The 144,179-nt window shown below is 35.7% G+C and overlaps 1 long non-coding RNA gene across 1 annotated transcript; it reads left to right on the top strand.

Moving 5' to 3' along the window:
* The first annotated feature begins 38,917 nt into the window (after positions 1-38,917).
* On the top strand, positions 38,918-97,711 carry LOC111176468 (uncharacterized). Its single transcript, XR_002645052.2, has 4 exons — positions 38,918-39,506; positions 70,080-70,159; positions 92,391-92,428; positions 93,877-97,711. It is a non-coding gene; the product is annotated as an uncharacterized LOC111176468 (long non-coding RNA).
* Positions 97,712-144,179: the final 46,468 nt, after the last annotated feature.

The raw sequence follows: 144,179 nt of genomic DNA, 5'->3' as shown, positions 1-144,179 counted from the left end.
ATGTGAGTCATCATTTTTTAAGGTCTTCAGTAGAAGTACAAAGATAGAGTGGGGTAGTTCCCTGAATGTTTATAATAGACAATGGACTTGAGGTCACGGGGAGGGGGAAGGGTAAGCTGGGACGAAGTGAGAGTGGCATGGACATATATATACTACCAAACGTAAAATAGATAGCTAGTGGGAAGCAGCCGCGTAGCACAGGGAGATCAGCTCGGTGCTTTGTGACCACCTAGAGAGGTGGGATAGGGAGGGTGGGAGGGAGACGCAAGAGGGATGGGATATGGGGATATATGTATACGTATAGCTGATTCACTTTGTTATAAAGCAGAAACTAACACACCACTCTAAAGGAATTATACTTCAATAAAGATGTTAAAAAAAAGGGGAACTGGTGCATGTAGGTAAAAGTAGAATGTACAACACAAGTTTTCATGAATCCTCTGTATACTGAATGAAAACCAGATCAATACTATCCAAATTGTAGCAGTGGTAGAAAGAGACAAGTGATTACATAAACTGCTAGAAATAAGAAGAAATATATATGTTGGTTCCAGACACTCTAATTGTCTTCAAAAATTGATTTAAGTGTTGGAGGAACTAGAGGTAATTGGAAAGTCAAGTTGTAACATTTTGAGCTTTAGGCTATTATGGGGTTTGTGTTTTAAAGTGTCTCCTGTAATGAGTAGCTAGTTTTTTGGAAACATTAGGTTACCTAGTTTTAGTGTCATTTGATACAGGACTGATTGCAAAACAGCAAATGTAATTTAGAGAGGCTAATGTGCTCCATTCCATTTATTTACCAAAATGAATTTCATTAGATTTGTATTTGTAACCTTCAGTTTTATATTTTTTATTCTGTGAACCCTTCCTATGATTGGGGTCTTCCAAGAAGAAGAGACTTGTACATTTGAAAGCTTTGTTTTTCAAGACCTTATTTTGAAGTGATAATCCCCCCACTTGGCAGTTGTTCTACTTTATCTGTCAAATAGCCCCTAGGGTGTTATGCCATTTCAGCGTTTGAAGGTTTATCTTGAAGATAGGTACAGAAAGACAGTCTTTCTTAGTAGATTTTTAAGGTTTCTTTTTAAGATTCTTAGCAGTTCATTCTTAACTTATGTAACCTTGAACCACAAAGAGAATTATAGAAACCCCATGTACTGACAATGAGTATTTATGTAAAACTTTCTATAGAATAATTAGTTTAACACCATTGTAAAAACATGATAAACTGCAGTGTCTTCGGCAAAATTTCTGAAAATGCTTACTACTCCAGATATTAAAAAGCTCTTTAGTAATTTCAAATGTGTTTTACACAGGATTATCCTTCAGAAGCAAATATTAGGTTGGTCAAAAAGTTCGTTTGGGTTTTTGTAGGCTGTGGGAACACCGAACGAACTTTTTGGCCAACCCACTATCACATCTCAGCACAGTTTTTATGACCAATAAGTATATATTCTGTTTATTTTCAGAAATAAATCTCTCTTTGCTATTTATAATACATTTAAAGTTTGATTTATAAGTTGATATTAACCCTCCTAAATCTATGGAACATCAGTTTTTACATAATGCTTGACTTTTATGTTGTAAAATTAGTAATGAAATTCATAATTTTTAAAAATGAAAGCAATATCAGCTTGAAAAAACAGTGTATTCTCTAATAATACGAACTTAATAACATAATCACACTATGGAGAGCCTTAATATACCTTGGAGTTTTTTTAAAAGACACTATGTTTTAATCTCAGTGTACTGAATTTAATTCCCAGAGCTTTTCAATGAATTTAAGAGCTAAATTGATACCTCTATAGTAAGAAAAAGTGAAGAAAGTGTGAGAACTTTCTCTCACAAGAATGCAAATTCTTTGGGGCCTGTTACAGACTATTAGATCGAAAACTCAGGTTTGGGGCTCAGAAATCTGTCCTTTAAAAAGCCCTCCAGATGATCCTGTTTCATGCTACAGTTTGAGAACCACTGTTCTTAAGGAAAAAATTGTACAACTCTTGCATGATTTACCCAATCTGCCCTGAAGAGAACTGTGCCCATTTACGGAGGTGACGGTGTACCAGAAAACGAATATACTCACATATTTTAGAGATTTTTAGATATTCTTTTTAAACGCTCCCCACTACTTGGGCAGCCAAAATATCAAGTTTGGGCCCAAGTTTATCTCATAGAAGCCCCAGTAAGTCTGCAGACCTTTCCTGAAGTTACCTCTTGGGTCATTAAAGGAAAAGTTAAATTAGACACGCTCATCAAATGGCATAATCTATACTTGGCTCTCTGATCCATGAAGTGAGGCCTGTTATTGCAGAAAAAAAGTAGAAACCCCTGGGACTGTCATTTGCAATAGCCTCAAAGACTTGAGAGATAAAGAGATAAAGAGCTGATATTCTTATTACACAGCCTTTTATATCTGATATCTGATGATCTGAGACCAAAGAGATTGCAGTCAGGTAGTGACTGTAAATAACAGTTGAGGCCAGTGTTATGGCACTTTTGCTGAAGTAAAATCAACAGTGTCTGGCACCTGGTAGCTACTGGATCTGGCAAAGTCATTCTTTTCATGACGGTCAAAAAAAAAAAAAAAAAAGATATCACAAGCAGTAACAGGGGACAGAACTCCAATTTAATTCTCACTCCCCAGTACTAGCTCGACTTTGCTGCTGTGTGTCTTACATAGCCTTCAAGGACCTTGGTTATTTAGACATCCCATATTAAATCACATTAGCCTACTATATTAATGACGTCATGACATTCACATAGTGGGATCTGGTAAGCAGGAGGTATCAGGTACCTTAGAAGCCTAAGAAAAGTGCATGTGCTAGAGCTGAAGTGCAGAGAAAAATCATGACAAATACCCAGCAATGTGTTCACTGCAGTGAATTTTTTAGGATTTTAATGTGGAGGCTGTTGAACTAGGAAAGAGGTGCTTTTTTAGATTTTGGAGGCAACATATTTAGGTATGCTGTTCTAACCCATTTACTATGTGACCTATATTAGGAATCTTAGTAAATTGTAAGGCAAACCAAGTTTTCCTTGTATAAGCGAATGTTCTACAGCAGTTACATTACAAGAAAATGTGCCATTTTTGTCTTAATGACATTGCAGATATAGCACTGCTCGAAGTATCACTGATAAGAATCCTGTATGGGGTCTTTGGACAGCCCCAAAGGAGATTCACACACCAGATGCCTGCGAAAAGCCAGGCCTTTTCCTGCTGATAGCCATTCTTCTTTTGAGAAAGAAATGGCCTGAAAGAATGGTGGAATGGCCAACAAAATCCTCAGTTATGGTGCTGTTAGGGAGAAAACACACCATGACTGAGTTGTTCACTGGTTCATTCATATATTATAATATAAGATGCTGTTATTAGAAGAGCAGAATATGTAAGTCAAGGGACCAAGGGGTAGAAATGTTAGTGGCCCCCCTTTCTACCTCAGTGTTGTATCTAGTAACACATTCAACTTTGGACTATACTGTACAAGATTTATTTGTTCCCGAGGAAGAAATCTTTCTTACATTGGTCCTATTAAACTTGAAGTTGAAGTCTTTCTATCTATTTGGGGCACCTCTGTGTCACTCAAAAAATACAGAGAAGGGGTTTCTTTGCTGGCTAGGGTGATTGGTCTCTATTACAAGCATAACTAGTATTTAAGATAGCTTCGTGACCCGTTAGAAAAATAAGACTGTGGCTTCTATGCATAACTTTGTAGTGTAGCTATACATACATACATATATTAATCAATTTTGATTATGACTTTTCCTCCTTTTACTTTCTCCTATTACTTTGGATGAGGTGTGTTGGGAGTGATTAACTTACAAGTGGTGAATTTATAAATTCAGAGATTATGAAAATAAATGGAGCCACATCTGGACTTCATGGGGAAGATTGCCTGTTACATGAGATCTTGAAGTTGAGTTTGTTGTAAGGACTAGTGGAGTTTTGTGGCTCTCACTGAAAGAGAGAAAAAGGGAAGGGAAAAGGAGTGAGAGAAGGACATCTTTTATGTGATAGAGAGTTGGCTCATGTCAGGTGAAAGCATGTTGTTAAGTATGGGTAAAACGTGAAAATGGATGCCAACGAGTGAAAGAGGAGTATTCTATTGTTAGATTTTCCCTCCCCCTCCCCTGATCTGCTTTGTATCTTGGCAGGAACTTGGAAGAATAGGGGGAGTAACTATTGCTTTATTTTATTTTCCAGGCTCCAGTATCAACCAGATTCTTATTGGGAAGTACCAGCAAGATATTGGAAGCCAAGGTATCTCCATGCTTCTTCTCTACATCAGGTAACTTCCCTGGGCAACAGTTTTCATTTATGTTCCCACTCCCACCAAGCAGACAAACGTACGGGGGTTTTGCTGTTTTCTATTGACCAAGACTCATGAATATAGGAAAACCATTACCTCTGTTTACCTTTCGTGAAGGGACAAAGGTAGTAGCCTCTTGCTGTTTTTTAGTTCTGGATGATGTCATAAGCCTTCTGTAGCTTTCAGATTTTCCACTATTTAAAGCAATAATTCCTTCCCTCTATTCAAAGTTTTTAGAGGCTTCTCTTTTCCTCGCTAAATCATGACTGGTAGAGATCTTGAAAATTGCCATCCTTTTGCAAAGCAACAGCTTCAGGTGGGGTCAGTACAGGATTTTCAGACCAGCAGAGGCTACCTTATGCAGAAGGAGACAAACAGTAAGAGGGACTTGGGGATCATTAAGTCTTCACGGCATAGGCTTCTTTGAGCTACTACATATGATTACTGCTTTCATTCTGGTGATGGTTATTTGAGGAGTTCATGTAACCTTTCTGGCCAGGATATGATTTTAGCGTATCATGCTTTGCCATTCAAAATTGAATTTTTATAAACTTGGAATGTCTGAACAATATATATGTGTGTGCATATTTTGAACTCTGTATATTTGATGTATTTGGAAACCTTCCTTCTTTAGAATAGGGATGTAGCTGTTTTCATTGTAATCAATACGTACACTTATTCTGATTATGGTCATGCCTCCTGTACGCAGTGGTGCACTAGCTTGCCAGAGCTGCCATAGCAAAGTACTACAGACTGGGTGGCGAACAACAAATTTATTTTCTCACAGTTCTGCTGGCTAGAAGTCTGAGATCAAGGTGTCAGCAGGGTTGGTTCCTTCTCTCCTTGGCTTGAGGTAGATGGCTGTCTTCACATCATCTTCCATGTGTGTCTATGTCTGTATCCAAATTTCCTCCTCTTATAAGGACACCAGTCATACTGGATTAAGGATTGCCCTAATGACCTCATTTTACCTCAACTCTCTCTTTAAAGATCCTGTCTCCAAATATGGTCACATTATGAGGTACTGGGAATTAAGAGTCAATATATGAATTCTGGGGGGACAAAATTCAGTTCATAACAAATGGAGACAGTATTTGTTCCCCAGAATCATATCCTTTTCTATAGCAAAGACCCAGTCAGGGACTTTGTTATCTCACCCAACACCTCCTTACCCCATGTATGGCGTTATTACTAGTTTCTGGCAAAGGAATACAACTCGAAGTGATGAGTTACTCATTGCATTAAGAAAAATTAGTGGATCTATAACCAGTTACACAGGCATTGAAATTTTCTGTATCTATGAGATAGTTTTGTAGGCTGTTATGCTTCTATACTGTTGGTATTTAATTTCAGGTAACTTTAACCTAGTTAATTCATAAGTAGGTAGCAGAAGTTGAGTGCTGCCGTTGGCATAGCAGTCACGATGCAGATAATTAGATATAGTAACCACTGGTGAAAAAATGGAAGCTCTCTATTGTGCAGTGGCCAAATATTTGAGAAAATGGTTACTATCTGCAGTAATTCAGAAGGCAAACCATACCTTGAGGAAGTGGTTGGAAAAGGTGAGAAGGTTCATGTTTGTTAGCTTTTATTTGATGTTTCCAGAAGGGGTTAAAGAAGAGGAAAAGGCAGAAATTGACTAACTTCCGAGTAGAGGTGGGAAGAAATAATGGTGAGAAATATGGCGCCACACCTATTTGAAAAGCGCAAACGCTTCTGTATCTTAAATAGTAAGAGATGACACTCTAAAAAGGATTTGCATGACAAGGAGTCACTCAGATTTCTTAGTTAAAGAGAGAGTTTCAATCTTCCTACCAAAATTATAGTAGGGGAGTTTTCTTACCATCTAAGCTAATTATTTCAGAGGTATGATGAAAGGAAAAAAAAAATCCAGGCTTAAAATTTATGACTAGGAAAGAGCTTTGGTGTGTTTAGTGACTAGTAGCAAATAAATTAGAAGACTACTAAGCTTTTTGAGAATAATATTACCAAGGTTAAAAAGAAAGCCTCATTTAATTATCTTGCAGTTCTAAAACAACCCTTCGGCTTTATAACTTTGCAACAGAAGGAATCGCCCATCTCCCAAGGAGGACATACTCTTCCTAGACCTGAATAATGTGTTCCAAGAGAGCTGGTGAACTGTGAGATACAAACAGTACCTTATATGGACATTGGGTTTTCTCCTTTGAGTTAGGGGGAGAATATAGTACGTTGAGTTGGAATAAGGCTGCAGATGAATTCTTATTGACCAGGAGGACAGACTGTGGAAGATGTGACTAACTGTTCCTCCTAGAACCCATCTCCTCTCTCTTGAGTGCATAGCGAGATTACATCTCCCAGAATCCCTTGCAGTTAGGGAGTTCATATCATGGGTTTCCAGCCAATGAAATTTTGGTAGAAGTGTTGTGTAACTTCCAGGTTTTGATCAAAAAACTGCTCACACAAGTTGATCCAATATCTCTCTCATTCTATAACTTGGATGTTGATTCCTAATGCTTCTTTCAGCTGGGTCCCTGAATTTTTTGTAGCAGTGTCTCCCTTCCCAACTTCCCGCTGACTGGAAATAGCCACATTGGACTTTGATATGAGTGAGAATAACTTCTGTTTTGTTAAGACATTAAAATGCAGAGATTCACTAGAATGGCTAGCGTATTGTCCTCATTATCTTCCGTTCATTTTGTGCAACACCCTGTATTAACAGTAGAAAAGTAGGGTTCCAGGAGCAAATTTGTTGATTTCTTCAATATTTGTTATTTTTATAATTTTTATTTTAAAAATCTTTCATTGATAAAAATCCAGTCTTTAATGTGAATTTGATGATTAACAATGGCTTTTGGTGATGAAAATATAAAGAGGGCAGAAAACTTGGGAAAAAATAGGATTAGTAGTCTAGAAAATAATGAATTCTGTGTTCTTAAGGTTTGTCTGATCACTAGCTACACACCTGCACACCAACAGAGAATTCACTCTAGTTACCTCGTTTCAATTTTATGTTTACCGTAGTGTGTCTGACTGATAACATGACTAGATTGGAAGCAGCAGCCATCTACACTTTTCTTGTGTGGCCACCATAAAAGGCTATGTGGGATATGTGTGGTTCTCTGTGTAAATAGAGAAACAGATTCCAGTTGGGAATAGGACTGTTTTTCTTTTGTGTCTCTGGCTTTGCACACTTCTGGAAGGTAAATTGTCACAGTTATACTAAAAGAAAAGAGTTCAGTGGTTACGATGTATAAGAAACGCAGTCTCCCTCTTTTTTTCAGTTAGTTTTATTCTTCAATTAATCATGATGTTAGATTATCTTTAATATTCCCTTTCCCAATATTTTCTTATATTGCTTTTGCACCTGAAGTCTCCACTGTTGGGGAATAATTTAAGTCATAGGTCTAAGAAATAGTAATAACAACAACTGCATGAGTTTTAAATGTGAAATTTTTGCTTCTACCTGTAATGCAGGAATCTAGCCTTGTTTAATTCCCTTTGGGTATGTATGGGATGCCTCATTGTGCGTCTGACCTGTTATCGTGAAAAAGTGAGCTCTTCTTACATTTCTTTCTTCTATCACTACCTGAGCAATATCCAAGTTTTCCTGGGTGCTCTTGCTCTGTAAGGCATCGGCAATTACGCTACAGCTGATCAATTGTAATCTTTGCAGTAACACAGTAGTGCTGTGTGGTCTGGACAGAGTCTGTATACAGACACATGTTGGGGTCCACAGAGAATTAGGGGAATATCACAATAATCAAGTTAAGTGTTACATTTTCCAAAGGAGAACACAGTATATATGCATGTGTTCCTAACACAGAGACTTTAAAGGAACATTTCTGTAAATGTTTATTTATTTTCATCTTTGTTTTTCCAATCAGCTGACTCCTAGCTAAAGGAAAAAGAATACCTTTACTTTCTTTACCTTGGTAATATTGCAAAATATTGATCCACTCATGTGTTAAAGTGTTTATGAAGTATTGCTGTTTTGTCGTAGATCCATGTGTAGTAAACTATACTTTGTATTTCAAAGATTAAAACATTAAGGCCAGAGAATTTGTATGACTTACCTACAACAACTGTATGAGTTAGTGGCAGAAAGAAAATTAGAACCCAAGGCATCTGCATCCATGCTTACAGGCCTGCAGACAGAAAGCTTATAAAGTGAGCTAGTTAGGCAATGGCTATAAAAAGCAAATTTCAAATGTGACTTCTTTCAGTGATCTTTTCTCTTCTCAGTGTTAATGCAATTAAATGTAGTTTAATAATGGTTGCCTTTTCTCTGTAAGTAGCAGAATGCTGTTAGAATGAGTCTAGCATAAATCTCTATTCAAGAGCATGTGCCAACACAAAGCCTTTCACACAAGGGAAAAACTCTCCGGAGCTTAGGCTGACACATCAAAGAATAGATCGAAACAGAAATTGCTTAAATGAAAGAGCTTTAGGCTTTTATAAGATTAAATGTTTTTGACTATCTTTATATTGTATATGGATGTAAATGTTTATTTTAATGTAATATTTTAGGTATTTTTATTCACTACTAGTAAATGGGGCCAAATTATAATCAGAATGTTGAAATTCATTCTTTATCTATACTTCATTTGAGGGTTTGAATTTATACTCTTGTTTATGCTGTGGAAATTTGGCTATCCAATGTTTTATTTTGAACAAACTAAATTTAAGCAATATACTTCTGAGTAGAAAGAACTAAGACCCTGTAGCATTCTGCTTTTCCACATATAAACTTATCACCAATGATAAACTCATTTAAATTTAGAGAATCTTATAATAACACCAATAAATTCTTAGCTTCTCATAGGCACAATCAATTCACCTTGTTAACTTTTCCTAATGCCAACAGTAAAATTCAATAAAGTTCTATTTTCTTTCCTGTAAACTAAAGGTAGATAGGTCTTCAAATTTTATTTATAGATATTGAGAGAACAATAATAAAATTGTAGATTAGGTATAGAAAATACAAAGCAGTTAATGAAATTTAAAAATAAGACTAAGCCACAGCTCTTGGGGTATTTAGACTTCATGTATTCAGAGTTTCAGAGAGTAAAATAGTGAAAAACATAAATGTTACCATGGAGATAAGATACTTACATAGTACGTGTATGAGGTGAGTGTGTGTGTGTGCATGTACGTGCACATAGGTAGATGTGCAGTATGGGTAAGCATTCTGCTCAGAAGTTATTTAGGTTATATTTAAAAAACAACTTCCACTTTCAATGAGGGGCCCACAAAAATTACTGTGAAATATGGTATTTTAATTTTCAGTGAAAAAATATTGTAAAGGACATCTTATGTTTACAATAATGTTAAGCTTTATTTGGTATAGTGTACATAATGCAAAGGGAATTACAATGCAAAGTTCATTTCTAACCTCTCATAGTACTTTGTATAGCTTTTCAACAGTCATCTAAGCTTTTTAATGCAGTCTCCATCTCAACGCCTTCCGTCAAGTCTCACTCAGTATAAAAGTTTAGTAAGTACCTGAGGAATTCATAAAGTTGCTATCCCTAAATAAGTCTCTTTTGTATGTAATTAATGGCATAAGGAAAGGATTATGGAGTGCATATAGGAGTTTTGGCTTGGAAGGTGTATCAGATATTATGATGTGTAATACAGGGAAGTGAAATGAATGATGAAAACATACCTAGATAATGCTGCCATTTTCCTCATCTCTAGCTGTGTCTAATAAAAGCCCCTTTCTAAACCTTACATTGCTTGCTTAAAATGGTTTGCTTTCAATGTTTTCTTCAAGGGATCATAAGCCAATTCATGTCTTCTTTGCATATAAAATGTATTTACAATCTATTTGTCTGGCAAGACCTGCCACCATTTAAACTTGTGCACTATAAGAATTATTACATTTGGATGGGGAGATGGGAACATGAACTAGCTGAAAAAGAGACGACTGTTCACATTTTAATCTTTGTTCTTGTTAATGAGAAATATTCTTAAAAAATAACATGGTACGTAAGGCAAATCTTCTTAATGAACTTCTATGTAATTGGTTAAGTATGAAATAAAGTAAACAACAAGTTCAGGCACTGGAGCAGAGAGGAGTATTAAGTACATGGACGCTGAAGCCAGAACTCCTGGGTTTAAATCTTGCATTTGCCACTTACCAGCTCTATGCCCTTGGATAAATTGTATAACCCCCTTCTGTCTCATTTTCCTCCTATGCAGAATAGAAATAATATATCTGAAGTGCAAATAGTGTATGGTAAATCATAAGCACAGTTTAGTTGTAAGCTATAAATCTGGAAAGAATGACCTGTATAATATTTAAAGGTACATTATATAAGCCTTATTAAGTTGTATTTATTAAACCCAAGGCATATTTTAATCATAATTAAGACCTGCATCTATGTAGATCTGTGTGGTATAGAATGTACCAGGTGTTCTAGGACAAAGAGGAAAGGTAACTAAATGTGTATTGTCTGCTGTCCAACATTTAAAAATTATATTTTTATATTATATAAGAATATTATATTCTTTAAAGTTGGGTAAATATCCTCTTAATTCAGGAAAAAAAGTTCATATTTCTATATGGTATTCACAGGAAGTACAGACTTCTCTTGTATAGCACAATGTTTTGCTACTGTTGTTCTTTCTTTTCTTAGTCAGGGGTGCTTCTCCCCTGTCTTTGCATCACTCCCTACCTTCCTTTACACCTCAGTTTAAAAATCTCTTCAAAAGGATCTTCCTTATGACCTCATCTAAAACAGCCACAACCCCTCGATTTTCTTTAAAGTGCGTGTAAATACATGAAGTCATCATATGCGTTTGACTGCTAACTTGTTTTCTGCCTTTTCCACTAAGAAGATAATAATTTCTGTTTTGTATCTTTATATTCCCTAGTGCCAAGTTTAATGCCAGGCACATAGTAAGTACTCAACACATATTTATTAAATGAATGAGTGAATGATGTCAGCTAGTCATGCTTGTTCTTCTTATATTGCCGTGTTTGGTTTTGGCTGTTTGCTTCTCTTAGGAAAACCTTCACCTATATTCAGCATTTTCATATATGCCTGAACGATTTCTCTCTCCCCTCTTTTTTTTTTCCCCCAGCACTGTTTCAATGCTGCTGACCTAAGTTAATTGACTTCCCAACTTCCAAGTGACCTAGAACTCAAAATGCTTTGTATGTAGTAGAGAAGAGGGTCAGGTATTTTTATCTGGAAGAATGAAAGTTATATACAAAAACAACATGCTTATTTGATGGAGAATGTAGATAATAGACTTATTATAACCCTATCTGAATTCTTTTGACAGCTTTCATTACTTTCACAAAAACTCGGCCGATGGCTGCCACTTTCCATTGAACTGTTGACTATCATAACTCAGTGTTTATTAATTATATACATTTTGCCAAATGATGGTTAAATAATGAATATATAATTGAACATGAGTTCTGTGCCCCCCCCCCAAAGTAACATGCTCTATTTGTTGTCGTGGTGTTCTCTAAGTCTTTCCCTAGGGAGGAATATTGTCTTTCATTGTGCTTCTGTGGCTTTCTTTCTCTTACCTATTTCTGCTCAACAAGATGAAATGTGCACATCTAATTATCACCAAATGCATGGTCGTCCCAAGGTTGCCTCAATTATCTTCATATATATTTGTAAATATGCCACCTTTTCAGACATCCGTGCTAATGTAAGTGAGCATTGATGTAGATATACCATATTTGTTTGCTAGGGCTGCTGTAAAAAGGTATCAAAAACTCAGCAGTCTAAAAAGCACACATTTATTGTTTCACAGTTCCAGAGGCTATGAGTCCAAGATCAAGGTGTTGTCACAGTTGATTCCTTCTGAGGGAAGTAAAGGAAAATCTGTTCCACGTCTCTCTCTTAGCTTCTGGTAGTTTGCTGGATATATTTGACATTACTTGGCTTATGGATGCATCAGCCCCATCCCTGCCTTAATGTTCATGTGGCATTCTCCTTCTGTACATGTCTATCTCTTCACATTTCCTATTTTTGTAAGGATACCAGTCATCTTGGATTAAGGCCCCACCCTGCTCTAGTATGACCTCAACTTACATCTGCAACAACCCTGTTTTCAGGTAAGTTCCCATTGTGAGGTACTGAGGAATAGAACTGTATCATAAGAATTTTTAGGGGACAGAATTTAACCCATAATAGCTATATGACTCCTTCATGATATTTAAACATAAGACACCCAGATTTTCTTTATCTGACAACTGGATGTTCACTGAAGAGGGAAAGAATGTTAATCATTCATTTTAGGATTTGGCTTACTTGTTGCAAATAAATAAAAACCTGAAACTATTCAACATTATTTACTTACTTTGTGGACACAGTTTCTCTAATTTGTAATTTGTTTATGTGCTTGCATATATCTGCGTCATATATACTTCTATTTCCCACCTACTTTTCTTACTCCATAGATGTGAAGAAGGGAAGTGTCAGAAGTTTTATTACAGTGTTGGTATATTTTTATTATAAGAGTATCCTTTAAGTTTCCGTAATTAATATTTCTTCTACACTCCTTTAACACTACCAATTTTGCTTTAGGTTTTAACTTCTACTTCTCCAGTTTTTAACTTTGTTCTCATTTACTCTCTCCAGAGGTATGTATTGATAAGTAAACACAATTAGCAAATATACTATGAAGCTACATAATTCAAGAGGTGAGGAACTCTCAAAACCCAACCACTAGAGATTACCCTTAGGTAAATGTAGGCGGTAGGCTACTTTTTCAGAAAATAAACTCATAAACAGTACCTTGACATACTTTACCTTAAGTGTACTCAGAACAACCAAGAGTAGGTTGGCCTTGATATGTGAAAGTCATTGATTTGGTTATGTCAGAGAAATTCTCTTTAAAATTATAGATTCCTTTTCCAAAGAAAGAACTCCAGTTATCTGATTTTAATACCAAAGAAAATATATGCCTACATTGTTAAAAATGAAAGAAAAAAAAAAGCACTTGAGTGCACTTAGAAACCAGCTAGTGAATAAAATTTTGAGATGTACAATATACTGTCCTTTAATAGAAATAGGCTTTCATCCCTCACATATATTTTGAACACCATATAATATGCAACTATGGTATTTTTTTCTATCTGTACTGCATGTGATCTGTTTAAAGTTAATACACTGACAGTGCTTTGGTGAGGCTAATTCAAATTAGAGTCTGTGCTTGTATCAACATTTCACCAATTCATTTTTTTTTTTTCCTTTCTGAATATCTTCAGGAAAGTTACTGCATCAAAATCAACTTTCTTAAGGCTGGAATAATGGCAGGTTATACAGTAGTTTACTTTCAAGTCTCCAACCCTTCTTAGATTTTAAGCCTTGTTTTTATAAGTGCACCTAATGAGATCAACAATCATCAAATAGAGAACAGAAATGTCAGCATGGGCTAAATCTGACAATTTGCTCATTACTTACTGTCAAGAATAGCTTATGAACTTTTAATGGTAATTCCTAGTGAGAAAACCCCCCAAACTGAGAACAAAATAATTAGAATAAATGAGACTGGTCTATGTGACAGACTCATATATTACACCCCTATGACTTTACCATTTTATGAAATAACATATATAAATTTTTTAATAGCTCATTTATAATAATATCTATGGCCTTTGGAATTACTATCTCTCATAATCTATGCTTGTTTATGTTGCTAACTTCTAGGTCAAGATTAGTCATTTTTTTCCTTTCAGAACTAAAGACAGAAAGTTGTTTAAATAGTAGAAACCCATATTGAAAACAGCTGCTATTTATTAAATTTGCTTATTTTTCAAAATTTCTGCTGCTTTTCAACTCTGTATAACCTTTCACTTACCCCTGCTGATTCTGTGTTCCAGGGGTCACACCTGTTCTTAAGGAGATGGGTGGAGGGGATTGGAATTTGAGAGAAACACCTGGGTGACCTTTGCTATAAAGGATTTTGGTATATTGCTGAGTCTTTTCACTTGCTGCCCCAATGCCCTTTCCGTGGACCGCAGCAACATGCCTCCTGCTGCCCCGTGGGTCAGGATTCTTCCTTACAGGCAAAATAACAGTGAACGGCTCTACTCTAAAGAGAATATTGAGCGCTTTTTGCTTTCAGTGGAAAACTCAACAGTGGGAGGACAAACATAAGGAAGGGGTTTTGTTATAAAATGACAAATAAACAGTGAAACATAAAGTATGTGTGTTACTAGTGTTTGAAGCATTGTAACCTTCAGCTAGTTATTTATACTATGCGGACTTATCTTTATACATAAAATAATAAGACAGACTAGGTGATGTATAATGTTCTATCCAATTCCATTCGTCTGTGTTTTTGAATGTATGACATTGCAATATGTATGGGCAGTTATTAGCTTGCAGGTGATTCTTCTGGGCTGCTTTATCCTCACTTACCCAAAACACAGCTCTATTGCTTTTTCTTTAAAAATTTTTTCTTTGCTATTAAAGGCATTGGAAGAAGCATGGAATGATATGGTTACAGAATCAGGGGGTAGAGGTTGACAAAGTTAAGAAGTAGTGATAAATTGATTAAACTTAAGTAAATGGATCCTAAGAAGCCAGAACACTGTATCACCTGCATGATGGTGATATTTACGTAATACCTACTTTACTCTGTCTGAGATTTTTAATTCTTCTCTGGTCATCTGTCTAATTGGCATTCTATCAATTAGACATGCATTTGAGTCACCAAAACTTCACTTAAAATCCCGAAAATTAGTATAACACTAAAGTGGGGAGAATGTTTGATATAATGGTTTGCTTGACCTTAGGAATGGGTGATATAATGGGTAAGAATCGTGTTTTCACCACTAGCTAACATTTGCCAAGGGTGTATAACATGCCATGCACTGGACTATCTTACTGAAAACCCACAAAAATCATATGGGGTAGAAATAATGGTCTCCATTTCACAGATGGTTAAGCCAAGGATCAGCATGTTTATAGTTTGCAATGGTCACATGGTGCTATTAAGTAATAGAGAGAGGATTCAAATAAAAGTCTAATGTAAATACCATGCTCTTAACTGCTATGAAATCGTAGTATTTTTAGATAGCGAGAGTTTACTATACTGAAGTCAATTAAAACAGTATCATTTTTTCCTTAAGCTGTGAATAATTTTATGCAATTTTAGCTTAATATAAAACAAATATTTTCCACATCATTAAAAATCTTAAGTACACTTTAATTGATGCCTATTTTAGGTTTATATTGCTGTTGTAACAAATTGCCATGTTTTGTGGCTTAAAACAATACAGCTTTATTATCTTCTAGTTCTGAGTCAGAAGTTCAACACTGGTGTTATGGGGATAAAATGAAAGTGTTGACAGGGCTACACTTTTTTTTCTGAGGCTCCAGGAGATATTTTTTCTCTTGTCTTTTCCATCTTGCAGGGGCTGCCTGTGGTCCTTGCCTCATGGCTATACTTCATTTTCAAATCCAACAGCAGGGGGTTAAGTCCTTCTCACATTGCATCACCCTGATCTACATTTCTGCTAACCTCTTTTACTTTTCAGGACATTTGTTAATACAATGATAATTCAGAATAGCGTTGCTGTTTCAGGGTCAGCTGATTAGCACCCTTATTTCCATCTGCAAACTTAATTCTCTTGCCATATCACCTAACATAATTACAGGTTCTAGGTACTGGGATATAGTCATCTTGGCGGTGGGGGGAAACTAATGCTGCCTACCACAGTGTCTAATATTATATTTTAGAACAATATCCTAATGCTTTATGCTGCCAGGATCCTATCTCTCAATATGTTATCAACACTGCTATTATTAACACTGATATTGAGGAAATAGCACACTTATGAATGCTGAGATTACATGTATCTAACTAGTAGGAAATCACACGTGTTATATATTACCTATTACAGATTTCCCAATTCTTGAGTTCATAATTTTGTCTCATGGGTTAATCATTGGAATATGTTTTGTTAGTTTTATTTTTAAGATATTTTTTCAGGATGTGTGCACATCTGTGAATATATTTATGTTGATTTTACACATAAAAGATTAATTCTTGATGTGTAATTCATGGTTATAATTATTTCCCATTGAAGATCTAGAAGAATACCATTTTTTCTGTCATGCCTTTTCATAGGAGAAATATGAGGCTAGAACAATAGAAATCTTGTGGGATTGAGTCCTTAATCTGTGGGATCTGATGCTATCTTCAGGTAGATGGTGTCAGAATTGAGTTGAATTGTGGGGCACCCAGCTGGTACTGAAGTATTGTTAGGTGGTGTGTGGAACCCCTCTCCCCGACCTGCACACACACATTGGAATGGGGTGCAGAATGCTTTACCATGAAACAGTCTCCAGGGTGCATTTTTGAGTAAATGCATCAAGGTGCTAAAGAGTGCTATGTTATGGTCACATTTGTATAAGGGCATGTATAATATACTGTAGTGCATAGAATTTTTTCTAAATGTGTAAAAACTGGTCATGTTGAATATTTCTGAGAAAGGTGTCATGGTAGTGGGAAGTCTAGGCTGAGAAGGAGACTGACTTTTTACTGTAATTATTTTTTATTATTTGAGTTTTAACATGTACCTATATCCCTTTTCAAAGTAGTTCTTTCCAAAGGTTTTTTTCCCCTTGCTTATAATCAAACTCTCCTCCAGAAATTTTGCAACAATTTACATTCCCATGAGAAGTTTAATTTTTCTTTTCCTGGAATAATCTTCTAGAATGTGGATATCAGATCCCACTCACCTCTGTCCCCTACACCATGTGTACAAACGTACCCAAGTACTTATAATACATCTGAATACATACGTGGACATTTATGTACTCCAAACTTATATTTCTACAAAAATTCAAAGAGTGTCTAGTATCTGGGCAATAAAGACCTAAGATGTGGGAGGGACACAAATAGTACCTTTCGTATTGTACTTACAATTTGAATGTGTAAAGCACTAGGATGGGGGCATTAACCGAATGTATTGAAAAATAAAGTGGTGATGGGAGGTTTTCATGATAGGACATTACATTTTTTTCTAATATGATTTTAACTACAGTGGAATTAAATCAAATTCAATTGAAATGATGCTATGAAATATTAGACCAAGTGGGCTGCGTTATGGTTCCTGGTGGTAGAATATGGGGAAAATTTAGTTTCCTTATTGATGTTTATCTCTATTTTCTATAATCAACATGAAATTCATTGTCATCAGAGAAAAATATTTTAAACAACATATACATAATCAGGGAATGGCAGTCCCATACTCTGTATTCACCATTGTTAACCTGAGTAGAGATAATAGGTGTGAGCAAGGGCTTTGCATCTTTTAGAGATGACCATTGATGGTGTTTTCCATTCTGGTTTCATAGTCCTACTTTTCTGGCGTTGCATTCATTTTTCATGTGTTTTTATAGCATGCTAGTTGGAAGTTGCTGGATACTCATGAGTTTTTGCTAACCACCCCCTTCTCTGAGTCCTTCTAATTCAGAACAGGAATATTGATTTGTGTTTTTGGATTATGTGCAACATGCAGCCTATTCAAAGTAGGGTGTGTTCTGTTATAAAGAATAATCATGCCATAATGCTCACCTTACCTGAACTGCCCACTTTTGGCTCCAGAATCAAGACAGCTGTAGTAGTCAGGTGGAGTCCATCCAGCTTATTATACTTCTCTCCTGTAATAATAACTCAAATTTATTTAACTCCATATTTTGTGATGTAAAAATATTAGTTTTAAGTGCATAGACCCTAATCAGGGAACAAGAACTAAACATGTATTTATGTAAGATTTGATGGAGTTTGCCATGAACACTCAATTATACTTTACCAACACTTATGGAAAGCATTTTAGCTAAGGGATGCCTTTTACATTTCCTTTTTCTCTTGTTTTGGTCAAGTTTCTTTTCTTGCTTTGTTTCAGTTTTGTTGATCTTGTATACTTGTAGAATGATAATGATACCTGAGATGTCCCTTCCCTGTATGAGTATTCTTATTATTCTTTTATTACAATTCTAGATATGTATATCTATGATTAATTAAAGTTCACTTTGAGTTTTGTATCTTCAGGAAGTATTCTGTTAGAAGGATAAGCTTCCCTCCAATGTGTGCTGTAAAATCCCTGCCTCTAGTTATGCATTAGTGAAACAAGACTCCTTCTTTACATAGTCCTGAAGCTTCCTGAGTATCTCTTAATTTTCTCTGCTGCTAGCTCCATGTCCTACATGTATTTTGGTGCTAAGGATGGCCTTAAACTCTTCTCCTTTTATAAGGAATAGCAACTGTGTTGAAAATAAATCCCACCCTTTTGCTGAAACGTGTTCACCGTGACCCTTTGGGAAACTATCAAACTTACTGACTGTTTGCTGCAGCTTAAAATTAAAAGCCTGTGTGCAATATCGGGGCTGCTATGTACAGTTGGGCCAGTTGTGCCCTATGTGATGACAGAGGAAACTATTCATAACATAGACTTCATTGATTTGGATATTTTGGGGGACAGTTTTTGAGAGATGACGGGAAAGTGTTTTAATGCAACAAAATTAATACATTCTGACAATATTCTGATATATGAAATTGTCTTAAGGAAGAGACACCTTTTTAAAATGTGAACAAAGGATCATATGACTGGGCATTGAACCTAACCGTTGTCACAAGGAATCTGGAGATTCCATTCACTCAAGTACCTTTAGATAGACCATACAGCAAAGTGGTTACGAGAATGTTTTTTAGAGTCAGAAAGACCTGACTCAAATCCTGATTTCTTCACCTCCTAGCTGTGTGACCTTGGGGGAAATATTTAACATCTCAGAAATTTGGTTTCCTCATCTGGAAGAATGAGCATGGATAATAAAACTTGCATGAGTTAAAACATTAAATTGCTCTTGAAAAATTAGCATACATCAATAAAAATGGACAATAAGTAGACAGATGCTGGGCCAGCCAACTGGGGGACTGAGGGACAGTTTTCACATAATGAATACAAATTCATAGAAATTCAAAACATTGGCCCAAATGGCCAGAACTGCTGGAAGATCAGAGGGATAGGAGTCAATAATGGCAAAGCTGTGGGTGGGAGTCTTAGTACCAGAGGCTTTGGGTGCATCATATAGAGTAAGCTGTTATAAATACGGGCAGAGTCCTCTGCTTCCTTTAGGCAGAAAATGCAGATGCTCAGGTTTTGCCCAGAGGAGTTCCTAGCAAATGATAAACTCTATGAAATCCAGGAGAAGATGCAGACTTAAGAAAAATCTAAGAAACTGCCGTATGAGAAGAAAGTTTGCTAAAATAAGAAGCCCTTTGGGCTTTGTTCTCCTCTCAACCCAAGGCAGAAAATGAGTTATAAAATTCACCTCTAGTGAATTTCCCTGAAGTGAATTTTATGTCTTCTTGTGTGTGAAATAAAAGGGCATTGAAAAGATATGAGCAAGGAGTGATAGAAAGGTACAGGGATTTACCTCAGGTGGAATCATTTAAGTGGTGATGTTACATGAGGAACTGGGATCTTTTGGTGCCCAGGAGAAAATTTAGAAATATATCTAGCAAACAACATTTTAATCCCAAAATACCCACAGAAGTTCTTGAGGCAGAATAGCTGATTGAGAGCAGATGTGGAAATTTGGAAAGAGAAACTGGATGAGGCATAACTTGAATGTGACTATTGTATATAAAACCGCATTTTTCAAGAAGCTTGTTTTAACTTTTTAGTGTTTGTAATACTGTGTACTTTTCTATCCCAACTTCTCAAAACCATTTCTTTTTGTGGACCATCAGAGAAGGGATGGAAGCCAGAGAGAAATATTCAGTCACAGCCCAATGTGATTCTAGGGAAACCTTTAGAATTAGACATGTGGGAATATTTGTGTTATGGCTTGGATTTCTAGAAGCAGATACTCAGATGGATTTGGGTATAAAATCTTTATTAAGGAACAGCACCTGTGAAGGAAAGGAGGCGGGAGAAGGATTGCGCAGAGGGAGAAATTGAATAGTGATGGAGCTCTGACCGAGCCTTAACCGGTCCGATAGGGAGCCCTGCAGTGAAACCTGCCCAACGGAGTTGTGTCAAGTTGGCCTGAAGTGTCGGGGCCTTTTATAGCCCACTTTGTTCAGTCACTGGGTGGAATCTGCCTTTCTCTGCCTTGCCTTGCACTCGAGGGCAAGGCCTCAGGCAAAGCAGCTTTCCGCAGCTGAGCTAGACCAGAAGCAACTGAAAACAGGAGGCTGTTTATTGACTGCACTTCTCCAGCTGGGTATCGTCTTCCCTTGATGGGCAATCTGAGTGGCACAGGTCCAGGTTCATCCCTCTTAGGGATGCATTCTAAAATGCATTCTAAAATGGCGTTGATAGACAAAAACTCAGCCGACTTCTATAAATCTTGACTCTATTAATTCTCCATTCCCACGGAAACCTTGTTTATTTTCTTCCGTGAGATCAACAAAGATCCTATAGTATCTATCTGAATTATGCAGGCTTCTAAATGTCCACCAGGTATATATGATCCATGTTTCCCACCCAATGCTTAGACAGACATGGCAGCATGTTTATTTATTTCTCTAATATCACCCTATTCATTATCTTTACAGTTTCTCTTTTATTTCCTTTTATTATGTAGAGATATACATCTTGGACTCATACTTTTTCATGTGCAACTAGGAAAGGTAATGCTCTCTGTGGCATTCTTTTTTTCAAATATTTTTGAAAGATTAACAGAATTTACTATATAGAATTATGATAGATAATACTGGTCCAGAAAATTCTAAGAAGTGTTACAGACTTGAAATCTAAACCTAAAGTAAACTTCAAACAATTCTATGTGTTATGCTTCACATTTTAATAAATTATTTCTCTAAATAATATCTAAAGGGCTAATTGCCCAAAATGAAGGCCTATTTCCCTGGGAAAAATAAAAGTTCTTTTTTTAAAAAAATCTCTTAATAAACCAAAGTTCACACCTAATGTCCCTAATTTAATATCTCTAATTTAGCATAGTTTATTTTTTAGAAATAAAGAGATCGCTGACTGCCATGATGTTGACAGCTTTTTTCTTGCCTTCAATCACAGTTCTGTTACTCCTTGACCATTCTAAACCTCGAGGAGACCCTTCAGGCAGGAGTTTTACAGGAGTAGGCAAGCATGAAATTAATTTTCTAAAGTGAGGTAGCTTACAGACGCCAGAAGCTCATAACTCAGTAATACTGGTAAATCCCTAAATTAGTTCTTTAGCTTCTAGGTTGTTTTTGTTGTTGCCGTTATTGCTCTTATGATTTAACTGGGTGAATTCCTTCAGGTTTTGTTTTCTTGTGTAGAAAGGGCGGATTACACGTTTTCAGGCAAGGAAGTTATTTTCCATTATTGTGTGTGTGTGTGTGTGTGAGTGAATATTCTGGCTATATTCTTTTGCTGTAAGGCCTAGTTATCCAGGCGTGCACCATTTTTTTTTAATGTTAATAGGAGACGTTTCCTTTCACGTTGCATTTTTCCTCTTATTCTGATTCTGTAAGAGAGAGTACTATGTACAGTTGGTAGCTCCATAGCTGTACTCTCTAAGGAATATAAATTCTGATCTCTGTGTAAAATCATGGAGGACTTCAACTTGAGGGATTGTAATAATTTTATATACATTGCTTATTTACAGATAAACATATTTAGATGACTATATTAAAATGTGTAATTTTTAGTAATGTAACCATTCAGAATATAACTTCTACTTCGTGTGCATTGACCTGAATATACTATTACTTATACTACTAGTAAATATGCTACTATGTCAACTCATACAATGTAATTGTTATTGATTATTATAAATGAGTCCCAGCCAATCATCTGGAATAGTGGTTGTAGTTTGTGTGTGTGTGTGTGTGTGTGTGTGTGTGTGTGTGTGTGTATGTGTATGTATACATACAGAAAATTCCCCAGTGATCTTTGGCTATAATAGCTAATTTAGAGGTTATTAGTCAAGTGTCTTGCTGTGAATTCCATCTCCTATCTTGACTTACATACAATCAGCTGTGAAGCACTGATAGATGTTTTATATAATGTACTATATTTTCATGGCCACAAATCAGACACAAACCAAGTTGGGAGTATGAATCTCTGCACTAATAATTTTCAGTGAATCCCCTTCCACTCTGTTTAAAGCACTATCATCTCCTTTTGTACTGTAGAAGTATATGGAGCCTAGGAGATAAATGGCTATCTGGTCCAAGTCCACCTCTCAAAGAGACCAGTGGGCCATGAATGCTATGTTCATTTCTGTGGTACCTTAGTATGTAATTGGGACGGATAGACTTAGAGTTGTAAGAATATTCACATTCATCCCAAGACATGTTAAATAAGAACAAAACAGAAGATCCAAGTGGAAACCCTAATACTATATTCTTCCACCTAGGTCAAGGTAAAAAACCAGAAGCAATATTATGTCTAGGCAGATGGCAGAGATTAGCGCCATCTTTGTAGATTTACAGGATTCAGTGTTAATGGTCTCCATCATATCTCAGTTTCCAAAATAAAAACCAAGTCATTGCACCTTGCATCTGCTACAGAGAGGTACAGCACTTGTAGACTTCTTTGGGTTCTGGGGACTGCACATACCACATTTTGGAAAATGGCTTTAAACTATATATCAGTGCTTTGAAAAGTTGTGTGTTTTGAATGGGTACAGGGGGATAAAGGGTTCTGCGACACATCTAATCTATGATATTTGTAGCCCTATCGATTAGACCATATTACAAAGGAGATCTCAAGTTGCTAGAGGTGATTATGGTAGATAGGAATGCTTTGTTGTGTGTCTTGAAACGTAGATTCCTCAAAAGAACTGGACCATAGTTAATATAAATTTGCCCATGTTCCTGAAGGAAGTCCATGCCAACAGCAGCAGAAACTATTGCTCATGTAAAAAGTAGATCCTGGCATGTTACTGGACTCTAGTAGAGACTGAATGCCTAAGTAAGGGGCAAAAATTAACTCTGCAGTTGCAGCCTCCCATCATGAGCTGGGCAGGGCAGACCTGTCAAGTCATAAGGCTTGATTGACAGAGCATCAACTCATTACACAAGTGAAACAGTGCATACATATTTGGTCCTGAGAAGGTCCAGTGGACACAGATTAGTTTAAAAAAAATGTGGCTTTATACCCATGTCACTAGCCTCTGTCACATATACTTTTTAGATCATGCTATGGCCCAGTAGTGTTTTATGTATGATCAGATGATTGAAAAAAGTAGGGGAAAAATGTCCTGGTTCATGGATGGCATTGTTCTGTCCTATAGTACAAGAAGAAAATGGTGCATGGCTGCTCAGAGTATCACTTAGAGGGGACCCTGCAAATCTGTGTTGGGGAGAAAACTTCCCAGTAGAGAGAGCTATGAGCCATACACCCAGACATCAACTTAGTCTGGAGGGAGAGTAGCCTGAGAGAGCTCCTAAGGGGTTCTGATCATCTTGGCTTACTATTCAGGGGCCAGGAAGACTACTGTAAATTAGAGACTGCATAACCTGGCTGGGAAGCATGTGGATGATCCTGTGGGATTGAGCACAGAGATGTGTCATCTCACATCATGGAGGATCTCTCACTGAGGAGACTCTAAAAGCTATCCATTAGAGCTCATGCAGCCAGTGTGTTCAGCTACCCAGGTACCTTAAAATGGATCAATAATGTTACAGCCATTGTGATCAGGAATGGAGATTTTGGACACCTCAGTGGAAGGGGCTTTCTCAGCAAAGCTCGTCTAGCTTTTACTTCTGTTTGCTCTTTCATGTACTTGGTGACAAGTTAATTGTGTTAAACCCATTCCTTACTGGAATTGGGAATTCATTTTGACTTATATTAATACGTTTTCTGGGTTTGGTTTTGCCTTTTATGACTACAGTCCTTAAGTATAGCACCAATACCCAAGGGTTCATAGAGTGCCTAATTTATCATCATACGATCCCATATACCACTGCCTTTCCTCCACACACACCCCCACACACACACAGAAAAAGAAAAAAAGAACCTTCACTGACAAGGAGGCACAACCACTGGCAAGTTAGCATGGTCGTCAGCATCATAGAATGTACCAGTTTGGGGAAGACACCCTGCAGTTTGGGCTGATGTATTTCAAGTTCATCATTTTATGGTGCTGTGTCCCATATAAGTATAACAAATGTCCAGGACCCAAAGCATGGATGTATGGCCCCCTACCACCCTAACACCTAGTGACCCAACTGGTCACTTTGTAGTTCTCACCTGCAACATTTGCTGGGCTACAATCCTTATTCCCAAGGTGGAGACTTCCACCAGGAGATACAAGAAGATTTCAACTAGGCATAATATTATGTTTGCTGCCTGAATCAATCTTCCCCTCCCTTCCCTTCCCCTCTTTTTCCTTTTCATTCCTTCCTTTTTAAATGGGAGAATTGTGAGTAGTTACCACTTTGGAAGAATCAATGCCAGGATGGACTGAATTTAACATGAGGCACTTGTGGATCTGTGCAGTGTAACAGGTGAAATCAATGCCCTTTTCTTATCCTCTCACCCTTGCCTCGTCAGTATATGCAGGTCTAACTTCCAACTCCCATCACGTGGATTTTATTGCTGAGGGTTTTTTCATGTCACCAGAGATTGCTTTGACACTCTGAGTCCACTTTGCCACCATTATGGCACACTGGGAATGCTGAGAACTTGAAGACACCTAGGAACAGCTCTGAATCAATGACTTTCCAATGACAACGAAAGTTGGTGGAAGTAGAATGCCCCACTTCTTTGCCATTCAGGAGGGATAATTTGGAATCAGGTATCATAGACCCGGCTCCTAGTTTCACCAGTTAAATTAAGCTCAAATGGCTGATTGACAATGCTCACTTTGCAGGATCCTTTTCTGGTTTCACTTCCTCGCTCCTGTACTGGTATTCCCTTTACCTTCAGAGTAAACTGCTAAGATCCAGGTGTTTGTCTCTAGTTGTTATTCTTAAAGAATTCCACTTAGATATTGCCCTCTCTGGCATCCAGCTTGGATGAAGCTTTCTATTTCTCCCAGGTTTTGTCATTGTTTATGGTAGGCTCTGCTGACGTCTGCATTTGTTTCTAGCTGCTGTTGCACAATCCAACATATCCCCCAAAGGCTCTTCCTTTCCCAGCCAGAAGGCCCGCCCAGTTATACTGACTCTCGTGCCCATCCACATCACTCTCAACTATATGGGAAAACATTTTAACAAGCTGGGGCTCACAGGGTGACTGTGGGGTGACGCCGTTCTTTTTATTTATGCATCATTCTCTGTCTCTATTATCTGTGGAACTAGCTGCTTATCAAAAAATTTGTGGCCTGAAAATATGCACAGCTTGCCCCCTAATTCCATATCCTCAGACTGAATCTCTATCCTCATCCTCCTTTTCACACAGAACTTGACTCTAAATGTTTCCAATAATTTTCCTTTTACTCTGGTCTAGAGAGGGTGTTTATTTTCTAACCTCTGTAGTAGAAATAATAGTTTGGCAAGTATATTATCAAACTTAAGACTTTTTAGCTTTAATCATTCAAAGAGACTAATACAGTCATCTCTGGGTATCTGCGGGGGTTTGGTTTCAGGACGTCCCCCTCGAATATCAAAATCTGCAGATGCTCGTCTGTTATATAAAATGGCATAGCATTTACATTAAACCTACACACCCTCTTGTATACCTTAAATCATCTCTAGATTACTTATAATACCTAATGCAATGTAAATGCTATGTAAATAGTTGCTAGTGCACAGAAAATTTGTTTTGCTTTTGGAACTTTCTGGAATTTTTTTCTAATATTTTTAATGTGTGGTTGAATTCATGGATGCGGAACCTGTGAATACAGAGGGCCTGCTGTAATTCAGTTCTTTAATTTCTTGTTGTAATTATGCTGTGGCTTCTTTAACAAGGATATCACGGTCCAGCCTCAGAAGAGTGAAGTAAATAGAGTGAAGCACACCCATGCATGCACACACACGCAGTAGTTTACACTTCTGTTACCTACCGTCACCGCATGTGCAACTAAAGTAGTCTTAACAAGACAGTGGTCACAATGATGTGGTGCTGTGGGTAGGAAATCATGAGAGAGCAAATGTTTACTTTCAGGTTAGCAAGGGTACAGTATTTTTTAAAACTATAGAGCAAATAAAATATCCGATAAATCATTGTCATATGACATGAAAGGGACATGTATCTGTATGTATGTGGTGGGAGAAGTGTCACTGAGCTGTGGAGTGATGCATAAAAAAACTTCCATATGGTTACAGAAGTTTAATCGGATGTTAATGGTTAACTGTGTTTCCAAATGACTTTATGCTAAGATTTCTTTAAAATATACTTTTTATATGATGACCCTTGAGAAATAGATCCCTAATAATTTATATCCATTGCCTCTTCACATGTTAGTTTCGTCATCTTCTTCAGGATATTTACCCTCCAGTATTTCTGTATATGAATATGGTGTTATATCATTATTATATATTATTATATGCGATAATATGCTTATAGGATATACAATAATGGATAATTATTACATGTATAAACTATAAATAGGTATGTAACATAAGTAATTATATACACAGGTATTTATCATTATGCCTAATATATAATGTTTAATCAATTGTATCTAATATCTGACTCTATATATTATGGATTCCTAATTTATTAAGGGAGAACAAATTATATATATGTTGCTAATTTAATTATTTTGAATATTTTTATATGTCCTTAATTTTTTGAGAACTGAAGAATTCTTCAGATTTCTTAAGAATGTCTTTTAATATATTCCTAAGTATGTAAAACCCCTATTCCTATGATGTATTTCCCCAATATCATTATTTAATAAGGAAGAACAAGAATTTTTTTGTTGTCTGTAGTTTTCTGAACAACATCCCAACTGGTTTACTGCACATAACAGTTAATAAACCTTAGTTAACTAACTGAAGTCTAATCTTCAAATGTGCTAGTGTCTTCATCTCTGTCAGTCTCCTGAATTTATTGCAGCAGGTGTCCAAACAGACAGGTTAATCACTGTTGCTAAAATAAACCAGATTCTGTCACAACTGAATGCTTCAGCTAGTTTAGGTGAAGAGGAATATAGGATGTCAGATTATGATACAGGCAAAGGAGTTAAAAGCCTATTGTATTGCATAAACCTTGCTTTCCAACATTTATGTGCCTTTGCCTTCTTCTCATATAAGATAGACCTGAAATATCAAATGTGATTTCTCTAGAAATAGGTTTCCTAGTGTTGCAGGTGGAAAGTGTGTGTCAATGCCTTTTTAAATTTTAGACAGTGACTTAATTTAGTGCTATTCAGTAATTTAAGCATAAAATGATTTTCAACTGATGCTTTTCTTCCATAATTCTTGATTTGAAAATTAATTTACCAATTTTCTTGTTAAAGTAAAACATTAAAAAAAAGAATAGCTGCCTCTCTTTTTTAAAGAAAGGGAATTGCTGTTAAAAAAAAATGAAAAAGGCAATAGGAAAAAGAGCTCTATGTAAAGTTACATAGACTAGTAAAAGTCATGAATGCAAATGGTCTAGACTCTTCCAAAGAATATGTAAGTGCATATAGGGAGACATTACTAGCTAACAACTATTGAGAGGTTTTCACATGTCAGGTCTGTTGTGGAGCACAACGATTAGGTAATTTTTGGTTTCCTTAAAAATGAACAAAACAACAGCAACAACAAAACAAAGGAGTTACATACTGCTCCCATTTTACGGACTGGATCATGCAAGATCACATAGAAAGGGAGTGGGACCATTGTTATTTAAACCCAGGTATTTCTAATGCAGAATATGGACTCTAAATCACCAATCACCGTGTTTATTATGTCACTGTGAAGAGATACATGAAAATACAGATCTTCTGATGTGTTGTACTCCTTTATGCAAAGTGCAGTAGAATCTACCTGTCTGTGATAGAAGAAAATATACATTCAGTAGCCTTGTAGACTTGGGTACTACCAAAATTAGGCTATAGATCCTGCCTAAAGCCAGCCATAATGCATTCACAGAGCTTGTCTGCCAGACTCTGCTTCCTGATACATTTGCAGATGTGTCTGAGCTCCAGAAAGCTCTGTTTCCCCTGGATGCAATGTTAAGTGGAAGACAGGGTGTTTGTACCATAGAGAGTATGTAAAACTCTGTAATGGCTCCTTGTACCCCCTCTGGTGAATGCATCTCTCTTTGAAGTCCACTGCTATTAAATTCAATGTGCATAGTGTTCCTGAAACTATGAAGCTAATTAATGTCAACCAATGCCACGTATGTAGGCTGCCCTGAGGAATCTCCTTCACTTACAAAAAAGAACTAAAATAGGGTTTTTTGATCATCATCCATTCATTATTTAACAAATACAAATTAACAACTTCTACATACATTCTGCCAGGCATTGTTTTGGGAACTGGGGATGAAGCAACAAAATAATGTCCTTTCCCTGATGGAGTTTATATTTGAGTGGAAAAAGAGAAGACTGGTAGGGAATGAGACTGAAGAAATAGCAAAGAGCCATGGTACAAATTTGGATTTTACCGAAACTGTGATGGAAAGCCATTGGAAGTTTTTGAGCAGGGATGTGGTCAAATGTGGCATGTACTTTAAAGGGATCCTTCTGGCTGTAATGTGGTAATTAGATACCTACCCCTCCATGTTCCTGTGGCTGAGTTGACTCTGTTGGCCCTAAATAAACAGCCCCTTAATTGCTCTCAAGAACCCTGTGTACTGCCATTCTATTGCTGCGTGCTATGTGAACAGGGCGTCAACATTATTACCCTTATACTGCAGTCCCTAAGAACCCTGGCATATACCAGCATCAAACAGGCACTGATATTTGGGGACTCTATTCTCAAGAAAGATAGGTGTAATTTAGTCCAGAGCCTATCTGCCATTCTAATGAGATAGGTTATCTATTTTGTGATATTGCAGAAGATTTCAAGCAGTAATTTTGCAGGGATGTGTCATTGAAGCATGCATGATAAATCTGAATTGAAAGATAAGGAATTTTTGGTTTTAAATTTTTACATAACTTACAGGGCTTCTTCACTTCCTGTATTATATGCCACTGTATTTCCTGTTCTTAGAATAATGACTGGTACAATATAGATGTTCAATAAATATTTTTAAAACATCTTTATTGGAGTATAATTGCTTTACCATGGTGTGTTAGTTTCTGCTATATAACAAAGTGAATCAGCTATACGTATACATATATCCCCATATCTCTTCCCTCTTGCATCTCCCTCCCTCCTTCCGTATCCCACCCCTCTAGGTGGTCACAAAGCACTGAGCTGATCTCCCTGTGCTATGTGGCTGCTTCCTACTAGCTATTCTACATTTGGTAGTGTATATATGTCCATGCCACTCTCTCACTTCGTCCCAGCTTACCCTTCCCCCTCCCCATGTCCTCACGTCCATTCTCTACATCTGCGTCTTTATTCCTGTCCTGCCCCTAGGTTCTTCAGAACCATTTTTTAAAATTTTTTAGATTCCATATATATGTGTTAGCATACGGTATTTGTTTTTCTCTGACTTACTTCACTCTGTATGACAGACTCTAGGTCCATCCACCTCACTACAAACAACTCAATTTCATTTCTTTTTATGACTGAGTAATATTGCATTGTATATATGTGCCACATCTTTATCCATTCAACTGTCAATGGACACTTAGGTTGCTTCCATGTCCTGGCTATTGTAAATAGAGCTCAGTGAACACTGTGGTACATGACTCTTTGAATTATGGTTATCTCAGGGTACATGCCCAGTAGTGGGATTTCTGGGTCGTATGGTAGTTCTATGTGTTGTTTTTTAAGGAACCTCCATACTGTTCTCCCCAGTGGCTGTATCAATTTCCACTCCCACCAACAGTGCAAGAGGGTTCCCTTTTGTCCACACCCTCTCCAGCATATTTTTAAAAAAAATAATGCTGACCATGTATGATTCTACAATTATATACTGAATGCTGTCTATATGTTAGACAGTATACTAAGTCTTAAAGGTGATATATATTGAGAGAAGACATACTCCTGTCTTCAAGGAGTTTGTGGTCTAATTTAGTTTAAGAGATTAAGCACATGCCTATTAACATAACTTAAATAAAAATTGGCATTTACTACATGTTGCTCTGTACCAGGCACTGTGCTGTATATTGTTCATGTAGTTTTCTCTTTTAATTCTTGCTATAGACATAAGAAGATTGTAATGTTATCTCCGTGGTGCAAAAAAAAAAAAAAAGAAAAGAAACTGAATCTTAGAGTTTATATAATTTGACTAAGATCCCCAGACTGAGAAATAAACCCAGTCTGACTTATCTTCTTCTTTTTTTTTTTTTTTTTTGACTTGTCTTCTTAACCATTAGGTGCTAATTGTCTCTGAGGAGTCAGTGGTGTCAGGCCCTAACTGTGATTAGCCTTTAGAAAAGGGAAAGACATCTTATTGCTGGGTCCTAAGGAGAAAGTTCATGGAGGAGATGGACCGATGAAGCAATATATAAAAGAGAGAGAAAGCCATCCCAGAGCCACAGTAGCAGTGCCAAACTCAAAACGGTCAAATAATGCAGAGCATGTGGAAAAGAATATAAAAAGGCAATTACAGCTTGAAAATTTCTGTTAAGTTTTTGTTATATGTGGTGCATGTCCTTTCATGTATATAATTAGCCTTTTATTCTTTAATTTTAATTAATTCTTTAATTTTGACTTTCAGAAGCAGAGAAGTGGTTTATCTGACTTTAAAAATTTACCTATGTAAGTTTTTTAAGCTGATAAAATTTTATGGATTCATTTCTTTTCAAGATGTCAATTTTTGTAAAGGGACATTGAATGCCAGGAAACTTTTCAAAATTATGCTAACCCACCAGGAGGCGTGGGGAGGGATAGCGGGGAAGGGAGGAAGGGGAGAAGAAGAACGGAGAAAGGAGAGGGAAGAGGGAGAAGGAGATGAAGCAGCAGGAGATGGAGAGTGGAGAGGGGAGAACTAGTTCTCCCATTTCAACGTCAGAAAATAGTTCTCAAAGGAAAGGCTTCACATTATCTGCTTAACGGAAAGTGGGTTCTGTCTCAATTTGAGTTCTACAGCATAGTGTATTGACATACAGATATATCTACCCCTTTTAAAAAATGTGTACACCTGTGCCCCGTGACTCTTCCTGTTGTACGCCACCAGAGAGGGCTTGTCTCCCTGCTGCCTCTCTCTCTTTTTCCTCCTCTCTCTCTAGGCCTTTCACCATCTTCCAATCTCCTATAGAGCAAGAAGAATAAACCCAATATATTGCATGCTGTAAAGATTTTAAATGACAAGATAAATGCCAAGGAAGTTTACCAGTACTGGCAGGGTATTTCCAGATCTTAGGGTTTAAATGCTTTAACCTTTAGATGCAAGTAGCTCTTTATCTCTTGATTGACGTGTGTTCTTTAGTCTTGTTGGCTTCTAACAGTATTTTAGTAAGCATTTTATATTTGTCCCTAAAAGTGTATATGATATTATCTTACTGCATGTCCCCTTTTTAATGCAAATTCCTTTTTCAAGTTGGAGCTAGACTTACATAGAGGAAAACACTGAGGAGAGAAGGCATACCAATAGCTATTCGTAACTGAAATTGGTCCTTATTCCTTTCTGATTTTTGACATCTTTATTTATACTAACCTTAATTTGTTATTTCCTAAAAATTACTTTGTCAGTTATAAATTACATTTTGCTGCTATAATAGACACCACGCTACAAAGATTAGACACAACATAGTTTCTTCTTTCACATAAAAGTACCCCAAAGGTAAGCAGCTGATCGTTGGCTTGGTAGCTCTGAGCAATCAACTAAGTCCAAGGCTCCTTCTGTCTTTCTGCACTGTCATCCATAATGAGTCATTTCCACCTGCAGGTTTATAAGATAGCTGCTGCAGCTTCATCTGTAGTTTAGAATTTCCAAAAAGGAGAGGAGAGGAAGGGGAGAAAAGCTAAAGAAGGTGCATTACAGAATTCCTGTCCCACATTTTATTGAGGGATATTCTCAATGGAACCACTCAACACTTTTACATAGATTTCTTTGGCCAGAATTAGATATATGGCCATACCAACCTGCCAGGGGAACTTGAAAAGTGTAATCGTTTTCATGGGCATATTGCCACCCTGAATAAAACTAGGAATCTTTGATTAAGAAGGAAAAGGAGAATGAAAATAGTGTTGGCAGCGCCGAGTCCCTGACATAATCATGTAACCTTTTATCCTTAACTTAGAGCCATGATTGTCCTAGCTGAAAATGACTTTAGAGCTAACTTCAACTAATTCCCTGATATTAGAAATGAGGTCATTTACTTGTTAACATTTAATAAGTACTAACTTATGTGACAGGCAATGTGCTAAGGGCTTTATATGCAGTATCTTACTTTGTGTCCTTACTATGTCTATGAAGATAGCATAACTACTTAATAGCTGTGATTTTGGTTAAGGCACTTAACACCATCTTAGTCTCCACGTAAGATTCTGGGGATAGTAAATACGAAATATTCATCAGCCTTTAAGCTCCATGTGAGTAAGGATCATGTACCCTTAATACATACCATGTCAAGGATGGTGTTTGATGCATGGGAGGTAGGTACCCAGTTAAATGTTTAGATTAATGAATGAAAGGTCACACTGCTGTTAGGGTTTGAAGCAGTCATATCTCACTTCAGAGGCTGGGCTTTGAATTGTACTGCATTGCCTCATTTGTTTTTCTTCTTTTGGTCAAAATGTTTTGCTTTGCTTTTAATTTATTCATTACATAGCAGTTTTCCATGGTACCTTTTTTCTCCCAAATAAAAGTTTGTTCTAAAACCTCATGAAATTAGAATATATTTTTTATTGCAAGTGACAGAAACCCAATGCAAGTGAGCTTAAACAAAAGAGAAATGTATCGCAGGGATAGTGGAAGTTGTCAAGGAATCCAAGGATATGAATGTGCTTGGTCCTCGGGACCAACCAGAAACTGCTCCAGCAGAGTCAGCGCTTTCTGCTTATCTATACATCTGTTCCTCTCTTTGCATCTTTATTTTCCTCTCTCACTCTCAATGATTCTTTTGTCACTCTATGCTTTGCTGTTCCCGAAGCAGGGACTATCACATTTGCAGCACGCAGACTGCATGTTGTATCTTCAGTGATGAGAAAGAAACAGAGTCTCACAGTTACGTTTACAGAGTTCTCACGGGGGAGCATTCTGAGTGGCTGAGATTGGGTGAGGTGCCTACCTCTGGTTAATACACAGAGAGGAAGGGAATGGCGATGACCAGGTTTATGCGTGTCAACTTGGCGAGACTATAATTCCCAGTTACCCACTCAAACACTGATTTAGGTCTGCTATGAAGCGATTTTGTAGATATGATTAAAGTTTGTAATCAATTGACTTTAAGTGAGGGAGATTATGCTAGTGAGGCTGAGTGGTCCTGAGCTAGCTGACTTGCAAACCACTGACGAGTCGCCTTGAGACCAACGCCCACAACCCGTCTTTGCTTCCAGACCTACAACTAGACTCAAGTCTTAGGGGGCCCTGAAGGGTGAGGTACAGACTATAATCCATAAGGCTGTGCGCTACACGCCAAAAGGATTGTATAATTTTTCCAATGTATACTGACAGAAATCTGGAATATTTGTGTGGGAATGGATCATAAGAATTTGAGATCATGGTGGGAGGAACATACGTTGGATCAGGTTAAATTTTTTGATATGGGCTCACAATGCAGGCATTCTGGACTCAGTGCTTTAGCTTGAGGGATTAGAAATAGCTCTAACAGTTGGCTAGTTTTAGCACTGGAATTCTACGGTATTCTACACCAGAATGGCCTTGTCATACTATAAAGGGAGGTGTCTGCAGGCTTAGGGAGCTTGAAATGTTAGAGTGAATTTATCATGTGAGATCTGCTCATGCACCCTGGATGGTCCAGAGGAGACACATTTCACCAAAACTGAGAAAAAAAGATTGTAAGGAAAGCCTCAAAATCGTTGAAAAGCTTGAGGCTGCTGTTCTCTGTAGATCATAACTTACGGTGAGAGCTGCTACCATCTAACCGGGTTTCCTGCATGCAGTGGGGATAATGTGATCCTAGAATAGCACAGGCCATATGGTGGCATTTAAGTGGCAATGACAAGGTAGATATGCTTAACTTAACAGACAGTGGAGTCAAAGCAGATAGAATAATCTGACTCACAGAGAGGTATGGTGATGTTTCGTTGAATATGGTGACCTTAAACAAGAAATAAAAGGGAAGGCTACTGAATTCTTATTCAATCTGTATGAGGAGAAGAGCTCTAGTTCAACTGCGTAGAAGTCTAACTTAAACACTGAAACCCTGAGCCATGGCCCCTCAATCAACTCCCAGACTTGAGCCAGTTTAGACATAGAACTCCTCTTGAGGAAGGACCCTGCTGTACTGCCCAAAGTAGGTACTGTTCACCTTTCTCCCAGCTGTCCGCAAAGGACTTATGGCCACTTTTTTGGGAAGAGAGAAATATTACTTTTGGGGGATTACTGGACACTGTTTTTGATCTGAAATTAATTCCTGGAGACGAAAAGCATCACTGTGTCCACCATTCAGAGCAGGAGGCCGTGGAGGTCAGATGATCAATGGAGTCCTGGCTCAGACAGATCTTACAGCGAGTCCAGTTTTGAATAAACATGCTCGGTGGTGATTTCCCCAGTTCCAGAGGCATAACTGCAATAGACCTACTCAGCAACTGACATGATCTCCACATTGATTCCCCACATTATAGAGTGAGGTCTATTAGGGTGGGAAAGACCACGTGGAAGCCACTAGAACTGTCTTTACCTAGGAAAAAAGTAAACCAGAAGCAATATGCATCCCTGGAGGGACTGCAGGGATGGCCGTCATCAAGGACTTGGATGCCCTGCGGTGATTCCCACCATACCCTTTCAACTTACCTATTTGGTCTGTGCAGAAAGCAGATCTTGGAGAATGATAGTAGATCATCATAAGCTTACCCAGGTGGTAGATTCCAGCTGTAGCTGTTCTTCTACATGCGGTTCCATTGCTTGAACAAATCAGCATATCCCCTAAAAGTGGTACGCAGCTATCGATGTGGCAAATGTTCTTTTCTGAATACTATTAGTAAATACCGCTTCCAGCTGGCAAGACCGGCAATACTAATACCTTTACTGGTCTATCTGAGAGGTATGGCAACTCTCCAGCCCTGAATCATAATTTCCTCCACGAGTACCTTGATTGCCTTTTCCTTCCACGAGATATCAAACTGGTTTCTTATATTGATATTATGCTGATTGGAACCTGGTGAGCAGGAAGTAGCAATTATACTTGATTTATTAGTGAGACGTCTGTGTGTCAGACAGTGGGAAATATATACAAAAAACTCAGGAGCCTGTTATCTTAGTTATATTTCTAGGGGTCCATTGGTGTGGGGCGTATTAATATATCCCTCCCAAGGTGAACTTGCAAGTAGCTGCATCTGGCCTCTCCTACAACAAAAGAAGGACAATACATAATGGGCCTCCATAAAATATGGAGACAATATAATTCTAATTTTTTTTATGCTACTGTGACTCATTTACCAAGTGACCAAAAAAGCTGTTTTGAATGGGACACAAGAATAAGAGAAGACTCTGTTACAGGTCTGGCCTGCCATGCAAGCTGCTCTAACTCTTGGACCATATGATCCAGTAAATCCAGTAATGCTGAAAGTTTGATGCCTTTGGCAGGCTTCTTTAAGTTAATCACAGCATGATATTAGGTGTTTGGAACAAAGCCTGATACCCTGTACACATGACTACTCTCAGTTTGAGAACAGCTTTTGGTTTACTAATGGACTTTTTTAGACACACTGGATGCTTACCCATGGCTCACCAAGTTACCAGGCAATCTGAGGTACCCACTGTGAATGCTCACAACATGGTGACTTCAGCAGAAGATTTTACTAATCAAATATCTCAGATTACTCATTCTGTGGCTACCAGTCAGCCTTTTTCTACTCTTCCCCATGCCCCATGGGCTCATGAACAGAGTGATCAAGGTGGCAGGTATGGAGATTTTGCATGGATGTAGCATTCATGAATCGAGTGTTGTCCGACCCTTCAAGCCATATGTTTGGGCATGCCAAGTAGTAGTCTGTCATCCAGTGGAAGTAGAAGTCCATCATCCAATGGAAGTAGTATATACGAGATTAGGCTTGAGCAGGGCCTGGAGGCGCAAGTTAGTCGCACGAAGAAGTAGCCCAAATGCCCTTGGCCCCCACTCCTGCTACATTACCTTTACTTTTGAAGCCCACACCAGTGATCTTATAGAGACGTTTCTATGAACAGTTGACTGAAGAAGAGAAATGTTTCTCTTTTGGATGGTTCTGTAAGATATCCAGGCACCACCTGAAAGTGGACTGTTGTAGTACTGCAGCCCCTTTCTGGGACATCCCAAAGGACAATAGTGAAGGGAAATCCTGCCTGATGGCAGAACTTTGGGGGGTACATCTGGTTGTTCATTTTGCCTGAAGGAGTAATGATCAGAGGCGCAAGTCTATAGCAACTCATTGGCTGTGGTTAATAATTTGGCTGGATGGTCAGGGTTTGGAGGGAACATGACTGATAAAACTGGTGACAAGAAGGTCTGAGGAAGAGGCATGTGGATATACCACTATTCATGGGCAAAGAATGTGAAGACTTTTGTGTCCTACATGACTGCCATGAAATGGTGACCTCAATAGAGGAAGAATTTAAAAATCAAGTGGATAAGAGTACCCATCCTTTGAATACAAGTCAGTCTCTTCCCCTAGCCACTCCTGTCATTGTCCGGTGGGCTCATGACCAGACTGACCATGGTGGCAAGGAATGGAGATTATACATAAGCTTAGCGATATAGACATTTACTCATCAAGGACAACCTGACTACAGCCTCTGGTGATTCTCTGCCAGATGCAGAGAATGAAACTAAGTCCCCTAGAATAAAACTGGATCCCCAAGTTGATCAGCTACATTAGATAGCTTCCATTGTAGAAAAAGCAGAGCTTTACTCCTGCTTGAATGGACACTTACTCTGGATAGTGAGTGCAGGAAACGTAAATCCATATCTCTGCCAAAGCTACCACCCGTGGACCTACAGAGCGCCTTGTTCTCTGTCAAGGTGTTCCACATTGCACTGCTTCTGATCAAGGAATTTACCTGACAGCAAATGAAGTATGACAGTGGACGCGTGCTCATTAAATTCACCCATCTTACCAGGTTTGCATCATCCTGAAATGAACGGTAAAAGAGCCTTCTTAAGACAGAGTTATAGTGCCAGATAGATGGCAGTACCTTATAGGACTTAGGCAGTATCCTCCAGGAGGCTGTATAAGATCTAAATTAGCATTTATTCTATGAGGCAGTTTCTTCCACAGCTAGCATTCATTGATCCAGGAATCAAGGATTGTAAATGGGAGTAGTCTTATTCACTGTTACACCAACTAATCTACTAGCAAAATTTTTATGTCCCATCCCCATGACCTTAGGCTTCGTTGGCTTTAGAAGCCTTAGTTCCAAAGGGAAGAATGTGTCCACAAGGAGATGTAACAATAATTCCACTGCAGAGGAAGCTGAGAGTGCCGCTTGGCCACATTAGGCTCTACATGCCTCTGAATTACCAGGCAAAGAAGAGAGTTACTATGCTGTCTGGGTTGCTGATCGTGATTACCAAGGGGGAATTGTGTCATTACTACACAGCGGGAGTGAGGAAGAGTATGCCTGGAATACAGAATATTCCCTAGGGCGCCTCTTAATATAATCATGCCCTAGACTAAAGTCAATGGAAAATTATAATCACTCAATTCAGACAGGACTGACATTGGCCCAGACCCTTGAGGAATGAAATTTTGGGTAATTCCAATAGGGAAATAACCACGACCTGCTGAAGTGTCTCTTGAAGGTAAAGGGCATTTGGAATTGGTAGGAAAGAAAGTAGTTTTGAATACATCTGTAACCATGAGACCAGTTGTAGAAATGAGGATTATAATAGTTATGTGTATTACTTATTTTATTATTTTTTTTAAATGTGGGTTTATTGCATGGAAATAGACAAAGCTTCATGCCACCAAATGCTGTTTTCAGAGCGAATTTTTTTTTTAAAGCTGAGATTTTTTTTCTTTAATTATTTTTTAAAATTTATTTATTTTTGTCTACACTGGGTCTTCGTTCCTGCGCATGGGCCCTCTCTAGTTGCGGCAAGCGGGGGCTACTCTTCACTGCAGTGCACGGGCCTCTCACTGCGGTGGCTTCTCTTGCTGCAGAGCACGGGCTCTAGACACACGGGCTCAGCAGTTGTGGCCTGTGAGCTCTAGAGTGCAGGCTCAGTAGTTGTGGCACACAGGCTTAGTTGCTCCTTGGCATGTGGGATCTTCCCTGACCAGGGCTCAAACCCGTGTCCCCTGCACTGGCAGGCGGATTCCTAACCAGTGCGCCACCAGGGAAGCCCTACTTATTTTATTATAAATGTATATATATGTGTGTATATATAAACACACATATATATATTATACACGCACACTAGATATTTGTTTTCTTCCATATTTTATCCGCTTGTTATCTAAGGTAAGAGTTACTAATAATAGTTAAGTATCACAGTATTTAATTTAATATTTAATTTAAAAGCATATTAAAGGAGAAGTGTGAGAATCACCTCAAGGCTTTGCATCCTCCTCTCGGGAAAGGATTAGTCTATTTTTGGACTAATGCAGGATAGTTTTATCGTGTTTTGTGGAAGTATGACTTTGTCATTGTCTTTTATTTAAGAAAGAAAGTTGGTTTAAAGAGATGTGTATGCGTGCCCAAGCTGACAAGGGGTAGACTGTGACTGTTTTATGTTTTAACTTGTTAGGCTGTTGCCCTCAGTTAATCAATCAAACATTAATCTAAGTGTTGCAGTGAAGGCATTTGATAGGTGTGATTAAATTCCACAGTCAGTTGACTTTAAGTAAGTGAGATTATCCGAATTAATCTGGGTGAGCCTGGTTGGAAGGCCGTAAGAGCAGAACCGAGGTTTTCTTGAAGAAGAAGAAACTGGCTATAGACAACAGCTTTGGTTATGCCTGAGAGGGCCATCCTCCGTTTCCTGTTTCCTGTTGCCTGTGTATTTGGGGACTTTCCTTGCCGGTCGCCACAAGCATATAAGAAAATTTCTTGCAATAAATCTCTTAAGATATATTTCCTATTGCTCTGTTTCATTGGTTGTACTTTGAACAGAGTTACATTTCACATAATAGACACTGCAATGTGAACAAGGGATAGAAAGGAGCAGGGAGCAATTTAAGGTGAGTGAGTCCAGGTGGAGGGGGGTGGGGGTGGGGTTAGCATGGAGGGAGGTTGGAAAGATAAACCAGTGAATGGTCTATAGGTTTTATTATGACCTCTGTGCTAAGCCTGGGATCAATATTTTTGCTGCTTTATGCTGTGTAGAAAATTCTGCATAGATCTGATCATTTCACTATATTTGCATGTATGTATCCATGTTTTTCTACAAGATTTCCAAATTGTCCACATAGCTGTTTAATTTAACAGAGTGGGAATAATGCTCAAATTTGAAAATTAGTTTTTGGTTTACCCTTTCACTGATGTTCATAAACTGTGAATTTTTAGTTTTCCAACTGATCATTGAAAATGTAACTGTAGTTTCTATAGACATCTAGGGACATATCTAGAGAATTATGTTATTTAACATATAAACATTTAAATTGGGACTATATGTTCTTTAAATCTTTACCATCTATGTTTTTGAGTCAGGGCATTCCAATACATATTATAACCATTCACCCTTTATTTCCTAAGCTTTTTACTCTTCATGTATTCCTTTTTTCTTTACTTTTGCTATAGCAAAATTGCTGCTGAATTATCCATTAACTTTTTTCAGCAATTGCACTTCCTTAAAAAAAATCCCATGCTAGCTCAAGGCGAAATGAGCAGAGATTGCCAGTGTTTTCAGAAGCTCCATTACAAAATGAACAGAGAAACAAAATTAGGCTTAAAGAAAATTAAAGCACTAGCAAAACAAGGTCTTTGGCAGGAATATTTCTGCTGAAAGCTAATGTGTTCTGAAATGCAAAGTGAGTTTGCTATACTGATGAGGCTCTTCCTTATAATTAAACAACAACCAAACAATTAGAATATATTATTTTTGTTTTAAGTACATATTTTTAGGAAGGTGGCTGAGGAAAAAAGAGAATGAGGTAAGAGAAGAAAGAAAACTGGTAGGAAGGGAGGGGTGAAATAAGAAAGAGGAAACCTTAAATTCTTTCTGTATATCAGCGCCTATTTTCAAAAGTACTGGAGGAAAAAAAAACGTTCTTGAAATAGTTTTATTTAATCCTTGGCAACTCAATGCATAATTCAGTCTGTCTCACAGTAGACTATCTGATTCACAGAAATCATTTTGGATGTTATCTTCTCAAACAGCAATTTTGCCTTTTGGAAAGCTAATTTCAAATAGATTAGGATGCCTTTGCAGTCTGTCAACAACAATAGCAGATAACAAAAGAAAGAAAGAGGGAGTGAGAAATGGGGGTAGGTAGGAGGGAAGATGAAGGAAGGAATTTACAGAGCCTAGGTATTTAGGCCAAATACTCAATTCTACTTGAATTATTTTCTCTCCTTGTATATGTGTCATCAAGTTTGACACACTTTTGTGCCATCTATCTTCTATGTTTATTCCTAATTTAAACAACGGCTTTTGAAAGATTCATATAAAGCATTTTGAAGTTTAGGTTTAGATTCATGATAATGTTCATACCTTCAGATTCCTTAATGTCTCTCTTGGAAGATGAACTTAAAGGAATATTAAAGACTTTGAAAACTATATACCCATTAAACCAGCTATTACTGTAGAATTATTTTTAATAGGGAAAACTTGGAAGAAAAATGGCTAGGAATCAGGGAACAGTAAACTGTACAGCATTGATTCAAGGGGATAGTATGCCCTTACTAAAATGGTTATTATAATCACAAGGTAGGAAAACATTTGTGCTAATTTGAGTGAAAAAGTCAGAAGACAAATAAACCTCTACCTCAGTTATAATTATTTAAAAAGCCATATACATTTAGGAATGAACATAGGGGCAATGAAGACTTTAAAGCAACTGTTGTGTTTGAGTAGTGGAATAGTGAGTAATATTTCAAACTGTATCTTTTAGGCAATATCGACTGAAAAAAAAAAAAAAGGACAACATGAGAGTTGTGAGTTAAGTTTTATTTGGGGCCAAATAAGGACTGTAGCCCAGGAGACAGCGTCTCAGATAGCTCTGAGGAGCTACTCCAAAGAGGTAGGGGGTAGGTCGGTATATATGTGATTTTGATGAGGGGGGATACATGCAATCCAGTGTACACTTTGGTAGAAGGTTGCTGCAAGTCCCTAGCAGCAGATGTCTCTGTTAATGATTTTTAGTACTTTTCTAGATATGAGAAGATGCAAGAAATTGGGCTCATAAAATCTTCTCCTGAAACTATCTAACTATCTGAAGGCCTGTTCTGCCAGTTCTTCCCAGAGCGCAGAGCGCCTCATTCCTGGTCTCCACCCTGCACTCCTTTCAGGGTGTTCGGAAGGTCAGCAGTTGCAGCAGCTTGTGGCTTCATCCTTGTAGAGGCAGATGGCGATTTTTACTTGGCAACAATAAATGAAAATGAAAAGAAAGTTTTAACCCATGTGGATTTTTCAAAATTTTAATTTCTGAAAAGATTATTGATACTTTTTTTGATAGTTTACCAGATCTCTCTCTCCTCTGCTTCCACTTCTCTTACAATTTAGTCACGTATTTTCATCTTTTGGCTCACTTGTCAGTTGTTACCCTTTTGACTTTTGATGATATTTATTCTCAAACTTTGATTCCTTATGTTCCTCAACTGTCGTTTTATAACATGTATTTCTTTAGGTCCAAATAATATATTAAGGAGGAAAGAAAAATGGCTGGAAGAAAGGAAAGAAAAAGAGAAAAGACTGCTATGATGCAGGCTCTTGATGGCACAAAATTAAATTAAGATGGACACAGTCCCTTTCCAAAATAAAATTTTGATCAAGCAGTATAAGATAGACAAAAAATAATTACACACATACTTACTTATAGTAGATAAGCACCATGAAAAATTAGGATACAGGGAGTACACAAACACACCCACATACACACACATACACACACACACAGACACTAGGGAAACATAATTTGAGTTTGGGTTCAGAGAAGGCACCCACAAATATCTGATATTTAAGGTCATTTTTAAAAGATATATAGAAATGATCCAAGGTGAAAGAAAGGAAGTGATTGTTAAAGGCTAAAAGAAACTTCTTGTGTGGCAGAGGTATAAAAAAAAAATGTGATGAAATGATTCCCTAGTAACTTAGGAAGTATGAGAAACTCAAAAACTGAGACTGATTAAGGCAAAGGAGTAAGGGAGAGAGTAATGTTCTTAGATGATCGTATATGCCATAGTAGGAATTTAAGATATGTAACAAGGAAAAGCACTGGAATATTTTATGCAAGAAAACAAGAAGAAAGAAAACTGATGTATTCAAAGGCTGTCTGGAAGGTTTGTGGAGAACCACCTGGAAGGAGGCAAGAGTAAGTGGACAGATCCACTAGAAAGATATTGCATGACACCAAGGAATCATAGCGGGTTAGACCAGGTGCTGGCACTGAGGTAGAGAAATTTTGTACTGAAGAAATATATATATATATATATATATATATTTTTTTTTTTTTTTTTTTTTTTTTGCTGTACGCGGGCGTCTCACTGTTGTGGCCTCTCCCATTGCGGAGCACAGGCTCCAGACGTGCAGGCTCAGCAGCCATGGCTCACGGGCCCAGCCGCTCCGCGGCATGTGGGATCTTCCTGGACCGGGGCACGAACCTGTGTCCACTGCATCGGCAGGCGGACTCCCAACCACTGTGCCACCAGGGAAGTCCTGAAGAAATATTTCTGAGACATAATTCATCAGACTCGTTGATTGACTAATGTGAACGCAAAGGAATTTGAACCTAAACTGAGAAACTTTAACATTTAAAAGTTTTGGCTAATAAATACAAATCAAGGGAGAATGGGGAGAAGTGGCTGAGGTGTAGAAATCATTCTTTAAAGGCATCCATGAAGAAGGAAGTTATCAGTTAGGTGTAACCCAGGAACTTCTGTCTACTTTCTTCTGAGAGGATATCCCTGACTAACTTAGAGTGCTATCAAATTTGGTTTTACTTTCTGTCCTGTGATTATAGAGACCAATTTTTCCAGAACAGCAGGTGTCTTTGCTGCCTCCTCCTGCCTCAGGGACTCCTCATGAAAGTCCCCTCAGGAGGATCTATGGTCCTTACTTCTGTGGAGGCAGAAAGAGAGGGGGATGCATCAGACTTCCATTTCCTTTGTCATTCTGTCCCAGTTAGCCTTCATGAGAAGAGCTCCCCAGAATGCAAAGTTCTGCCTGGAAGGCCCGGGGAAATCTCTAAGTGGAATTAAAACAAAAAAGTATTAAGATTAAAGTTCTACGTAACTTGACTCTGACTGCACAGCACTGTAGAAAACCCCTTAGACTTCAGCTTTAGGATGGTGTGTGACGATGGGGGTGCTTCTCCACAGCAAAACCGACTCTCCTGGCTGCATGTCAGTCCTCACTTAGCCCTCCTCCCCCTCTTTCAATTCTGTGGCCTCCCTCCCTTCCTGAAAGCCCAAGATCTCTTTTGTACATTAATCTCCCCTTTCCTTCAGGCTTCAAACAGGGGACAGGCTCCAATCCATAAGCGAAATCAAGCAAAACTCCCTTTCTAGCTTGTTCTCCTTACTGTCAAGAAGTCTTGGCCTGTCATTTCTCTTACTACCACTCCTACTCAGAAGCAGGACCCTAACAATCAGGAATTCCCCCTTAGAGGAAATGTATGCTGTATCCATTCTAAAGAAAGAATGGTTTCCTAATCAACACTCCCTGGCCTCTCCCCTTTTAAATTCATTTGCTCTTGTTTAGAGCTGAAGAGAATTTTTATCTCCACAAACAAATAATTGAAAACATGTAATGACTGCTTTTTGCTGCATTGGTATCCCATTACTTTCTGTAGAACTATTTTGTTTAATGTAAAGACGTCCTTTATCAGAAATAGAGAAGACTAACAAATATTTACTCAGCTAAGTTCTTGACAGTCTTGGATAGTTTATCCAATACTGTGAAGAATAAAGTGTTTTCACTGGATGGAAATTCCTGCTAAACCGACCAGGAGTTCTCTGGCTGTGTGGTGGGGTAGATGGTAGATGGGAGTGAATTGGGAGTTAAGGAGAGACGGGAAGGTGGAAATAGAGATTGTAGTCAGCACAGATCACATATGGCCATGACAAGGAGGAAAGCGAACTGTTGTCAGATGGTGAAATCTCAATTCTGGGAGGATTTTAAAATGTTAATAGAAGTCACTAGATTAAATATAAATGAATAGAAGAATAAAATTCATAGGGACAGATAGATGATGACATACAAAGAGGGCATAATAAGTAGACCAGAGAAACTGGAAATCAAGAGGGTAAGGAAAGAGACTAGGATTCAGGGCAAAAGTGAAAGATTTCCTGGATAGGAAGAGGGACACAATCTTGATGAAAGTGTGTGTAAGATTAAAGGTGGCAGGTGCTGCAGAGGTAGGTTTGAATGATGTGTGCCAGGAGTTGGAAGGTTTTTTTGTTTTATGTATTTTATTTACTTTAGTGAAATATGATGAAATGGCAAGCGCTCAGAATGGATAAAATTAGAAAATGTTGTTGTAGATGTTATTAGAGAAAGCCAATTAGAAAACTGATAAAATACTATAATGGACTGAGCGTTTATGCCTTGCACACCTCACCCCCCCCCCCCGCCCCATTCATGTGTTGAAACCTAATGCCCAGTGTGATGGTGTTAGGAGGTGACTAGGTCATGAAGGCAGAGATCTCATGAATGGAATTAGTGTTCTTATAAAAGAGACCCCAGAGAGAAACCTTGTCCCTTCTGACATGTGAGGTTTGAGTGAAACGGTAGCCATCAACGTGCAAACGGGCCCTTGCTGGACTCTGAACCTGCTGGTGCCATGATCTTGAACTTCAAATCCAGCTTCTGGAACTTTGAGAAATAAATGTTTATAGTTTATAAGCCATTCAGTTTATGGTAATTTTGGTATAGCATCCCGAACAGACTAAAATAGATACTAAATGGTTACTAAAGGCCAAATTGAGATTGGTAACCATGAAGTTTCAGATTTTAACAGAATATCTGTCCGTGTGAGATTCTACAGCAGCTACCCTATGCAGTGCAGAGAGGAGAAAAATGTATTAACGGTTAATGCTAGTGCAGGAGTGAATTTGCCTTGTGCCAACGACTAAATATACTCCCTACCATAACACATTTTTCTGTAATCTAACATATTTATATTATACAATGTAATACATGACCTTTTTAAAAATTTTTTTGTTATTTTAACATCTTTATTGGAGTATAATTGCTTTACATTGTTGTGTTAGTTTCTGCTGTATAACAAAGTGAATCACCTGTATGTATACATATATCCCCATATCTCCTCCCTCTTGCGTCTCCATCCCACCCTCCCTATCCCACTCCACTAGGTGGTCACAAAGCACCGAGCTGATCTCCCTGCGCTCTGTGGCTGCTTCCCACTAGCTATCTATTTTATATTTGGTAGTGTATATATGTCCATGCCACTCTCTCACTTCATCCCAGCTTACCCTTCCCTGTCCCCGTGTCCTCAAGTCCATTCTTTACGTCTGTGTCTTTATTCCTGTCCTGCCCCTAGGTTCTTCAGAACCATTTTTTTTTTTTTTTTTTAGATTCCGTATATATGTGTTAGCATACGGTATTTGTTTTTCTCTTTCTGACTTACTTCACTCTGTATGACAGTCTCTAGGTCCATCTACCCACTACAAATAACTCAATTTCGTTTCTCTTTATGGCTGAGTGATATTCCATTGTATATATGTGCCACATCTTCTTTATCCATTCATCTGTCGATGGACACTTAGGTTGCTTCCAAGTCCTTGCTATTGTAAATAGTGTTGCAATGAACATTGTGGTACATGACTCTTTTTGAATTATGGTTTTCTCAGGGTATATGCCCAGTAATGGGATTGCTGGGTCGTATGGTAGTTCTATTTGTAGTTTTTTAAGGAACGTCCATACTGTTCTCCATAGTGGCTGTATCAATTTCCATTCCCACCAACAGTGCAAGAGGGTTCCCTTTTCTCCACACCCTCTCCAGTATTTATTGTTTGTAGATTTTTTGATGATGGCCATTCTGACTGGTGTGAGGTGATACCTCACTGTAGTTTTGATTTGCATTTCTCTAATGATTACTGATGTTGAGCATCCTTTTATGTGTTTGTTGGCAGTCTGTGTATCTTCTTTGGAGAAATGTCTGTTTAGGTCTTCTGCCCATTTTTGGATTGGGTTGTTTGTGTTTTTGATATTGAGCTGCATGTATATTTTGAAGATTAATCTTTTGTCAGCTGCTTAGTTTACAAATATTTTCTCCCATTCTGAGGGTTGTCTTGACCTTTTAAAAAATGGTAAAATATGTCTGCTTCATCACACATCTCTGAGACTTAACACTGACAGCATTCTCTTTGCCACCTCTTTATGACTAAGTGCCTACCTTTGTGGTTTCTGAGCATATACTTTGCATACTTTTATTATAGGACTTATCATTACACATTAAAATTATCTCTTTTATTTGCTTCACTTTCTATTAGATAGTTCATTTCTTAAAGTCAGGAACCTCTTCTTCCAATTTTGTATTCTTAGTACAGAGCACTGGGCCTAAGCTTTTAAGAAATGCTTGTTCAACAGAAGTGAATGAGTCTGTGCTCTATAATTGAAATACCTAAATCAGAAACTCTTAAAAGATTTTATCCAAGCTTCTATATTTAAAACTTACTTATTGCCAATTATTTGACTAAAAATAATTTTAAGTAGTGTTTTTATTGTGATATTGCAATGCATATGGGCATATATTCTGGCAAATAAAACATTTATTCTCTGCTATCATAATTTTTATTTCTGAACATAAGTATAAACTATTATAAATAATGTAGCAATTGCTACCATAATATCAGCCCCATTGACAATGTAAAACTATTGTAAGTCTGAAGTAGTGTTTGCAGATATATATGAATTTATTTTAACCTAGTTGTGAAAATGCAAACTATCTTGTCCTAATTCTGACAAGAAGTCTATGTTTCTATTTAGGGTGGAAATTGTATATATTCCCAGCAAAGCAAGTAAGATACTGTCTGCTGAATGCAGCTACATGCAAATAATACTGATTGACTCACATTCGCTAAAGTTAGTACAGAAACTCTCTGTATTTTTTTCATAATATTTTACTGTTCTTTTTTTAAAAATATATATGCATGGCAGCAATGACTGGGGGATACTGATAAACAGATTCATTTGTTGAAAGGCAGAGGAAATAATGAAGTGAAACAGTTCTTATATTCAGGTGAATTTTCATAAAAGTTATATATACCTCTGGCACTGAGCCCCAATGTGGTTTTTTCTCTTCCTGCTTCTGTTTTTCATAGGTTCCTATCTAAAAATATTGCTTTAAAGGCAGCATATTTATTTTATATTTTGAGGAGAATAATTCTTTTTATATATTCCACCTCCTGTGGGATCTTCTTAAACAGAGAAATTTAGACTGTGGATGACCTATTAGGATCATTTCTCAGGAAAAGGATAATTTTAGGTAGTCAGAAAATGGAAGTTATGCATCCCTTCCCTGGAGCAGACTTCATAGCTTCTACATTAACAGGAGGAAGGAAACTGCAGCTGCACCCTCAGGCTAACTGTCACTGTTTTTTAATGTCATGATCTGGAAGTTCAGAAGGGTCATCTGAGAATGGTTCTTGGGCTAATCCTAAGAAATGGCTAGACGATGTATAAAAATTGATGCTGTGGCTGATATGTTATAGCCTCTCTGTCGCAGGAGTTTGGAGCTGCTTGGAGAAGTTAGAAGAGAATGTTTCTGAATGTTCACTACAAGCAATTTCAGTATTTAAGAATGGAAAGGTGTTTGTGTTAGGCCCTTTCATTATCTGCTCTGGGTGTAAACACATATGGTAATCCAAAGAGGAGTAGGATTATACATTTAGATGTTTTAAAAAATATATTATGGTCTGAATATTTTTATTTCTTTGTACATTTTCCTAATGAGATTGATTTGTACTGTTATATCTTGTGGCTTCTTATTTTTTCCTTAATTCATACGACTTTACTATTACCTATAATATTACAGGATAAACTATTTGAGGGAAAACTCATTTCAATTTATTTTCAGGTAAGGCAAGTTTTTAAAATTAAAAAAAATTTTTCAGAATATTTGAGAGTACCCCAAACTCTTGAGTATATTAAAAACTCAATTGTCAGAAAGCTTGATAAATTCAATTTTTTACACTTGAAACTACAAGATGTCATCGTTGATTTGTTATAAAATGGTAGAGTAAGAACAGTGACACTTAGTAAAATTTTAAATATAATGTGTACATGATTTTTCAAAATGCTCACTATTACTTAATTGACAATAGGATAGGAGATTAGGGGGGAAAGTATGATTTGTGCTTGTTGTTACTGTTTTCTTTGGTGATTTTGCTCAGAGATTTTAACCTGGTTTGGAAATAAAAGTTCTTAAAGAAAAAAGAAGTTCTATAATTATTTTCTAAAAGATTTCTTCTCAAGGAGTTAGATCCTAAAACATTCACTGTGAAACATATTTTAACAAACCAGAAGACTTCTTATAAAAGAATGGAAGAATGTTTTTCCAATATCTTTGTTTAAAGTTGGGTATTTGTAGGAAAAAATAGTTGCTTGTATTGAGAAGTTTATTAAGAGACAAAAGCATAATTTAAAATAAATGTCAAGTGTAACTCTTATAAAAGAATAAGAGTAAGGAAATGAGTTATTTGAAGCACGTAAGTATTAGAATTTTACATAAGTTATTTGTAATTCTCATTAGAATGCTTTAAGTATAATTTATTGTTTTCCAAAAGAATAAGCAAAGAAATATTGTTCAATTATTTGCCCATTTTCACATGGGTGAAGGATGTATGAGAGCTGAGATTTCAACCCCCAAATGTTGAGCTTCCAGGTCAATTCCACTGCACATATATTTTTTCTTGACCCCAAATGGAAACTTTTCTGACTGAGTCATTTATAAACAGCAGATTCCAAACAAATAATTTGTTATATAATTTTTGTAGAAAACCTAAAAATATAGTAAGATAATTATGTCACCTGTAATCATAAAATCCCTGTTTTAGTGTCTTACCTGCATTCTATGCAGCATGGTTTATTTATGTTGCATGTGTGAGTGTGTTTCTGGGCATATGTGACGGGGTAACATCATCTTTGTATATAGTTGAAATGTGTTATCTGTTCCTTCCCTTGTGATACCATTGAATTGTGTTCAATTGTAATAGAAGAAATTTTCATTTGTAGAAGTTCATTCTTAATTCTTACATAAAGAAAGCAATTATTCTTCAGTTTGGATTTTTATCAGTTGAGTTTTGTGAGAATGAAGGACAAGAGCACATCCATTATCAAAACTAGGAAATCAATTCTCGCAATTATTTTTTCTTCTTGTTCTTTAGTAGACTGGTTATTTTTTAATGATTCTATTTTACTCATTTCACCTGTTATATAATAAATCATTTATCAGGTTTTCATAAAAAGAATGTTTCTCAAACTTTACTAATCCTTTTTTTTTTTTTTAAATAACAACGTGGACTCCTCTTCTGGGCAAAGTTGGTCATTGCCTTAATCAGGATTCTACCTTATATAATAGCTGCTCAATTGGTCAAAAAATAAGTTAATATTTATCTCGTTTTCCTTCACATGCCAAAACTGTGTATAGAAATATTGCAAGAAAAAAGTATCATTGCTTAGAAAGAACAGTAATATGAAAGAAAAATATTCTATATTAAGTACTTATGCTTTAAAGTAAAATTTAAACATTGTGAATAAATGTGAATTTATAAATAAATTGTGAATTTATTCTGTGTGCTCTGTGCCTTTAAAAATTATTTTGTATATACATATCAAGATCATGTAAATTATACCTTACAACCAAACTCTGTAATCTCCGTACAGTAAAACTAGAAAGGTCAGAATATTATTTAATGTTTTACAGTTTATGTAAAAATAAACTGAATTTTCCCATTTGGCCTTGACAGGTAATATGGTGATGACAAAAGCTTCTACACTCTTCCTTAACTCACACTGTAACCTGACATTACCTTCAGTTCCTAATTTGCCTTTTAGTTTGCTAACACTTTCAGAACTACTGGTACATAAAGTTCTTATTCACACCGGGCTTCTATCATTACAAAAACCGTTCTGCCTCTCTACTCACTTACCAAAGAAAATCTGTCCTACATATAATAGCAATGCAGTTAATGAAATAATTGGTTTAAAATGTTGTACTCTGATGGTGTACATTATAAAGACTTTTGCAGGCACTATAGCTTTTAGGAATATCATTTTGGATGTGATTTGTGAAGTGCACTGTTATTTAGAATGAATTGCATGACAAATTTAATGCATTTGGTATTTCTCCTTGACACTAGCACTATATATACCTTTTCCCTCATAATTTTTAGTATTGAAAAATCTTCCTTTCTTCTTTTTTTTAACCTGTAGAACCTAAATTATTATTTTTTTCACACACACACACACACTGTATTTTATTTTTACAAGAGATAAACTGACACCAAGCATTGTAAATGGATGACCACAGCAAAAGCAACAATGATTGCAATTAGCAAACACGAAACACACTCATACTATGTCATAATATTGACATTCAGTCCAGGAATCCTCCACTGTAACAGCTCCTTTACTTTGCAGTGAAAAATGATTTGTATATTTTTTACCTCTGAGTCCTTGTGGGATTTTTTTTTATTCAAACAGAAAGTCACAAAAATTATAATCATCCTCATCAGTTCACTCAGTCCCATGTAATTATTTTTTTTATCTTGATCTTTTGTTAGCACTTTTATGAATTCATCAGTTTTCCATTAGAGTTCTGAAAATGCTTATTCACTCAGTTCAGCAGTATAGTCAGTTACCAGAAACCTGTACTTGTCAGAGTCTTTTCCATGAATCCCTTGAAGATGAAACCCTTTTATAGGAACATTTTGCAACAGTATCAGAGTACACCCAGAACTGTCTGTAAAAGACAAAAGACTTAAAAATGACTGCGGTTAAAGATTTGGTGAAAGTTCATAATAATGCAATTGAGAAGGAAATTTAGTTATTTCTGAGATATACATCTTAAAGTAATAACTAGAATTATGACATAACATTATACCAGAACTTATAAGATTTTTAGAAATTTCATGTAATGTCTGAAACATTTATATAAACATATTTCCATACAAATAACCCAAAGAAAGTTTAGTACTGGTTTTTGTTTGTTTTTTTATACTGCAGATTCTTATTCATCATCAATTTTATACACATCAGTGTATATGTGTCAATCCCAATTGCCCAATTCAGCACACCACCATCCCCACCCCACCGCAGTTTTCCCCCCTTGGTGTCCGTATGTTTGGTCTCTACATATGTGTCTCAACTTCTGCCCTGCAAACCGGTTCATCTGTACCATTTTTCTAGGTTACACGTACATGAGTTAATATACGATATTTATTTTTCTCTTTCTGACTTACTTCACTCTGTATGACAGTCTCTAGATCCATCCACGTCTCAACAAATGACTCAATTTCGTTCCTTTCTGTGACTGAGTAATATTCCATTGTATATATGTACCACAACTTCTTTATCCATTCATCTGTCGATGGGCATTTAGGTTGCTTCCATGACCTGGCTATTGTAAATAGTGCTGCAATGAACATTGGGGTGCATGTGTCTTTTTGAATTATGGTTTTCTCTGGGTATATGCCCAGTAGTGGGATTGCTGGATCATATGGTAACTCTATTTTTAGTTTTTTAAGGAACCTTCATACTGTTGTCCATAGTGGCTGTATCAATTTACATTCCTACCAACAGTGTAAGAGGGTTCCCTTTTCTCCACACCCTCTCCAGCATTTGTTGTTTGTAGATTGTCTGATGATGCCCATTCTAACTGGTGTGAGGTGATACCTCATTGTAGTTTTGATTTGCATTTCTCTAATAATTAGGGATGTTGAGCAGCTTTTCATGTGCTTCTTGGCCATCTGTATGTCTTCTGTGGAGAAATGTCTATTTAGGTCTTCTGCCCATTTTTGGATTAGGTTGTTTCTTTAATATTGAGCTGAAGGAGCTGTTTATATATTTTGGAGATTAATCCTTTGTCCGTTGATTCATTTGCAAATATTTTCTCCCATTCTGAGGGTTGTCTTTTGGTCTTGTTTATGGTTTCCTTTGCTGTGCAAAAGCTTTGAAATTTCATTAGGTCCCATTTGTTTATTTTTGTTTTTATTTCCATTACTCTAGGAGGTGGATCAAAAAAGATATTGCTGTGATTTATGTCAAAGAGTGTTCTTCCTATGTTTTCCTCTAAGAGTTTTATAGTGTCCGGTCTTACATTTAGGTCTCAAATCCATTTTGAGTTTATTTTTGTGTATGGTGTTAGGGAGTGTTCTAATTTCATTCTTTTACATGTAGCTGTCCAGTTTTCCCAGCACCACTTATTGAAGAGACTGCCTTTTCTCCATTGTATATTCTTGCCTCCTTTGTCATAGATTAGTTGACTATGTGTGCATGGGTCTATCTCTGGGCTTTCTATCTTGTTCCATTCTTCTTCCTTTCTTCTTATGTAGAACAGCCATGACACTGTGAAAAGAGCCTAAGCATTGGATGGAGAGCAAGTGACCTGGTAAGAGGAAGCCCTTTTTTTACAGCCTCAGTTCTTTCACTTCCGGGCAGAGTTTGTAACACCAGCTACCAGCAGTGCTCACTGGAGCATCAGATGCATTCATGGAAATTTGTTCCATGCAGCATGATTTGTTTAATTTGATCTTGCTCTATGTAATATTTTGTTTCTTTTCATATTTGTTCTATAAGGGGGAAAAAGGCAATTTACGTTATGCTTATGCATCGAGTTGGCAGCTTGAACATTTTTGCAATTAGGAAATCTTTGGTATAAAACTTTAAGAATTACTACAGGAGAAATAAAACAGACTTTGGAGTCCAGTCTTAATTCTACCAGTTAGTGGTTGTTTGTCCTCTGACAGGTCACTTAATCTTCTGAATTTCAGTTTAATCCATGCATAAAATAGGCATTATTATAATACTTAATTCATTTAGGTGGAGTAAAGTTTGTATAGTTGAAATACGTAAAGTTTCCAGGGCGTTAACCAGGCACAGGGTACAATAAAAGAATTACTATGTCCCCTTCCTCTTAATTATCAGGACACCTGAAGTGGGTCAATGTCATAATTAATGTCGTCTTAGTATACATGTGTATGACTGCATGCAGCTAGAGCAATGCCAGAAACATAGTGGATGCTTAAAAATGTCTTTCATTTATTGGTTAGCAGCTGATAATTAGTTGATACATAGCTGGACAGTGGCTAAATGTGGGATCTGAACCAGTCCATTAAGGAAGGAAAGAGTATTTAATCATAGATATTATTTAGAATTGTTGGCACATGGTATACCCACTTTTATTCTATTTCATCATGGTTTATAAATTCTGTACAGAGGATATAATCACCACCACCCCCTTATTGAATTCCCTTCTTGATACATTGTGGGGTTTTTGTTTGTTTTTTTTTTGTGTGTGGTATGCCGGCCTCTCAGTGTTGTGGCCTCTCCCATTGAGGAGCGCAGGCTCCGGACGTGCAGGCTCAGCAGCCATGGCTCACGGGCCCAGCCGCTCCGCAGCATGTGGGATCTTCGCGGACCGGGGCACGAACCCAAGTCCCCTGCATCGGCAGGCGGACTCTCAACCACTGCACCACCAGGGAAGCCCCTTGATACACTGTTGACTGAACTGGTTGGTTGTTTTTTGCTGTTGTCCAGTCAGACTTGGTTACTTCCCATGTCTTCCTGGTTAGTGCCTATTACTGATAGTTGATGCCAATTTGCTGCCCTGGGGTCAAATATTGTTAATATAATTCCTGGGTATTAAGAAACTAGATATTAAGTGAATTATAAGGGTATTGAGGAATCTAGTTAATTCCTACACATCTTCCAAAATCTTTTAAGATGCTATATTTCTGATTCAGTTGAATATATATTTAATATAAGTAGATTTATAACTGTAAGCAAGAATCACAGGATTAAAAGAGTCTTATCAAAGACCTTGATTTTTCAAAAACAGACTAATCCTTACCATGTTTCAACTTTTACCAACATCCAGACTATTAAAAATACTTTAAGGTGGATCTTTAGACAGAAGATAAAAATGACTTTGATATGCTAGCACAGACCTTTCTTTCTTTCAGCTGCTTCAAAGCTGCTGTTTTCCATTTCTTCAAGATTTTCAGAGAAAAAGCCTTGACTCTCTTTGTCCACTTCTGAACTTCCTATTCACTATTCAACCCACTGCAGTCTGGCTTCAGTCTGGCTTCCGTTCTCAGCACTCAGTTAAGAGTGCTATTATGATGAAGGTCACCAAGGAGTTCCCAATTCCCAAACCTAATGAATATTACTTCGTTTGACACTATTGAATCACTATTCCATTCATTTCTATGTTTCCTTATTCTTATTCTCACCTTCTTTTTATGAGCATATTTCTCTCTTCTCACATTCTTTATATTTGTTGTTTTACAGAATTCCCTAGACCTACTGCTCTTCTCACTTCAAAAATTCACTTATTCTTATGGCATCAATGACCTTGTACATGTTGATTCTTAAACTTGTTATTTTAAGATCAGACCTTGAGGACAACACTTGAGGTTGAGATTTGTGTATATAACCATGAGTTAGCTTTTCTTCACCTTTCCATCTAGATATCCTACAGGTATCTCAAATTGGACAAACTCCAAAACTGAATCAGTTGTGTCTATGCTTAAACAATTCTGTATTTTCTGAGTTTGTACTACTACTATCCATCTATTTTCCAATCCTAAGAAAGTGGTTGATGTTTTAAATCATCTTTCACTTATATGCAATGAATAATCCTAAATTCCCTTAATTTTCATTTCTATTTTAGCTGTTCAAGATTAAGTCTTCCCTCTCTATAATTAGATATAACTGTTATGGAAATATTCTAGGTGGTTCTCCTGTTTTTGGTCTTATCCCATTACATCCATTCTCCAGAGTCAACATAAAGTACTATAAGCCAAATATGAATGTGTGATTTCATGTAAATGTTCAGGCACATTTTTATAGCCTGCCTAAAAATACAGTCACAGTATTATATTTCTAATCTCCCATTTTGCCTACCTATAGAGAATATTCTTCTTGTATGGCGTCTACTCCATTGACAAATTAAGAAACAAATGCAAAAACAAAACCCTGGTACTTACTGAGTCCGAGGAGTCAGTGGTTTTATTAGGTCCAGTTGATAAAACTTGAAGATATGACCATTCAGCAATCAGGCTTCATTCTCTGCTTCCATTGTTGCTTTTACTACCACACAACATTGCTATTGCAAACAGGCAATTTCTCTTTGATGTTCTTCCTTATATGTTGATAGGACCAATGGACATTGCTGCTAAAGTTTCAACTTTGGTTTCTTGGACCGAAAAAGATTTCTCTCTCCCCAGTGGTAATCTAAACCATATTTGATACAATGTATGACATCCTTATTAACAAATTTTCTTATATGGGGTATTTATTGTAAAATGTTTTTGTTTTTAAAACTTTCGTAAATACCTTTGGGAATATAATATCTTTGTTCTGTGAATATTCCCTTGGAATAAATTTTCTCCACTGAAGTTGCTGCAAGAATATTTCCAAGATTTTTATGAAAATGGTCAATTTTGTATATGATTATAAAAGCTTATATTCATTTCAACAGTTCATGGGAGTGCCAGTTTCTCGTATGTTTAACAAGATCGCATTAGCAGTTTTAATGGCAAAATAATATCTCACATTTTAATTTTATGATTCCTTATCATCGGTACCTCATGCTTCTTTCCCCACATGTGATATTTAGAAGGTCTCATTGGATGTCCCAAATGAACGGACAAAGCATTTTTTCCACTGTTTACCAAATTCCATCTTCCCTACTCTGGTCCCTCTGGTAGTTTATTATTGAGATTTCTGATGTTCAAATGACACCACTGCTATTGTTATATGCCAAAGGAGTAATTTCTGTTTGCTCACCTTAAAGATGCTGATATCCACTAAGAATTCTTTTGTTTGTTTTCTGCCACATTTAAAGCTTCATGTTGTGTTATGCACAAATAAGGAAATCAATTCTATTTCTTTCTAAACTTAATTTTATTATTATATACTATTGTAATTCTGTCCACCTCTGAGATATTTTCCCTTGTGTTCTGACTCTCCTGTCTCTGAGCAACAGCGCTTTACTTGTTCAAAATGACCCGCAAGCAACCCCTCTCTAAGGCCACTTAGAAACGTTCAAACCATCTAAATTCTAGACCACGTCAGCCTGTAACCACTCTATTAAGCAGTGGACTTTCCCACCCCCACTGGAGAGCTGTGGCTGTTATAACATATTATGAGGCCAGTTATCTAAATATACCAGAAATCAGGTGCACTGTGGAATCCTTCAGACTGATACATTGATGTCATCAACTCTGTATATTTAAGCCAGAGTATAAGAGAACCAAAAGTAAAGAAAAAGAATCCTTTCATTCCATGGTAAACTCTTTTGATTCAGGGGTTTTTACATAGGTCAGTGATGTCCACAGTCCACCTGAATTTATATTGAACATTTTTTGAATTGCATATTTTTCCCTAGCTTTTACAAAAGCCATGAGAATTCTGTGACTCAGAATTATGTTTAATAATAAAACCACACAGAGGCAGCCTTCAGTAGTGCTTCTACCTTTCTGGTTACAAGACAACAGAAGCCATGTGAGGAGAGAGAGATTACCTATGCCAAAGGGTTTATAGCAAAATCTTAGCTCTGTGTTTGTTTGTTTTGTGGCTACCTTTTGTCCTTGTATGCAGTGATGAATTAAGATAAAATGATTTGGGTTTTTTCAGTTAAAAAAAAATGCTGAGGGTAAAGTATTCTCTCTTTAATACTACCAAGCAATTTTTAATTGAAAAGTTACCTTTTTCGAAAACAGTAGGGAATCAACTTTGATTGACCTTTCTGTTGAGGACATTATTGAAAATTCCTATCATCTGATCTTTTTTTTTCCCTATCTACTTCTCACTGACCTTTATTGAATAATTCTGAATTAGATTTAAATTTCCTTTGGTCTTTGTGATATTTACTATTGAAATACCATTTGCTTTGTGGATTGTTGTTAAGAGGTTCCTTTATGCAAATAGCATTACTATAAATGAAGCACAGATACATGAAGTCTTCTCTGCTTCTCTTCTCTTTGTATCCTGTTAGCCAACATTTCTTTTCCACATATATACTCTAACTCTGAAATACACTGACTTTTATTATTAACAATGAATATCTTAATGTATTTACTATAACAAGTAATGATCTATTTTAATAGATGACTTTAAGATAAGCTAATGCTGACAAGATAAAAAATCAATTTAATAAACAAAAGCTTACATTTTTTTTTCCAAGGAGAATTATTTTTCAGTGTAATGCAACTTAACAAAGATATTTTGAACACCTAGTGTCTACAAGGCCCTGTGCTAGGTACCGGAGAGATAGAGAAAAAGGCAGCCAATAGACAATTTCTACACTCAAGTTTTAGAGAAAATTACATTAGTGTATTAGTTAGGACATAGAGTCTCGGTTGCTGTAGAATCATTTTTGTGTTTCTCAGTCATAACAATGAGATAGACTGGTGGTCCAGGATAGGCAGGCTGATTCGTTCCACAAGATCATCCAGGGTTCAGGGCTCTTGTCTCTTGCCTCTTGCCTCTCTTCTCCCTCAACTATTGACCTTATCTGCATAGTCAAAGCTGGTTGGCCAGCACCAAGTCCAAGTCCTAGACCACAGGAAGGAGAACCAAAGGCTAACTTTATAAGGGAAAAGCCTATCCTTAAAACAATTGGCAAGGACTTTATTACACACCCAAATCTAGATACAAAAGGGATAGACAGTGATCCTGTCTGTGTAGGCATGTGCTAGAGTAAAACTTAGGGAGTACTAATGATTAAAGGAGGTAAGATTGGACACTGTAGGATTATTATATTACATATATGCTTTTATACAAATAAAACATACAACACATGAATGTGCTATAAGAGAGATGCAAATATAGGAGCGTGAGCCATTACTTTTGGACGTGGGTAGATGGGAATATTTCATGCATGCTTTTTAAACTGGGTCTTAATATTTGATTTGAACTTCAGTATGTATAGATAAATAGAAGGGGCTTTCAAACAGGGATCAATATGGTCAAAGGTTTGAGGCTGTGTGGGAAATACTAGGTAAGAGAGCATAATCTAGTTTGTTAAGTAGAATGAAATTTTGAGATTTGAACAGAGAATGTTTGCATAGAATATAGGGATTTACTCTCTAGAGAATAAAAAGCTAGGTTCTATGCATAAATATATTTATTTACTTTAGAGGTATATTTCTGGAGTAATATGTCTAGAAAAGGAAGATAATAGCAAAATCACTTAGAATGCCAAAACACTACTGACAGATAATCAGTACTTGAAACAGTGATGTTAGAAAGCAGATTTAATATTTTGATTTGTGATTTTATTTTTTTTACTAGTACCAGATTTTTAAATAATTTAATGTAATCTTGAAAATGCCTACAATTATTAACACTCTAAGTTGTTAACAATATGATTCTCTCGATTCTTTTGCTTTGTACAATCCCAAAAGAAATTATATTTTTAGATATACTAATAAGGAAGATATCCTACATTGTCTTATGGTTAATTTTTTATGCTACTATAATTTACTTAGAGTTATTCATATATTCAGCTTCTTGCCAATGCTTCCAATATTATTCTTCTTGGTATTTGCAGTAGTCAGCATATAACAAACAAAATAGATATCAGTGTTAAACGCATAACAATGACCAATGACTTGACTTCCAAATATTATGCTTATTACATAGAATAAGCATACAATCAGAAAAGGAAGCCAATTATTATATACTCCTAAAACATCAACTCAGAATGCCAACAATGATTTCACAATAGTGACTTTGAAAGAATCTGTCAAATACTATTGGAAAAACAATAGTTAAATCACTAGTTTTTGTTAGTTTTCCTCTACATTCTTCAGGATTTGATATATATTTCCTTCAGTTTTCACTACTATCATGGGGGAATTAAAGTAAGGAGTAGCATGATATTTGGCTACTTTCAAGTTGTGTTTTTTTAATTGCAGTTATCTATTGTTTTATTATGAGCCACCCCAAAATATAGTGGCTTAAAATCAAAACACTTGTCTTTCTCACAGATCTGCAATTTGGGCTGGGCTTATGGGAGCAGCTCATCTCTGTTCTTTGTGTTGTCAACTAGGGATGGATTGACTACAGCTGAAGGATCCAGCTTAAGGTAGCTGGCAAGTTAATGCAAGCTATCAAGTGGTAGCCTCAGTTCTTGTTCATGTGGGCCTCTTCACTAACTGCTTGGGCATTTTCCAAGACCAAATGTTCTAAGAGGCAGAAAGTGGAGGCCAATCTCTGAAGAACTAGTTCAGGAAACTGGCATAGCATCACTTATGCCAAAATCTATCAGTAAAAGCAGTCTCAGAGCCCACACTGATTCAAAAGAGGGCACCCCAGTGGTCTGCTCATAAACTGACTCAAAAAAGTGTCCTGATTTGTAGTGTTTACCAATTTCTATGGTGTAAATATCCTCACTCCAGCAGAATTAGAGCTGCCAAATTGCACCACTGAACCCAGAGTTAGAAAGAGATGAGCAAAAGCTATTCTTGTGGGCTAGTGCAAGCACATCCAGCACCCCACTTTATACACCCAACGTTGTAATGGCAGTAATGTGTGGCCACATTCAACCGGCCACACGCTGGGAATATCAATAACTTGCAAGATAGGAATGATGGCTGCATTGCCTCACAGATTTGTGTTAGGCACAAGATAAGTTGTAAATGAAGCACTTTGAAATTTAATGGGTAACAACTTCATTCTTAGAAGCTATCCTGAAATTATTTCCTTAATAATGATGGTGATGTTTCTCTAGAAGATAACATGATGTGTTACTTCACTATCTGATTTTTCATACTAAAATGATATAATGAACATTGTACAACTGTTTTATTTGCTATATAGCTCACATACTGGTGAGAATAGTGTATTTTATTTACAGACAGTTCTAAAAACCATATATTGTTTGGAATATAGGAACTCTATTTGTATCTGAATAAACCTCTAGATTTTAGTCCCCTCTTTTAAATATTGGGAAGAGGCCCAGAATCTAGGTCTCCTAATTTGCATAGCAGAGTTTTTTCCACTTAAATACACTGATAAAACTAGCCTTTTGATTTAAAAGAATAGGGGCAACGAGAAAACATTTTATTTCAGTGTGGTATAAAAAAAGGAAAATCTTTTTTCTACAGACTAGTAATATTACAATTCACATTTCATGTGTTGAAAATTCAGGTTAGCTATTAACATTAACCCTGCTTCACACAGAGCACTTTGTTCTAAAGTTAAGCAAGTATTTAAAAAGCAGCGTATTTCAGTATACTTTATGTTGTGTTAAACCCACCATCACATAGGAACTTTTGAAACAGGGGTTTCTCGTAAAATGTTTATTAAAATATAGCATCCTCATTTAGCTCTGAGCTTTCAAGAAAAATCCATTTTGTAAATTACATTTCATAAATATATTTCTAACATTGCTTACAGAGTCATTTCAGTAGAGATTTTTGTTATTAATTTCATTTGCATTTCTTCATCTCAAAGAGTATTTTATCGACTCTTTCAAAATTAAAGACTAACCTAGAATGCTGGTACTTGAAATTAGACTACCTTGCCTAGATTTTAAAGAATGAATTATTATGCTATGATTTATTTTTGTCAGTCACCTGTCTATGTGGCAAGTGTTCTGCGATTTAATCATTCTGCTTAAAGTGTAAAACTCTTTATGTTATTGGATATGACCTAATGTGTCATTCGTAGAAAAAACGTCAGAATTTAATTTAGAGGTAAAGGTCTAAAAGTTAAAAAAACTATAGAAAAGCTTAGTGACTGAGATATTTTCTCTCATTGAATTGAATTATATATTAATATTTTTGCTGCTAGATCATTGATTTAACCATACAGACTTTCTGCTCTGTAAGTTAAAAATTTAGGAAATTGTAGGATCTTTAAACATTGACTAGAAATATATTTTTCTCCACTACATTTTAAAGCTACTCTGAATGACAATATGCCATAAAACAATTACATATGAATGAACCTTATGTGTATATATCACCATGGATTGATCTCAAAAACACAATGTGAATGACAAAAACATGCTTCACAGTGATATACAGAGTATGGTATAATTTCTGTACAAGTCCATCAACACAAACATTTACATATTATTATTGAATGCCTATTTATTCAATTCATCCAGGAACTAGTTGTCTTACCATATTAGCGGGCCAGGGACTGTTCAAGGATCTAAAAATTCAGAGAAAATTCCTGACTTCAGTGATAGGAGACAGTAAATAAGCAAGTGTTATCCATAAAATATGTTGTACGTTTTAGGTTGATAACTACAGTGGAGAAAACAAAGATGGGAAGAGAGAGAGACTGTGTGTGTTGGGGGTGGGGAATATTATTGCATTTTAAGATGGGGCCTCCCTGGGAGCTATAATTTGGGAAAAGACATAATAGAAGTGAAACACTGAGACATACAGATATCTGAAGGAAGTGTATTCCAGGCAAGGGGCCTGAGGAGGCAACATGTCTACTATGATGGAAGAAAAGCAAAAGGGTAAAGAATCTGGAGCTGAGAAAATGAGGGGTAATGTAGCAGGAGATGCGACCAAAGAGGTAACTGGAATATATCCAAGAGGGTTGTCTTGGGCTTGGGTCAAACTCCGAGACTAGACATACCCATGTGTTATTTATTATGGAAATGCTCCCGGAAGAACCTGATAAAAGAATGGTATAATCAAGAAAGGAAGGGGAAGGAGCAAAGCAAGACTATGATTTCAGTCTGAGTCCTAGACTCAGTCTGATCCCTCAGGGGAGTTCTAGAGTACAAATTACCCTCAGATCCAATCCCAACTGCAGGCAACGTAGCTGGTGTTCAGATCCCAGCTCAAGTTAGCCCTTAAGCCAAAGGCTGCTTGAGAGAATGTAAATTCCCAGGGACTCTGAGTTCTCTGTGGGCAAAGTGGCTGCAGCTGTTCAGGAAGTCCTCAGAAGAGACTTGAAATCCTGTTCTATTAGAAGTAGAGAGTGGAAGGCGAGCAAAACATCCAGAATGTACCTACAGGGTTGAAGGTTGTGTAAAACTTTGTCAACCTTGTAAAGGATTCAAGACTTTTACTATAAGCAAGATGAGAAGCCACTGGAGGATTTTGAGCTGAGGTGACGTGATATGTCCATTGTTCTAAAAAGAATGGACTATAATAGAGAGTCAAGGGCAGGAGCAGAGAGAATAGTTGGGAAGTTACAGCTGTATTTCCTTTGATTTATTTTGGCGTCTTGGACCAGAGTGGTAACAGCAGAAGTATTGAGAAATGTTTGGATTCCCATTAATTGTAGTTATCTTTACATTCAAAAAGAGTTATGGTGGCTTCCCTGGTGGCGCAGTGGTTGAGAGTCCGCCTGCCGATGCAGGGGACACGGGTTCGTGCCCCGGTCCGGGAAGATCCCGGTTCGTGCCCCGGTCCGGGAAGATCCCACATGCCGTGGAGCAGCTGGGCCCGTGAGCCATGGCCACTGAGCCTGCGCGTCTGGAGCCTGTGCTCCGCAACGGGAGAGGCCACAACAGTGAGAGAGGCCCACGTACCGCAAAAAAAAAAGAGTTATAGAATGTGAGAAAAAGAAAAAAGTCAAGGAGAGAACTCTTAGGAGGTTTGGCCTAACCTACTAGAAAGAAGGAATTTGTAAACTAGTATGGTGTAAAAAAAAAAAAATTTTTCTTTTTATGGTGGGAGAACATATCAAGTGCTCAGTTTCTGATGAATGTCTAATAGCTATTTCTAAATTAAACGAAGTGGAGATAATCAAATAGGCCTTTAGAGAAGCAAGACAAATTTGGAGGAGAGACTCTGGCTGCAGATGTAAATTTGTAACTCTTCAGGGTATGGAAATAACATGAAATTCCTGAGAATGTGGTTTTATATAGTAAGTATAGATCTAATAGCAAGAAAGCAAAAAAAAGATACTGGAAACAAAGGGAGAAATGCTGGAGCAATGACTTGAGGCAGCACTGAGGACATGGAATTGAATGCATACGTGAAAATGGTGAACCTAGATAGGCGTCTGGCAATTCATCAATGGTGATATGAGAGAACATAAGGTATAGTGCATGGACACGTTTGGGGGTAGGTACAATTATGGGAATTTGCGGATATTCTCTTCTCTATTCTTCTAGTCTGTGTCAGCAAAATATAAAGCCAGGGGCAGTAGTTGAGTGTAAATATAGGCAGGAAATGTTGAACATTTGAAGTCAGAAAAACATTTAAATGTCATATTTCACACTGGGAGAATGGACGGATTAGAGAAATAGAACGTGATTGTGGAATAACAGTGAGCATTCAATTGAAATCTTTGATCATGAATTTAAATTGGAAGATGCAAAAAGAGTAGTTATCCTTTAACTAAGCAACATATTCAGCATGTTGGTAGGTTTGTTCTGGCCAGGGTTGTAGTTTAGCCAATTGAGTATGAAAAAATAAGAGAGTTGAAAGGGAATGAGGGTGTTTTCGAGCGATTACAGTGATTAAATATGGAATTTAATCAGGTTATGGGGGAAAAAGAAGACTTAAGGGTATTTTGAGACAGGAAAAAGATGAAAGTATTGATTGTAGATTATGGTGGGTTAGGAAGAGTGATGTAATTGGAGTACCACACACACACATAGTGAGCTAGAAAACAGAAGGTATTAATCAGATAGTGACATACTTGAAAGTTAGATTAATTTAAGGAGGAGGTAGCTGTTACTGATTATGAAAAGATCTCGAGAATAGACGTATGATGGAGTGTCTGAAGTAGAGTGGTAGATAAGATTGACTCTTGAACGGATCAAGAAAATTAGAGGCAATAAACATGTAAGTGCCAAGACAGCAAAAACTGTTTTATAGGCTGCTGGATGTGCATACATGTCTAAATCATTGTCAGGCACATATTAGACACTAGAAAAATATTTATTGGGTAAATTAATGTAATGAATGATAAAAATGTTAACATACCAACTTTAAGTACATTCAACTGCTTCAGATTTGATTCTATAATGGGTCTTAGTTCATGTGGGCAGACTGGGTGGCTTATAAACAACAGAAATTTCTCACAGTCCTGGAGGCTGGAAGGCTGAGATCAGGGTGCCAGCAGCATTGTTGAGTGGGGGACTTCTTCAAGGTCTTGGTACAAGGTGCAAAGGAACTCTCTGGAGCCTCTTTTTAGGCCATTAATCTCATACATGAGGGCTCCACCCTCTAGACTTAATCACCTCCCAAAGGCCCCACCTCCTAATACCACCACATTGGGCATAGACTTCAACATACACATTTTGGGGGGATACAAACACTAAGACCCTAGCAAATGGGAAGCAAAGGAATAAAAAACTGGCATGTTAACTTTATCAGTGATGTTTCCTTACTCATATCTTAGAAAAAAGCAAATATACTATTTTGTCGTAATTCTTGTGTGAGATACATATATGTTATTATTTTCTGAACATTTTTGTACAAAAAAATGAATGCAATTCAAAAAACACAAAGTAAATGGAATGCAACACATAAAACAGTGATCATTTAATTTTGCACATACAAGTGGTAGAGAACTATATTTCTATAACAAGAGAAAGTTTGGTTTTTAGAAAATAAAGCATAATGATTAATGTTGAAATGTAGCAACGAAAATTTAGAACCTAAAGACTGAAAGAATTCACATCCCAAATGAGGACTTTTCCCAGAGTAACTGCAGAATAATATCAAAAACTGAGGGAACAGGCACTGTAAGAAGAACTGAATTAATTAGCCAGTCAGTCAAGTATTTAAAGTAGTTTCATTCTCAAAATGTAGCAGAAAAATCTGAAGAGATTTTTTAAAAGATAAATTGAAAAATAATTTAATGATCAACTAAAGGGACTAAAGTCAAATACATTCTGGAAAGAACTCTGCTAAACCGCCAAACAATAAGTAATTTACAGATTATCTTAAAACTATCAAGGTGCATTGGAGGGAAGGGTTAATGAAAAACTTTAATTCATTCTATAGTACTACGATGAGAATTATACTCAATCCAGACAAGTATAACAAAAAGGATGAACTTTAAACAAATGTTGCTTTTGTACATGAAAAAATGCATTTTTATATCACAAATTCAGTATCATTAAATAAAACCCAGCTTTCACCAGGGGAAACAGCAGTGGTTTCAAATAATTGAAAATTGAGTCTACCACATGACCCCTCTGAGCTACTCATGACAACAAATAAATAAGCAAGAAAGGGGTCCATATACTAGCTGAGGTGACTGGTTCTAAGTATAAAAGAGAAAAAGTGATGCTACTAGAAAAGAAGGTATAAGGAGGAGAATGGCTTTCTGGGGCTCCTGTGGATACTCCAATGTCCTGTGCTTAATGTCCATAGGAAATCACATCAACCCGATATAGTCAGGATGTCTAAGGACCCAAACACTTTCGAAATAAAGGTTTTTCTCATTCAACCAGGCAAGAAACTACAACCAGCTGAGGCAATTGCTGAGGGCAAAGGGAATACAGAATAGTAGTGGGAAAAGGGAGTAAAAAATACCAATGGTGACCTCATGACTAATTGCTGAATTGAGGTCTTAATAGTTATGATTGTTTGATCCTTATTTCAATAAGGGATGCATTGTGTATAGTTTAAGCATTTTCCTCCCCCTTTCCCGTTCTCTTATCAACAAATATAAATATGTCAATAATACCTAACCTTATATTTCAATATTTAGGTTATAGAACATTAAAGAGAAAGTGGTTCATCCCAAATAGGAATGAGTATCAAAGACAAACGTAAGAACTTTGTAAATTTTCTTAGGAAGATGGTTAGTGTGTTTTCAGTTGTACAAGGGACAGTTGAATCACGTTAGAAAGAAGCATGATTTTAGAACTTATCTGTGGTTAATAGGGATACATGTGGATTCCAAGTTATCAAGAGATGAACCTGGATAACCTTCTACTGTGTCAAATTAGTATCTCAGAATTTCTTTCCCTCTATGTTCTGGGCTAAGGTTGGCCATAAGAGAAAATTATGTGTAAAATTTAGAAAGTGGGAGTGAACAACAGCTAGATGGAGGCTCAGGGGGTCAGCGTAGGATAAGACAAATTAGTGCTCATACATGGTGTCTTGAATCTGCTGATTCACCTTGTTGATGTGAAGCAGTAACTGGGCTTCCACATCCTCCACTTTTTGCTAGATCTCCTTCTCCTGCTCCTTTGGGCCAGGTATGTATTCATACCCTCAACAAATAACACTAGCCTCTTCTGCAAGTCATCCATATCATTGAAGTTGGATAACTGGAGATGTTGAAAGGTTAACGTGGTTTCCAGCTCATCCTCATAGGTTCCAGTTCATTCTTACAAGTTCTAGTGTGCCCTTGCTCTCCCTCACGCTGTGTCCATATTTCTTATGTACACTTGCCCTCTTCACTTCCAATCCAGCACCAGACACAGAAGCAGCAGCTGTAGTTGAACTGTTTAACCACTCCCACAACTGCACAAACAAATCTTTATAATAATTTGTTATAAATCATTATTAGTGGCCAATCTCTAATTCATCTCTGACTGGTACAAATACCTACAAAACTGAGCACACTTCCTCAAACTTCTCTTTTCTAGGGAATCTGTTTGGTTTAAATATGTAATTTAAAGAATCTCTCTAAGACTGTTCCATATTGTTTAGTCATTTTGACATATTATATAATAAGAAAATATTTTTAGCAAAGCATTTTATTTTAAATATTTTGCCTGTTTAACCAAAGGTTACGATATTTAATCTACATTATATTAGAAAAAAATTGATCCACGAATTTAAAAATGTATCTTGGTAGGTTTAGAGACAAAATATACCCTGCTTGGTATTTACCAAGAGTTTAAGGTAACTAAAACTTGATAAAGTTTGATTATGAAAACAATTACCACAACTTTATTCTAAATGATTAATTCTTAAAGCCTTCACTTATACTCTTTTAAATCAAACTTTTATTAATAACAAATGTTGCTTGAAAGGGTATGCATTTTCAAGCCCTTTGTATTTTGTGGTGGCTTGAGTTGTATCACTTCAAAACTGCAAACTCTGTTTTTAAATTAGCAGATAGATACCTGAAGTACTATTTTTGCAGGCTTTGCACAGGCCCCTGTCTACTACTTTGATATAGACTATACATAGTCTGTATACATCCTGTATTCTGAGCTGGTAAAATACATTGGAACTAACATATTAAATATTTTATGTGCTTTTACAAGTGCAAAGTGCAAAAACACATACATTAGGCTCATTGATGACTCTAAAGTGGATTGACATTTTGTGATAATGCCTAAACCTTTTGACTCTTGTATAAAGAACATAGCCCCCCTTCACTTTTGCCTTAACTTGGAGGTGGCATGTTTAAATTTTCACATATACTTAAAGAGTTCATCTGATCTTGTTTCCTACTGTGTAGTTTTATTTAAATCTTAGTAATTTTTATGCTGTAGCCTTTAATGATGTTTGTGACTAAGAGTAAAGCCAAATTAAAATTGAAAACCCTTCAAAATACTTACAAATGAAATGGGTTGATGTCTAGGATTTGCTTCAAAATAATGTGAGGTAGGAGAAAGGAGTCGAGATGAAGAAGAAAGGAGTGTAGATGAAACAATATCAGTCAACTTTTGATAAAGGTAGAAACCTCTTCATGAGGTCACTTGTGGCAGGCCCTCATATAGCTTCAGGATGGGGGCTGGTTATCAAAAAGAGCAACCACGTGATTAGTGGGTTGGAACTTTGAGCTAGCATAAATTCCAGGGAGAGGAGGGTGGCTAGAGTTTGAGTTCAAATACATGGCCAGTGATTTAATCAGTCATGCCTACATGATGAAATCCCAAATAATTCTCTGTACACCTGAACCAGTAGAACTTCCTAACTGGTAAACAACATTGATGTGCCAGGAGGGTAACACTTCCTGATTCCTGAGGAGAAGGCACAGAAGCTCTGTGTTCCCTCCCTGAATCCATCCTATGTGTATCCTGTGTAATAAAACTATAATTTACGTATAGCACTTTCCTGTATGCTGTGAATCATCCTAAGAAGATTCACAAATAATCAAACCTGAGGAGATCTATCATGGGAACCCCCATCTTTGTAACTAAGTTTTCAGAAGAGGGATAGCCTGAGGATACCCCCAGGACTTGCAGCTGACATCTGAAGTGAGAGCAGTCTTACGGAGAACTTTTCCCTTGACCTGTGAGTTCTAACTCAGGTGGTTAGTGTCAGAATTTAACTGTAGTGTACCCAGTTGGTCAGACCAGTTGGAGTAAACATAATTGTCTTTTGAATAAAGTTTACATTTATTTTGACATAAATTTTCCTTTTATATAGCTTTTTATTTTCCCATCTGTCCCTGTTCTCTAATTCAAATTGGTGTCATAGAAACACCAAAATGATTATATTTCCTAATCATACATAGCACTTCATGTGAATGCTCATGGCACTCCCTTTGTCTAGAATGTCTTTCTTATAGCACATAAATATCATCCAGCATGATCGAGTGATTCTTTTATACTCAGTTTAGTAATCATTTCTGCAGGGTGTTTTCCCAACTACCATCCACCAACCTCTTCCCACTCCAATACCCATACCCACTGCTAAAAAAACTTGAAGTACTTCTTTTTAGTATTTTTATCAAATCTTGTGTATATCTCTATTATTGTACTTGTACATCATTTCATAATGCTCATGTATCTGTTTTCCACAGGCTGCTGTTAGCGCCTCAAGAATATGATTCTATTTTGCTGTTTTGTTTTTGTTTTTATCCCCAGGACCTAGCTCAATGGTTGCAACAAAGTATGGGCAATAAATATTTGTTGTGGGAATTATTTGAATGAAGTGAATACATTTGTGTATGTCTTTCATAATGTGCTTTTGTTGTTCTCTAGATCTAGGCTTATTATGGGATTTATTCTATGGAAGTTATTTTGTAATTAACTTTAAATAAGCTTTTCTGTTGGGGAGCACTGTTAACCTTGTAACTTTTTCTATAAATTTCCTTCATGTTCAAATTAATCTATTCCACTTGCTTTGCGCACTTTTTCCTCTCTCAATTTGAAATGTCCTTGTACGTTTTCATAGAAATATTTTGTAATTACGTTGTGATTTGGACATCTGAAATCTAAATAATAACTATATTAATTTTGAAAACATGTAATACTGACCTAATGTTAGACCTTAAGCTTGAGGATTATACAAATATTTATCACTCAAGGTTATCAACTGTTGAGTAGTGAAATCCTTGATTATTCTATTAGACTGCATCTTCATTACGCTGATTTGATTATTTTTTCCTATCGCGTATGTAGAGCAGACTTCCTTTGGTCCAACAAACATTAAGACTGTGCCTCTATAATGTCGCTTATTTAGATGATGAGTGAACTTTCAGTTACTCTAGATGCATGATCTGTGTGTAATTAAAAGACTGAAACAAGAAATTTGCCTTTTTTCCCTTAAAATTGCAGCTGAAACTATGTAGTCCCCTGGACTCCCACTGTAAGATAGTTGAGAATGATTATCGGAATCTTCCAGGAGAAAAATTTCCGTAAGTACGCTTGTCATCAAAAAATTTTCAAATCTTATATACAGAGAATGGAAAATAATACATTTATATCTATATATACCATTTTATTTTCTCCTAAGCTATTTCTTTGTAATTATGTAGAGGTGGATTAAATTTGTTTATGTTTGAGATTCTCCCTTCCATCCAGGTTACTATGGCCATTTGTAGGCATTATTACGGTTGAAAAGTTAAAATAATATCTATAATTTCTATCTTAAGAGTTTGACATTACCATTAGAAAAGGAAGTAAAAGTCAAATCTTTCAGCAGCTGCGAAGAACATGCCCTGCTCAGGACCCTGAACAAATGCTATCACTCAACAATATTTCTGAATGAATAAACATATACATGGGGCGAGAATCACTCCATATTACTGAAAATTGCCTGGAAATTAGCACCAGATCCATTCAATTTATCTATTTCCATATACGTCATCCTAGATTAAAACATTTTCATGTAATTTTCTACTATATTCTAGAAAAACGTCATCCCGTTTCTCTGATTTTAAAGTCCCAATCACCTTAAATATTGAGCTCAAGTCGCATCTCCTTATTGATGCCTCTGGCTTAAAATTAATTTCCCTTTTCTTTCGTACTAGTGCACAGTGTATCACAAATTAGTACTTTCTTGCCCTCTAACTTTAATCTGTGTAAACTGTGCCTATCTAGTTAGATAAAAAGCTCTTTCAGATCACCAAGAAGGTCTTAGTTTTCTGTGCTATTTCCCTATTTCAACAAACAACCCAGAAAATATAGTGCCAAACACTGAGTGGATGTACTATACGTAATGACTGATCGATTAGAAGAATGACTATACTTTCTACTCAATGTGACCTTTTCTAAGAAGCCTTCCAAAATGGAAAGAAAGCCTTAGGCTAATATATTTAAACAATTTGCATAATAATGTATTTTCCCTTGTGGGTTTGGCTTTATTCATTTATATGTAAATGATCGCATTTATGTGACCATATCAATTTAATAAGGAAGGAGACAAAAGGCACAGACAGAGAGACAAACAATATGAATATCACTGCTGTAGTGTTAGCTCTGGAATAAATACGCCTGGATTCTTAGCTCTGTCAGATGTCAGCTCTTTTATCTTGAGCAAATTACCTAACTCGGGTGTCTTATGATTTCATCCAAAAAATGGTGATAATTTGTAACCACTTCACACTTTTTTTTGGAAAATAAATGGGGGATAAATGAGAAATAGACAAAACTTAAGTGTGTGTGTATATATACATATATATCATAATATAGGTTGTTATGAGCTGTAGTATAAGCATATACATATATGCACATACAGTTCAGAACTTACTCTATATTGTGATCACCATAATATTGTATCATTCTGAGACAGCCTTTCAAGACTAGTTGTTTTGGGGATCTAGTTAAAGAAAATACCAAGTCAACCTCTGGGAAAGAACTCACTCTTAATAGAAATGTAGCTGTAGTACTTAGTATGACCTAGTAAAAATCCTCAAGGTCAGGAAAAGGATAATTTGAGCACCAAAGAGCATGTGTCATTTAGATCACCTTCTGACTCAGCCTGCAGGGACCGATGCCTGAATCCTAGGAGAAAATGTCTCTAAAATATATGTCTGACGTTTAGAGGAAAAGCCACATGGTCCTGTAGCCTAAGTCAGAGAGCATAATGAGGATTATTGTTGGCAAATGATGACGCAGATACAACCACTTAAGAGACACCCACAATGAAGAGCAGCTGGTAAGGCTTATTCGTTTTTGAGGCACTAGTTAAATAGGCAAATGAGAAATACAGTTTTGCTGTGGTTTAGAGCTGTTTGTGGTTTTGGGGTGTTTTCTAGCATTTTGGTAGTATTAGCAGCATCCTGCCATCAGCTGCAAGAGCTATGCATGCTGGGAAACAAATCATTAAATGCTATGACTTGCCTAAAAATTGTAAATAGCAGAATAGAAATAAAACAGACTTCCCTTCTGATTCAGTGCTCTTTGTCCTACTTGGCTGCCATCTTTACCTAGAGTTTCATAAAGTCACTTGGCAGATATTTTTAAAATCCATAATATTGAGTCATTGAAAATTTGATTCAACATGTTGATGGCAGGCCCAGGAAGCATAGTTCTTCAGGTGTCCTTTCTTAATCTGAGACAGTCGGCTTTGGAAGCCACTGACCTAGACTATGAATAATCCTTTTTTTTGTTTAAAGTTGTATTATTCATTCAGCTTTGGAATCAGCTAGCCTCGGTAAGTATTCTATTTCAACCATGTAATTAGTGGTCTGGGACAACTTTTCAGAGCCTCATACTACTCTTCCTTGATTAGACCTATTTAACAACAGTGTTGTGAAGATTACAAATGATGTGATATGGCATATTATAGGTACTCAACAAATGACATCTCTTATAAGGTGAATAATGATGACCTAAATAAAATTGCCCAGCATGTTATAAATGTTAATTTATACACCTTTTAAAATCATTACATTAATGATTTGTAAATATACCATATACAATGACTTATTTTCTAATAACATTTTTTATATAATTAGGTAAATATTGCAACCCACAACAAATTATAACAAGTTCTAAAAAAATTAACATTGAAATTGATGAAATTTTACAGAACTGAAATTCTTTCTATTCTATATGAGTAATAAAAATAAATTATTAAACATATAAAATACTTTTCATAGCAAACTACTTAGTTTGTTGAATTACATACCAAGGAAGTATTACTATTTTAATTCTAAGAACAGCCTATTTAGCGATTTTTTATAGTAACTTGTTTTGGGTGGTTGTGAGTTAGTTGTGCTTGTTTTTATTGCTACTTAGAAAATTAAATCCAAATATTTTCAGGAATAGATAAGTTTGAGTTATCCAGTTGATTTTCCCAGTCTTTAGGATTTTGAGAAGTAATAAAATCTAAGTGACTTAGCTTCTCAGCAAAAAAAACTATTTACTTGTTTTATTTTTTTCTATGTTGTATAAAATCCACAATTTTACCACTCACCTTTTAAAATATTCTAATAAGAGAAATATAGTATGTTTATGAAGTTCAGTGATTAATTATATGAAAAAGTTTATAATATATACTTAGTCCACTTTTAGTCCACTTTTATATCTTCCTGTAAATCAATATAAAGATGAGAGTAGTAGATATTGGAGTTTTATTGGATACTTCTGATATTGGAGTTTTCTGTTCTTTTTAAACCTGTGCAATACTTTGCAATGACAAAGCAGTTGAATCTATTTATACCATCAGTAAAGAATATTTTGTCACATGTAAAAAGAATTCAATCAAGTTGACCCATTCATAGAGAATATTACAAAGTGGCATTTTTATTTTATAAATATATATCATAAGCATATATATTTTAAAATAGAAACTACTATAGAAATAATGACATATTTTAGTGCTGTTTTTGAAGACACAAATGAACATTTTTGTGTCTTCTAAAATTTAGATAAGAGTTTAAAGAAAAAATTCTTTACTAAAGAGAACTTAAATACTTTCAGTTCTCCATGGTCCTAATTTATAATGTTCCTGGTCAAGATTTAAAATGTAACCAGTGTTAGGATTCTGACAGTCAGCAGATATTTTCCTAATATATCAAATTTTAGAAATCCATTCTTTCTCATACAAAGACTCCAAATCCAAAATACAATAATGTATTAGAGAGCTGTCATTAAATTTCTATTGTATAAAATAACAATAAAAAGTAATTACAACACATATACTGAATTTGCTTGACATTCAAATTATGTATGGATAATGTTTCTGAATGTTTCCATTCTGACTGGAAACATGGAAGAAGAAAGAAGACAAGACATAATCCTTGTAGTCAAGGTGCCTTCAATCAGATACAGAAGCTAGTTCCTAATTTAATAGAAAGCAGACTAAATTATCACTGTACTACATGTACAAATAATTCAAATTGATTATAGGCAATGGAAGTATTCATTCCGGTAAGGAACTAGAAGCAATGATAAAAAGATTTGAATTCAAACTTAGAAGATAACAGGTTTTGAATAGGTAGTGAAGGAGGGAAAAGAAGGGAAGAGTTTTAGAAAAGGCACAGTTTTGGAAAGTGCCATATGCACATCTCTTCAGAGAATGGCAAATTGGTCTCTGGCTGAAGTATAAGACATTTCTGGGGATAAAAATAAGAAAGAGGGAAAGATACAGTGACATACTCTAGAAGGTCCTGTATATAAATTTAAGGAACTTGGTTTTTAATGCTCACTAAACAATTATGGAAAAGAGCAATGGTTTAAACTGTGTATTAGGATAACAACTAAACAGTATGAAGAATATATAAAGTAAAAGGTTGGGTTTTGAGTGAACAATTAGACCACTGCTAGGCAAGGGCTTATGAAATCTTGAACGGGCTAGGGAGTAGGGTGGGAATAAGGAAATGTTACAAAATAATTTAGTGCGTTCTTTAAGATGAGGGTTAAAGGAAAGAGAGGTGACTATGAGATTTAGTCTTAGTGGTTGAGAGGATATTACAACTCAAAATACCAATTTACGGCAATGAAAATTTAAGAATTGTACTAAAATATGTGATTTTCTAAAAATCTACCAACAATCGCTATTCTTAAAGTATTTGATTTTACATGAGTTTTCTTTAGAAAATCAAAACCTGTATGTTTTAACATATTAGAGGTCAAAGCACAATCAGAATGATTGTAATTAATGAAAGAAGGAGCTTTACATGTAACAATGCACAAAATACCACCTTCACTGTTAAATCTTTTAAATATGATTGTGATATTTCCCCATGATAAAAGTTATTTTAATTCTCAGGGGTAATATTAGATGATATGATTCACTTTGTTATGATCAGAAATGTTCTCACCCTAATATTTATTTTTCCCTAACAGAAAATAATGGAGTTATGTATAATATGTGTTGTATGTATAAATATTTCAAAATTAGGAAATTATTCATTCTATATTTGCAGACAAGTAGAACGGCACTTATGATGTCTGGACAATGATATATGAGAATAAGAACAATTCACAGAAAATCCCCAATGTCAACTGTACTTAATGTCTTCAATCTCCCCATACTAAAATTTAATCAAGTAACAATATAAGCTAAATTTTCTCTGCTTCAGTATGGTATCTGACATGGATACCGTGAAGATATCAAATGGACAAACCCTTGCAAGATTAAAAAAAAAGATGTAGGAGCTGCTCTGTCAAAACTAATTTATAAACTCAAGGATGATAAGTTTATGGCTTCATTGAGCTACTTACCAATTCCTAACATAATAGTTATTTCAGTCATATGAAGTACATGCATGCATAAATACTGGTTTTTATGGCTTTATTAATTTTTATGACTTTGTGTAGGTTATTGACCTCTTTCTCTATATGCCTACAGGCTTTATGTCATAAAGATATGAACTTGAAAGCAATGAGTAAAACGTGAGTTTACATGCCTATGTTGGCCTTGAAAATTATTAATGAGAATAATTGGAAAGGAGTAACAAAAATGGTGAATCCTAGTTTCCTAAAAATTGCTATTATCCTTAATTAACTTAAAAGCCCTCTGAAGACGCAAACATTTTTTTAAGCTTTCCTCATTGTATAGTTGATTTACAGTATTGTGCTAGTTTCAGATATACATCAGTGATTCAGTTTTATTATACACACAAACCTACATATATATACATATATATAATTTTTTCAGGTTATTTTCTATATAGTTAATTATGAGGTATTGAATATTGTTCCTTGTGTTGTACAGTAAATTCCTGTTGCTTATCTGTTAATCCCATACCCTTCCTCCCCACTCCCTCTCCCCTTTGGTAATCATAAGTTTGTTTTCTATGGAAGACATGAACGTTTGAAACATACTCTAAAAGTTTCTACTGATAGAGTAAGACTTCAGTGCATATGCAGTTTTCTGATTTTAGGTAATCTGTTCTCCATTTTACTAGGCTTAGCTTTAAAAGCTAGAGTATAAAAAAAATTAATAGGCTAAATTAATTGGACTACAAAAACATCAGGTGGGAAAAATTCACAAAATGATGGTATTATAATAAGTTACTATTTGCTAAGAGCCAATCATATGCCCAGTGATGGACCAGGCCCTTAACGCATTATTTACAATATTTTCCAATAAATGCTATTAACCATTTCTTTTTATAGATGCAGAATTTGAGACCCAGCAAATATCATTTGTTAATATAAAAAGTTACCTAGTTAGGACATGGAAAGTCAGGATTCTAATGTAGAAATGTCTGACTTGTAGAATATTGTTTTTATGTGCATTTAAGTCAGTTTTGATGTGTAATTTCAAGATTCTTTTTCTAACAGGTGGGATGTCCTTCTATTTTTGAATCTCAGCTAATTAATTATTCAGCAAGTGTAATATGACAAATTAAATTTAGAATCAGTGCCCACACATTCAAATTAATCAGTTGTCAAAGTATCTCTGTTGCCTTCCTATTTAATCCTGATAAAGAATCAAAGTGAATAGCTCAGTTCCTTCACTATTAACAATAACTTGAACCTTCAAGATTTTACATTTCACGGTCTTCATCGTTTTATCTTCTCAGCCATTAGCAACACATTTTTAAAAGGTGGATATGAACTAGGTCACCTATACAACTGTACAAGTTATATTTCAGTATGTGTTCTTTTCTGGGTATCCATTCTTGCCTGTCATCATTATTGGTTTGCATGATTTAAAAACGGCCTGTGCATGCTAAAATATGATACTTGTAACTTCTTCAAGTACCTACTTGAAGAGATTTTCAAGTCCCTACTCTGCTCTTATCTGGCTCTTTGATTTATCTTTGATGCATTCCACTATTTATATAAAATTTGGAGATTGATTTATCTATTAAAATTCTGAAGGAGGTAAATGTAGCTCATCATTTTTCTTCTGCTCAAAGTGTTAGATTAAGATCATTTTCCATTGCTCTTGGGCCTTTTAAAATTGTGTTCTAAGGTGAGAACAATGAATTACCTGACAGAAAAAGGTTTTACCTGCCCTGCCAACCTTCCAGCTCATGATAAAATCACTTTTTAGGTAGTTTTTACGCAGCCTGTAATGGCTGCTGGCATGCAACTGTGACAGACAAGGGCCAGACATCACCTGTATTTCACAGATCACACAAAACCAGTGTATCAGGGGAGGAAGGAAGTGAAGGATGAGAACTTCAACTCACTTCATTTTGAAGAGACATGGCTTACATATGTCTGTCTTCTACCTTTGGGGAAAACAAAAATGGCAAGGTTGCAATAAACCAAACTTTCCAAAAGGTGAAATGGTTCAAAAGATTACTCGAACCAGTAAGAGCTGTATTGCAAAACTAAGAATATTACTGTATAAAGCGGGTCTAGGATGAACCTTGAAAACATGAAACTAAGTGAAAGAAGCCCAATAAAAGGCCAAGTATATAATTCCATATATATAGAATGTCCAGAATAGGCAAATCCATAAAGATAGAAAGGCATGGGGTTGGGGGCACAGTAGGGAGGGGCTGCCAATGAGTACAGGTTTCTTTTGGGGTGATGAAATTTTTCTAGAAATAAATAGTGGTGGAAATTGCACAACTTTAGTAAAAGCAGAATAACTGGATATTTTGAAAGACCGATTATGATGGACCAGCTCAGTTTATACCCATGTTGTTCAAGGGTCAACTATATTTCAGAAAATGGGAAAGGCAAGAAGTCCTAAAGTTTTCAAAAATATTTATTTTTATAGCGAGCATGATATTTGAAATCCAGGAGTCCCTAAACTCTTAGCCTAGAAGTACTGAAGAATTTGTCTTCACAAGACAGGTGTATAAATTAGCCAGATAGTAAAAAATAGAAAAGCAAAGTGGACCCAGGTCAATGTTAGTATTTCTATTATTTATTCAAAATTTACTTTCTAGTATGGATATATGCTTCAATGTCTTAATGCTGATTCTGAAGGAGAAAGTTCTATGATTAAAAGAATCTAGCTTGCTGTCTTCTCTATGCCTCTTTTAGAGATGTGTAGTCTGAGAAGCTTTGTTTTAATAAAAATGGCACATTAAAATTGATTTTTTCCAAATAAAACCATTAACTTTATATGCTAATATTATAGAAACTTAGATGTGCTGTAGTTAAGTTTTGAGTAAGCCATAAACACAATTGCTTTTCAATAAGCATTACACTTAATTTTTTTCCTCAAACACATTCAAAGCATCTGAAAGCACACCACAATTTTGGCAATGTAGAACTCCGGCCCAAAATATATATTATTTACACAAATCCCTGCTTTATATAATTCTCAATAGAAAAGCTAAATTCAAACAAAGCATCTTATTTTCTGTACCTGCATAGTACACAAGTTGAATTGCATATGAAAATAAATGTTTCATGTTTTGATTTGCAGTTATTTTTATTTGCTAAACTATCTCTTTAACTTAAAGTGGAAATGGGATTCAGTATGACGCAGTTAACATTTTAAAACTCATACTGAAATAACTAAAAGGAGAAACATTAAAGTAGAGTAGCAGAAAGAATAAGACTTTTTACCTTGAAAATATGGAAATGGTTTTAGGTACCATTTACTGAGCATGTTTTAAAAACCCTCACACCATACACAAAAGTAAACTCAAAATGGCTTAAAGACTTAAATCTAAGACATGACACTGTAAGACTCCTAGAAGAGAACAGAGGCAAAACATTCTCTGACATAAATTGTACCAACGTTTTCTTAGGTCAGTCTCCCAAGGCAATAGAAATAAAAGCAAAAATAAAAAAATGGGACCTAATCAAACTTACAAGCTTTCACACAGCAAAGGAAACCAAAACAAACTGAAAAGACTACTTACAGAATGGAAGAAAATCTTTACAAACAAGTGACCAACAAGGGCATAACTTCCAAAATATACAAACAAACAGCTCATACAACTCAATAACAACAACAAAAAAACAACCCAATCAAAAAATGGGCAGAAGACCTAAGTAGACATCTCTCCAAAGCAAACATACTGATGGCCAAGAAGCACGTGAAAAGATGCTCAACATCACTAATCAGTAGAGAAATGCAAATAAAAACTACAATGAGGTACCACTTCACACCAGTCAGAAGGGCCATCATTTAAAAATCTACAAATAGTAAATGCTGGAGAGGGTGTGGAGAAAAGGGAACCCTCCCACACCATTGGTGGGAATGTAAATTTGTGCAGCCACTATGGAAAACAGTATGGAGGTTCCTTAAAAAAATAAAAATAGAGTTACCATACGATCTAGCAATCCCACTTCTGGGCATATATCTGAAAAAAACTCCAATTCAAAAAGATACATGTACCCCAATGTTCATAGCAGTACTATTTGCAATAGCCAAGACATGGAAGCAATCTAAATGTCCATCAACAGAGGAATGGATAAAGAAGATGTACATATATACAATGGAATAGTATTCAGCCATTAAAAAGAATGAAGTAATGCCATTTGAAGCAACATGGATGGACCTAGAGATTATCATATTAAGTGAACACAGAGAAAGACAAATATTACATGATATCACTTATATGTGGAATCTAAAAAAAATGCTACAGATGAACTTATTTACAAAACAGAAACAGGCTCACAGGTACAGAAAACAAACTTATGGTTGCCAAAAGGGAAAGGGAGGAGGGTTAAATTAGGAGTTTTGGATTAGCAGCTATAAACCACTATATATAAAATAGATAAGTAACAAGGTCCTATTGTATAGCACAGTATATATATGTGTGTGTGTGTGTGTGTGTGTGTGTGTGTGTGTGTGTGTATATAGATAGATAGATATAAAGCTGAATCACCTTGTTGTATACCAGAAACTAACACAACGTTGTAAATCAACTCTACTTCAATAAAAATTTTTTTTAAGTACTGCTTATTTACAATGTGAAGTAATCTTATCATACCTACAACTCATCATCATAAAAAAAAGCCTGAACAGTAAAGCAGTGAAACTTTCCCAAAGTCACAAAATTTAACAAGACAACATTTAATATCATTGCACGTTAATAAGTTAACATGTAATGAGATTAAAACATCTGTTTCAATAAATTCCACCATACCAAAAAACTGATTATAACACATAAACATGAAAAAATTAGAAACATAAAAACTACAAAAAATCCTTCTCTCCATCTAAATGGGGCAAATATTTGTAAAGCATACTTTGTAAAATTTGGTTTTCAAACAAAATACCTGCAGAGCTATTTTGTAATCACTTACTGACACATATTTAAAGTAACCAGTTGTTAAACTATTATGTTCAAGTCCTCTATTACCTACAAAGTTGTTTGAATGCACAAGAACTTCCTCTTCTAGCGTAGTGACACAAAGCAGCACCATGAGTGGAATATATTTACACCACAGGGTGACATTAAAGCTATTTACTTCAGTTGAGGTAGTGTTATAGGCCATGTTACCATAATTTCTTGTGAAAGGAACAATACTGCTGCTTAATAAGCCATCCATTAATGAGAATGATGAGAGTTTATGTAGAATGTATTCATCAAATTTAAAGGTAAAATGGCATCTTTTCCAAAAGGAAATGTATTATATTGCAAATATACTCCTGTACTGGAAGCAGACTTCTAAAACATGTAGATTCTAGATATCAATATGTATCCTCTCTTAATATCACTTAAATATGGTGAAATATAGTGCTTAATGTTTTATAAATAAAATGTTTCCTAGGGTTTAAAAGCCTCACATACATCTTCCTTGTAATCTGTATAAAGTGTTTTTAGTGATTAACAAGTTTAATGCTTGTTTTTAACATACTCTTTCATTATTTTTCTTAGGACATTAACAGTATGTTCTGTCATGGTGTGGTTTCTTTAAACAACCATTAAGATACACTCTCTGCATACGAAGAAATTTTTCTTTTTCTGTGTACCCTACCATTAGAAAAACTCACATTATTTTTAATATGTTGGTTATACAGAAGCCATTCCAGATTAAAGAATGCTAACAAGATTTTGGTACTGAGAGATAAAGGTACATGTATCAGATTTTGCATTACAAGAACAAAAACAAAATTTTTATGGCCAGAATTTAAACAACCCCAAACTAAGCCATCTCATAAATATTTAAGAAAATATATGTTTTTAAGTTGTACATACAAAAAAACATTGAAAAAGCATCTCTGGAAATGAAATGGTAATTGCCATTTCTTTCACAGCTAGTTTATTGCTATGATTTGATATAATAATTGAGACACTGATTTACTCTAGGGTTGTGCTAGGGTTATACATTTATGGATAAAATGGAAACCAGAGCATGTATTTTAGATGTTAATGATATTCAGTCTATGTCTAAATTGACTGACTACTTTTTGGTCAAAAGAATCAGTCTTTTTACACTACCACAAGAAAGAGAGGCATAAAAAGAGAGAAGGAGAAAAAGAGAGGAGGATTAAAATTTTATTGAACTTCACGGAGCCAGGCTAAACCTAGAGAGCGTATTATTACAGACTATTTCTCTCCCAATTTAACTCAAAGCAACTTGTCAAGATTTGCTTCTTTATTGAAGGAAACCTTGAAAATTAGAACAGCAATGTTCATATCTATAGCAAGTGTAAATGATAAGCCCAAAGGTACTACATCAAATGTAGTCAGGAAATATTCTAACAATTTTTATTGTTTTGTTATTTATTTTTATTTGTCTCCAATATCTTCAAGCCTGTATCTACAAGATGAAACCTTTGTCCCAAGAAAGCAACTGAAATATGGAGTGGAAAAGCATTTCCCAGTTTATTTCCTTTTCTAATTCCAACCCCTTTTTTCTCATCCTTTGTTATCTTAGTCACTAGGAAGGAACTACATGTGAAAGGGTTGTCATTGATGGTGAAGCAGTCATCGGTACCGAGATGGACCATGACATCAATGCCTTTAATGATGGACTGCAAAGGGCACTTCTCCTTAAATTAATGTGAAATAAGTCCTGGGATTCCTTATCAAATTTCAGTACACTATAGTCAAATTATATTTGTACAATTCAGTCATTCACTTAACATAATTTTGTAAAAATACAGTATATGTATAGGCATACATTTTAATATTTAAACAGTATTGGAATTTCAAATTCAGTTATATATATTTTTTGTTAGGTATTTATACTTTTTAATTTCCATTTTGAAGCAAGATGGACATATTTTAAATATACCTAGACATACTATCATTTTATAGTTTCAATTAAAATATTCTTTTTATTTTTGTACCTTCTGTTCAGTTGAACAGAATTGTCTATTATTGTCAAACCACGAATTTACCTAAAATGAGAAGGTTGTTTTTAGTTTGTTACTAGCACTATTTTTGTTTCTTTTCTGTATTTGGTCATTTCTTTTCCATCTTACTTTATCTTAGAAATTCTCATTTAACACAGTGTGGCCTTGATCTTCAAACACTGAACATGATGCTCCTCACATACTCACACCCTTTACAGGCTGGCCTCAAGAAAATTCCACATCGTTTAGAGCTGGTTCAGTTGCTAATGGAATCTCAGAGCATGATATGAATTCTCTAGATAGCATGATGTCAGGAATACTGACTTTTATACTTCAAGAATACCTATCTTTGAAATCACACACACACATTTTATTATAATCATGTGCACAGTGTATTTATTATTTGTAATATTTGAGTAATTTCATTGCTTCCCTTGAGATGCGTGACTCTATGGGCAATCAGAATATTTTTCACAAGAGGAAGAGAGGTGGCATGGAAGCTGGATAGACAACAGTCACCACTACAGGCACCTTCCTAACCAGAGCTACTGAGGAAGCAGCTATTGATTGATCTTTATGTATTTGCATAACTGTCATTACATCTCGGCTTTACCATAATTAAAGCAAATAAAAATATTAATATTGTACTTTATAAATTGTTAACTTGTCCACTAACTCAGTTAATTGTCATCAGCTACCTATGTTTGATTAACTTTATAAACGCTTATTTTATTACATTCAGAATCATTTACTATTTAAGACAATTCCTAATAGTAAGTGATTTTTTTCCCCCTAACTAGACAAGTATTTGAAATGACAGATCTTGATGAGATCATTTAACATTTTCCACCATTGCTATTGAGGTTGGAAAGTGAGGGCTCATGACATTAAAGGTAGAACTGATACTTCTTTCAATTTGTTTTTTAAAATATATAATTTTAGTAATATAAAAGATTCTAAAGTTTTTGGGTGCTTATTGAAAAATTAATGGTTTGTGTAGAAAATATGAGCGTAATAAATATTCATACAGTTAGTTTTTCATTCAGTATTCATTTGAGGTAGTTAAAACTTTACTGTTTCTAGTTGTTTGACAATTTACTCACATATTTTTATACATGTACTTCTTATGGGCCATTAGTTATTGGCAAAAAATATTCAAAACCAATTTTGGTATAGATATTTACAGGTGTAGCAAACACCAATGGAAATGAACCAACTACTGCTTTCTGTAAAAAGATGTATGAGTTTCACATGAATGATGTGTTATATGAAAATATGTCATGGTTCCATTTAGATAAAGCTCAAAAACAAGTGAAACTAATCTATGGTACTGGAAGTTATGCTAATGGCTGATGCCTAGAGCTCGACATGAAGGTGCTCCTGGGGAGCTGGTGATGTTCTATTTCTTGAACAGGTGTGAAAAGTCAATGCTATACACTTATGGACATTAAACTTAATTTTAAAATAGTTAATAAAATTATTAGAAGCAGAGTGCTCTAGCTTTTTAAAAAATCTTACCCAAAGTGAGGTATAATGAATTTTTGAACTTCTTTGTAAAAGATATAAAAACACATTGTCTTCTTATGTTGTGAAAACCACTTGATCAAAATTTAAAGAAATGGACATTACCACATGGGATATTAGGCATAATAAAAACGTATAAATGCCACCTCCAATTACTATTATTAAAGTGATATTTATGAAGAATTAAGAATTTTTAAAATTTTAAGTAAAATAAAGGGATCCTTAACATTACACAATAAAATAAAAAATAAATGCAGTAAATCATTAAGTTACTGCATTAAGATGGCTGATTTTTTTCTACCTTATGCTTTTTTATATCTTTAAATTTTCCAAAATTAACATGAGTTATAACCTAAACTATATCATAAAAATGCTTATTTCCATTTACCCAGTGATTCTAAAACTGGACTTTATTCTGTGCAAAAAAATCTAACAGGAAAAATACACAATTATTTTTTACTGTTGTATTTATAATAGAGGAATTTATATGACTAACGAATATATGATATGCATCTAAAATATACTATTATGCTCTTCAGCAAGTGGCGCTGGGAAAGTTGGACAGCCACATGTAAGTCAGTGAAGTTAGAACACACCCTTACGCCATGCACAAAAATAAACTCAAAATGGCTTAAAGACTTAAACATAAGACATGACACCATAAAACTCCTAGAAGAGATCATAGGCAAAACATTCTCTGACATAAATTGTACCAATGTTTTCTTAGGTCAGTGTCCCAAAGCAATAGAAATAAAAACAAAAATAAACAAATGGGATCTAATCAAACTTAGCATAGCAAAGGAAACCATAAACAAAATGAAAAGACAACCCACAGAATGGGAGAAAATATTTGCAAGTGATGTGACCAACAAGGGCATAATTTCCAAAATACACAAACAGCTCATACAACTCAATAACAACAAAAAAAACCCATTCAAAAAATGGGCAGAAGACCTAAGTAGACATTTCTCCAAAGCAGACATATACATGACCAAAAAGCACATGAAAAGATGCTCAACATCACTAGTTATTAGAGAAATGCAAATAAAAACTACAATAAGGTATCACCTCACACCAATCAGAATGGCCATCATTAAGAAGTCTACAAACAACATGCTGGAAAGGGTGTGGAGAAAATGGAACCCTCTTACACTGACAGTGGGAATGTAAGTTGGTACAGCCACTATGCAAAACAGTATGGCGGTTCCTCAGAAAACTAAAAATAGAGTTACCATATGATCCAGCAATCCCGCTCCTGGGCACATATCTGGACAAAACTATAATTCAAAAAGATACATGCACCCCAATGTTCATAGCAGCACTATTCACAATAGCCAAGACATGGAAGCAACCTAAATCTCCATCGACAGAGGAATGGATAAAGAAGATGTGGTATATATATACAATGGAATATTACTCAGCCATATAAAAGAACAAAATAATGCCATTTGCAGCAATGTGGATGCAATTAGAGCTTATCATACTAAGTGACATAAATCAGAAAGAGAAAAATACCATGATATCATTTATATGTGGAATCTAAAATATGACACAAATGAACTTACAGAAACAGAGTCATAGACATAGAGAATAAGCTTGTGGTTGTCAAGGGCTGGGAGAGGGATGGAGTGGGAGTTTGGTGTTAGTAGATGCAAAGTATTACATATGGAATGGATGGACAGCAAGCTCCTACTGTAGAGCACAGAGAACTATATTCAATATCCTGAGATAAACCATAATGGAAAAGAATATAGAAAACTATAGATAAGTATATATATATGTGTATATATATGTATATGTATGTGTATATATAACTGAGTCTCTGCTATACAGCAGAAATTAACATTGTAAATCAACTGTACTTCAATTAAAAGAATAAAATGAAACAAAATATACTATTATGGTGATTATCATCTATTTTTAAAGTATTTTATGATACTTTAAAACAGTATCATAAGCTAAAATTATCTTAGAAATTGTAATTCTTCTTTCAGCATACTTTTTACTGCTATGTACCCTGAAATAATGTCTTGTTATTAAATGAACATTTAAATGCATAATATGTACTTTTTTAAATTAAGGAGCATTCATGAAATATCAACTAGCTCTCAAATGCTGATGGTCTGTAATAGCCAATGTCAGAAATAATGTATTTTTAGTTCCATAATGAAGGCCTATAATTAAAGCTTTGTTTTTAGGGTAAGTATGTGTAGGAAAGGTAAAGACATTTCAAAGTCTCAAGCTGGAAAAAAGTGGGGATTAAAGGATCTTGTGTTACTTAATGCAGATGCCTCCAAACCACTTGTAATTATTCTTTTTCTGGTAGGTAACAAATTCCTGAATTTTATCTCTATCACAAAGAAATGGAGCCTGAGAGAGTTACTTCTTGTGCTTAGTTAGCTAGCAGTGCCCTTGAACTGGGTTTCTCTTGACTCTCTAATAGACTTGAGATCAGTCCTAATTGTGTTTCCCAGCTCTTCTTTGACATAAGTAGTCATGCAATTGCCCGGTGGATAGCATTGGTCTGGAGTCTTGGTATACTAGCTGCTGTTTCTGCAACAGAACAATCACCATGTGGGAAACATTTTTAATAAGCAAACTCTCATGCTTGAATACAGGGAAGGAGAAAAATCTATACCTCTTTGATCTCTGTACTCCAAGACTTCTGTTTGTAACAGCTCACAGAAATATTGGGATGGTCCTGATAAGCAGCACTTGTTAGTTATGCAAATAGTTTTTTTTCGGTTGAACGATGAAAGTGTCTGAGTTGGATATTTGGTTGGATGACAGAGCACAGAGGCCACAGGTGAAAATATGTAATCCCTTTCCTCTTGCCTTTCAAATCTGATTCAGTCGACTTTGGTTTTGGCAAGGGGATTTGGTAAACACTAATTCTAAAACAGTGAATCTCAACTCTTACTTTTTAAAATAAGGATACCAAGGCATACCTTGGAGCAATGAAACAATTGTCAAAGGATAAAGCCAGGAGGTTGCTATGAATGTTAAAATCCAAGAAGCCCTGCTAGAATAGTGGTTTTCAATGTGTGGCCACTGGAATAGCAACACAGACATCACCTAGTAACTTGTGAGAAATACAGAAAAAGGGGAGGGGTACTTATTCCATCAGAAACTCTGGAGGTGGGACCCAGTAATCTGTGTACAGCAAGCTCTGGAGCTGAGTTTGATCTGTGGCAAAGTTTGAGAACTACAGGTATAGACTAGAATGTAAATAAGTGACTCAATGTAGTTGATGTGTATATTGGATTTAAATTTACCACAGCAGTAAATAACAGTGAGCAATTGACTAGGGAATTGTTAAGTTCCCTGTAAAAATTTGCCTAGGAAAATTGTCTGAATATAAGTAACTAGGAACAGGTCCTTACAGGATTCTCCCCAATTTATCACAGTCTACAACACTGCGAATTTCAACAGGCGAATGTAGAAAAAAAAGAGAAACAAATAAGTTAAATTATTTTAAATGTATGTAATGTTTTTCATATTACTTAAGCTTTTCTGCAATCACTAATTTTATCCTCAAGTTCACCAAGAAACTGATACAGAAATTTCATATACACTTTTTATGGACTAGGAAGGATACTGAGTCTTAAGGTAAGATTACTTGCTTAAAATACCCTGGCTAAGAATAAGCAGAACCAGAACTTTTGGCTTTGGACCCTGTGTTCTAACCTATGTATTTTAAGAAAAAGATGGAAGGAGAAAGCAATCTTTGTTTGACAGGCGTAACCACTCATGAAATTTATCCTGTGTATGTATGTGTGTGTGCCCTTAGATTCCCTTACCCCACCTCCATTACAGAAAAGGCAACTGAGCTTTTGCACAAAGCTCAGAGTTATAATTAAAACAATCAAATCCAAGATCTCTAAAAAGATTCTGAATAGATTGCAGATTGCTAAAATGCAGAATATAATCAAGCAAATCCAGAGAGGATTTAACAGAAACTTCTTCTGTGTTAATTATATGTACCGGGTTAATAGAGAGCCTGTAATAAAGAGGGATCATTTTGTTTTGTTTTTAGCAGAGACCCATTATCATGCCATTTGTCATAACAAATACTTATCTTAAAATCAGTATGTGAACAACCTTATAACTTTTCTCTCTGTGAACTATTTGCATCTGAACTTCCCTTCAACAATAAAAAAGGTTATTCAAAGCCCTTTGAGCTTCCTCATTATATACATTGAGGTCTGTACACGAGAGCAAATGATATAGGCTGCTTCCTCAATTACCACCACCCCGCCCCCATCAAAAATAAATCCAATTTGTTTCAGCTCTAAAGAAATAGAAATATGTGAGCCAGGTTATAAAGTAAATTGACAGCATACATCATACATTATTCATCCTTCTCTTCACCTGTTACCTTGCATATACTAAGTTCGATTTTTTATATTTGGCTTCAGTGCCCACATCGATGTATATAGTTGTCATGACAGAAAAATAAATTCAATTGAACTGGGTATCTATTACATACCAGACATCAGGCTAGGTCCTAGGAAGTTAGTGGTGAATAACAAAATTATTGCCCTGCTTGGGAAAGACAGTAAACAAATAATTTTGAGTGCAATAGGTGTTATGAATGTGGAAATAAAAGGACTGTAGATCTAACCTATATGAGAAGAAGCAGTAAGTCTTCCCAGGGCAAGATGCATTGCAGCTGAGACCTAAAAGTGATTTTGTTAGATAAGCAAATGGGGTTGTTATAGAGTAGAATTTTTATTCAAAAAGAGCATGTTCAAGAGCATGGAGCACAAGGCTCATTCTCAGAACAGATAGAAGAAAAGCAGGGGTGGGAGTGGAGGGAAAGTAGTGTTAAGAGAATAGAAAGAAGTTGAGAGGTTTTGTGAGTTAGGAATAAAAACAAGAAATATCAAAGCTTGAGGAGGAAGATTATTAGACAGCCCTGGGGAAAGAGGGGTATGTAGAGACAAATGTGGGAGAACTAGCTCTTAGGAATCTAGAAGCTATGACAATAATGTGATGCATGTAACCTAATGACCACCTAATATGCAAGGAAGAACTGTACATGTACTTCCCTTTTAACATTAAATATTATAAAATTATCTGCAAATGCACCTTCAAACTTTATACCTGATCTTGGAGGAACATCTTCATTTTTTCCCTTTGCTTCTACTCTTTTCTCTCCTCTCAGCTCACATAAGATATTGTCTCTTTCTACCCTTTGTAAAAATAGGATTAGTCTTGATGTACAGGTGTTTTCAATTTGCTGGGTTTTTTTTTCTACTTGTGAATGCTTGACACAAATCATAATTTTGATAGAATTGAAAATGGCTTTCTTGATGAAGTCAGTTAATACCATACATGTTGGAATTGTTTCCAATGCATTTAGAAACCTCTTTTTTTTTTAAATTGGAGTATATTTGATTTACAATGTATTACTTTCTGCTGTACAGCACGGTGAATCAGTTATACATATACGTATCCACTCTTTTTTAGATTCTTTTCCCATACAGGTCATTACATAGTGTTGAGTAGAGTTCCCCGTGCTATAAAAGTAGGTCCTTATTATCTATTTTATATATAGTAGTGTGTATATGTCAATCCCAATCTCCCAGTTTATTCCTACGCCTCCATTTCACCGCTGGCAACCATAAGATTGTTTTCTACATCCGTGACTCTCTTTTGATCTGAATCACACAAATAAGATTTAAAGGGATATATGGGGCATTCTAACTTATTATCCTGCACCTGTACAACTACAGACTGCAGTGTTGAATGGTATATAGGACTTTGAAGTCAAAGAAACCTAAGCCTAAATTCCAGCCCTATAAAACCTGGGCAAGTTATTTAAAATTCTAAAGCCTCAGTGACTCTCTGAAAAATAAAGAAAACAATACTTGCTTTTAAAATAACACATATAAAGTATTTATCTCACAATGCTCAACAAATGTTAAATTTTTCTATACAAGGTATTTTTGAACCAGAATTTTGTCATTGTTTTCCTTTGTTCAATACTGTTGAGAAAATATTAAATTTAGAAGACTACATCACCAAATCATTAATGTTAATTATTTATTATTATTAATTAATAAAGAAGGATCACCAGATTCAAGGTCAGAATACAGTAGCAAACATCTGGGTTATTCTGTAGCCACGGTTGTCTATGGTTAAATTTAATGACCTGCAATATATGCACACTGTGCTAGATACACAATCTGTGTTCACTATCTTCTCTAAATCTGGAACCACCGATATCAGAGCAAGCCACAGAGAAGTCACTGAGGCCTCTAGGGCTTTGAGGCACTAGTCCAAGCTCACTCATCAAATACTTACTGGAAAAGAGTTTTATACCAAGGCCTATTTGGTACCACACGGTCCATCTCTTTACATTTCACAACATCACAAATCAAGAAAAGAACTCCCACAAACTATTTCAATTCAAGAGAAGATTCAGCAGTAAGAACTTCCTACCAGGAACTTGAGAGATAGCATCTCATTTCTCCTGGAAGGGTAAGTTATTTTGCCTACAGTCAAGTAAACCAGACTCTGTTGTCCAAATCCTCAAGGTCCTTGTGATTAACTTCTATCTCATCAGTAGAAAATGAATTTATTTACATGCCTAAGTCCAATCTCTTTTTTTTCCTGGAGAATTATACATATATGTTATTTATATATATATAAAGAAGCTGTGTGTTGTGGTGATTTTCCCCACTGCCTTCTGTGGGAATTGGACTCAGATGCCTAGGCTGCGGGGTGCATATTTCATAGAATACTCAAGAATATCAAAATACTAATTTACCACCTCCCGAGTTAACACTCTGCAGTGGTAGGGGACTGCCTACACGTGACACATTGGCTGTGACTAGATTACCTGTAATACTCAAAACCCAGTATTCAAGGTGTTAAATATTCCAGATGGTTCTCGGACATCACTAGCAAGTTACAAAATCCCTTTATATGTTGAGCCAATCTAAAGTATTCCTGACACACTGAACATAGATGAAAGGAGTTTCCATCCCATGGTTCTCTCTCTGGGAACTGTCAAAATAATAAAATGTAACTGCTATCTAAATTATTCTGTGACCTATTTGCTTTAGGCAATGAAAAAGTATAAAAATCATTACGTATATTTTATATTCTTTCTAATTTTTAGACACAGTTGCAACAACATCAAAATAGCAGGCTGAAGTACATTGGAAAATCTAGAGAAAGTTCCACATTTTCCCTCTCATTTGGGACTATGTCTACATAATGCATGGTAGAAGCAGGTGTTTGCAAGATATAAGTTCACATACACACAAATTTATACTGGTGCTAAATAATTAAATGGTTTCATTTGCTATGCAGTACATAGAACGGTAGCACAGATGAGTTTGCAACATTCAAGTCTTTGGGGCTGTGGAGTTGTATCCTAGTTTTCAGATTGTTGATGGATTTTTTTTAGTTCGGGAACAGGAAAAAGTTGACTCTACTGATGATTTTGAGATTGCACACCCCTGCTATTTCTCATCTGCTCGAGTGAAAATCATAATATTGCACTGAAGTATTAAATCCATCAGTTCATTTGCATTCACTTCTCCCTTGGTAGCTACTGTCCTCTCTCTCTTTTTATGTTAGAGCACATGATTAATTTATTCACTCACAATTACACTTGAAACAAAGCTTGAATTTGAGGTAACAGTTGTTTTAAAAAGAGGTGAAGAGACCGACTCTAGATGATGTTTTCAGCCTGAGATTTAGTTAACAGTAAAACCTTACAGCATTAGAGTCATTGCATATTATAAAATACATGCAAGACCATTTGGTGACTATGTTTGTCTGTGTATTTTTATAAAGATATGATACAATCATATTTGTAAATTTAAAGCAAATAAAATATGTATATGCACAGGGATAATTTGATTTTTTCAAAGCTTTAGTACTTTACCCATATTTCCCATAAAGTATTTGCTATTAATTTGAAGATTCTGGCTCCTATATTGTTACTTAATTGTTGAAATCTCATTCAAGATGTATAGTTTACAAGTGAAAATAAATTAGCATATAAAAGTTAAATCATTTTATCATTATATAATTTTCAGGAAAATAAATCTGAAATACATGAACTTTTGCCATAGCAAAATAATTCAAAAATCATATTTGAATTTGATGATGAATGACAAAATTAGCCTAAGATTAGTGTCTTCATATAGTCCTGAGTGTTTTATGAACTTCATGTGGGACTCAAAGTTAACAGATTGTTATTGATGATGTTTATCATTCTTCATTCCTTATATATGTATATGAACATAGACATACTTATACATACATATATATTTATATTATGTATATATGCATAGTCTAACATATACATATATTATGTTTATTTTATATATATATATTATTTCTTAATGCCCCCCACAAAATGCATAGTCCTATAGCAATCACACATGAAACACAGCCAAATAAAACCAAAATGAGTACCTTGATCATCACTTTTATCTACTTAGTTATTCCTTGCTATGTTTTCTGTTCTCTTTCAGATCATACAGATCCTGGGAATATCGAGTTATTCCAAGAGGTATTTCTTAGTGGAGTTTTATGCTCTATTGACATTCACCTCTAATAAAGTCTACCATTTTTTGCTTTCTGGGTAATTTTTTAAGCTATAGTGACTCACCATTCCTCTACCATTTCAAATAGCACCCAAAGTTGCCAGGTCTATTGGCATCTTTCTGTTAGTGTGGTCTACATTCTGAATTCCATGGTTTTACTGGCAAATCTTGAAATATCAATGTTGTGTTGTGTTGTGTGGTAAAGCATTTTCATTTCCATCATAACACAGCATTTTTCTCCTACTGTCACTCCTCTGGACCACTACTTACTGTTACTCATCTCTGCTTGCAGTCATTACACACAGATATGAAGATTAAATATATTTGTTACTGAATAATTGTCACCCTCCTCAAATCAATCAATTCATTTGTTAAAAAACAAAAAACAAAAAAACACGTAGTTTCGAAATAACCACTATGTTAGCAAGTGAGTGGAGCAAACATCTTTTGAGTGCCTTTAAATGTCAGTAAGAACCTGTGCAGGTGTTAGGGTGGTTCAGGGCAAGGCAGAGAATTTTCCTTTAAATCAGGCCTATTTGTCCCTTTGAATGGTCTTCCTTTTGTGTTCACTCCTTTTTGGGTTTTGTTTCTAAAAATGTGTTGGATATTTGTTTTCCCCCTGAAGTCCTACAGAATTAAAGGGGATTCTCATAATTTAGAACTACAAAAGCAAAAATAGATAATTTGTGTTTTAGAGAATTCTGAAATCCTAGAAAAATCATTGAAGGTAGTAAATTTCCCCCAAATGGGACTTTTTTCCCTTTTGCTTTCCCAGTTCAAGCAACACTTGACCATGCTATAATTTTCCAGATTTTCTGCAAGACTATTTTTTTTTTTTGCCTGTTTTAGTTTATTTCCACTGTTGTTTTGAGCATGGTGCTGCTTGTTTGATGTATGTAAGAGCTGTAGCTGATTACAGATTTAAATTGGAACACAAAACAACATCACAAAAAAATTAGATACTTTTAAGCAGGAAAGACCAATGTGTGGTCTTATTCTAATGTTACTTTTTGACAACGGTGTACTGATTTTGTAGCTGAGAGAATTTGTCTTATTTGAAGTGTCTCTCTATTGATAGGCATTTTAGTAGAGAAGGCACATACCTCCTAACTTATTCATTTATATGCAAATAGAATTATATAACATAGATTCAATATGTCCACAAAATACATAAGTTTTTTTGATGGAGTAAACGAAGAATTTCTGTGCATGACAAACAAAGCCCCTATGTTTCTTTTCCTCATTTATGGTATCACTGGGTTCAGTCTTAGTGCCAAGGACGACTTGGATCAAATTAGTCTCATGAACACATTTGACCTTTACCTACCAATTCCCTTCTTTAGAGAAGACAAGATTTCATGACATTTTATCCATTCATGTAATCAGTATGTGTATTGCTTCTATTCTGTTCCAGGTACACTGCTAGCTACTAGTTATCCAGAGATAAGCTCCTCTCCTCATGGAATTTGGTGAATGTTCCCTATGGACTCCAGAGGGTGTTCTCTGCCAGGACAGTGAACTCTCTGTGATTCTAACAGAACCTTCTTTATCCTCTTGCTCCAAACCTCTTGCATTTTAGTGATATTTTTCACTATATTTTTTCTATAATAAATAAAAATAATTTCAAAAGTAATAGAAAGTGAGATTGAAAAATGTGCCTTCTTATTATCTATTCTCACCACATTATATTTAACCTAGAAAACTGAGCAGAAGACTGAAAGGATATGTATCAAAGTAAGAGAAATGGACAATTCACCTTGTAGCCATTGATAACCACTTACATAATTTTCCCAGGTTGATTTATAATGTATCAATAAACTATAAAGAAAACTTATCTAGGCATTTTTAAGTTTCATTTTCTCTTTTGACAGCAAATGCTACTGGCATTTGCAATTTAGCTTAACGACTAGCAAATATCAGTCCAAATGGAAGTCTTATTCCAATTCCACTGAAACCCATACATCTCCTAATAGTAAAGTTATTCCATCTTTATTTAAAAATCTTAAATTGCACCATTTTCATCAGCAACTTATTGCTCAGAAGCAGTTTTCACAGCAGTCTCTTTTTACCACCTATCAATCAACATGATTAGACCTGCCAAATACTCAAAGGTAGGAAATAAAAGGGCAAAAATAAGACAGACCTGCCAGGTATAACTTTGCAGATCAAATAATTGGAAATCTCTATATGTGTGATCATTGTAACCCTAGGAATATTTAGAGAGATGTAGCCTTAAAGCTAAATTTATTTTTTAAATTTTAAAATAAAAATCTACTTTCATTTTTTGAATACTCTTTTTTTTTTTTTTAACAATTAGTAAATAGTCTAAGACTCTAACGTGTATCTCATCCTCTTTGCCACTTATTGCTTATTTGCCACTTATTGCTTATTTGCCACTTATTGCTTATTTGCCACTAAGGCAATCAGCATATAGGATTCTGATGGTGAGAGGAATGAGTACAATTCAAGCCAGTGAGAGTTTACCACTGACTTCCCAGAAAAGTTTTTCACTTTTAAAATCTAGGCAATGGTCATCCCTTTCCTGCTGAGTAAAATTGCTATTGCTTCAGCAATCATTCTAAATCTACCATGACTGCCAATGGATGACCGAGTAAAACCATAGGAAATATATGAATAAATGGTGATATCACTGTGCCATTAAATCATCAGACCCTGAATCCTATGCTAACTGTAGCTTTTCTGTTACATAATTAAATATATATTAATATTGTTCAAAGCAGTTTGAGTTGGATTTTCTGCACCTTGCTGCTGAAAGCATTTTAAATAAAACATGGTCTCTAGGTTTGATTGATCGGTAGCTTGATCTTCAGTCAATATTTGATTCACCCTTTGGACATTTATTAAATATCTACTATCTCAGTAAAGACTATATTTGGCTACAAATAAACGTGTCTTAAACAGGATATATGTTTATTTCTCTATTGTATAAACACTCCAGAGGTAAGTGGTTCAGAACTGGTTACTGGCTCTGCTCTATGAACTCCCCAGGGAACCAAGGACTTTCCTGTTCAGAACTCTGCCACGCTCCAAAAGGGTCTGTCCCCCGCCACCTGCCAACTTCATGTTCCAAAATGAAGCACACACACCCCAAGGAGTGACGAGGAGGAAAGGATGAAAATAAAGCCAAAATGTATCTGCCAGCTCTCTCTTAAGGAAGGTCTCTGGAAACCTCCAGATGACATTTCTGTCCATATCCCATCTGACCTGAACTTATCCACAGAGCCACACTTGCCTCTTTAAAAAGCCATGTGTATTCTGAATTAGCATGCATAATTCTGGAGAAACAGGAGTATAGATGTTGCGGATAACAAACAATCTCTGCCACTACTACTATGTGTCAGAAATTATGTTAACTGCTGGATGCAAACAAAATGCGTAATTTACAATAATATTATGACAAAGATATTACCAATGGATAGGATAACCCTGAAATTTCTGATATAAACCAGAACAATTTTAAGTGTAAAAGATAGCGCCATTAAAAATTATACTGGGTAATCAATATAAATTGAAACTGACCATGGACATGACATATATAGGGAATCTCATATAGGTATCAGAGACCTATCTGTACTTTTCCTACTTAATTAAAACAATTAATATCTGTTATGTAATTTTTCCTGCACAACTGTTTACTCCTGGTGTTTTAAAATTTAAAAGCTGAAATAAAGTATTATATATTAATGACTAAATGTCACAGGAAAATGGAGACTTTTACACATTTGGAGACATTTTGAAAGCTGTAAATAAATGTGTCTCTATACATTTTATTCTGTATGATTATACTTTAAGAGTTCTCATGTTTCTCTTTTTTGAGTATTTCTCTTTCCTGTATTGTTAATCTGACAATTAATAACCTTGGTTTTCATCACTGTGCTTCTAAGAGTAATTCTAACACCGCCATATAAAATTGTTGTTCCAAGGTAGTTTACATTGGGCTGAACAAAGAGAGAAAATGGCTGGTTAGAATAGTGTGTAAAGTAAAATGCCAAGATGTACCCAAGAGAGTAAAGTGCATGGATTTGAGGGCGTGAAACTTTAGACAGCTATCTCAGGTTATCTAATGTTTGTGTGATTATTTCAATTTTCATGTTGGTTCAGGAGATCTCAGATTACTAAAGGAATCTGTGCATATAAAATATACGATGTATATAATCGTATATAAAATATACGATTTGCTATGCATTATATGACATTCACTCATTTGTATTGCAAAAAGAGTTTTAGACAAATTGCTAATTCCCTCATCTTTGCCTTCCTGTAATATGTCAAATATATTTTCACTGCGTCTTCCACAGTCCCGTCAGGAGAATAGAAATCAATCTATGTTGTTCAAACAGCCTGAGTGGTTACACAGGTGGCAGAGAGCTGAATGGTCAAAACAAAGGTGACAGGGACTGAAGGAAGAAAAAAAGAAGAAGGGATAATATCAAGAAACCTAAGTTGCTAGTGCCTCTGGGCAGGAGGCTACCAGGATGCATCAGGTACCGCACCCAAGAAGAGGATGTAGTAGTAGTTCTGGGGACACTCATAGCTGATCAGCATTGAAACATCAAACAAATGCTCAAGTCCAATAGCACCTCACTGCTACCACTGCTCCAAGTAATTCTAGTAGCTGCCAGTAACTGCTCTACCAGAATCAGAAAGCTCCTCTTTTCCTCCCGCCTTCTGATCTAGCAACAATTCTTCCTATTGGCAGAACCTATTAGAAAGCCAACCAACTATACAGGGAAAAAATGTAGTTTGTAAATTTCCAGTGTCCTAAAGTACATAGCAAAGCAGAGAAAGACATATGTGGAAGCCAACATTAAACAAGCAAAAGATAAGAATAAAGACTAAAATTTGAGCTTGAGAAGTTTAACCATATAAATAAAAAGTGACAATTTATCTTATTTGTTCTTGGATATGTCTATAATGTTTGCTCCTTACCCTCATAACTGCATTGTAGGTTCTTATGCCTGGAAATTTTAGAGTAACTCAGGCAGAACCTCTTATTACTAGATTCAATTTGGTTTTTACTTTAGTTAATTAGCGACTACTAAGTACAATGGGTCACATAGACATATGAAGCAATGCATACAGTTAGACTGAAATCTTCCATAATTCTCTGGAAGGTTGACATGACTCAATAAATTCATTTGTGTTTTGTAATGAAATTATTTTGCTACATTTAGGATTATTCTCAATGGACTAAATATATTTTCTTCATTTTGCTTTACCCATTTATCTAAAATATGTACATACAATATTAATTTGTACATGCTGTATTGATCAACAATGTTTTACTGTTCTAACAAATGACACCAAAATTTCATAGACACAAAATTTTATTTGTTATCCCTATGGCTGCAGTAGGCACAGGCATCTGTCTAGACAATACTGTCAGCCTTCCATGTGGCAAATCAGTCATCTAGGTTGCTCAGATCTCAACATCCCGCCTCTACCTTCAAACAAGGTCTTCTTACATTTTGCATCAGGCTATAATGTGAGTGGAACGGCTCACAACAGGTTTCCTGTGCCCATGCCTGGAATTCATACATTAATTCTGGCAGCAAATCACAGGGCCAACTAAAATGTAAAGGGGCAGGACAAGTGGGAGATTTGTTTCTTTTACACTTATTTGTCCACAGAAGTTATAAGGTCTAGGAATATAAAGAAGGACAAAAATCTATCATCTGATAAAATGTCCTTTGGGAGGAAACTAAAGGTAGGTAGCATAGTTGAGAAAGACCTCCCTGAAGATGTAACATTTGAGCTCAGACCTGAATAGGATGTGCTTTTGACATACTATCTATTTTGATTCTAACCCAGACTCTTGTAGTTGCATGTTAAATTATGGATATATATATATTTTTTTTTTGCGATACGCGGGCCTCTCACTGTTGTGGCCTCTCCCGTTGCAGAGCACAGGCTCTGGACGCGCAGACTCAGCAGCCACGGCCCACGGGCCCAGCCGCTCCATGCCATGCAGGATCCTCCCAGAATGTTCGTGTCCCCTGCACCGGCAGGCAGACTCTCAACCACTGCACCACCAGGGAAGCCCAAATTATGGATATTTTTAATCAAATATAGATGCAAATAATTTCTTTCCAGAATAACCCAGTGTTATGATTGTATTGCCTTCTACAACATAAATTATTTTTGTATATAGGCTGGCAATTATATTCCTATTTGTTTGTTAGATTTCTATAATCAGTTCTTAAAATATTTTCTTTCTGCATAAATATAGTCAACTGACCCTTGACAGAGGAGCAAAGGCAATTCAATAGCAAAAGAATAGTACTAGAACAACTAGATATCCACACGGTTAAAAAGATTAATCTAGAAACAGACCTTTTACTTTCCACAAAAATTAACTCAAATGATCATAGACCTAAATGTAAAACACAATACTGTAAATCTCCGAGGATAATACAGGAGAAAGTTAAAGTGACCTTTGGTTTGACAATGGCTTCTTGGGCACAGTAATACCAAAGGCACCACCCATGAAAAAAAAAAATTGGTCTTTGTTAAAGCTAAGAACTTTTGATTTGTAAAATACTTTAATAAGAGGATGAATAGATGAGACACACACTGGGAGTAAATATTTTCAAAACACCTATGGGATAGAAGACTGATATCTAGAATGTACAAAGAAACCTTAAAACTATATAAGAAAATAAATGATCCAATATACATGGGCAAAAGATCTGAACAGAAAACCCCTCAAAGAAGATACATAGAGAACAAATAAACATATGAAAAGATGCTCAACATCATATCTCATTAGGGAGCAGCAAATTAAAACAACGAGATGTCACTACATATCTATTGGGAAGCCTAAGATTCAAAACACCAACAATACCAAATGCTGGAAAGGATATGAGGCAGCAGAAACTCTCATTCATTGCTGGTGAGTGTAAAACGGTACAGCTACATGGGAAAACAATTTTGACAGATTCTTCCAAGTCTAACATCATCTTTCCATATGATCCAGCAGTTGTACTCCTTAGCATTTACCCAAATGAGTTGAAATATGGCCACACAAAAACCTGCACATGGATGTTTATAACAGCTTTATTCATATTGCCAAAGCCTGAAAGCAACTAAAATGTCCTTCAATAGCTGAATAAACTGTGGTACATCCATACAAAGGAGTATTACTCAGCATTAAAAAAAAAAAAAGCTATCAAGCCACAAAAAGACATGGAGGAGTCTTAGTAAATGCGTATGGCTAAGGAAAAGCTGCCAAATGTGAAAAGTCCATATACTGTATGATTCCAACTATATGACATTCTGGAAAAGGCAAGACCATGAAAACAGTAAAAAGATCAGTGGTTGCCAAGGGTTAGGAGGGAAAGGGAAGGGTAAATAGTTGGAGCACAGTGGAGTTTGGAGCAGTGAAACTATTCTGTGGATAAATGTGATTATACATTTGTCAAAACCAATAGAACAATGTGAAGAATAAACCCCAATATAAAATATAGATTTTAGCTGATAATAATGTATCAATATTGGCTCAATCTTAACAGATATAGCACACTAATATAAGACGTGAATAATAGTGGAAACTGGAGGGAAGGTAAGGTGGCATATGGTAAATCTCTACCTTCTGCTCAATTCTTCTGTAAACCTAAAACTGCTCCAAAAAAATGTCCGTTTAAAAATATTCTTTGTATCAATTCACAGCACTGCTGTGCTGTCGTAAGTGAATGTTTAAAATCTTTGACACATTTGTATTTGAGTGATATCAAGCTTGTATAAATTTTGAGAGTTTTTTTTGACAAGTTGGTCATAAAGAATATACAGAATAAAATATTTAGGAGAAGTTGAAAAATAATTCTAATGCATAAGGGCTTGTTTTACTAAACATTTGGTGTTGAATTCAGCTATAGTAATTCAAACAATATGGTGCTGGTTGGATTCAAGAAGATTAAGGCTTAGAATATACTGGCTCTAAAAAAAGTTCCTACTTATTTCGGTGTTTTATTTAATATACAGAAGAAGTTATATTTTATGTAATTAAGGAAGTTATTATTAAATTATGATATAAGAAAACGAACTATTCAAACAAGTTAGATGTTCACTCCCACCATTATCCAAAAAATAAATACTAAAAAACAACTAACACACACAAAAAAACAAAAAATAAGAGACTAAACCATGATGTCATGTGATCACATATGCCTGTCCCCTCTCCTGCCCCAAATTGCTAGATATAGCAGCAAGGAACAAAAGAACATATAACCTCACAAGTACAGTTGTATTGGGACAGGAGTCTCTTAAAATAAATCTGGAATATTAAAAGAAAATTTACCAAACCTGAAGAAATACAGAATTCTGTATATTTAAATGGCCCACCAAGTTCCAAATAGTAAGAATGAGAAATAACCCACAAGACAAATATCATGGTAAAAGTTTTGAACTCTAAGGGAAAAGAGAAACTATGAAAAGCTTTTAGAAGTAAAATATGTTGCCTACAAAGGAATAAAATAAGAGTGCTGTCAACGTTCTCATTACCAAAACTAGATTATGTAGACTGTGTTTTAGGAGAAGTTGATAAATAATCTTAATGCATAGGGCTCATTTTATCAGACAGTTGGCATGTAATACACCCATAGTAATTCAAACAATATGCTGCTAATGGGAAAACGGATTTAGAATTTAGAATTCTATACCCAAACCAGACTTTAAAAGTGGGATAACAAAAATAAACTTTGTAAAAACACAAGGACTCAGGTTTACCTCTCATACATGCTCTCTGTAGAAAATTACTATAGAATGAAATAAATGTGTCAAAAATTGTCAGATTCATCAGTATAGTAATATTATAATAGGTATGGATATTAATGAAATAATTTAAAATTTGCACAAAACTATGTAAACAGATATTCACCATACAACTTATAATAATCACACCAATGTCTAACAATAACAGTTAATATTAAGTGACTGCTTACTCTACCTATGTGGTGCTTTTACATGTATTACTTTATTCACTCCCATAATTCTATGATAGGTAATATTTTAACCTATTTTATAGATGAGTGAACTGAGATTCATTGTGTATAAGTTGGAGAACTAGAATTCAAACATGAGTAGTCTGATGCCAGTGTCCTCTTAAGTCAATGTGTTATAATGAGATTGCTTAAAAAAAGAAAGTATTGAGGATCCATAACGTCACATAACATGGATGACTTCACATCAGTAACAATCATAGGGGGAGGTCCTATAAATGACATTGGGAATAGCTTTAGATTTTAAAAAATAATTAAAGATACTAAAAAGCAATAGGTTATACAAAATAGTATATATTAATGCATAATATATTTAATAAATGTGTGTGTGTATATATGTATATAGAAGCAGGAGAAAGGAAAATCTAAAAGAATTTGAGCTTTTATGTGAAAATAATATTTATATAAGAGTAAACTAGAATATCTATTTAAAATAGATAACATTTTTGATTGTTGTATATATCCCAAATGCTTCTATTCAGAGAAAGTAATAGAAAATCCTGTCACATCAACATCTTTCTCTCTCTGATGATTCTTTTTTTTTCCTCCAGAAATTGTCTCTCCACAAATTCCCCAAACTCAAAGTTTACATAATAGTTCTTTGTTCTCCTCATATGCATCAGTGAGGAGTTCTCAAATTTTACAAATTTCAAATTTGTAAAATTTTAGAATCATGAAAGATGTCCATCAAAAAATAAACTGCAATCATCTAGGCCCTTTTGTGCCATTTGATTCAGAAGCTCTAGCTCAAGTATGAGCATGTTTAACAGTCTCCTCAGGGGATTCCAAGGTGGAGAGTCTTCTGGCCATGTTTTGCTCCATAGTCTCACTAGAAGTTTATAGCTATCCTTTATTAAAACAGTATTTTTGATTCAAAGCTTTTAATGATGTTTCATTTCTTAACAGTTAAAATGTTAAATACCTTAGCTAAGTATTCAATGGCATGTGTATTTAATACTGCAATATTTAACCATTAAATCATTTATTCATCATCAACCCTTCCATTCCTTAAACAAAGAAGGATTACAATCTTATTATGTTCTAGGCATTATTGTTGGTTCTGGAAATGTAGCCATGGGTAAGGCAAGGCTCTTGACCATGAAGAACTCTGTGGTAGATGGTATTATTTTTCCCAAATATCCACTGCCTCCATCTATGAGGTATCTCTTTAGTGTTTCTCCCTAGGGGATGAATATATCTGCTTTCTCCAACTGACATCAAAGTGGCCATAGGATTTTCTCTGATATGTGTATGAATGACACATCCCATTCAACCAAAAGTCTTCAGAGCCATTTCATGGTTTTGACACTGCCTGTCCTATCCTCTGCCTAAAAAATTAGCACACCCCAGATACAGGCTGCTTCTTCAGCCTGGGTGCTAAAATAATAAGACACAAAACAGAGCCAAAGTGGAAGACATAAAACAGGAGTGAGAAATAAACCTCTGTCATATGAAGCCAGTGGGACTTTGGTGATAACATTTGAAAAAATTAGCTTATAAACAATAGAAATTTATTTTTCACAAATCTGGAGTCTAGAAGTCTCAGATCAAGACACCAGCATTGTCACATTATCTGGTGAGGGCTTTCCTCTTGGGGTATAGTTGGCGCCTTCTAGCTGTGTCCTCACATGGTGGAAGGGCAATATCATAATTTTTATTTTTAACAACAGAAGTCCTGCCTCTTCCCTGTTTGCACTGTCCTCCCCATGCGGCCCCTTGAGGCATGCTGTGTACTTCCTCCAGGACTTGTAATAAAACTCTCTATTTCAATTTTCATGCAGTCTGTTGTTGAACTACACAGCTCACTGTCTGGCACTATGCACTCCACTTAACAAATGTTAATTTAATAAAGTCATAACACCTCGTTCTTTGGAGCCTTTGGGGAATTTTCAGAGATTATTATTTCTATTTAATGGCTGGTACATAAATCTAGAGGGTGTTGTTCCACTCTTACCTGGTGGTGGAAATGCACTGTTTAGTTTTGAGTGATAGGCTTTACACTTTTAAGTTACCTGAGAAAATCTGTTCCACTTAGACACACTTAATCCACTATAGGACTCTATGGGGGTTTGCAGAAATAGCCATTTGGTAATTAAGTGTGATCATTTCCATGTATGATTACTTCATAGTTCATTAAGACACTCACTGAAATTAGTGAAGACTGCGTGGAGATTTAGGAGTTTCGGATAATAGATTCTGATCAAATAGCCACATTTATGTTAACATGACTTACTATATTTTTAATTGAAAAACCTATATAATCTCTACTGTAGCAGGGTATTCAGACATTTTATATTTTCAGTCCATCAAGGCATTTGAAAAAGTTTGTTATATTTTATGGAGGGATTTGTGTAAATTATAAGTGTTACTTTGTTTTATAACCATTTGAAAAAATTATGGCACAGGAACGTTGAGTAGCAGATTGTTTCAAACTGGGGGTAAGACATATTGGGAGCTGTCTTAATTGGTATGTTACAAAGTCCTATCTTTGGCCCTATTCTCATCAGCATTTTTACTAATGTCTTTGATAAAGTTATTTTGGTTTTTGATGACACACATCCAGAGCAAGGAGAAATAATTAACACTTGATGAGTGTTGCTTTCCAGATAAGCTAATTAAGAAGGAAAGGGATACCGATCTATCCAAACAAAATTTAAAAACCACAAGCATACAATTACACGTGTGCATGGATAAACCCTCATACTGTACACAGATTCCATCCCCAAATTAATTATCCAAGGATATAAAATCATAATGGAAATGAGTTTTCCCTTGTGCCAAAATAGATGTAGCCAGAGTCCTTCATTGGGGAGGCAGTTGCCTGTTACACACTATCTGAACAAGGTAGGGTCTGGTTAGGCTCCAGAAAGTCAATTTGTGTATGATTCTGAACTTTTACGCATGGGACTTTAAATTGACATTTTGCAAAATCTTCAATTGTCAACCAATATGCTCTTTTTAAGGAAGTGTATCGAGGTCATGAACCAAACTCTGTATCAGCAAGATCACACATTCTTCTGGAGGGGGGCATTATAATTAATGCCCAAATGACCAAAAAATACCTCTGCTCCCAACTTTCTCAAGAAATCCATTTTCTTTTTTTGCCTACATTACCACAACTAGGTTTCAAAATTCCCTGATGAAAATTATGAAATAAGGTAAACAGCCTAAAATTTAGCCATGATAAAAGGAACACCTATGTTGAAACTTAAAACCCACCAATATATATGGAATCTAAAAAAAAAAAAATAGCTCTGAAGAACCTAGGGGCAGGACAGGAATAAAGACACAGACGTAGAGAATGGACCTGAGGACAGAGGGAGGGGAAAGGGTAAGCTGGGACGAAGTGAGAGAGTGGCATGGACATATATACACTACCAAATGTAAAACAGATAGCTAGTGGGAAGCAGCTGCATAGCACAGGGAGACCAGCTCAGTGCTTTGTGAACACCTAGATGGGTGGGATAGGGAGGGTGGGAGGGAGATACAAGAGGGAAGAGTTATGGGGATATATGTATATGTATAGTTGATTCACTTTGTTATAAAGCAGAAAATAACACACCACTGTAAAGCAATTATACTCCAATAAAGATGTTAAAAAAATAATAAAGTAAAAGGAAAGCCCCCCCCAAAAAATATAGATAGATAGATAGGGAGGCAGGAGTAACTTTGGTTCACCAAGGTAAAATGTTCATCTCAAATATATATTATTTTAGTTTGCTAGTTCATTATGCATTTACAACAGTAAATAGTTGTATAGCACTACACTTTAATTAGAATTGTTACAGAGTAATACAAAAGCCAAGTAGCATATTATAAGAGGAATGTGGAAATATAGTTTGGAAAAGTAAATATAATAACTATCTTCAAATACTTGATGGGTTTACTGATGGTAAAAAGAAGATTTATTTAATATGTGAAGGACCAGGGCAAATTACAGAGAAGTTGATTTTTAATCAATTCAAGTAAGGAAATTGACTAGAATTAGAACAATCCATTAATAGGTATCGACTGTATCACAGGAGAAACACAGAGTGATAAAGCTTAAATAAAGTTTAGATAAATATCTGCAAAAGATTTTATAGAAGGAATTAAAGTGACACAGGTAAGTCACAAATCCATGTCTAAATTTGGTTGCGAAAAATAGGTTATAAAATATTGGTCTGAACTCCATGAAAATTTTTATAACATTATTGTGAAATGGAAAAGTGTCCAGGAAATAGATCCATATTAACCACATTATGGGCTAGGTAGATAGAAGTTCATCTATGGCTGTGGTTCTCAACCATTAGAATCACTTAGGGGATTTTAAAACTTATTAATGCACAGTCCTCTCTACACCCAGTACCCACTACACCCAGGTATTTTGATATAAGTGTTTACAGTGGGTCTTTCCATAATTATTTCTTTCAAAACATCTTGGTAATTATACATGTGTCCACAACCTGTGAGCCATTGAAGTTGTCTAAATTTATTATAGTAAGAGTGAATGACAGCATCAATTCCATTGGGTAGATTATATACAGTTTTCCATATTCCTCAGAAAATATTTTCTCATTTATTCATATACTAAATAAACAGCCCTTTTGCTAGGGCTAAGAATAAAAGGAAAGCTAAAGTAGCTCTCTCCCAGATGAGATAAAGACATAAACAACTGCAAGATAGTGTGAATTTAAATAGCAAAGAGATGAACTTGGAAAGATGAAGGTGCAAGGTACCAATTGTAATATGAAAGGACACACATCTTGAAATGGCAGTTTGGATTAGAATATTGGTAAAATACTAGGATAGAGGGGTGACTGAGATCGGCTTGGAAAGAAACTCCTTCACCCTGAAAACTTGAGTCTTATCCTAGAACAAAGTGCAGAAATATTTGAGGCCTTTTTCCACTCACTCCCCTTTTTCTCAACACATAGACATATAGGAGTTTTTAATTACTCTTTGGCATGAACTAGGTATTCTTCAAACACTTCAGAGTACCCAAATTTGAAATTCCCTTCTTACTCTATGTCTCAAGGGAGAATACAATCCTTGTCATCAACAACTGAAAAGACCTAGAACTAGAGGCTGAGATTACGTGCAGATATGCAATGGGTAATTACAAATAGGAAATATGGCACTTTGGACAATCAGAGGCTAAGAACAGATTGTTTGAACTGCTAAATTTCACAAAGGAAAAAGATTTAATGAATGATTTATTAATAGAGTTTAGTTATTTTAAGAACTTAAGACACCAACTTAGAGCCCTTGTCTAAGAATCTATTTATACATGTTTTAATAATAATTAATATTAAATATTAAATATAGTATTATTATACTATAGCTAGTGCTTATCTGGTGCTCCCTGCATGTTATTACTTTTACAACTGTGTAATATAATTAACTGATGAACAAAGCAAGTTGTACATAGTAAATACAATTTTAAAATAAGTTATGTACTTATTAGATTATTTCAATCACTGGAGTACCAGGATACATTAAAATGACAGTGGGTACAGGAAGTACTAAGTAAAATACCAAACGTAATTTTGTTAATGCTGGAATGCTGACTTAAAAATAACCCTAGAAATAGGCCAGATGTGTTCAAATGAGGTCATGGTCTCAATTCAAGCTTCTGTAAAACACATATATTTTTAATCTTTCGTCTCCTCTGTTTGCGTGTGTGCTGAGAATGTGCCCGTGATTAGCAGTGATTTGGTAAGATTATAGAGGCATATGGCAAGAAGTTGAGCTTCTTGGCATGTTTTGGCAGAATGACTTTAGTGATTTTTGAGTTATAAGTGAGCAAAAAAAGAATACTTTTTAACTTTGTAAAACATTTGGATTTTCATGACTATATAATCCAAAATAACAGCAGTTATAAACTTTATACTTGGCAACCTTAACATTCTTATTTCAAACTCGAAGCAGCTCATGTTGTGAAGTCTATGGAAATGTAAGCATGTGCAATTTATTTCCAACACAGGCAGAAGAGTTTAGTTTAAGACCATATTTAACTAAATAATTAAAATCCTTGCAGATACTGATTTGTTTAGCAGTATAGCTAAAATGAGATATGAGCTAATGATTTCTAAATTAATATACTCATTAATTTACTCATGCTAATTTGATGATATCACTTCAGAAAATACTCATTTGAATGATGTTGCCTAGTGTTTTGCAATTTTTAATTCGGTTTTTGGTAGCCATAATAAGAAAATGATTGGTGATATGCTCGTTACTCTGATGTTGATAAAAGCATGCTATATTGTTTAAACCTTTAATATAAGGACCATAGTGGATAATATTTCAAAAAGCCACATTCTTAATGGTTTCTGAAAAGGAAAAAAAACAAAGAAAAAGTGTGAAAAAGTTTTTTAATCATTAGGATCCATTCTAAAGCACAGAGATCATATATTTAATCTGTAGTTCCTTTAGAATATAAAAGGCATTACACTCTTAGACTGTTGCTGGGAAGATAAAATTGGTACAGCCACTATGGGGAACAGTATGGAGGTTCTTTGAAAAATTTAAAAATAGAACTCCCATATGATCCAGTAATCCCACATCTGGGCATTTATCTGAAGAAAATGAAAACACTAACTCAAACAGACATATGCACCCCCATATTCATCACAGCATTATTAACAGTAGCCAAGACACGGAAGCAACCTAAGTTCCATTGATGGATAAATGCATAAAGAAAATGTGGAATATATATACAGTTGACCCTTGAACAGTGTGGCAGTTAGAAGCACCAACCCTTCCCTCAGTGGAAAACCCAAGTATAATTTATAGCAGGCCCTTAATATTTGAAGTTCCTACCTATCCATGGGTGGTTCCATATCTGTGGATTCAACAAACCAAGGATCATGTAGTACTATAGTATTTACTACTGAGAAAAAAATCACATATAAGTGGACTTGAACAGTTCAAACCCATGTTCAAGATTCTACTGTCTGTGTATATATATGTATATGTATATACATACACACTCATACAATTGCACACCATGATATATTGCTCATCCATAAAAAAGAGGGAAGCCTTGCCATTTGTGACAATATGGATGGACCTTGACAGCGTTATGCTAAGTGCAATAAATCAGACAGAAAAAGATAAATACCATATGATCTCATTTGTACATGGAATCTAGCAAACAAACAAAACCAAAACCAAAAAAAAAACCCTCATAGATACAGAGAACAGATTGGTGGTTGCAGGGAGTGGGGGTGGGAAAAATGGGTGAACAGGATCAAAAGGTACAAACTTCTAGTTATAAAATAAATAAGTCCTGAAGATGTAATCTACAGCATGCTGACTATATTTAATAATGTTGTACTCTATTTAAAATTTGCTAAGAGAGTAGATCTTAAAAGTTCTCATCACAAGAAGAAACTTTGTAACTAAGTGCAGCCATGGATATTAACTAGACTTATTGTGGTGATCATGTTGCAATGTATACAACTACAAAAAAGGCATTACAGGTCAAACCTTATTATCACGGGCTCAAAAGTAACTCCTCAAAAACTATTGTTAGGAGACATTCAAGATGGCAGAGAAGACATGGAGATCACCTTCCTCCCCACAGATACATCTACACGTGGAGCAACTCCTACAGAGCACCTACTGAACGCTGGCAGAAGACCTCAGACCTCCCAAAAGGCAAGATACTCCCCACGTACCTGGGTAGGGCAAAAGAGAAAAGAAAAAACAGAGACAAAAGAATAGGGATGGGACCTGCACCAGTGGGAGGGAGCTGTGAAGGAGGAAAGGTTTCCACACACTAGGAAGCCCCTTGGCGGGCGGAGACTGCGGGTGGCGGAGGGAGGGAGCTTCGGAGCCACTGAGGAGAGCACAGCAACAGGGGTGCGGAGGGCAAAGCAGGGAGATTCCCGCACAGAGGATCGGTGCCAACCAGCACTCACCAGCCTGAGAAGCTTGTCTGCTCACCAGCCAGGGAGGGCGGGGCTGGGAGTTGAGGCTCAGGCTTTGGTCGGAGCGCAGGGAGAGGACTGGGGTTGGCGGCATAAACACAGCCTGCAGGGGTTTGGTGTGCCATGGCTAGCCGGGAGGGAGTCCGGGAAAAGTCTGGACCGGCTGAGGAGGCAAGAGACTTTTTCTTCCCTCTTTGATTCCTGGTGCGCGAGGAGAGGGCATTAAGAGCGCTGCTTAAAGGAGCTCCAGAGGCGGGCGCAAGCCACAGCTAAAAGCGCGGACCCCAGAGATGGGCATAAGACGGTAAGGCTGCTGCCGCCGCCACCAAGAAGCCTGTGTGCGAGCACAGGTCACTATCCACACCTCCCTTCCGGGAAGCCTGTGCAGCCCGCCACTGCCAGGGCCCCGGGACCCAGGGACAACTTCCCCGGGAGAACACACGGCGTGCCTCAGGCTAGTGCAACGTCACACCGGCCTCTGTCGCTGCAGGCTTGCCCCGCATCCGTACCCCTCCCTCTTCCCGGCCTGAGTGAATCAGAGACCCCGAAGCAGCTGATCCTTTAACCCCGTCCTGTCTGAGTGAAGAACAGACACCCTCAGGTGACGCAGAGGCAGGGCCAAATCCAAAGCTGAACCCCGGGAGCTGTGCGAACAAAGAAGAGAAAGGGAAATCTCCCCCAGCAGCCTCAGGGGCAGCAGATTAAATCTCCACAATCAACTTGATGTACCTGCATCTGTGGAATACCTGAATAGACAATGAATCATCCCAAAATTGAGGCGGTGGACTTTGGGAACAACTGTAGACTTGGGAGCCATACGGCTGACAGGGTTGTGCTCTGGCCGGGTGTCAGGCTTGTGCCACTGAGATGGGAGAGCCAAAGTCAGGACATTGGTCCAGCAGAGAACTTCCGGCCCACGTAATATCAAATGGCGAAAGGTCTCCAGAAATCTCCATCTCAACACTAAGACCCACCTCCACTCAACGACCAGCAAGCTACAGTACTGGACATCTTATGCCAAACAACTATCAAGACAGGAACACAACCCCACCCACTAGCAGAGAGGCTGCCTAAAATCATAATAAGGTCACAGACACCCCAAAACACAACACCAGATGCAGAGCTGCCCACCAGAAAAACAAGATCCAGCCTCATCCACCAGAACCCAGGCACCAGTCCCCTCCACAACCCACTGAACCAACCTTAGCCACTGGGGGCAGACGTCGAAAAAAACGGGAACTACAAACCTGCAGTCTGCGAATAGGAGACTCCAAACACAATAAGTTAAGCAAAATGAGAAGACAGACAAACACACAGCATATGAGGAGCAAGGTAAAAACCCACCAGACCAAACAAATGAAGAAAAATACACAGTCTACCTGAAAAAGGATTCAGAGTAATGATGGTAAAGATAATCCAAAATCTTGGAAGTACAAGGGAGAAAATACAAGAAACGTTTAACAAAGACCTAGAAAAACTAAAGAGCAAACAAACAATGATGAACAACACAATAAATGAAATTAAAAATTATCTAGAAGGAGTCGATAGCCAAATAACTGAGGGAGAAGAACAGATAAGTGACCTGAAGGATAAAATAGTGGAAATAAATACCACAGAGCAGAAAAAAGAAAAATAAATGAAAAGAATTGAGGACAGTCTCAGAGACCTCTGGGACAACATTAAACACACAATCTAACTATATCGGTCCCAAAGGAAGAAGAGAAAAAGAAAGGGACTGAGAAAATATTTGAGGAGATTATAGTTGAAAACTTCCCTAATATGGAAAAGAAAACACTCAATCAAGTACAGGAAGCACAGAGGGTCCCATACAGGATAAATCCAAAGAGAAACACACCAAGACATATATTAATCAAGCTATCAAAAATTAAATACAAAGAAAAAATGCTAAAAGCAGCAAGGGATAAACAGCAAATAATATACAAGGGAATCTCCATAAGGTTAACAGCTGAACTTTCAGCAGAAACTCTGCAAGCCAGAAGAGAGTGGCAGGACATATTTAAAGTGATGAAAGGGAAAAACCTACAACCAAGATTACTCTACCCAGCAAGGATCACATTCAGATTTGATGGAGACATTAAAATATTTACAGACAAGAAAAAATTAAGAGAATTCAGCACAACCAAGCCAGCTTTACGACAAATGCTAAAGGAACTTCACTAGGCAAGAAACACAAGAGAAGGAATAGGCTTACAATAACAAACCCAAAACAATTAAGAAAATTGTAATAGGAACATACATATCGATAATAACCTTGAATGTAAATGGATTAAATGCTCCAACCAAAGACATAGAGTGGCAGAATGGATACAAAAACAAGACCCGTATATATGCTGTCTACAAGAGACCAACTTCAGACCTAGGGACACATAAAGACTGAAAGTGAGGGGATGGGAAAAGATATTCCATGCAAATGGAAATCAAAAGAAAGCCGGAGTAGCAATTCTCATATCAGACAAAATAGACTTTAAAATAAAGACTATTACAAGAGACTAAGAAGGACACTACATAATGATCAAGGGATCAATCCAGGAAGAAGATATAACAATTGTAAATATTTATGTACCCAACATAGGAGTACCTCAGTACATAAGGAAATTGCTAACAGCCATAAAAGGGCAAATCGACAGTAACACAGTCATAGTAGGGGACTTTAACACCCCACTTTCAATGATGGAAAGGTCATCCAAAATGAAAATAAATAAGGAAATGCAAGTTCTAAATGATACATTAAACAAGATGGACTTAACTGATATTTATAGGACATTCCATCCAAAAACAACAGAATATACTTTCTTCTCAAGTGCTCATGGAACATTCTCCAGGATAGATCATATCTTGGGTCCCAAATCTAGCCTTCATAAATTTAAGAATATTGAAATTGTATCAAATATCTTTTCTGACCACAGCACTATGAGACTAGTTAGCAATTACAGGAAAAAATCTTTAAAAAATACAAACACATGGAGGCTAAACAGTACACTGCTAAACAGTAGTGTACAGGAGGCTAAACAGTACACACAGAGATCACTGAAGAAATCAAAAAATACCTAGAAAAAAATGACAATGAAAACATGATGGCCCAAAAGCTATGGGATGCAGCAAAAGCAGTTCTAAGAGGGAAGTTTACAGCAATACAATCCTACCTCAAGAAACCAGAAACATCTCAAATAAAATAGCTAACCTTACATGCAAAGCAATTTGAGAAAGAACAAAAATACCTCAAAGTTAGCAGAAGGAAAGAAATCATAAAGATCAGATCACAAATAAATGGAAAAGAAAGGAAGGAAACAATAGCAAAGATCAATAAAACTAAAAGCCGGTTCCTTGTGAAGATAAACAGAATTGATAAACCATTAGCCAGACTCACCAAAAAAAAAAAAAAAAAGGGGGAGAATACTCCAATAGAATTAGAAATGAAAAAGAAGAAGTAACAACTGACACTGCAGAAATACAAAGGATCATGAGAGATTATTACAAGCAACTATATGCCAATAAAATGGACAACCTGGAAGAAATGGACAAATTATTAGAAAACCACAACCTTCTAAGACTGAACCAGGAAGAAACAGAAAATACAAACAGACCCATCACAAGCACTGAAATTGAAACTGTGATTAAAAATCTTCCAACAAACAAAAGCCCATGACCAGATGGCTTCACAGGAGAATTTTATGAAACATTTAGAGAAGAGCTAACACCTGTCCTTCTCAAACTCCTCCAAAATATAGCAGAGGGAGGAACACTTCCAAAATCATTCTACGAGGCCACCATAACCCTGATACCAAAACCAGACAAAGATGTCACATAGTAAGAAAACTACAGGCCAATATCACTGATGATAGATGCAAAAATCCTCAACAAAATACTGGCAAACAGAATCCAACAGCACATTAAAAGGATTATACACCATGATCAAGTGCGCTTTATCCCAGGAATGCAAGGATTCTTCAATATACACAAATCAATCAATGTGATAAACCGTATTAAAAAAATTGAAGGATAAAACCCATATGATCATCTCAATAGATGCAGAAAAAGCTTTTGACAAAATCCAAACCCATTTATGATAAAAACCCTCCAGAAAGTAGGCATAGAGGGAACTTACCTCAGCATAATAAAGGCCATATATGACAAACCCACAGCCAACATCGTTCTCAATGGTGAAAAACTGAAAGCATTTCCACTAACATTAGGAACAAGACAAGGTGGCCCATTCTCACCACTATTATTCAACATAGTTTTGGAAGTTTTAGCCACAACAATCAGAGAAGAAAAAGAAATAAAAGGAATCCAAATTGGAAAAGAGAAAGTAAAGCTGTCACTGTTTGCAGGTGACATGATACTATACATAGAGAATCCTAAAGATGCTACCAGAAAACTACTAATCAATGAATTTGGTAAAGTAGCAGGATACAAAATTAATGCACAGTAATCTCCTGCATTCCTATACACTAATGATGAAAAATCTGAAAGAGAAATTAAGGAAACACTCCCATTTACCACTGCAACAAAAAGCATAAAATACCTAGGAATAAACCTACCTAAGGAGACAAAAGACTTGTATGCAGAAAACTATAAGACACTGATGAAAGAAATTAAAGACGATACAAACAGATGGAGAGATATACCATGTTCTTGAATTGGAAAAATCAACATTGTGAAAATGACTATTCTACCCAAAGCAATCTACAGATTCAATGCAATCCCTATCAAACTACCAATGGCATTTTTCACTGAAGTAGAGCAAAAAATTTCACAATTTGTATGGAAACACAAAAGACCCCGAATAGCCAAAACAATCTTGAAAAAGAAAAATGGAGCTGAAGGAATCAGGCTCCCAGACTTCAGAGTATACTACAAAGCTACAGTAATCAGACAGTATGGTGCTGGCACAAAAAGAGAAATATAGATCAATGGAACAGGATAGAAAGCCCAGACATAAACCCACACACATACGGTCACCTTATCTTTGATAAAGGAGGCAAGAATATACAATGGAGAAAAGACAGCCTCTTCAATAAGTGGTGCTGGGAAAACTGGACAGCTGCATGTAGCAGAATGAAATTAGAACACTCCCTAACGCCATACACAAAAATAAACTCAAAGTGTATTAAAGACCTAAATGTAAGACCAGAAACTATCAAACTCTTAGAGGAAAACATAGGCAGAACACTCTATGACATAAATCACAGCAAGATCCTTTTTGACCCACCTCCTAGAAAAATGGGAATAAAAACAAAAAATAAACAAATGGGACCTATCTCAACTTAAATGCTTTTGCACAGCAAAGGAAAACATAAACAAGACAAAAAGACAACCCTCAGAATGGGAGAAAATATTTGCAAATGAAGCAATTGACAAAGGATTTTGCTTTCTAAACTCCAAAATTTACAAGCAGCTCATGCAGCTCAGTATCAAAAAACAAACAACCCAATCCAAAATGGGCAGAAGACCTAAATAGACATTTCTCCAAAGAAGATATACAGATTGCCAACAAACACATGAAAGAATGCTTAACGTCACTAATCATTAGAGAAATGCAAATCAAAACTACAATAAACTCACATAAGTCAGAATGGCCATCATCAAAAAATCTACAAACAATAAATGCTGGAGAGCTTGTGGAGAAAAGGGAACGCTCTTGCACTGCTGGTGGGAATGTAAATTGATACAGCCACTACGGAGAACAGTATGGCGGTTCCTCAAAAGACTAAAAATAGAATTACCATATGACCCAGCAATCCCACTACTGGGCATACACCCTGAGAAAACCATAATTCAAAAATAGTCATGTAGCACAATGATCACTGCAGTACTATTTACAATAGCCAGGACATGGAAGCAACCTAAGTGTCCATAAACAGATGAATGGATAAAGATGTGGCACATATATACAGTGGAATATTACTCAGCCATAAAAAGAAATGAAATTGAGTTATTTGTAGTGGGTAGGTGGACCTAGAGTCTGTCATACAGAGTGAAGTAAGTCAGAAAAAGAAAAACAAATACCATATGTTAACACATATATATGGAATCTAAAAAACAAAACAAAACGTTCTGAAGAACCTAGGAGCAGGACAGAAATAAAGACCCAGATGTAGAGAATGGACTTGATGACACAGGGAGTGGGAAGGATAAGCTGGGACAAAGTGAGATAGTGGTATGGACATATATACACTACCAAATATAAAATAGATAGCTAGTGGGAAGCAGCGCATAGTGCAAAGAGATCAGCTCGGTGCTTTGTTACCACCTAGAGGGGTGTAATAGGAAGACAGAGGAAGGACATATGGGGATATATGCATATGTATAGTGGATTCACTTTGTTATAAGGCAGAAACTAAGACACCATTGTAAAACAATTATACTCCAATAAAGATGTTAAAAAAAAAAAAAACTATTGTTAACATTGGTTCTCAATTATAAAGGTGCTTTGAAAGCTTTACCACACAGAAAATTTGATCTTGTAACACAGACCGACTCATGTATGGATGGCAGTAATCACTTGATTATCATTTCCACAAAAGGGAAACACGGGAGATTTCTCTCAGTTATAGTACGTGAGTACAGATAGAGAATCTTAAACACAATCACATGACACATAGATGTTTTTCTTCTTTTCCCTTAACCAATTTCTAGAAAATGTTGCATGTGTCTATTTTCTCAAGATGGGGGATGTACTTAACTCCTGTGACAGATATTGTAGTTCATTATTTTATGGGAAAAATTCAAGAAGTAATTTTTTTAAATGTTTCCTTTGGGATTGAAAGGGCAAAAAAGAAAATTTTTCTTGTGTTTGTACATATATAAGTATGTATAAATATATATATACATATGCATTATATATATTTATGTAAGCAGTGTTTCTACAATTATGTCAGTTATTTCAATCCTGTACTGTTTAAAGAATCATCAATATTAAATATTTACATAAAAACTTTCAAATTCTTATTCTATTGGAGTATTATATATGGTTATTCCCTCTCATGCTTAAGAAATAATTATAATTTATCAGAGGTCTATCATTTTCTAAGAATTGTGGCAGGTCTAAATCCAGTGAAATTTGCCCAAAGCATCACCACCTATGAGATCAGATCTTGGAAATAAAGGCTCTGGATTTTATTCCCACCACTATTACTCTAACCATGTCATATTACTTTATAATATCTTTCAATAAATGACTCCATTTTATTTATAACAGAACTTAAAGTCTATATAGCAGTCATATTAGTTGGAGCTCAAATGGTTTTCAAAATATTATTTCACAGTTTAGCATAGAAATTAAAACTTTTAAACATAGGTAGCTGTTTAGGTTCAGTTTGTGTTAGGAAAAAAAATCCCTTCTTTGAATTGACAGTTTTGAGGTTGGGGCTTTTGTGAGAGAGAATTGCCCTTTATGGCAATCCTGTGTTTAACCCATTGGGAGTACGCTAATTAGCCTCCTGTCCTGGCTGTTGATGGAAAGAATACAAAATGCATGCTAGTATTCAAGATGGTGCAATCCAAAGCTGATGAAGTCAATGCAAATGTCATGTATGAGATTTTTCAGGGAGAGAGGAGGGCATAGGGATAGTGAGAGTGTGTTCCTCTATGAAAGAAGTGTTTGTGCAGGCTGCTCAAATGAACTGCTTGTTACTTTGCTCAGCTGGCACAAATCCACAACTTTTAGACCTCACATGTTCTTAGCATCCCTTTGTTTGGGATACTATACTGTATTTTTAGCGGTTGTGAAGACTCCTTATGTCCTTCAAGCATCTAGAAACACAGTGATGTTGTTATTTTTGTTACTAATCCACTCTAGCAGAGTTAAGTCAAATTCCATTACACTTAAGGGCATGTGGGTATATTGTTGACACTAGTGTGAAATCAAAAGATATCTTTTGCACTGATTATCTTTTTTGTGGTAGAAATTAAAATTTTGTGATAATATCATGGATGTTTATCATTAGCCTCTTTTCTCTATAATATCTTTTCAAAATATAATGTGCCAGTGCTTTACATTTCATGAATGGTAAAATTTGAGGAAGGAGTTTTTAAAATCAGAATTAACAAAAATAAAGTTTGTTTGTTTTACTCAAAAACAGATATCAAGCAAACTCTTATGCAACCTTAATTTAGCTCCAGAGCAACAGAGGCAATGATTAAATTAAAAGAGTGTGTGTGTGTGTGTGTGTGTGTGTGTGTGCGTGTGTGTGTGTACTTTTAGAAAAAATATGATGGTTGTGGTTTAAAGGAAGAAAACAACCTTTTTCATTGTTTTACCATTATGTAAGTAAGATGATTTTAAAGTGAATATGAGTTTAGCAGATTTTAACTTTAAGTGGTGATATTCCTGGATAGTGAAAACACAAGAAATGTAAAAAAAAAAAAAATCAGATACCAATCAAGGCCAAGAATAATACATTTTAGAGATTAAACCAGACATAAAGCATTTTTACGAAGCTAATTTTAAGCTTGCTATGATAAAATTTTTAAAGTAATAGAAATTTTTTATCAGCTAAATATGGGTCAATTATGAACTGTTAAGAAGTTACTGAGCCAGATATAAGTTTTGGAAATGTATTAATTATTTCTCTTTATCACTTTGAATTAAGCATTAAATTCAAATACTAAAATTATAGAAATGCTATTTTTTTAAAGGCCATAGATATAATACCCTAAAGAAATTTTAATAGATTAATAGCTTATATCAAATAATCAGTAACTATTATAACAAAAAAAGCAATATATGAAATGAGATATTTACATTTGGAAAAATAATGCAAAAATTATAAACTATTTAAATTATTGAATAACTCTGTACTGTAATATATATTGGTATAATTGTGTAATGAAATATCCATGTTTTTAAGTTTAACCAAATACTAGGGAAAGGATTAGCTGACACATACACAAAACTACAAACTGTTTATTAAAATATTAAAGTTAAATCTGTATAACTCTTTCACTAAAGACATTCAAAATGGAAAAAACAAACTACATTGTGATTCTTAAACTTCAGTATGTACTAGAATCATCTGGAAGGCTTGTTAAAACACAGACCATTGGGCTTCACCTCCACATTTCTGATTCAGTGGGTCTGGAGTAGGGTCTCAGAATTTCTTACAAGCTCTTGTAAGTGAGGCCGGTGCTGCTGGTGTGAACCACTGGACTAATAGAGAAATAAGGAGATACTGGCATACATAATGGGTAAAATTGCAAAGCCAAATTAAATTTCTATTACTTTTAGGAAAATGATTGCATTTTAGTTTTTTACTTGTTTGCTAAAACAGCGTGAACCAAATGAGATATCATTTAGTGACTATTTATTCTTTCCTCTAATCATGGGCAGACTCTATAGCTTTATGGTCCTTGTCAGATTTGAAAAAGTCATACAAGTGTAATCAAGTTTAATCTCTAATCTCATATCTAATTCAGTGCACGTATTCTATACTTTTCTGGCTAAGTCACGCTTGACTCTTGGCCCTAGAAACCCACAGGCTAGAGGTAAAGGTAGTCTGGTCTGCTTTCTCACTGCTTATTTTCTCTCCTTTGGATTCCACTATCCTTCACTGGATTAGGACAGGAACATGTGTCTCTTTTGCTGCATTTTTCTTTCTCCCATATCTAGGTGAGTGTTGATGTCACAAAATTCTGAAGGCTAACTACTATCTCACTGCACACATGGGTAAACCTACCCACAGGAGATTCCCAAAGATGGTGATTGCTCTGGCTTGCTTTCTTTCAACTCTCTTCAGCTATCATCCCAGTCTTTTGTTGACTTGGCAGCCAGCCAGCCTTCCCAACTGAGTTCCTGCAACATGCCTCACATCTGACTTTTATGTGCTAAAATTACAGTGGAATTGTGTCCTCATTCCCCCTCACCACATCAGGTGATGGTTCTGCTTGCTGCTCAACCTTGCACCTTTTTCTTACCCAGGACTGTGTCTTCAATTCTCTTCCCACCCTTGCTGAAATAAGCACATGTAGCTGACAGTTTGAAGGAAGAGCAGATTTTCAGTAAAGGAATGGGGGCAACCCTTACATTTCTGAGTAATTTTGTAGGAAACATCCTTACTTGGCTAGAAATGGAGGCTTCAGAAACTGGATTAGAATTGGAGAATCAGAGCCAGTTCTAACTCTCTTTTAAGTGCTGAGGTGGGTGTCTGGCCTCCAACTGCTTGTTGCATTGTGTTTATCAGTCCCCAATTGTGGATCCCACTAGCCAATATAAGGCAACAATAAAAGCGCAGCTGAGTATCCTGTTACGTTAAGAGGACGTGACAAAAATTCAACCTCAGAGCCACACTGAGAAGAAAATCACAAAAATCTAACCTAATTTCCCAGAAGCTTTTGGTACGAGAGATGGAAGACTTTACAATGGTTTAAAATTAGTGGTCTGATGAGAACGTTAAAATTCAGGTGGAATCAAAAAGAAACTGCAACGGTGGGAGTAGTTTGTTTACATAATGGCAACTGAGTAAATTTTCTCAGTAAAGCTATCTGTGGGAACGAAAGAAGCAAATTATTTTAAATAGACATTATGGAGGCAGGTTGTTGGTGATTGGTGTAATCTTATTTATAAACAAAAATGCCTAGCTCTAGGTAGAATTAATATACCGCTACTTGGGTTATTGAGCTATTTCTGGTATTCTCAAGTCCCAGTTTTTCTAGTTATAAGCAACAAGTGAGTCATCATGTTATTTAACTACTCATTTAATTTTTTAACATGTGAAATGGAAATTAACCTTTCCATAGAGTTATGGTGGTGATTAGGAGGGATAATACATATGAAGTACTTGTCGCAAATGTCAGCGTGAGTACTGTTAGTAGAGTCCAGCAGGATCTAATGGAAGTCAATTAAGAACATGGTTAAAATATTAGGCCCAAATTTTAAATTAATGAGGAAATTTCACAGAGACATAAAGATCAAGGCTACCAAGTAGGATTCAAAATGAGGATGCCTAAGAATCACCTGGGAGGGTTGTTAAGCTGCAGATATATCCATGGCTAGGGTGAGGCCAAAAAAGTAGATTAAATGAACATTTATTGTGGATTATTTTTTAAATCACACATTGAAAAATATGGGAGAGGGGTTGATGCTGCTTAGTAGAATATACTGAGAGAATAGAATAAAAAGATAAGATGGGATCAGAGATGAGTGTCACTGAAAATTTTAGCATTAGCTGTAGACCTGTTAAAACTAGAAATTGAAGTGTACCATCCCATGTACTTATTATCCTGTACATTTGTTTTGAAATATTTTGACCTGTGCTCTCTTCTTTCACTGCCTGCTCTATTGTGCTCAATAGTTAATGGACAGGCATTTCAGCTGTTGGTATTATATAATCTGAATCTGCTATAGATACTGCATCTTGTTTTTTGTTATAGACTCTATTGAGATTATGCTTTTAAGACAGTGAATCAAGACATGTTTTAGTAATGAGGAAAAAAAAACCAGGGGAAAATATTTTTTGTTCCAAGCCCCATCTTTTAAGAAAACAAATCCATTAATTGGAGCTAACCTATGGCATTCTGTTAAAGAGATTTAACAAAAGTCACTTCTGCCAACTATGTAAAAGGATGATTATCATTGTTGGTTATTCTGAGTTATCAGAGTTAGAACAGTATTCTAATTATTAACACAATCAAAAAATTTCAGGCAGAGTATTTGCTCCTCATTTATTTTAGGAAGAGTATTTCCTCCTAATGTATTTCTGCCTTAAATCATAAATGGAACAAGTGAATTGAGTAACGGTTTAATTCCTACATTTACCATATGTAGGAATTAAATTGTACCCTGAGAGAATATGAGAGATTCCAAGAAATTCCAAGTTTCCCTATTGATCATATGCTATCCGGTGTAAGGTCACAAAGACACCTGACAACAAATTATTGTTAGAACGGACAGTTATGTAGTAGATATCGATGTTTAGTCAGATATTGTGAAGGGTCTGAAATTTTACTCTACTTGCAAGCAGCCGGTTAGCCTGGTAGAGTTTTATATCCATATACTGACAGAAGAACACCAGATCTCTGGGTCAGAGACAGACAGTTTATTATTATTCACAGCACAAAAAGAGCAGCCATAGCAATACCATGCACTGGTTCACCATGTCTCATTTCCCTCAGGGAGACATCATGAGGACCTGTCACCACAGAAGAGGAGCTCCAAATTTTAGAAGATTCTGACCTTTATCAGAGCTGTTTGTGACCTTCCCATCCTCACTTCTAGAGATTGAGATTACTCACTATCTTGGAATAAAGCAAATTTCCTCCATGGGAGGGTAGGATGCCATCTTTAGGTTATTACCTCATAATGTAAGCAAAGGTTTGAAGTGAGGGGAAGTAGAAGACTATCTTCATTATCCTAGATGATTCCAAATATCTCCAGAGGGATATACTCTAACTTCCAATTCCAGGTGCTGTTCAAACATGCCCTTTGCTGAGAAGTGAAGAGACCACACAGAAACATAAGGAATCCGTGGAGAATTATATTCTAAGATTGTGTAGCATAATTTTTATACGTTTTCTAATTTTAACTACTATGATGGTAGCTTTTTTCTTACAGTAAAGAAGAAAAGAACAGATAAAATTTAAGTAGCTGTCACAAGATAGAAGAGTCCTCATTTCATCTTTATTTTCTGTGTTTTTCAGCAGCATCAGCACCTGTTATGGGCTGAATTTATCCCCCCAAATTATATGGAGACCCAAACCCCAGTACCTCAGAATGCAACCAAATTTGGAGATACGGTTTTTAAAGAGGTAATTAAGCTAAAATGAGGCCTTTAGGATTGGTCTTAATCCAATCTGACTGGTGTCCTTGAACAAAGAGGAGATTAGGACACACAGACACAGGGATGCAAGTACAGAAAGAGAAGACTGGGTGAGGACACATGAAGAAGGGGGTATTCTGCAAGACCAGGAGAGAGGTTTCAAGAGAAACTAACCCTACTGACTCCCTGACCAGACTTCCAGACTACTACTATCAGTCCAGACTTGATCTGGACTTCCAGCTTCCAGAAGTGTGAGAAAATAATTTCTGTTGTGTGAGCCATCCAATCTGTGGTATTTCATTACAGCACGTCTAGAAAAATAATATACTACCCTAGCCTCAGAAAGCTTGTTCTTCAGACACAAATAGGAATTCAGAGATGGTACTGCTGGACATGTCATATAGGGAAAAGTGGTTACATTGTGAAGAACTTCAACAGGTAAAACTCAAGCAGGTCACTACATTCAAGATTAGGTTTTCTGCTTTGTTGTTCCAGAACATTAATATCATTAGAGCCCAGAGGTATATTAGCCTGGGGACCATGCCCTTAATAAAGAATACAGTCATAATTATGAGCTAGGAATAAGAAGTAGAGAGATGAAGACTACCAAAGGAAGTAGAGAGATGAGACTTTCTAACCACCAGTGCCTTAAACACTTTGACTATATTCCAGACATTTTTCTATGACCTTCATTATCTCGTAGAGTGCCTATCTAGAGTGTGTGCAGTAAATCCATAAAATCAAAGAAACTTTTGCTAGCTGCTCCCAGAAAGGCTCAAGCAAGCAGTGGCTACATCATAGAATTAAATGACATTCATTCTTCAGAACAATTAATAATAATTTCTAGGTGGATCATAAACATTGTTACATTCTAAGGCCTCCCCAGCTGATTCTAATGTGAAGCAAGCATTAAGACCACTAGGCTACAGTACCCCTATCCACATATGTATATTTCTTATAAACCAAGTAATTCCCAAAGATCAGAAGCTGCTGTTCTTCCAGTACCTGGGGATTATTTCCAGTACACTGTGATATTCACATTACCAGTTTGTACCTCCAAGTCAAGGACTTGCCTGTAAATATGATCAATCCAGGCCTGGTTGTCTTTTATTCATCAGGGATGCGGGGAATTATTCTATTTTGAAAAGGCTGTTTCAAATATAGCAGGAAGATATATACCAACCGAGGTGCTTTTCTCCCTTCTGTCTGATGACCCACTTGAATCAGGCCTTGAGACATGAGAATGACATTGCCCGGAGAAGAGATTGCAAAACAGAAAAACTAATAAATAATGAACTTTTAAATTAAAAAATCTGATCTAGAGTTATAGAGCAGAAAGATACAGGAAGTTGAATTTCTGCTCCCATACCATTCACTTCTCTGAACTGTAAGGAGAGAGGACAGGATAGTGTGTGGGAATGTGGAGTCACGACAAAGTATATATGTCTTTTGGAGTGGGGTGTTGTAGATGGTGCAACTTTCCTGATGTTTAGAGAAATGATTTTTAAAGAAGACCAATACTGCAACTTTGAGTTAAAGCCTTTTCCTGGGTCACCACAGTGGCACTGTATGTCCAGCCTGAGAGGACAAAAATACATTTCCTAAAATTCCTGCCTTTCCTCAGTCCTGTTGGTTTAGGACGGAAACATACAATCACATTTGCCCACACCCAAAGGAGGCACTGAAATTAACCACAGAAGAGAGAACACAAACAGGAAACTTGATAGGGACTCTCACTGTCAGATAGAGGGGACATAGCAGCTGAAGTTATGGAGTAAACCATCCAAACAGGGATTTGATGGAGGGCAGAGACAGCAACTTAGTGGATATTTTGCTAGAGGATGCTAAAGCACCACAAAGGGAGAAGTGGACAGGATAGGATGAATCTTTAATTTCAACAATAAATATCTGAGAAAAATTACAACAGTTAGTAACTTAAGAGTTTAAATTAAAGTTTTTGTATCAGAACGAATAGGGAGAACTTATGGCTATGGAGGAGTTAAAGAGATTAAAAAATTGTCTCCCCCTAAGGAAATAAAATCTGAACAAAGTTGTCAGAAATATCTATTTCAACATTTTGGAAACTGGTCAAACACAAACGAACAAACACAAAAAGAAGCATTTTTAAAGACATGCCAATGAATTTCAGGTAACGACACTTGGAATCTGCGCCATTATTGCTAGGGCTACTCGCACACTCCCTTCCCACCTTCTCAATCAGCATGGTAGTCCTACCAGGGCGGTGCTGACTGTGAAAACTGGAAGCTTCCATGGCAGATTAAGCTGACTTTGTTTCAGTGTGGAAAGTCCAACCACAATGATATTACTAAAAATGTAGCAAACATGATTGGAAACAAATACAGAAAGGCTGCAGCCCCGTTGGCTTAAGGCAGCAGTTGGGACTGGAGTTAGTCCACTGGCCAATCAAAATTTTTAGCAAAGCGATCTTAGAAAAAAGAGCCATAGGAGAATTAGATGGGCTCTCCCATATTCCTGACTTACTGGGGAGCTATTTGTACTTGGAGAGGAGACCCAAAAGGGCCCAAGATCTCCAAGCAACTCTGGCTGAATAGGATACTCTGCACACGCACATGGGTGACTGAAGGGGCTCTGGTGGAAAGACGTGCAAACTGCCTAGATTTTGGAAGTACTCTCCAATCTGGTACAAATATCCACTGTTGGAGTGTGGAAGATTTACTGGGTTTAGGTTTGAGCAAACTCTTTCACCAATCACTGGCTGTCTAGTAAGCTATGCAGACAGAAGTATAACTACTAGGAACTGAGGCCAAAATGAAAAAAAAAATGAGGATAAAAACAACTGAGTGAGACATCAGTGATCACACACTGTAGAGGAGAGGAGTCTACAGATAAGTCCTGGAAAGTTACAGCATAAAGCAAATGAAAGCAAAGCAACAAAAATTAGTCATGGTAACAATACTTCTCAATTAACAGAACCCAGAAATGCTACAACACACTTTTGTATTGTATAAAAGGTACAAAAAGAAAAAACAAATTGAGACACATAAAGAAATAAAAGAGTGTGAACTTGCTCAGTAAAACTAATGGTTAATAGAAACTGTCTCCAATGGACCCAGATATTAGGTTTTGCAGACAATGATGTCAAAACAGCCATTACACCTACGTTCAAAGAATCAAAGGAAACAATGCTTAAAGAATTATATAAGGTATGAAAATGTTTCACCAAAAAGGTAACATCAATAAGAAATAGAAATTCTACAGATATACTAAATGTAAAGTCTAGTGTGAAAATTTAAAATAATCTAAAATAAAGTATTTTCTAGATAGGCTGAACAGCAGGTTTGAGATAGCAGAAAAAAACCAAATCAGTGAACATGAATACAGACCAATAGAAAGTACATAATCTGAAGAACAGAAAGGAAGAAAAACAAGAACCTCAGAGACCTTTAGGACAACATCAGGGCACACTGACATAGATGTATTAGGAGGCCCTGGGGCAGAGGAAAGAGAGAAGAGGCAGTAAAAGAAATGAACGATAATGGCACACAACTCCCTCAAATTTGATTTTTAAAAAGTGATACCAAAGAAATTTAGAAACAAAGAGACCCACACCCAGGTATAAAATAGACAAAATCTTGAAAGCCAAAACAAAGGAAAGATCTTGAAAGGAGCAACAGAAAAACAATTCACCATGTATAGGAAAAAAATAAGATTAATATCTTAGGTATCATAAAAACCACTGGAAGATAAAAGGTTACAGAATGTTATGTTCAAAATGCTGAAATATATCTATATATACTGAATTTTATTTATATATGTGCTATTCTTTAAAAAAGGTGAAATGAAGGCATTCCCGGGTAAACAAAAACTGTGACAAATCATTGCGAGTATACCTGTTACTCAAGATATGGTAAAGGAAATTGTCAAGCTGAAAGGAAATTACACCAGATGTTAACACAAAAAGGAAAAAATCAAGAGCACTCAAATTGATAATTATGTGGGTAAATGTAAATTATTTTAAAAATGTGCCTCTCTTTTCTTAATGTCTTTAAAGAATGCATGCTTCTAGATGGCAATAATTTTCATATATATTAAATATATATGATAATATGTTTTTCATATTTAATATATATGAAATTTATAGCACAAAAGAGAGTGAAGGATGGAATTATATTAGAGCAAAGTTGCTGTTATTTAACTGGAATTAAACAAGCATTAATTGTTGGGATACAATTCCTCATGGGTCTCTGTCTCATTTTCATACACCTTGTGAGCAATTTTGCCTGTGTACTAGACTGTCTTTTCAAGAATATTTGTATAGTGGACAGCCATGGGAGACAGAGATATTATCTTCCCACTGGAGCAAAACATAGGCAAGCTTGCTGTCCTTATATGAGATCCAAGTCAGCTAACCTCAGGGTTACCTTCCTGTAATGAAACTCATTTTGTGGGCAAGGGCCACTTGACCCTTTCCAGTTTGCCTTTGTAGGAATTAGGTCTCAGGGAACCAGGGCATAAACATGCCAATCCTTTGGCTTCCAATACTGTGTGAATAATAAAGTCCTTTGCTTGTTCCCCATGAGTCACATGTCTTCTGTCAGTATCCATGAGACTGTTGCAGGCAATCTGTTATTTAAAGTAAGGTAAAATTGGGACTTCCCTGGTGGTACAGAGGTTAAGAATCCGCCTGCCAATGCAGGAGACAAGGGTTCGAACCCTGGTCCTGGAAGATCCCACATGCTGTGGAGCAACTAAGCCCGTGTGCCACAACTACTGAGCCTGCGCTCTAGAGCCCATGAGCCACAACCACTGAGCCCGAGTGCCACAACTACTGAAGCCCATGTGCCTAGAGCCCGTGCTCCACAACAAGAGAAGCCACCGCAATGAGAAGGCCACGCACCGCAACAAAGACCCAACACAGCCAAAAAAATAAATAATTAATTTTAAAAAATAAAGTAGGGTAACATCTCAAAACTTCAACAGTCTTGAAATTAATTGAAAGTAGATTGTGATAAATTAAAATACATATTGTAATTCTTAGAGTAACCACTAAGGAAAAAATTAAAATACACTGTTAAAAAAAAATCACCAGAGGAATTAAAATGGATGCTAAAAAATAGTTTACACAAAATTCAGGAGTAAGAAGCAACAGAGAAAGAAATACATGGGAAAAATATTTTTTAAAATGTGTAGACAGAAATTCAAACATGTTGATAATCATATTAAGTGAGTTTTGGCTAATCATCCAAATCATCCAATTTTTTTAAATCATTAAAATGCAAGATTCAATGTATGCTATGTACAAGAAATACATTTAGATCGAAGACACCAATAGGTTGAAAGTAAAAGGGTGGATAAAGATATACATGCAATACAGTGACCATAAAATAATGAAAGCAGCTATACTGATGTTAAACATAATAGAATTTAAGACAAGATAGAAACATTTAGTAATGATAAAAGTGTCCATACATACATAAGAAATAATAATTACAAACATATGTATCCTAGCATAAATGTCTCAAAATATGTGAAGCAAAAACTGACAGGGTTGAAAGGATAGACAATTTAGTAATTACGGTTTGATATTTCAATGCCAAATTCTCACTAATTACTAAAACAACGCTATAAAAAAAACCAGCATGGGTACAGAAGACTTGAACAATACTATTAACCAACTTGACCTATCATCTATAGAATACAACACACAACAAAAGGATAATGTATATCTTCTCAAGTGCACATGAAATATTCTTTAGGATATGACATGTAAAGTACTATGTTAAGAAACAAGGCTCAAACTCAAAAGGGTTGAAATAACTGAAAATATGTTCCTCAAACATAAAAGGATTAAATTAGAAATAAAAGAAACAAAGTTGGAAAATCTTCAAATATTTGGAAATGAAGCAGCACAGTTTTAAACAAACCTACAGTTGAAAGAATAATATCAAGGGAAATTAGAAAATATTTTGAACTGATTGAAAACAAAAACGAAACTTATAAAAATTTACTGGATTCTGCTAAATAGTTCATAGATATGTATAATTTTCTGTCCCTATTAAAAAAAGAAAAATTTTTATTCACAAATACAACATCAACATTTGAAAATAGCACAGAGAGAGAGGGAAAAAAAAAACCAAACTGAATTCAAGCAGAAGCAATGAAATAATAAACATCTGAGGAGAATTCAGAATATCAATAAATCAATAAAACCAAAAGATGATTTTGAAAAAAAGCATAAAAATTGACAATTTTTTAGACTGACCAAGATAAAAGAGAGCACAAAAACATCAAAATCAGAAAATTTAAGAAGCCATTACTAATGGCCCTACAGAAATTAAAAGTACCGTAAGAGAATATTATGAACAATTTTATGCCAATAAATCAGAAAATGTACATGAATTGACAAATTAATACAAAGACAATTATCAAAATTGACTCAAGAAGAAACAGAAAATCTGAATTGACCCATGACTGATAAAGAGATTTAATTAAGAATTAAAAAAATATATCTTATGAAGTTTCAGGCTCTTATAAATTCATTAGTGAGTTTTATCAGATATTTAAAAAATAATGACAAACTTAAACTCTCTTAGAAACAGAGAAAGTGGAAACATTTTCCAACTCTTTCTGTGAAGACTATCTTGCCCAGATATCAAAACTACACATAGATAGTACAAGAAAATAAAATTATAGAAACTACATGAACATAGATGCAGATTACTGACAGAACGTCAGCAAATTAATCCCACAACATATAAAAAAGATCACATACAAGGACAATTTGGCATTTTCCAGGAATTCAATGTTTGTTCAACAACTGAAAATCAGTTAAAGTAATACACCAGATTAATAGATTAAAGGGATAAGAAAAAATAATGTCACAGTTACAGGAAAGGCATTTGGCAAGCCCCAATACACATTAATGATAAAAATTTACAACAAACTATAAGAAAAGAGGAATGTACTCGTTTAATGAAAGCATTTATGAGAAACCAATGGCCAATATTATACTTAATGGTGAAAGACTGAATATTTTTCCCCTAAGATCAGGAACCAGGTAAAAATATTTGCTCTAGTTACTCCTATTCAAATATTGTATTAGAGGGTCTAACCAGAGAATTAAAACAATAAAAGTAAATAAAAGGCGTTCAGACTGGCAAAGAAGTAAAACTGCCTTTACTTGCAGATGACATAATCAATCCTGTATGTTGAAAATTCTAAGGATCCTATAAAAAGACTACTAGAATTAAGAACCATAACAAAGTAGCAGGATACAAGGGCAATAAAATAAATCAATTTATATACTGGTAACAAACAATCCAAAATAAAAGAAAATAACTATTTATACTAGCATGAAAAAGAATAAAATACTATGCAACACATTTAAGAAAGAAACCAAATATGTATACTAAAATCTATGAAACATTGCTGCGAGAAATGGGAGAAGTTTAAAATAAATGGAGAGATATTTCATTATGCTGCTTTGTAATACTGAATAGGGTCTTCTCCCCAAATTCATCTGTTTTGATGCAATCCCTATAAAAATTCCAGCATTTTTTCTTCTGTAAAATTGACAAACAAATCCTAAAATTTACATGGAAATGTAAATAATCTAGTATATTAATAAAATATATTTGAAATATAAGATCAGTTTTACTATAAATCTAATTAAGTAAGATAGGGTGATATTGGCATAAGGATAGATGCAGAGATCAGTCAAAATGAATTGCAGGTTTAAAAATAAACCATTATATTTATGGGCAGTTGTACTTCAACAAAGATGTCAAGACGATATGCTAGGCAGATGATAGTCTTTTCAACTAATTGTGCTGGGAAAACTGGGTAACCATTTGCAAAGAAATATATTTAGACACCTCACATCATAACAACAACAATAAAAAATCAAAATGAGTCAGCTGCTTAAATATAAGTGCTAAATATATAAAACTTTTAGAAGAAAACAGGAGAAAATCTGTTTGACCTTGGACTGGGCAAAGAGAGTTGTTAGATATCAAACCAAAATCATAATCCATAAGAAGTAATAAGCTGAACTGCATCAAAACTAAAAACCTTTGCTCTTCAACAGGCATTATCAATTAAAATTAACAAGAACAAAGAAGACCAGCTGAAGATTGGGAGAAAGTATTTGCAAATCATTTATCCAATTAAAAAGACAAGACATGAAAGAGGCCAGATCCCATTTATAAGGAAATTCCAGAAAGGCAAAGCAATCAAGACAGAAGGTAAATCAGGGGTTTTTTGGTATTAGGTGTAAGAACAGGGATTGACTACAAATGTGCACAAGGGAAGTTTTGGGGTGGTGAAAACTATCAAAACTGGACTGTGCTGATGTTTGCATAGCTCTGAATATTTACTAAATATCATTGAATAGGACACTTAACACTTGGTGAATTTTATAGTTCATAATTATTTATGACTAATTTTTTATTCAAATAATTATTTTATTCAAATTATACCTTAATAAAGTGATTTTGAAAGAAAAGAATAGGCACTCATGCTATATCTTAAGTTTAGTCACAAGAAAATGTAAAGAAAATCATATTTTAGATTCACATGACTAAAAATTATATCAGTCACACCACTAAAACTATCCTCACACCATGCCCAATATCCTTTGGTACTACTCAAGATGCAAATCTCATTGTTATATAGATCATCTCCTGTTAATCTCTCTAACCCATACTTATTACTTCCCCTTCCGTAACACAAATTCCACAGCCCCACTTGCACCCAAATCTTTTCACATTCCCTGTGAAGCCACTATTCTTTAAACAGATTTCTCTATATCCAGAACCTCTTCACTGAAGGATCCTGAATCTCCTTGCTTTTCCTGAAGATGCATTAATCCCCTGAGAGTCCTGCCTCCTGTGTACCCCTGTGAAGTAAAGGAAATTCTTACCCCACACCCCAGGTAGTCCTTGCCCCCTGCAACTTCAACACTATTTCCTTAATGCTCTTTTATACAAACCTCGGTTCTTTGAGGCTTACCTATGCTGTGGTAATTCACCTTTATTTTATTGAAAAAAAAAAAGATCTTTGCACACTATTCCTACTTTTGTCATTAATCCTATGAACTACAGCATCTACTTGGAGCTTCCACTTCACTGATTCTTTGAACTCATCAAAACTCTATTCCTGGGCTTCCCTGGTGGCACAGTGGTTGAGAGTCTGCCTGCCCATGCAGGGGACACGGGTTCGTGCCCCGGTCCGGGAAGATCCCACATGCCGCGGAGCGGCTGGGCCCGTGAGCTATGGCCGCTGAGCCTGCGCGTCCGGAGCCTGTGCTCCGCAACGGGAGAGGCCACAACAGTGAGAGGCCTGCGTACCACAAAAAAACAAAACAAAACAAAAAAAAACCTCTATTCCTTTGATCTTGGTATTCTCCCTACCATTAGTCCCCTTCTTCCACAGTCAGTTTAGGCCCCATCTCCATTATCTCAACCACTGGCTTGTTATTAAGCTATAGTCTATCCGTGTACTGTAATCATACTACTCCCTCCTGCCCTAGCAAACCCCAAACCTGAATTAGAACAAATGAGTGGCTTCACATTTATTGCCAGAGAAAGATACCCACCGTACAGATCTGTGCTGGTATGTAATCTTTGTTTTCTCCCTCCAAGTCACTGCCTATTCCCACTCTCCAAGTTATTTCAAGCATCATCTGCCTTTGTCCTCTTTCTCAACAGGAAATCTTTCCTTCAAATCCGTAGAGCAAAAAAATGCTCAACTTTCTGCCACCAGGATTCGAAGTTATCTTCTTTCCTAGTTCTTAAAAGGAGTTACCTTTTATAACAATCATAATCTTTTTTCTCCTCCTTCTTCAGGTATATTTCTCTGCTGATTAACCATTTTTTTGGTCCTATCTTCAGCTCTACCCCTTTTCTTGGATCTTTTCATTGACTACTTGCATATACTCTCTTTTTCCTTCTCACTAACATACATCCCTCATGTCCTCCTGAGATATCCCCAAGTATTTTTTTTCCCTCCACAAACATCTTGAATTTAACTGAGTTGTTGCCATGTCCCATCTATGACAAAACCCTTTTAAATCTTGCTTCTCTTCAAAACCTCCTTTCTAACAGCTCTGAAACTGCTGTTAGTTTTGCTAAAACAAATATTAAATATTCCTGTATAAATAATTGAAAGACATTTAATTCTACTGATTATTTATCTTCATGAAAACTCTATTCCCCTGATTCCTTTCTTTCTGTTTGGCCACTAATTTTTTTTCCCCCCCGCCTCCACCACCTCTTCAATGGCACCATTGTTTCAGATTTTTTTCTTTGTCCTCTTCCCTTTCCTCCCTCTGCTCTCTCTTATTTAATATGTCAAATATTTACCATTCGAAATAAGCCACCTTATACACATCTAATTCTCTTTCCGAGCAGCAAAAAACCCCACTTCTGACTTACAAGTAAAAAATAAGGAATTAGGGTATATTTATCTTGGCATATTATTTTCTAACTGGTGTGTGTGTATAAATATACACACACATATATATAAAATAATTTCTTATATTTTAATGTTGCAGAAAAGATGTCTTCATCCAATCCAAAGCTAATTCCTCTCTGTCTGCAGTGTGTACGATCTCCTCCTATTTCCTAGGAACTCTAAGACCATGGATCATATCCACTTTCCATTTTATTTTACAATTATCTTCCTTCATTGATACTATCACGTTAGGCTGTATTTTTCTCATCTCATTTCAGAAAGCCTCCCCCCACCTTGAAACTCCCTTTATCAAACATTTAGCATATCTCCTTTATAGGTATGTCTTTCAAGACATATTCAACTAGCCATGTCCATTCTTCAACTTTCATTTACATCTTAGAATCACAGAAGTCTTGTTTTCACTCCCATCTCTTCACTAAACCTGCATCCACTACGATTGATTTCACTTGGGAATTCAATAGCATCTGGGAGACTGGGTCTTGAGTGTTTCTTTTCCTTATATTTGGTAAACAGCACTTTCTGAATTTCTCCTTTTGTTCAGAACAGTCATTCTTAGTCTCCTATACACACTTCTCATCCTTTATTGACTCTTCAAGTATTAGTGATCTCATGTTTATGCTTTCAATATTCTTTTGTCACCTCCATATCCAGCCTCTGCAGTATATATCTTCCGTGTTGATGGCTTTAAACGCATCATTTATGCTGATTCCTCTCAAACTCATGATGTTCAGACATTTGTTTTACATTTATGCTCTATACTTATAACTATCTATTAAATATAATTACTGAATATCTTATAGTAGAGGCATTTCAAATTCAGTAGGTCTCAAGTTACTGTTTGTCTCTAAAACATGCTCTTATTATTGCCCCAATCTTGTTTAAAGCACCATAATAAATCTTCAGAATCATTCTTAATTTTCAGTACTATATTATTAGATTTTTAATATATATACAGCATGCACTGTACAACAGTTGCTATGGTAATGTTACAGCACTATGATGAGATATATACATATATCACATATACATTATATACAACATATATAAATTATGATACAGTATACACAATACATATATTTATATATACATATAAGCATATATACATACATATATTATACATGCACAGTGTGGCTGTACTTTACTGTTTATTTAGTTTATAAAACTCAGTCTATCTCACTCCAATTCTTATATTCTTTTCTCTTTGATACTCTGCCTCTCTATGTTATTACAAAGCTTTGAGGAATGGTAACATATGTTGTGACAAAAACTTCTAATTTTAGGACATGATGTTGGAATCAGTAATTTCCATAGGATAACTTATCTTTAATAAGATTGAGACAATTTCTTTTTAGAGTTTTAAATAATCTAATAAATGATGATGTATAATATTCATCTCCCTATCACCTCATTTTACAACTCAGTTCAGCTTACTGAAATTCAGGTAGTAATGCAATCACATATGTGAAATGTGGGAATTGTAGCTCACTTAGTTTTTTGATGTAGGAAAGAAGGCTTTTTATAATTATTTTTATTTAGGACTCAATGGTGTCACAAGATATTAATTTAGTAGAAGACCATATCAAGGTAACCAATGTTAAAGTATTTTGTGATTATAATAATAATGGGACAATTAGTAGATGATAGAAATCATCTTATGGCTTAAATTCCTATCGATTTTGGGGAGGGAGGAACTCAGACTTCAGACAGCATTTTCTACGTATAATCCATAGTAAGAATTTGTATTTTCTAAGGCTGCTGAGACTCTTCAGAAATATATAGAAATGATGTTCTTTAAATCGGTGGGTTACAATTTGGGCTTTAACTGTATGCTCTTTTAAAATTCTATTCACATATTATTATTGTTGAATATCGCCTTCTATGTATGCTGGAAATCAAAGGCTCCTACTTTGGGTCTTAAGCAATGCATTGCAAATGGTTCCCAAAAATGCTGTTTAGCTATATCTGTCTGCTTTATGCTAACAAATGGCAGTAGCTTTGCAGAATTTAGTGTGGTTTTACATTGTACTCAGTTTCCTATTGCAAACAAAGGACTATATTATACAGTGCTAGAAAATCCTCCAACTTAGGTTAGATATAATACTTAATCTGAAGTTAATACCCCAAATTAGAAAACCCATCAGGAATATATGCCTATAATCATATGCACAAACAAGGAACTGGGAATCTTTTCAGCTACGTAAAACTTGAGATTCTTCTCGTGGTATTTAAATCTACTTCTCACTTTAAAAAGTGAAAATGACTAACATGTCTGCCGCTATAGGATATTTTAGACTCAATAATGTCCTGTGATCACATGACATTCACATACCACCCACCAAACCTTATACCCAAGACCTTCCCTCTTGCCAGCTTAGTTTTAGTTGTGCTAAACTGGCTTGAAAAGAAGAGACCAAAACCAAAATATTCAAAGTATCCAAAATAAATAACCTTAGATAAATCGAAGTATGCAATAAATGAAATATATCTCCAAATTTCCAATGTGGTATCAATTAAATTTGGTATTAATTTTGGAGTATTTAATACAAATACTAATATTCCTAATATTGATACACATAACCGTTGTGAATTGTCAAATTATTTAAACCACCATCATTTATGCAAGATTAATATGAGAGAACATGTGTATAGCTGAAAGTAAAATCTAAACTTCCCATTTCCACAAGGCAGACATTTGAGAAAGTTAAAGACTTGAATCGAATAGTATCTTTACAGGGGAACTGTAACCAATTTAGCTAATTTAGTAACAAACTGAATGTATTTCTTTGAAAAACAAGAACATTTGTCTGTTAGTTATTGCTGTCTTCCTTTAAGGTGTATTGTATTACTATTCCTTAAGTAGATCAACTTCAAAATCACTTTTCATATTTTAATTATTGGTTGTACACTGTCATGTCTCCAGCTATCCTTATGATTTCCCTTTCCTTCCTGAATTAACCTATATTCCCTCCTTGTTTTGAGCAATAATCAAGCTGCTATTCTGCTTTGGCAGAACCTAGAGATCAGATGAGGCAATGCTTTAAACCTTCCTCCTTCCTTCACTGGTATAATACATATATTAAAGCCAACTCTACATTTCTTCCAGCCTTCAAGCTCAAAATTCCACCTACTTGTTTATACACACATTCTCGTAGACTATCCTTTAAACTTTTGTCCAGCTCTTGAAATTTTCTTCCAACCAACGTAGACTGGACTTTCTAACAAAAAATATGTACCTAGATTAACATAATCTTTGATTCATATCCAGGCAACTAACCTGGTCCAGATGTGCAGAACAAGTTAGCAATGTTTTAAAACCACCTGAAGTGTTATCAGATTTTGAAAGAAGGCTAGTAACATCAGAGTCAGGTAATCATTGCTTATTTTAGCTTGATCCGGTAGTAAACACAATCGAGGCATAAAATTGAATTGAAGACTGTAGCAAGACAAATCAGGAGACATGCTTTTCAATAACTATCAAATGTATCATTTGGCTGATGACCTCAAATAAAACAAACAGGTTCAGTGATTAAAAAAAAAAGTTAAGCAAATTTTTTCTTCTATTTTAATGAGGTTGTTTTGTCTGTTTGCCTGCTACATAAATACTTTACTTACAAAGGGATATATTTTCACACAAAGTGCATGAAGCACTTGATGACAAGTAAGCACAGAACAACTTGCAAATTCATCGACTATAGACCTAGTCTTGCTTATAAGCCTTTGATTCACTATTAGTTTGACATAACATATACTGTCATTAACATTTATGAATTGTGCATATATGTTAATCTATTTAATTTATCTCAATGTCACATGCCTTTCATTAAATATCAGGAATTCACTGCATGACAAAAGTTTTGTTTGTAATTAAGGGTAATTATAGGTAATGTGGTAATGATGTTTTTATATGATTTGAACAAAAATCCTTTTTATGGCTCAGTGAATTGCCCTTCAATGCTTTTAGCTAGAATATCGTATGATGATGTCTGGGTCATCTCCGGCACAAAACTACTGAATGAGCTTTATTCTTTTTTAAATTTACAATTATTCCAATCACTTATCTATTCTAAACTAAATCATGTTATATTTCTGAAGAGTGGCTAATCTGACACAATACTGTGTGCTCTCAAAACATCTCATACTTGACAAACTAAAATTCTCAAGCCTTATGACTTATTTATCATTGTTGTTAATGATCATTCTTAAGTCATCTCTTTCCTCCAATGGAGTATATACTCCTTGGAGGCAGAGGCAGAAATCTATTGGTGTTGGTCATCATTTCACCATTGGTATCTGGCATACTTAATCAACTAAAGTCAGTAAAAATAATAACCCCAATATTAAAGCATGGGAAAACACAGCCCCCTGAAAAAAAGTTTTATATACACTAAAACAAATTCTCCATGAACTGATCATTGAAGATAAACATACAAGATTTTGCCATGTTCTTTCTGTATTTATTAGGCATTAAAAATAATAATATTAAAATCAGCCATATTAAAAATAATTATAAATTATCTTCTCAGTAATTCTTTATTATTTTCATAACTTAGTAATTCTCAAGATTTCAACATGGAGAAAGTCTGCATCACACAGATGAAGACATAGTAAGTAGATAGCTTTTTTCTTTTCATTTTTTGTAATCTGTCTTTTTAGTATTGTAAGTGGCACTCCTATAAATGTTTCAAAAGATCTGGTAGACAACAGCACTAGTGGTACAATTCTTTAAAGGCAAAATATCTTATTGAAGCGTAGTATCAGTTTAACCTGTTTTTCCTCCTCCCTTTAGTGAAATGAAGAAAATCACCTGTTAAAGTAATTATACAAGGGGGCTAGATAGAGATGGCTCTTATGGCTTGGTAGCTAATGTAAGCAAACCAAAACCTAAGCCGGAGTCAATTCATTTGAATCCAAGAAATGAAACTTAGAATAACCAATCACAAACAGCAAGTAGGCTTTCCCAAATAAGTCACTGCCTAAGTGACAGCTAATCAAATAATGTCTTTGCTTGGTTTCCATGCTGCCCCTAACCATCTTTGGTTTGGTGCTGCCCAAATCCAATCAATCAAATGAACTCTCGAAAAAGTATAATGTACCTCAGTTACATTTTAACCCATTTATTCAGTATTCTCCCATCTTCAATGTCTCTCATTAATTATAATTGAATAATTATATTTTCCTTAAATTTGAGAAATTACACATTTATAGTGTTATAAATGCATAAATTCAAAATCCATAAGGCCTTATACTCAAACTTTTTACAAGTTAATCTCTGAAATCTAGACATCAGTCAGTGTGATTCATATATCTACTAAGGCCTAATAATTATTATTTAAAGTTACTGTATCAAATTAGGCCCCCAAAAATCTTCGATTAGACTAATTATTTTACTTATTATTTTAGCTTGCAGAAAGAGCTAAATTTTTATTCATCACACAAGTTCTCAATATTCCCAAACCACCCTAGAACAGGCTTCACGTTTACCAAAAAAATCTTAGTTTGGTAGAATAGACAGATGTAGTATCAGCTATGAAGCTTGAGAAGATCCACACAGTGTGATTACAATGATTTTAATGGAAGAGAAATAATAAATAAATAAACTGAATCTTCATCCTTCAAATTACTAATGTGATCATAAAGAGTATTTTGATGAAGTTATCCTCCAGCACTAGTGCCTTTTGTAAAAATCATGCTCTTATTTTTGGTGAATTATGTTACTCAGATTTGCATATATATGTGTAAATATATAATTCACTTATATTACTCAACTATATTTATTGTATAACTCATAGATAATTCATCATTCATATATACAATTCACTTAACACTTGCAAAATATTTCCTATATGCCAGGTACTATGCTAACTTCTGGAGATGTAAATTGAAGAAGATAGTCATAGGCTCTACTTTAATTCTGCTTAAAATCTTACAGAAAAGACTGGCCTTTGGCTCTAGTCCAGAAACCTCTGATATAATGTCTTGATGCAATGATGAGAATAAGTAAATGTAAAGCCAAATTTTGCAACTTTCATTTTACTCTACTGGCACTTCAAACAGATTTGGAAGGAAATATGCAAAATTGCTGAGAAAACTGCTCAATTTCAAAGACATTAGTATGGTGTTCTCTGCACTAAAAGAAAAAAAATGAAGAATTGACAAATTTGTCATATTGTTTGGTTAAACTAAAACTAATTTTAAAATTTCATTTGAATTGTTTGAATAATTTTTTTGTAACCATGTGGTCCCATTTGTTTATTTTTACTTTTGTTGCCCTTGCCTGAGGAGACAGATCTAAAAAAAACATTGTTAAGACTGATTTCAGAGAGTTTGATGCCTACCTATGTTTTCTTCTAGGAGTTTTACGGTTTCAGGTCTGACATTTAAGTCAGTTTTGAATCCATTTTGAGTGTGTTTTTTTTGTATATGGTGTTAGAAAATGGTCCAGTTTCACTCTTTAACAAGTAACTGTCCAGTTTTCCCCATGCCATTTATTGAAGAGACTGTCTTTGATCCACTGTATATTCTTACCTCTTTTGTCATAGATTAATTGACCATATGTGAATGAGTTTATTTCTGGCCTCTGTTCTGTTCCATTTATCTATGTGTCTGATTTTGTTCCAGTACCATACTGTTTTGATTACTATAGCTTTGTAGTATAGTTTGAGGTCAGGGAGCATGATACCTCCAGTTTTTTTCTTCTTTCTCAAGCGTGCAAGTTCTTAAAAAAAAAAAAAAAAAAAGTCCTCCCCCAAGATCATTTTCAGAAACTACTTTTGAATGTGATTTGATAAAACAAGGCAGGAGAGCAAGAAAGAAGATATAAAACAAGAGTTGGGGGAACAATCCAGCAAGGAAATTTAAAGAAAATTTCCAAGATTATGAGAAAAGAAGCCTTAAGGATAAAAGCCAAGTGATAAGAGGAATGAATTCCGAACAGACCAAAAAGGAAGAAGGATTTCAGGAGAAAGTCCTCCATATTCAGACTGAAATGAAACTGCCATTACCTGATTCCATTCTCTATGTTGAAATATAATTTTTAATTCTTTTGTGCTTCTATGGATGAATTCAAATAGAAAAAAGAAGGTAATCAAAAAATTAGATTCCAAAATCTCAATCAAATGTTATATAAGAGAAAATGTAACCATATCACACTAACAAAACTTACAAAGATATAAAAATTAATCACTAAATATTTACCCAAAAAGTTATACAATGTACACAAAGGATAGAACAAGAAGGTGTTTGGGGATGGGATTGAGAGGAATTTTGTATTAGGTTGACTAAATAATTTTTCATAATAAGAATCAATAGATTATGCCTAAGATTAAAGAATCAGGAAATAACAGAATAGGTTTGGGGTGATAAAAATGGAAATGAATCAAATATAAAACAAAATAATAGGCCTTCAGTGGTCAATTCTAACATGGAAAGGGGTAGGAAAACGACTGTGATTTTTAAATAAGCATTATAGTATTATGTGTTTTTAATAACATGGTGTTTTAATGGCTACAATAAAAAAATGGAATTCTTTTGAGAAAATTATGATAGGATATTTTTATTGGGAAAAGCTTCCAGATAAAAAAATTAAATAATGCATTCTTTGGTAGATATATTAAAATTTATGTCATATGATAGGTCATCAGAAATAGAAATAAGTAATCTGTTTCCAAGCCATGATAAGGCAATGCTCAACTATTTTGGAAGAAATGAAATTCCATAAGAACATTATAATGAGGCTCCCAGCTTGATCAGGTATAGGTTTTGGTTTGCATGTTGGGCAGAGGGAGAGCTGACTGGAAATTTGCCCAAGTTTTTGTTGCACTGAATCTAACCTACTCTTTGTATTTGGGTAAAACTCTCAGTAAGCCTGCCAGAATGTGCCCTTTGCGGGGTGGTAGGTGGAGGGTTAAGGGTGGGAATAAAGGCAAAACAGAATGAGAATTCTTCAATTGACAAATATGAAGAAGTAGAAGTGGAAAAATTCATGTTCATTTTATCTTAGAAACTTAAGTGAGAGTGGATGGGGGAGTGAAAATGGAATAATATTTTTGGTTTTTCCTGATCAAAAGTTGCAAAGAAAGGTAAAATATTATAAATATAATTTTACAATAATGTCTATGTGTTCTTAAATTCCTAATCTCTTATTTTATATTTTTTTCACATATAAACAGCAATGTGCTCCCCAGTGCCTAATTCACTACCTGATAAAAAACTGAAAACATAAAATGTTACATTAAATTTTTCAGCTTTTTTTAACATATTTGATTAAAAGTAACAGAATCAAGTGCTTGTTACTTTGCCTTTTAAATAGGTTTTGGGGGGGAAAAAAATCTCCTTAGAAGTCTCACTGGAAATAAACTGCTGAAATCTGTTACTGACTTCTGCCACACATGCAATTGCTTACATGACATATCAATGAAAACAAATGAGGGAATAAAATATAAAATCTGACAGTCTTGTAAGAAATTGGGAGCTGAAAGTGGCATACGTATGTCACAGTAAATTTTCACAGTTTGCATAATAACAGTTTACAATGTAGTTTCCCCAGTTTGTTTCTCATAATCCAAACAAATTAAAAATATTATTTTCCTAAAAATATTAATCTCACTTTTTTTTTTTTTTTGCAGTACGCAGGCCTCTCACTGTTGTGGCCTCTCCCGTTACCAAGCACAGGCTCCGACGTGCAGGCCCAGCGGCCATGGCTCACGGGCCCAGCTGCTCTGCGGCATGTGGGATCCTCCTGGACCGAGGCACGAACCCGTGTCCCCCGTATCAGCAGGCAGACTCTCAACCACTGCGCCACCAGGGAAGCCCCACTTTTTTTTTTTTTTTTTTTTAGTTAGGAGAGTGAAGCTTGATGAAGTTAAAAAAGTCTCAAAATCTCAGAAGTTATGAGGTCAAACGTCATGACATCAAGCTAGTGGTCAAACAAGTAATAACACACAACTTATATTTTAATAGAAACAACGTTTCTGGCAAAACTATTTTGTAGATTCCAGACAATTTCTAAAATGCTTGTTAAAAAATTTGGGGGTATTCTTTGTGAAATAAAAACGCTTAGCTTTTATATGTATTATCATATGTAAAATTTGTTTAATAAAATGATACTGCTTCAATATGTTACATAATTGTTATACGTTTGGGATTTCATGAGCTGTCACATTAGCTGAATCAGTGTGACATCTAGGCTGAACATGAGAATCAGGAGTAGAACATATAAGTTCCCTAAAATGGGTGTGCCACATGCTGTATGGTTGTTCTTTGTTTTTTGGGTTTTTTTTTTGCGGCACGCGGGCCTCTCACTGTTGTGGCCTCTCCCGTTGTAGATCACAGGCTCCGGACGCGCAGGCTCAGCGGCCATGGCTCACGGGCCCAGCTGCTCCGCGGCATGTGGGATCTTCCCGGACCGGGGCACGAACCCGTGTCCCCTGCATCAGCAGGCGGACTCTCAACCACTGAGCCACCAGGAAAGCCCTTGGGTTTTTTTTTTAAAGGGATTTTTGTAGACAATAAATAATCAAACCACTATAAAGCAGTCACAGTAGTCATACTGGAGTGGCAATACGACACATAAATGTTGTTACCTGTTTTACCTGTCAAATCAAAAGTTCACATTCTGTGATATAGCTTGAAGTTATGGGAGCAGGGAGGTTTTTTTTTTTGGGGGGGGGCGAGTGTTGTTTGTTTAAATCTGAAAGCAACCAAACAGAAAAGGGTGCAGTAGCCCACATAATGGGCAAGATATTAAGTAAAATAGCATCAAATCACTAGAAAATGCTTAAATAATATTGCCTCTTGAAAACAAATCCTAAAAGTGAAGGAATATTGAATAAGAAAGAATGGAAGATATATGTTTCAAATGCAAAACTAAAAGGAGGGCATGGGGCTTCCCTGGTGGCGCAGTGGTTGAGAGTCCGCCTGCCGATGCAGGGGACACAGGTTCGTGCCCCGGTCTGGGAAGATCCCACATGCCACAGAGCGGCTGGGCCTGTAAGCCATGGCCGCTGAGCCTGCGCTCCGCAACGGGAGAGGCCACACAGTGAGAGGCCCGCGTACCGAAAAAAAAAAAAAAAGGAGGGCATATGGTCTCTGGAAGCCAAATGATTTATAAAGAATTGATTCTTAATATAAATATAATTCTTAATATAAACAATTAGAATAATTAAAGCCATGTTGTATTAGTGTAAGTACAGCCAAATATTTTAATGCACTGAGATAGAGAGCCCAGACAGACCCATTTATAATATATATCCTCATATTTACACGGGAAGTTGATGAAATATGAAATGTTTACTATCATAAAACAAAATCGCTGTTTATCTGAAAATCTACTTCCAATACTGCTAAAAATTAATATAAACTGTATTCAATTTAAAATGTCCTTGAGAGACTTGGAGATTTGGTTCAAATATGGAACAGATTTTCTTCTTTATTATAAATTCCTCAATTTTACACGTTGGAATGAATACACAAGGATAATACTGATTCACTCTGCTTATTTTGAGAATATAAGAAAACGTATGTGGTATAGAATTTTTAATATATATATATTTGTAGAATGCTTTCATATTTCTTAAGACAAATAGTCTAACAAGGTATGATAAATATGTTTGTTTTACATCAAATATGGGGTGAGGGGAGAGACATAGCCATGATAGAGAGCAGAATTAGTCACTTTTAACAATGTGAAATCCAGAATCACAAAGGCAAGCAGAAGACTTTGTGGAAAATAAGAACATCTGGGTTCGCCTCTGGCTTTAGAAGTCTCCATGGGAACCTGTCTTGGGTAGACTGGGTTTCAGGAAGCCCAGTGTGCTTGTGAATGTCATCAAACCAAATCATTCCTGTCCCTTTAGATGTAACTTGTCCTTGAACATTTGCCTATGGTACTAGAACCAAAGACAATTAAGCAGAATCCTTCTGGGTTTTCTAAGGAAAGGCTAGAAATGTCAAATAGCTTGCTTCTGAAGTACAAATTCTGATAAATTGATAGTGACTGCTTGAGACAGTATGTCGAGAAAAATTCTTCAGTTAATTCTCTACACAACTGGGAAAATGCAATTATCAGTTAGGCAGCATCCATGTTGTTTACTTGCCAACTCTGAACTACATTATTCCGAAGGCTAGAATTCCTTAGGGGCCTTAATAGTTGGATGTGCAATATCACAAAAGCATTGCCATGGACAACACAAAGGAAACCAATATTTCCCTCTTCTCTGAAGTTCAATCATACAGTACTTCCACCATTTATAGTTTCAAGAAAGAAAGAATATACGGCTTCCACTATTATGCAAATAATATTTGGGATGGTTAACACAGGAAGACATCGGAGTTACTTTTATACCAAGTTTGCTTTGCATATGATCTAGGTAACCTCTTAGCAGAATCCAGCAGTAACAGGGCCGTGGATTGCTCTGCTCTATGCAATCTATGCCCTGTGCACAGATAAGACTGGTGTGAGGTATTCAGTACGATTGAGAGCCAGAGAGCCCCGGTGAGAAGACACAAGTGAAAATAATCTGCAGGCCTAAACCACAGGAAATTTCCCCTCAGGTT

The sequence above is a fragment of the Delphinapterus leucas genome, chromosome 18, assembly GCF_059928025.1.
Source record: "Delphinapterus leucas isolate spDelLeu-1000000601 "Yukka" chromosome 18, BTC_Dleu_Yukka2, whole genome shotgun sequence".
Taxonomy (NCBI): domain Eukaryota; kingdom Metazoa; phylum Chordata; class Mammalia; order Artiodactyla; family Monodontidae; genus Delphinapterus; species Delphinapterus leucas.
The sequence above is the reverse complement of the archived record's forward strand: the minus strand, read 5'-3'. Positions and strand labels throughout refer to the sequence as shown.